This window comes from Dipodomys spectabilis, unplaced genomic scaffold (assembly GCF_019054845.1).
Source record: "Dipodomys spectabilis isolate Male_0828 unplaced genomic scaffold, ASM1905484v1 ptg000097l, whole genome shotgun sequence".
NCBI lineage: Eukaryota > Metazoa > Chordata > Mammalia > Rodentia > Heteromyidae > Dipodomys > Dipodomys spectabilis.
Genome location: NW_024870774.1, coordinates 3643343 through 3751215, shown reverse-complemented (window position 1 = coordinate 3751215; position 107873 = coordinate 3643343). Strand labels below are relative to the sequence as shown.

At 45.8% G+C, this 107873-nt stretch overlaps 6 protein-coding genes across 14 annotated transcripts in view; 2 read left to right on the top strand and 4 right to left on the bottom strand.

Annotated features, from left to right (window-relative positions):
• Nucleotides 1-17900: 17900 nt before the first annotated feature.
• On the bottom strand, nt 17901-24465 carry Psmb5 (proteasome 20S subunit beta 5). The gene is made up of 3 exons (XM_042686352.1): nt 24238-24465; nt 22057-22363; nt 17901-18389 (listed from the first exon to the last, which is right to left on the bottom strand). Exons 1-3 carry the CDS (start codon nt 24433-24435, stop codon nt 18103-18105), a joined length of 792 nt encoding a protein of 263 aa, XP_042542286.1. The 5' UTR covers nt 24436-24465; the 3' UTR covers nt 17901-18102.
• Nucleotides 24466-29883: 5418 nt separating this feature from the next.
• Psmb11 (proteasome subunit beta 11) lies at nt 29884-30819 on the top strand. Its single transcript, XM_042686409.1, has one exon. The coding sequence runs from the start codon at nt 29884-29886 to the stop codon at nt 30817-30819; it is 936 nt and encodes a 311-aa protein (XP_042542343.1).
• Nucleotides 30820-36495: 5676 nt separating this feature from the next.
• On the bottom strand, nt 36496-47013 carry Cdh24 (cadherin 24). Its single transcript, XM_042686426.1, has 13 exons — nt 46871-47013; nt 45061-45384; nt 44577-44871; nt 44281-44400; nt 44039-44206; nt 43694-43881; nt 43006-43259; nt 42066-42202; nt 39155-39276; nt 38966-39077; nt 38513-38761; nt 36836-37829; nt 36496-36747 (listed from the first exon to the last, which is right to left on the bottom strand). Exons 2-12 carry the CDS (start codon nt 45259-45261, stop codon nt 37330-37332), a joined length of 2346 nt encoding a protein of 781 aa, XP_042542360.1. The 5' UTR covers nt 45262-45384; nt 46871-47013; the 3' UTR covers nt 36496-36747; nt 36836-37329.
• Nucleotides 47014-47878: 865 nt separating this feature from the next.
• Nucleotides 47879-96892, bottom strand: Acin1 (apoptotic chromatin condensation inducer 1). 9 transcript variants are annotated; one of them, XM_042686442.1, is made up of 19 exons: nt 96469-96892; nt 95046-95111; nt 89191-89302; nt 88660-88779; nt 75011-75099; nt 72264-73517; nt 71606-71821; nt 70709-70824; nt 59882-60020; nt 56466-56508; nt 54664-54797; nt 54414-54566; nt 53824-53965; nt 53347-53492; nt 51996-52103; nt 51765-51872; nt 51209-51533; nt 51025-51125; nt 47879-48829 (listed from the first exon to the last, which is right to left on the bottom strand). In XM_042686442.1, the coding sequence occupies exons 1-19, from the start codon at nt 96646-96648 to the stop codon at nt 48497-48499; spliced, it is 3885 nt and encodes a 1294-aa protein (XP_042542376.1). In that variant the 5' UTR covers nt 96649-96892; the 3' UTR covers nt 47879-48496. The 9 variants fall into 9 exon arrangements, with proteins under 9 accessions (XP_042542376.1, XP_042542379.1, XP_042542378.1 ...); XM_042686445.1 differs by having other exon boundaries at nt 54414-54530; nt 54664-54794; nt 96469-96773; XM_042686444.1 differs by having other exon boundaries at nt 54414-54530; nt 96469-96772.
• Nucleotides 96893-96991: 99 nt separating this feature from the next.
• Nucleotides 96992-101449, top strand: CUNH14orf119 (chromosome unknown C14orf119 homolog). Its single transcript, XM_042686451.1, has 2 exons — nt 96992-97110; nt 100543-101449. The coding sequence occupies exon 2, from the start codon at nt 100544-100546 to the stop codon at nt 100970-100972; it is 429 nt and encodes a 142-aa protein (XP_042542385.1). The 5' UTR covers nt 96992-97110; nt 100543; the 3' UTR covers nt 100973-101449.
• Nucleotides 101450-104299: 2850 nt separating this feature from the next.
• Lmln2 (leishmanolysin like peptidase 2) overlaps nt 104300-107873 on the bottom strand; it is an 8465-nt gene continuing 4891 nt past the window's right edge. Inside the window, exons 10-14 of the mRNA XM_042686408.1 lie at nt 107703-107799; nt 107044-107316; nt 106291-106514; nt 105044-105223; nt 104300-104474 (exon numbers count right to left, since the gene is read on the bottom strand). Of these exons, the coding sequence (XP_042542342.1) occupies nt 104300-104474; nt 105044-105223; nt 106291-106514; nt 107044-107316; nt 107703-107799 (949 nt within the window). The remainder of the gene's footprint in view (nt 104475-105043; nt 105224-106290; nt 106515-107043; nt 107317-107702; nt 107800-107873) is intronic.

Here is a 107873-nt window from a genome sequence, read left to right as displayed (position 1 = left end):
GCTTCAAACCACCATCCCCAGATCTCAGCCTCCCGAATGAATAGTTAGGATTACAGGTGTCAGCTTCCAGTCCCCTGCTGTTTGATTTTCATTATAGCACCTGACACAATTGTAGATATTTAGTAAGCGCTGAAAAAAAATCATTATTATACTTGCAAAAAAATTTTTTCCTAGGTGACACAGATTTTTTTTTTGGCCAGTCCTGGGGCTTGAACTCAGGGCTTGGGTGCTGTCCTTGAGCTTCTTTTGCTCAAGGCTAGCACTCTACTACTTGAACCACAGCACCACTTCTGGCTTTTTCTGTTTATGTGGTACTGAGGAATAAAACCCAGGGCTTCATGCATGCTAGGCAAGCACTCTACCTACCAAGTACTAAACCATCTTCCCAGCCCTGGTGACACAGATCTTTAAGCTCGTATTTTACAGCAGTTCTACTTCTACTTCAATAAGAATTGCTCTGAAGACTTTACACTTTACATATTAATTTGTGTACTGCTACATTCTTCATTTTGGAAATGTTATTAAGGTATAGGGTGGTGCCTAAATTTATATAGCTACCAGAGAAAGCCCCATAGCTCAAGTTCATAAACATGGTGACTCAGTGGTTTTACAGCAGATTTTGTTTTTTGAATATGGTTATCTGATTTGATCTTTACAATATTACACAAGACAAATGGCCTGACCACTTCCAAGATATCATTGTTGGTGCAGCCACACACTGAGGTTCCAAATTAAAGAATAATAAAAGCATATCATAGCTAAAACAAAGTATGTTCTGGATTTTTTTAAGTTATAATGGCTATTACCAACATAAGTAGCAAAAATGAAATATAGTTTAGATACTCAGTAATTTGACTGACAGATTGCTGGCATGAGTATTTTACAAGAAACAGATTGCTTACTCAAACCAGCTTATCCAGCACCTCCTCACATATTTTTTGGCACTGGCCATCAAACCCTTATGCTTGATGGTTCTCAAAGTCCAGAACATTCTTGGTAGGATCTGGTCTCAGCAGAAAGACCTGCTGTTGCATTTAATATTTTTTTCACCCAGCAGCACCCTAGCTTATGTTCAAGCTCTATAGTAGTTAGCATTGCCTTACCTCAAAATGGGATGCTAATGCTTATGTTCTTCTTAGCCATAGGTTTCTTGTTAGTGTTGTTATTTTAGTATATATTACTTGATCAAGAGGGAGAAAGGTTTTATTATGACATCCATTCATTCATCCCTGATCAAACTCACCCTGTCCATCACTCTTTCCCTCATCTCTCATCCCTATCTTTGTTTGTTTGTTTGTTTGTAGTACTGGGGTTTGAACTTAGGATCTTGCACTTGCCAACCAAGCATACTACCATAGCCCCTTTTCAAATTGGTTATTTTTAAGATAGGGACTTGGTTGATGGCCAGGCCAGCCTGAACTGTCATCCTATTTGTACCTCCTTTTGTCTCTGGGATCACTATGATCAGGAAGAACATAAACCCAGCCATTGTGATTTCTCCATAGATTAGGATGACAGGCTTGAGCCATTGTTCCCAGTGCCCCTTGCTTCTTAAAACAATTACAACAGTTTTCATTGTTTTGTTTTGTATATATGCTTATAAAATACTGTGACCATATTCACCCTTATTCACCCTCTCCATTTCTTTTTTTTTCTTTTCTTTTCTTTTTTTTTGGGTCCGGTCGTAGGGCCTGAACTCTGGGCCTGGGTGCTGTCCCTCAACTCTTCAGCTCAAGGCTAGCGCTCTACCACTTGAGCCACAGCGCCACTTATGGCTTTTTTTCTTTTTGCTTATGTGGTAGTGAGGAATCGAACCCAGGGCCTCATGCAGGCTAGGCAAGCATTCTACCACTGAACCACATCCCCAGCCTGTGATTATTTATTTTATTATTTTTTTGTCAGACATGAGGTTTGAACTCTGGCCTGGGGCTATCCCTCAGTTCTTCAGCTCAAGGGGAGTGCACTAACACTCGAGCCACAGAGCTACTTCCAGTTTTCTGAGTGGTTTATTGGAGATAAGAGTCTCACAGACTTTCCTGCCCTGGCTGGCTTTGAAACATGATCCTCAGATCTCAGTCTCCTGAGTAGCTAGGATTACAGGTGTGAGCCACCAACACCCCGCTTGCAATTCATTTCTTAAGCATGTAGTAATCATACAAAGGGGTTTGACCATGTACATGTGCACATATTACAATTTAGACAGATTCACTTCATCTATTGCTTCCTCCTTGTTTTAATTTTTGTTTTACAATGCAGGGATCAAATCTAGAGCTTCATCAAAGATAGGCAAATTCTACCACTGAATTATATCCCCAATCCCTTGTGTTTCTCCTCTTCTTCTTCTTCTTCCTCTTCTCCTCTTCCTCCACCTCTTTTGCCTTCTCCTTCTCCTTCTGCTTTCCCTTCCTCTTCCTGTTCCTCCTCTTTTCCTTCATTTGTCAGTCATGGGACTCGAACTCAGGGCCTAGGTGCTGTCTCTGAGGTCTTTTGCTCAAGGCTAGTTTTCTACCACTTTGAGCCACAGCTTTTAGGTGGTTAATTGAAGATAAGAACCTCAAAGCCTTTCCTGTGAAGGCTGGCTTTGAATTATGATCCTCTGATCTCAGCCTCCTTTGTAGCTAGGATTACAGGTGTGAGCCACTAGCATTTGGCTCCTTGTGTGTTTCTTCTATATGTTTTTCATTTAAACAACAACAATAATAATAATAACAGGCCAGATGGGCATGGTGGTTCACAACTGTAATTCTAGATACTCAGGAGACTGAAATCAAAAGGATCTAAGTTGAAGGCCAAAAGTTCCAAAGACCCTTTCTCAACAAGTAGCTGGGTGCAAGTGGTACACCTGTCATCCCAACTCCAACAAGAAGTAGATTGCACTCTTATTTCAAAATAACCATTGGTGAGGCTCCAGTGGTTCACACTTGAAATTCTCGCTACTTAGGAGCTGAGATCTGAGGACTGAGGCTGGAAGCTAGCTGGGACAGGAAAGTCCATGAGACTCTTTCCACCAATTCCAATTAACCAGCAAAAAGTTGGAATTGGAGCAGTAACTCAAGTGGTAGAGCATCAGCCTTGAGTGACTTCAAGCCCTTGTTCCAGCAGGGTTTAGAGGCATGGCTCAAGTGGTAGAGGACCAGCCACACAAATTGAGCAATCCCTAAGTTTAAATTCCTGTGCCAGAAAAAAAAAGTTTGAGTAAAGCATTTTTGTGCTATTAAGTGGTGACAAGACAAAGAAAAATACATCTTTTTCATCTTAAAAAATTATAATTCCAACTCTAAAGCACTTCTGATTTCAGATGTTAGGCTTCACAGTTGACTTGTCAGATGAAAAAAAAAACTGCTTATCTGGCTTTGTGTCCAGCAGATCTATTGTCTTTTCTGTTTGTGAGATCCCCAAAGGGGCCTTGCTACAGGGAAATCCAACAGGCCTTGGAGTGAGGCCAGGAAGCTAATTCTGACAGTCATGAACACACCAGAGCGTTTTAGAACAGGAGTGCAAGGAACTTCTAGGACCAGCTGAGAATATGTCCTCAGAGATACTGGGGAAGAAAGTGAGGGAACTGAGGTTTAGAGATGAAAGAGGTTACAGAGAGAAAACTAAAGGAAAGACAGGGAAGACAGAAGAGGGAGATAGGTGACAGAAGACAATACTCAAGGAAAAATGAATAGGAGTTTATGTTGTAGAAGCTAGGAAGTTGGGGCTTATTGTTGCTTTTTACCTGGAGCTCACAATCTCCTTTTGGTTCAAGACTAGCACTGTAACACTGGAGCTAAAGCTCCCTTGCTGTTTTTTTTGTGATCAATTGGGATAAAAGTCTCTCTCAGCTGGGCTCAGCTGCAGTCCTAGCTACTCAGGAGGTTGAGACCTGAGGATCATGGTTGGAAGCCAACCCAGGCAGAAAGGTTCCTGAGCCTCTTATCTCCAATTAACCACAAAAAGCCAGAAGTGGAGCTGTCGCTCAAAGTTGTAGAGCCTTGAGCAAGGGAGCTCAAGGACAGTGCCCAGATCCAAAGTTCAAGCCTCAGGATGGACAAAAAGGAAAGTTTCAGATTTGTTTGCTTGGGCTGGCATTGAACTTGATCCTCTGATTTGAGTAGCTAGGATTATAGATGTGAACCACTGGTGCGTTTTTGTTTTGTTTTGTTTTGTCAGTCATAGGGCTTGAACTCTGGGCCTGGGCACTATCCCTCAGCTCTTCAGCTCAAGGCTAGCACTCTACCACTTGAGCCACAGGACCAGATTTTCTAGTGGTTAATTGGAGATAAGAGCTTCATGGAGTTTCATGCCTGGGCTAGCTTTGAGCTGCCATCCTCAGATCTCAGCCTCCTGAGTAGCTAGGATTACAGGCATGAGCCACCAGCGCCTGGCAAATTGTTTTTGTTTTTGTTTTGTTTTGAGACAAGATCCTGTTATATATTCAGGCTGGCTTCAAATGCTCCAGCCTCATGAGTGCTAGAATTACCACATCTGGCTCAAGGAATTCTTTTTTTTTTTTTTTTTTGCCAGTCATGGTGCCTGAACTTTGGGCCTGGGCACTGTTCCTCAGTTCTTCAGCTCAAGGCTAGTGCTCTAGCACTTGAGCCACAGCACCACTTCCAGCTTTTTCTGCTTATGTGGTGCTGAGGAATCGAACCCAGGGCGTCATGCATGCAAGGCAAGCACTCTACCACGGAGCCACCTTCCCAGCCCCAAGGAATTCTTTCTTAAAGATCATCAAGTGCCAATTAATTAGTTTATTGCAAAAACAAAAGAATTTAAAAATAAGGGCTGGGAAGGTAGCTCAGTGGTAGAGTACTTGTCTTGCATGCGTGAGGCCCTGGGTTTGATTTCTCAGCACAGCAAAAGCAGAAAAAGCCGGAAGTGGTGCTGTGGCTCAAGTAGTAGAGCACTAGCCTTTAGCTGAAGAGCTGAGGGACAATGCCCAGGCCCAAAGTTCAGGCTCCACGACCGACGAAAGAAAAGGAAGAAAGAAAGGAAGGAAGGAAGGAAGGAAATTAAAGATGAATAAATGCAACGAAGTGAAAAAGAAAGATGCCTGCTGTGTTGCAATGACAGAATTTATTTTTTAATTAATTATTTATTTATTTGCTAGACCTGGGGCTTGAACTCAGAGCCTGGGTGTTATCTCAGAGCTTCTTTTGCTCAAAGCTAGCATTTTACCACTTGAGTCATAGCACCACTTCCAGCTTTTTCTGTTTATGTGGCACTGAGGAATCAAACCTAGGGCTTCATGCATACTAGTCAAGCACTCTACCACTAGGCCACATTCCCAGCCCTGACAGAATTTTTTAAAACACCATTTGCATGGCCGGGCACTGGTGGCTCATGCCTGTAATACTAGCTACTCAGGAGGCTGAGATCTGAGGATCGAGGTTCAAAGCCAGCCCAGGCAGGAGAGACTGTGAGACTCCTATCTCCAATAAACCACCAGAAAACCAGAAGTGGCGCTGTAGCTCAAGTGGTAGAGCGCTCGCCTTGAGCTGAAGAGCTGAGGGACAGTGACCAGGCCCAGAGTTCAAACCCCACGACCGACCAAAACAAAAACAAAAACACCATTTTCAAACACCAATGGAAAACAGAGAAAGGTGTAAGGATGTGGGATTAATTACTGTACTTGTTTGTTGGGCCTGCATAACAAAGTACTACCAAGTCTATGTGTACTATACAAGAGATATTTTTGCTTTTGAACCTCTTAAGACAAGATGGCCAAGATCAAGGTGTCACACCTGTAATGCTAGTTACTCAGAAGGCTGAAATCTGAGAATCTTGGTTCAAAGACAGCCCAAGCAGTAAAAGCCATGAGACTTTTATCACCACTTAACCACCAAAAATCTGGAAGTGGAGCTGTGGCTCAAGTAATAGAGTACTATCCTTTAGGAGAAAAAAAAAAAAAAAAAAACAACTAAGAGATAGCACCTAGGCCCTGAGTTCAAGCCCAGAAATTCCCTGATCAGACATAATTAAGATCCACCAATGGCCTGAAGTCAACTTTATCACTTCTTTATAAAGAGCCTTGTTTCAAAAGCCAAGCGAGTTAGGATTTACCTGTATAGATTTTAGGAGAACACAATTCAGCTCATCCCAATATTCTACTATTATTAGCTTACTACTTAATTACAAATGGCAAGCATATCTTTACAATGGAGCTGTCTAGCAGACTAATGAATAAATTAAGCATGATCAATAATGGGAAAATCTGACTTTTTGTGCCTGATGCAATGTAAGATAAAGTTAATTATATTTCCTCTTTTCCTTTTTTTTTCCTGGTTCTGGGGCTTGAACTCAGGGCCTGGGTGTTGTCCCTAAGCTTCTTTTGCTCAAGGCTAGGGCTCTACCACGTGAGCCACAGCGCCACCTCTGGCTTTTTCTGCTTATGTGGTACTGAGAAATCAGACCCTGGGCTTCATGCATGCTAGGCAAGCACTCTACCACTAAGCCACATTCCTAGCCCTGTCCCTGAGCTTTTGTGCTCAAGGCTAGCACTCTACTACTTGAGCCACAGCTCCACTTTGGCTTTTTTGATAGTTTATTGGAGTTAAGAGTCTCATGGACTTGCCTTCCTGAGCTGGCTTTGAACTGCAATCCTCAGATCTCAACCTCCTGAGTAGTTAGGATTACAGGCTTGGGCCACTGGTGCCCAGCATATTGTTGAGCTATTTCAGGCAGAATCTGTACAGGTAGCTCAGGCTGGCCTCAAACTCACGTATTTTCAGACTCAGTCTCCCAAGTGTTAGATTAGATGTATATCGCTACTCTCAGTCTCTTATTTTTCTTGATGTCCTCAAAATGATGACAAAATAAACACAAAGAGTAGTACTGTGGACATTTGGATTCATTATAATCCCAGCACTCAAGAGGCTGATGGAGGATTGAGCATGTGAGGCCAGGCTGAGCATATAATGAGACTTTGTCTTTAAAAAATTAATTGTCACTTAATGATCTTTAAGAAAGAATTCCTTGCCAGGCGCCAGTGGCTCACACCTATAATCCTAGCTACTCAGGATGCTGAGATCTGAGGATCGAGGTTCAAAGCCAGCCAGGGTAGGAAAGTCCATGAGACTCTTATCTCCAATAAACCACTAGAAAACCAGAAGTGGCACTGTGGCTCAAGCGGTACAGCACTTGCCTTGAGCTGAAGAGTGCAAGGACAGCACCCAAGCCCAGAGTTCAAGCCCCATGACCGACAAAAAAAAAAAAGAATTTCTTGAGCCAGATGTGGTACATGATTATAATTCCGGAACTCAGGAGGCTGGAACATTTGAGGCCAGCCTGGGTATATAACAGGACCTTGTCTCAAAAAAACAAAAACAAAAAAACAAAAAACCCGCAACTTACTGGGTGATGGTGGCTCATACCTGTCACAGGAGGCTGAGATCTGAGGATCACGGTTCAAAGTCAGCCCAGGTGGGAAAGTCTGTGAGACTCTTAACTCCAATTAACCACCAGAAAATCTGAAGTGGCTCTGTGGCTCAAGTGGTAGAGCATAGCATTCGCCTTGAGCTAAAGAGCTCAGGGATAGTGCCCAGGCCCAGAGTTCAAACCCCACATCAACAAAAAAGTAGGTGCCAGTGGTTTATGCCTATAATTGCCTGTTAATCCTAGCTATTCAGGAGGCTGAGACCTAGATTCCATCTACACCAGAGGTGTAGCTCAAATGGTGGAGCATCAGCTATGAGCAAGTAAGCTGAGTGAGAGTGTGATGCCCTGAATTCAAGCCCTGGTACTGATACAAAAATAGAAATTTAAAAATATATACAGTTGGGTGCTGGTGGCTGGCACTTGTAATCTTAGCTAATCAGGAAGCTGAGATTTGAGGATTGAAGTTCAAAGCCAGCCTGAGCAGGAAAGTCTGTCAGACTGTTATCTCCAATTAACTAACATGAAAGTGGAGCTGTAGTTCAAAGTGGTAGAGCATTAGCCTTAAGTGAATAAATCTATGGGACAGCACCCAGGCCCTGAATTCAAGCTCCATGACTGGCACGCGCACACACACACACATACAAACATATATAAATTTATATATTAAAGACTGGCTGGAATCCTAGCTACTCAGGAGGCTGAGATATAAGGGTCACGGTTCAATGCCAGCCAGGGTAGGAATGTCTGTGAGACTTTTATCTCCAATTAACCACCAGAAAACCTAAGTGACGCTGTGGCTCAAAGTGATAGAGTTCTAGCCTTCAGTGAAAAGCTCAGGGACAGTGCCCAGGCCCTGAGTTCAAGCCCCCTAACTGATAAAGAATAACATTTAAAAAAGGATTCCATCCATATAATTCACTATAGTATATTTTTCTAATATTTCCATTTTGTTATTAATTATTGTTAATCTTACTGTGCTTAATTTATAAACTTTATCATAGTCATGTATGTATAGGGGGAAAAAAAGCCTTTACAGGGCTCAGCACTCCCCATAATTTCAAGCATTCACTAGAGGAATTAGAATATATTTCCAGCTGGGTGCTGGTGGCTCATGCCTGTAATCCTAGCTACTCAAGAGGCTAAGATCTGAGGATCATGGTTCAAAGCCAGCCGGAGCAGAAAAGTCTGTGAGACTCTTATCTCCAATAAACCACTAGAAAACCAGGAGTGGCGCTGTGGCTCAAGTGGTAGAGCATTCACCTTGAGCTGAAGAGCCGAGGGACAGCGCCCAGGCCCAGAGTTCAAGCCCCATGACAAAAAAAAAAAAAAAGAATGTATTTCCTCACATAAAAAAGGCAGCTTTACAATATTGCTTAATAGTCTTGCTAAAAATGTTTAACCTGAATCTAATCATGAAGAAACAATCAGATAAGTCCAGATCACAAACATTGACCCAGGCTTTTCAAAATATAAACATCATGAAACACACACACACACACACACACACACACACACACACAAATGAGGTAGTTATAAATTAAAGGAAATGAAAGAAGACTCTACAATTCAATGTGATATATGAGCTTTGATTGGATCCTTAATCAGGGAAAAAAGAAAAAAATGACAACAACAACAAAAAACACCCAAGCCAGGCACTGGTGGCTCATATCTGTAATCCTAGCTACTAAAGAGGCTGAGATCTAAGGATCATAGTGCAAAATCAGCCTGAGCAGGAAAGTCTGTGAGACCATAAAACATAATGCACAAAGGTGCAATGCCTATATGCCTCTCTCTGATCATAAAATGGAAACAAGTTTTTCTTTGTTGTTTTTGTTTTCTTTTTGTCTTGTTTGTTTATATGTCTTTGGGAGGGTAACAAGGTGCATAGAAATGGAAGAACAAAGGTGAACAAATGTAGCAGGGGTACTCACTGGACAATGTGAAAATTATACAACATGTGGGTACGAATGGGAGGGAAAAATTGGGAAAGAGCAAGGGAAGGGGTGACATTGTTAAAACACACACACACACACACACACACACACACACACACACACACACACACACACACACACACACACACACACCACCACCACCACCACCACCACCACCACCACCACCACCACCACCACCACCACCACCACCACCACCACCACCACCACCACCAATAACAACATACTCTTTACCTGACTTATATAACTCTAACCCCTGTATATATCACCTTTATAGTAATAATAAAAACAAAAATTAAAAACATAATAGACATTACTGGGATAATTAGGAATTTGAATATGAGGTAGATATTATTTTGCCAGTCCTAGGGTTTGAACTCAGGGCCTGGGCACTGTCCCTAAACTTCTTTTGTTCAAGTCTAGCACTCTATCACTTGAGTCACAGCACCACTTCTGCTTTTTCTGTTTATGTGGTAATGAGGAATTGAACCCAGGGCTTCATGCATGCTAAGCAAGCACTCTACCACTAGGCCACATTCCCAGCTCATAAGTACTTTTCTTTTCTTCTTCTGAACTCTACCACTTTGAGCCACATTGCCACTTCTGGTTTTCTCGTCATTAATTGGAGTTAAGAGTCTCAGGGCATTTCCCGCTGGGCTGGCTTTGAACCATGATCCTCAGATCTTAGCCTCCTGAGTAGTGAGGATAATAGGCATGAGCCACCAGTGCCTGGTTTAATAGATGATTTGATATAGCACATGCCCAGGGCTATTTTTATTTACTTTTTTTTTGTGGTACTGGAGTTTATCTCAGGACCTTGAGTTTATTTGGCAGGTGCTGTGCCTCTGAGTTGCTCCCCCAGCCCCCAAAACTGTTTAAATGAGATGGAACACACGATTTAGCCTAGTCAAGGACAGTACTTGGGCCATTCACTTGAGGTTGGCCCACCTTTACACACCTGTATACCTTTCCTCTTTCAGAGTTACTTGGAATTGTGGGGCTTCTGTAAGGATCTATGAGTCAGGGTCTAGCTATATTGTCTGGACTAGTCTTGAATTGGTGGACTCAAGCAATTTCTTCCTTTAATGATCAAATGTCGGGTCTACAGGTAGGTGCCACTGCACCTAGCTCATGCTGGACTAAATGCTTCATTGCTTCTTTTTTTTCCAATGCTGGTATTGGAGCTTGAACTCAGTGCCCAGCACTGTCCCTTAGCCTCTTCCCTTCTAGGCTGGCACTCTACTACTTGAGTCACAGATCAACTTCCAGCTTCTTCTTCACTGATTTTTTTTTTTTTTTTTTTTTTGGTTGTGTGGACTGAACTCTGGGCCTGGGTACTGTCCCGCAGCTCTTCAGCTACTTCCAGATTTTTCTGCTTGTGTGGTGTCAACGAATCGAACCCAGGGCCTAATGCATACCTGACAGCATTGTACCACTGAGCCACCTTCCCAGCCCCTTGTTCATTGATTCGAAATAAAAATCTCTTGGATTTGTCTTCCGGGGCTAGCTTCAAAGCTCCATCTTCAGATCTCAGCCTCTTCGGTAGCTAGGACAACTGTGTGAGCCACCAGTGCCTGGCTTACTGCTATGAGTGCAAACTCAAGACTCAAGGGGACATGCTGATGATAGTCCTTTCACAAACTGGTACTCAGAGAGGATTTCTTTCTTTTTTCTTTTTCTTTTTTCTTCTGCCAGTCCTGAGGCTTGAACTCAGGTCCCTGAGCTTTTTTTCTTTTTTTCCTCAAGCGAAGGGCTCTACCACTTGAGCCATAGTGCATCTGGCCTTTTCTGTTTATGTGGTATTCAGGAATTGAACCCAGGGCTTCGTGCATGCTAGGCAAGCATGCTATCACTAAACCACATTTCCAGCCCAGAGGACTTCTTCTAATCAGACCATGAATCAGTGGGGAGATGTGGCTTGCACAGTGATGATGTTGAAACTAGGTTGGGAAAAGAGCTACCTTACAAAAGGTGTCAGAGGCTCATGTCTGTAATCCTATTCAGTAGGCAAAGGTTAGAAGGCTTTCAGCTCAAAGACAGCCTGGGAAGACAGACCAGAGAGACTATTTTATTTTGTTTTGCCAGTCCTGGGCCTTGAACTCAGGGCCTGGGCACTGTCTCTGAGCTTCTTTTTGCTCAGGGCTAGTTCCAGCCTTTTCTGTGTATATGGTACTGGAGAATTGAACCCAGGGCTTTAAGTATGGTAGGCAAGCACTCTACCACTGAGCCACATTCCTAGTCCCCAGAGAGACTCTTAATTCCTATAAGCCACCAAATAGCCAGAAGTGGTTTTATGGCTCAAGGGGTAGAGCATCAGCCTGGAGCATAAAGCTAAGGGACAGTTCTCAGGCTCTGCAGTCAAGTCCCTGAACCAACACTACACAAATCCTATTTAGACCCATTTATTTCCCCTTACCTAAAGTGAAAAGGAGGAAGAGGGCTGGGATGTAGCTCAGGGGCAAAGAACTTGCCTGGTGAGTGCTGGGTTCCATCTCTAGTATCAAAAAAGAAGAAAGAAAGAAAGAAACAAACAAACCAAAAAGGAGGATGAGTTATATGTGTGTGATTAGCAGGCACATAGGCATGGGGAGAAAAGGCTCTTAGTGACCCTAAAAATCAAGCCATTCAAAGGTACTAGATCTGTGATTTGGACTCATTTACCCTCCTGCTCTGAGAGCAATTTCTGCTCTTCTGCCTTTGGGTTAGCTGGGTTGAGAAGGCTAACAGCTCCAACTTTCTTTGCAACCTTGCATAAGTGGTGTAGACACTGGAGAGATCCTTGCAGAGTGTAAGTGACTGTGACAGTACGGGGCCAACATACAGGGAGGCACGTGTTCATTATGTATGGCTGGAGAAATTATCTGTCTCCAGGGGGACATGTTTCACTGTGCATTAGCTTTGAGCCGCTTCCTTCCCCTATATCTTTGCCTACTCTTTCTACCACTGTCCTTCCCAGTCTCCTTTCCCACTCCCTGTGCCCCCCCTCTCCAGTCCAGTTCTGCCTGTCAATGTCTCCATCCATCTTCCTCTGTCACGTCCACATCTCCCTCTGCTGCTGTTGGTGAGCTGCTTTTCTGTTCCCGTCTCTCCTTGTCTCTGGTTCTCTCTAGCACCATTTCTCCCACTCCATCTGTGCTTTCCTCTGTGCTACCAGCTTTCTGGATACCCTGCAGCTAGTGATAACCTTTTCTTGCTACTTAAAGCCTATAAACAGTACTTGGTTATTGATTGTTTGGTTCTCATTTAACTTCTGTGGTGGAAAGTAGAAGGGTCTCGAGTTTATTTTTTATTTTTGGACCCCAGGCCTTGTATATGCTAAGCACTCTTTCTCTAAGTGAACTACATTGCCAGCCTACAAAGATGTTTTTTCTAAAGTTGAGAGAATAAAGGGCTTGATGCTGGTGGCTCACGAATATAAACTTCACTACTTAGAAGGCTGAGATCTGAGGATCAAGGTTCAAAGCCAGCCCAGGCAGAAAGTCTTATGAGACTTATCTCCAATAAAACAACAGAAAGACACAAGTGGATTTGTGGCTCAAGTATAGCATGCCAGCCTTGAGTGAAAAAACTAAGGGACTGTGCCCAGGCCTGAGTTTTAAGCCCTATTACTGGCACACATGCATGTATACACACACACACACACACACACACACACGAATTAGAGACAATGTGAAATTTGCCTGAAAAGGGGTAAGTAGACAGGGCTGGGAATGTGGCTTAGTGGTAGAGTGCTTACCTAGCATAAATGAAGCCCTGGGTTCAACTCCTCAGTACTACATAAAGAGAAAAAGCTGGAGGTAGTACTCTGGCTCAAATGGTATAGTGTGCTAGGGTTGAGCAAAAGAAGCTCAGAGACAGTGCCCAGGTCCTGAGTTCAAGCCCCAGGATTGGCAAAAAAAAAAAAAAGAGGGGGGTATAAGTAGAGAGAAACACCAGAAGAGGTGAACCTGTGGTATCTTATTCCCTTTGGAATAAGTCACATCTAGGGACAGCTTAATGTGGACCATACATGGTTAAGTACCAAGTTAGGCTTGGCACTTCACTCAAAGGCAAACGCTTCTGGGAAAAGGAGTTCAGTTAAATAAACCCAAGTAGCTGACGTGGGTAGAATTTCTTCTGCCTGACCCATTAACAACTATGAAGGGGACATTTTAGGAATGTTTTTATTGAAATGCTTCAGTGGGGCATAGCCTCTGGAAGCCAGCACTTGGCTCTGAGGCCAGGCCTGGGGAGCACAAAGGGATGCAGACAGTTGGCTGACAAGGGAGGGGAGGAGAGGCCTGGGTCAGAAGAGGCAGCAAACACTGTCAGGGCAGTTCTCATTGCCATGTTTGCTCTTGCCTGCTGTAATTAAATCTTTCTCAATATGATCTGGCTTCCTGAGGAAACTAGAATTTACAAAAACAAGAAATAAACAGAAATAGCAGAGCTGATTGGCTGAAATGTATCCTTGAAATCATAAAGCACTTGTGTGGTTAGATCACTGGTGCCAGTTTCAAAGCACCTAATCTGTTATAATGCAGGCAGGAGAGTTCTTCTAAGAAAATGAACAATAAGAGAAAATAAAGAAACCTACATTTACTCACAAAAATAGTCATGTGCTCTCCATTTGCCCCCCAGCATCCTTGTTTGCTCCTAGCACAAGAAAATGGTCCTCTCAGAATTCCTTCCATTTTTCCAACTACCTTATTTTCAAAAATTCCATCCCTTAATTCCTTCCCACATAGGATCTATGGACCAGAATAAATCAGATGTTTTATTTCCCCTCCAAGGATGTGACCTTCTACTCCCCAAATGGCTTTGACAGTTTTCTTATTTGCCAGCTGAGGAGGATATCAAGAGACACTGACTTGGTGGTTTTGCCTAAAGAGGGAACACTCAGTAACTATTATGCTTCAGTCTTCTGATGTGCTTGAACTACCCTTCCTCCCCTCCACCATGCCCTCGCCTCCCTACCTCTTCACTTTTTTCTTGAACATTCTGCTCACTCTGCAGGGCTTGGCAGCTCCTCAAGCCTGCTCTTACTCTTGCCTGGTGTAGGGATACTATAAGGCACATCTTTCTGCCTCCCACCCTACACAGTTCCTTGCTAGCAAGAGAGCGTTCTGGGCCTCTAGGAATACTCACTGTTTTTAACCTGATTAGTCCCCTCATCTACCCAGAGCCAGACTTTAGTGTCATTTAGCTATCTGTGGAGGGAAAAGAAATTGTCAGACATCACTTACAAAGCCCTGTCCTTTGGACACTTGGGAACCGCTGAGAGAAATGAATCTTTGAGCTATTTAAGGCAATTCCTTTTCCATCATCCTTTGTCAAGACAACTGTACTGGGAAATGAATCTGAAGGGAGTCTCTGAACTGGTACTCTCCACTCTACAGCATCCTCCCATCGCTACACAGCATCCATCATCCCCACACAAGCAGAGATGGATGACATTGCCAACTCCCTAGCAGTACCCAGCAGCTAGAAATCAAATGCACAGAGTAGATACCACTAGATACTAGCAGTTTTTCCTTATCTCTGTTCTTTTTTGGGGGGAGGGGACGGGGCTGGTCCTCGGCTTTAACTCAGGGCTTGGGTGCTAACCCTGACTCTTTGTGCTCAAGGCTAACGTTCTACCACTTGAGCACAGTGCCACTTCTGGTTTTTTTGAGTACTTTATTGAAGATAAGGGTATCACAGGAACTTCTCTGCCTGCGCTTGCTTCAAACTGTGATCCTCAGATCTCAGCCTCCTGAGTAGCTAGGATTATAGGCATGGGCCATTGGTGTCCAGCTCATCTCTGTTCTTTCTTTCTAGAATATCTACCAAGAAATGGTCTCCTTCTTTAGAGTCTTGAATCCCAGACCCAGGAGGGCAGAGAACTTAGGACTGTAAGTTACAAATTTTCCTGAAATGATGCTGGTAGTACAGAGTTTAAACAGACCACTGCCCAATGCAAGGTGCTAAGACAGGTTCAGGGGAAGAGGTGGTGCTGTTTGAAGCTCATTTCTTCTCCAGACCTAATTTTCTATTTAGGGAGAGACTAGGGAATCTGCTCTCTGGCATCATGTAAGGGAATTACAACCTTTGACTTTTCTTATCCACAAGGTTGTTTCCTAGGACAATGTTGAGGTTCTAAGAGCCAAACTCTGTGTGTGTGTGTGTGTGTGTGTGAGACGGGGGTGGGGGGGTTGGGGGGTGGGGGGCCGGAGAGAGGAGAACCAAAAGTGTTGTGGAGCATGAAGCTCAATGGCTGATTCTCTGACCTTTAAACTCTAGCCTGGTTTAATTTCTTTCAGGTGTTGGAATTTCATTTTTAAAAAGGGGGAGGTTGTGGAGAGACGCTGGGAATATGGTTTACTGGTAGAGTGCTTGCCTAGCATGCATGAAGCCCTGGGTTTGATTTTTCAGTTAAGTTGCTCATTAAAAAAAATTAAGCCATGGGCTGGGAAGGTGGCTCAGTGGTAGAGCGCTTGCCTTGCATGCATGAGGCCCTGGGTTCGATTCCTCAGCACCACATAAGCAGAAAGAAAAAAGGCTGGAAGTGGCGCTGTGGCTCAAGTGGTGGAGCGCTAGCCTTGAGCTGAAGAGCTGAGGGACAGCGCCCAGGCCCAGAGTTCAGGCCACATGACCGGACCAAAAAAAAAAAAAAAAAATTAAGCCAGGCTCATGCCTGTAATCCTAGCTGCTCAAGAGGCTGCAATCTGAAGATTGTGGTTCAAAGCCAGCCCAGGCAGGAAAGTATGCAAGACTCTTATCTCCAATTAACCACTCAGAAAACTGGAAGTGGCCCTGTGGCTCAAGTGGTAGAGCGCTCGCCTTGAGTTGAAGAGCTGAGGGATAGCGCCACCCAGATCCAGAGTTCAAGCCCCACGATGGACAAAAAAAGAAAAAAAATTGTACAAGACAGGAGGATCATGAGTTCAAGCCCAGCCTGGGTGGCATAGCACAACTGTTTCAAAGAAAATACAAGGCCTATTTTTTTTTTTTTTTTAAATACCAGTTCAGGGGCTTAAACTCAGGGCCTTGGCACTGTCTGAGCTTCTTTTGCTCAAGGCTAGCACTCTTCCACTTCCACCACTTGTCATAGTGCCACTTCCAGCCTTTTCTTATTATGTAGTACTGAGGCCTAATTTTGTTGTTATTGTTGGTTGTGGGGCCTGAATTCTGGGCCTGGGCACTGTCCGTCAGCTCTTAGATCAAAGCTAGTGCTCTACCACTTGAGCCACAGCACCACTTCTGTTCTTTTCTGCTTATGTGGTGCTGAGGAATCAACCCAGTGCATGCAAGGCAAGCACTCTTACCACTGAGCCACCTTCCCAGCCTCTGAGGCCTAATTTTTAAAGATCTACAAACCATGTCATAAGTGAGAAGAGGCTGTAACATCTCACATATCGCATATGTTGATGGTAGTCTGTACAGGAGAAAGCTGAGACATAGCTCCTGCCTGTTTTAGCTGTAGAGTATATTTGGGTCCATGCTAGTGGACTCCAGGGGCTCCTGAGATACTTGTCAGCAAAATGAATCTCCTAAGGCACAAGAGTCATTTGTTTTCCAAACTCCTTTCTCCAATCTCACTAATTCCCAATTTCCCCCGAGTTTGACAAATGCAATTAACAAGCCTGGATCAGTTCTTGGTGGACAGCCTCATCAATCAATACAAAACTGCACCAGGATGAAGAGGAAGGAAGGAAGCTGCAGCACAGGGGTGAAGAGGCCTTACTCCACCTAGTTGGAATGACTCCTCCTATTCCCTGTCTGGAAAAAAAAAAGACACTGGATTGTTCTCTCAACTACCACTCTCTTCTATCTAGCCAACTACATAAAAGGTGGTCTTAACTTATGTTCTGCCCCATTTTTAGATTTCTCCTGCCAATACCCTGTATCCTGTCTTCTCTTTAACAGTAGCTTTTGCCATCTGCCACCACCACAGCTTGGGAACCCCCTCAAGTGCTGGGTGACAAATTGGCCCTCTTCCCACCCACACATTCCAGTGCCAATTCTGGACTGCTTCCTGCCCAGGATGCTACAAGACCACCTCTCCCAGCTTTGCCACACAGATAACCATGCTGGAAGACCAAAAGGAAAAGACCAAAAGGTCACCAGGGCTTTCACATTCACTATTCTGTTCTTTCCTGAGGTCTAAGCCTTCCCTTCCCCATGGGGTTAACACTTCAGACTTACGCTGGCAGTTCAAAGGCCAACCTGGGCTACATAGACACTATCTCAAAAAAACAAAATAAATTATGTGTTTATTGCTGTCCCCTCTCCTCTGCTGAAGTCTGTCAACTTCCCTTCCCCCACAGCAGGCTGAGCTTTTTCCCCTGTAGCCTTTCTGGTACAGCCCTGTGCATCTTTCCACCTCATCAACTTCTCATTTTTTTTTTGCAAACGGAATTGGGAAATCTCTCCCTCCTCCCTGCCGTTCTCCTTCTCCTTTGTTATTAGCTTCATGAGTGGGATATTAATGTATTCACTAGACAACATCTTCCCACTACTGTTTCCTGTAATTACAGTCCCTTTCCTCCCACTGTCCTAGCTTATTTGACTGCAAAGTGCTTGGAGGAGGGACAGCGTGGACAAAAGACACAAGACAGGCTGAGGTCGAGTACTGAGTGCTGTAATGGTAACATCCAAGAAAGTAAACAAACAGCGGCCTCTGTAGCAGCTCATTTATAACGGGTCACACACAGTGATCAATGTTTCAGGGGTTTTATAAAAAGGTACAGATACAACTGTGGATTACTCTACTCTAGAAGGGATGTTATAATATTACCAATGACAGTCACCCCAAGAAATCCATCCTTCAGGGAGTAGATTTACTATACTTTTCATGTAAATCGGCTACATTGTCACTGGAGACTCGGATCCAGCCATCTTCCCGCACGTGGTAGAGATTGACTGAACCTCCTGAGTAGGCATCTCTGTAGGTGGCTTGGTAGATGGCTCGGCGGGCCAAATCATAGGCTGCTGCCACTTCCAAGTCATAGGAGTAGCCTCGATCCATAACTCCATAGGCGTATACAGAGCCAGAACCTACAGAAAAGGTAGCTCCAGAGATCCGGTTCCCTTCACTGTCCACGTAGTAGAGGCCTGAAAAGCAGGAAAAAAAAAATCACCACTACACATCTTTTTTTTTTGCTGATTGTGGGGATTGAACTCTGTGCTTGGCTGTTGTCCCTCACCTCTTCAGCTCAAGGCAAGCACTCTACCACTTGAGCCACAGTGCTACTTCTAGTTTTCTGGTGGTTAACTGGAGATAAGTCTCACGGACTTTCCTGCCTGGCTGGCTTTGAACAATAATTCTCAAATCTCAGCCTCCTGAGTAGCTAGGACTACTGGCGTGAGCCCCTGGTGCCTGGCTCACTACTCATCTTTTTTTTTTCTTTTGGTTGGTCATTGGGCTTTAACTCTGGGCCCAGGTGCCACTTCCAGTTTTCTGGTGGTTTATTGGAGATAAGAGTCTCACAGACTTTCCTGCCTGGCTGGCTTTGAACCGCAATCCTCAGATCTCAGCCTCCTTTGTAGCTAGGATTACAGGTATGAGCCACCAGCACCCGGCTCACTACTTTTTTTTTTTTTTGCCGGTTGTAGAGCCTGAACTCTAGGCCTCAGCTCTTCAGCTCAAGGCTAGTGCTCTACCACCTGAGCCACAGCACCACTTCCAGCTTTTTCTGCTTATGTGGTGCTGAGGAATCAAACCCAGGAACTCATGCATGCAAGGCAAGCGCTCTACCACTGAGCCACCTTCCCAGCCCCATGTATTTCTTAATAATAGTAATACATTCTCAGAAATTTGTTGGGAGAAGGCAGGTACTGGTGGCTCACACCTGTAATCAATGGCAGGCACACCAGTCATGCCAACATTTTGGTCAATGATAACTACATATCTTGTGAGATTATATCATGTAGCGAAATTGTAGTGGTTTTGGTTTATGTCATAAACTAAGTATATACTGTGATAATTGCACTAAGACAAAGATCCCTGTTAAGGGCTAGGACTATGGCTTAGTGGTAGAGTGCTAGCCTTGAGCAAAAAGCTCAGGAAGGTACCCAGGCCCTGAGTTCAAGCCCCTCCAGATCTGGCAAAAAAAAAAAAAAAATCCCTATTAAGAACAAACTTATCGCCGGGCACTGGTGGCTCACACCTGTAATCCTAGCTACTCAGGAGGCTGAGATCTGAGGACCGCGCTTCAAAGCCAGCCCAGGCAGGAGAGACCGTGAGACTCCTATCTCCAATAAACCACCAGAAAACCGGAAGTGGCGCTCAAGTGGTAGAGTGCTCGCCTTGAGCTGAAGAGCTGAGGGACAGCGCCCAGGACGAGTTCAAGCCCCACGACTGACCAAAAAAAAAGAAAGAACAAACTTATCTGTTTGCTTATTTATTTTTGTGCTGGCACTGGTAACTTGAACTCAGGGATTTGCACTCATGCTTAGGTTTTTCGATCAAGACTGGGACTCTATCACTTGAGCAAACAGCTCCATAGCTCGTTAACTGGAGATCGTTAAAAGTCTCACAGTCAGGCATTGGTGACTCACACCTGTAATCCTAGCTACTCAGGAGGCTGAGATCTGAGGATCACGGCTCAAAGCCAGCCTGGGCAGAAAAGGCTTTGAGACTCTTATCGCTAATTAATCACTAGAAAACTGGAAGTGGAGCTGTGGCTCAGTGGTAGAACACTAGCCTTGAGCATAAAAACTCAGAGACAGCACCCAGGTCCTGAGTTCAAGCTCCACTACTCACCCAAAACAAAACAAAAAACCAAAACAACAACAAAAATCAGGGACTTTCTTGCCTTGTCTGGCATCAAACCACAATTATCATATCTCAGCCTCCTGAGTGCTAAGATTCCAAGAGTATGCTTTTATACTCTCTTCTGTTTCTTCTCATAGTCATGTCTATTCTTTCTGATCAGTGTGGATAGAGGGACAAACATAGAGGCTGTTTTGGTAGTACAGGGAGGGGTTTGAACTGAGGAAGATTACAAAGAAAATGATAGCTGCACTCCCAGCTACATGTGGCTTAGGAGAACTTGAAGTGATACTATGGTCATAGATTGAATATTTTAATCTTACTTGTACTAAAGGAGCATAAGACAATTTCTTTTATTTTTTCTTTAAAAATTATCGTTCTTGCCAGGTTCTCATTGTCTAGCCTAGACTGGCATGGAATTCCAGCCTCCTGGAATACAGAGGTGTACCATCAGACCTGGTTTCTTTTTAAATTTTTTTTGTTGGTCATGGAGTTTGAACTCTGGGCCTGGGCACTGTCCCTCAGCTTTTCAGCTCAAGGCTAGCACTCTACCACTTGAGCCACAGTGCCACTTCTGGCTTTTTTTCCCTGCTTATGTGGTGCTGAGGAATCGAACCCAGGGCCTCATGCATACGAGGCAAACACTCTACCACTGAGCCACCTTCCCAGCCCCTCACACGACTTTTCTATCAGCATTGCCTAGAGTTTTTCTCTTTGTCAAATTAATTCTCAAATATAATTTTTAGGTCTTATCATTTATGGAGTAGAAAAATATGTAGGGCTGGGAATGTGGTTTAGTGGTAGAGTGCTTGCCTAGCATGCATGAAGCCCTGGGTTTGATTCCTCAGTATCACATAAACAGAAAAATCCAGAAGTGGTGCTGTGGCTCAAGTGGCAGAGTGGTAGCCTTGAGTAAAAGGAGCCCTGGGACAGTGCCTGGCCCTTGGTCAAGCCCCAGGACTGGCAAAAAAAAAAGGGGGGGGGAGTATTATGTACAATATTTCACATTAGTTACTTTACATTTATTTACTTCTTTTATTTTGGGGTTTTATTATCTTTTTTTTTCCCCCATTGTGGGGACTAAACTCTGGGCCTGGGCACTGTAAGCGCTCTACCACTTGAGCCACAGCGCCACTTACGGCTTTTTCTGCTTATGTGGTGCTAAGGAATTGAACCCAGGGTCGCATGCATGTGAGGCAAGCACTCTACCGCTGAGCCACCTTTCCTTATCTTACTTTTAAGTGGTTTTTACAAAGGGATTTCAATTCAACATCAGTTTATGAGTATAATGCATATTAATCAATGTTACCACTTCCATAATTTTCTCTTTAAATTTTGACAGAATTGGGGTTGGTACTCAGGACCTTGTGTTTGGTAGGACACCATTCTACCACTTTAAGTGATGCATTGCTTTTTGCTGAGCATTTTGGAGATGCGGGGGGGAGGGGTCTACTGAACCTTTCTGCCTGGAATGGCCTTAAAACTTAATCCTCCAAATCTTAACCTTCACAGTAGCCAGGATTGTAGATGTGAGCCACTGGTACTTGGCTTACATGTATAATCTTACTCAACCAATATTACAGCTCACCACTCAATGTGACATAAAGAAACAGAGGCTAAAAAAATAAGTAACCTGGTCAATTGACTAAGTCAGTCAATGACACAGCAGGTCTAACTTAATGCTCTTTCTTACACTATAATCAATGCTTAAGGGAAGGCTAAGAAGCTAATTAGCACATGTTTTTTTTTTTGTCGTGGGACCTGGACTTTTGGCCTGGGTGTTGTCCCTCAGTTCTTCAGCTCAAGGCTAGTACTCTACCACTTAAGTCACAGCACCACTTCTGACTGCTTATGTGGTGCTATGGAATCGAACCCAGGGCTTCATGCATGCAAGGCAAGCATTCTTCCACTGAGCCACCTTCCCAGCCCTAATTAGCACATCTTATATTAACTCAAAACCCTTCTTGGTACTGTTAACTCAAGGTTAAGGACTGTAGGACAACTCACCAGGACCTCTCTTATCCCAGCCACAGATCATGGTACCCATGGACAGCCCCATGCCTTTGTACTGATAGACCATGTTGGCAAGAAGCTTGGAGGCAGCTGCTACTGAAATGCGTTCCTTATTTCGAAGCTCATAGATTCGACACTGCCGGGCCAACAGCCGCTCCCAGAAGCTGCAATCTGCTGCACCCCCAGCCATGGTGCCCAGAAGGTAGGGATTGATCTCTATGACTTTCTTCACTGTCTGGGAAGCAATGTAAGCCCCTGCTGTGGCCCGGGAGTCAGCTGCAACAATGACTCCATGGCGAAACTGTTAAGATCAGAAAAAAAAAAACACAAAACAAGCCCAATTAGACAACAAAAACATTCCTCTGATGTGTGTATATATTTAAAATTTTTTTAATTTTTTAACTTTTGGTCGTGTCATGGAGCTTGAACTCAAGGCCTGGGCTCTGTCTGTGAGCTTTTTTGCTCAACAGTAGCTGTACCAATTAAGCTACATCTCTACTTTAGACCTTTTTTTTTTGGTCTGGGTTGGCCTCAAACTGTTATCCTCAGAGCTCAGCCTCCTGACTTGCTAGGATTACAGGCCTGAGCCAACAGTGCCCAGCTTATTTATTTATTTTTGGTGGTAGTACTGGGGCCTGGATGCTGTCCCTTAGCTTCTTCATGCAAGGCTTGTGCTCTACCACTTGACCCACAGCTCCACTTTTGCAAGGCAAGCGCTCTACCACTGAGCCACCTTCTCAGCCCCGACACAGCTCCACTTTTGGAGACTAGCACATCTCAGGACTTTTCTGCCTGGTCTGGCTTCGAACCTTGTGTTCAGCTCAAGTTTCCTGGGTAGCTAGGACAACAGGTTGTGAGCCACCAGCACTCAGCTTCCATGATGTTTCTTTTTCTTTTCTTTTCTTTTTTTTTTGTCGGTGATAGGGCTTGAACTCTGGTTCTGGGCTCTGTCCCTCAGCTGTTGAGTTCAAGGCAAGTGCTCTGCCACTTGAGCCACAGCACCACTTCCAGTTTTCTGGTGGTTTACTGGAGATAAGAGTCTCACAGACTTTCCTGCCCAGCTGGCTTTGAACCGGGACCCTCAGATCTCAGCCTCCTGAGTAGCTAGGATTACAGGCGTGAGCTACCAGCACGGGCTTTTTTTGTTGTTGTTTTGGTCTGGGCCTGGGGACTGTCCCTCAGCTCTTCAGCTCAATGTTAGTGCTCTACCACTTGAGCCACAGCATCACTTCCGGTTTTTTCTGCTTATGTGGTGCTGAGGAATAGAACCCAGGGCCTCAAGTATACAAGGCAAGCACTCTATCAGTGGGCCACCTCTCAGCCCCCCCATGATGTTTCTTTGACACTAATGCAAACCGAGCAAATCTTTCACTGTTCTTTTGTATTTTATCATACACATTTCCTTCACCTATTAATGTCATTTGGACTTCACAGCAATCCTCAGACTTGGGTATAACCAATATTACATCCTTTTGCTGTTGTTGTTTTTGTCGGTCGTGGGACTTGAACTTGAGGCCTGGGTGCTGTCCCTCAGCTCTTTTGCTCAAGGCTAGCACTCTACCACTTGAGCTACAGCACCACTTCCGGTTTTCTAGTTATTAATTGGAGATAAGGGTCTCACAGACTTTCCTGTCTGGGCGAGCTTCGAACTGTGATTCACAGATCTCAGCCCCTTGAGTAGCTAAGATTACAGGAGTCCAGCCACTGACCAGGGATCCCAATTGTCTAGCTCTTATTACAATGGTCCCGGGACTTAACCCAGCTTCCCCCTATGGCCAGAGCCTCAGTTATCCTTGTCCTGAGTGTACAAAACCTTTGGTGAATAGTGGCACTAGCCTCTAGCTACGGCTTCCTTGTTCTCGGTTAAGGACTCCCTGGATAGACGCGGCCTGGGGACGCCTGGGAATCTACCCGAACCGCCTCCGGATCCTACACGCACTCAGCGCAGCCCACCCCCCACCCTTCTCCAGGCAGCACGAAGGCCGAGGACTCCGGGACAATGAGTCAGCGAAGCCGCTAGGGCCGGCACGAGAGGACCGAGCCTTGCTGCCTGGGCTCAAGGCTCGGTGGTCGCGGCCACAGCACGCTGCCTTCCGCCTGGGAGGCCGGGCCGGGCCGGGCCGGGCCCGGCGCGAGCGCTCGCGGCTCAGCCGCGGGAGACGAGGAGATCCGCACCTTGAAGGCTAGCGTGGTGGTTCCATGAAGCATTTCGATTCGCGGCTCCTCTGGGACCCCCCAGCTAGGTGCAGCCAGGCTCAGCCCATCGCTGGGACTCCCCGGACCCAGGTTCACCAGATCTGCACGACCTCCAAGTCCAAAAAAGCCCTGCCGGTTCACCGGTAGCGGCCGCTCCAACACGCTGGCCAGCGCCATGTCTAAGAAGGGCAAGCGAAATAAACTCCCAGAATGCCAAGCAAAGAACTGCCGGGCAACGCCTCGCCGTCACAGCTTCACTTCCTATTCAATCTATTCCCACGGCACAGCCATTTTTACTCCTGGCAACCACTCCTCCCAAAACAAGAGGCTTACCAGAGAGGCCATTTTCACCGAGGTACGGGGGGCGGGGGCGAAGAGGGGGCGTTGCTTGACTACATTACTTTTAACGCTAAAAGGCTGTGAACAGACATTTTGATTTTGGTTTTGAAAGCCGTACAGGATCAGATGAACTTAAGGAGGGAATGGAAATGTCCTTGTTGAGTGAGGTGAGGTTGGCCATCTTTGGAAAGGGCGTGACTGGTTGAAAACTGGTTGGCCTCTCTTGGTTAGTGGTCCCCGCCCAGTTTGGGGTCTAACCTAGAGTTTCTGCAGCTCAGCTCCTAAAAAAACTGGTGTTGCCTTTTTGGTTAAGGACATCCTTAATACTGAGAAATATAACTAATTTGAAGTCATTTTCCTGTGATAGTCAAACCAAGCAGTTTGTGATTTAAAAAAAAAAAAAAGAAAAGAAAATGTAGTTTTGGTTTGACGGCATTAGTGGCCTTATCCCAACCATTCCTGAACAGTAACCAATTTTTAGTATTCAGTAGTCTTTTCTTTTTGCTTCCACTTCCTAGTGGACATTGTAAATGATGAATTGCTTAAAAGGCAAATGGAAGAATAAAAAAGGGCTGGCAAGGTGGCTTAAGTGGTAGAGTGCAAGCCTTGAGCAAAAGAAGCTCAGGCCTTGGGGCTGGGAAGGTGGCTTAGTGGTAGAGCACTTGCCTTGCATGCTTGAGGCCCTGAGTTCAATTCCTCAGCACCACATAAGAATAAGGCGGGAAGTGGCGCTGTGGCTCAAGTGGTAGAGCGCTAGCCTTGAGCTGAAGAGCTGAGGGACAGCGCCCAGGCCCAGAGTTCAGACCCCACGACTGGCCCCCCCCCCTACAAAAAAAAGAAGCTCAGGCCCCAGGGCTGGTGGCTCACACCTGTATTCCTAGCTACTAAGGAGTCTGAGATCAAAGCCAGCCCAGGCAGGAAAGTCTGTGAGACTCTTTTGTTGTTGTTGTTGGTCTTGGGGCCTGAACTCTGGGCCTGGGTGCTGTCTCTCAGCTCTTCAGCTCAAGACTAGTGCTCTATCACTTGAGCCACAGCACCTCTTCTGGCCTTTTCTGTTTATGTGGTGTTAAGGATTCAAACCCAGGACCTCATGCATGCAAGGCAAGCGCTCTACCACTGAGCCACCTTCCCAGCCCTGTATTCCAAATTCTTACTTCCTTTCTCTCTCTTTTTTTTTTTTTGTGCCAGTCCTGGGATTTGAACTCAGGGCTTGGACACTGTCCCTGAGCTTTTGGGCTCAAGGCTAGTGTTCTACCACTTTGAGCCACAGCACTATTTCCAACTTTTTGCTAGATAATTGGAGATTAGAGTCTTACAGACTTGGGGCTGGGAAGGTGGCTCAGTAGTAGAGTGCTTATCTTGCATGCATGAGGCCCTGGGTTCGATTCCTCAGCACCACATAAGCAAAAAGAAAAAAGCCAGAAGTGGTGCTGTGGCTCAAGTGGTAAAGTGCTAGCCTTGAGCTGAAGAGCTGAGGGACAGCGCCCAGCCCAGGGTTCAGGCCCCATGACCGGGCCCCCCCCCCCAAAAAAAAAAAAAAAGTCTCACAGACTTTCCTGCTCAGGCTGGCTTTGAATTTTGATCCTCTAATCTCAGCCTCCTGAGTGGCTAGGATTGCAAGCTTTAAACTCTACTGGGCTTCTGAATTCTTATCTGTTAGGACAATTCCCAGCTGGTTCTACACAGGGAAGAAATGGCTTGTTGGATGACAGCTTGTACTTCCTGGTTTCTCCAGTCTTTCCATTTCACCTTACCCTCCATCTTACCCTGGCCCTCAGTAATAAGACCACAGAAAACTATGGCGCCATAGCCCAATCATTACAATATCTGAAGAATAAAGGTGTCTATTTCTTTGAATAAACCTATTCCCATAGTACTTTGAGCTGAGATGCTTAGTAAAACATACTGTTTATGGTGCTGAAAGTAGTTATAGCTTGACATTCTGTCCTAATCTATGGTTTTCTAAATAGTTGGCTGTCTGCCAGGGCCTACCAATCCCTCTCTGTACCACCCTGGTTGGTCTAAGACTTTTGATTCAGTGTTAGGAGGTGAGGGCCAGTTGTTTCACCTGCAATGGAGTTACAAGCAAGCTTTCTTGCTATTGTGCATTATTGCACAGAATAGGGACCAGTAGAAAAGAGAGAAGTCCACTAGATCCTTTCAGCCATATCCTCTGGACTTTTTTTTTTTTTTTTTTTTTTAATGTATCAGTTGTGGAGCTTGAATTCAGGGAATGGGTGCTGTACCTGAGCTTTCACTCAAAGTTAGCACTCTACCCACTTGGAGCCACAGTGCCACTTCTGTTTTTTTTGATGGAGCTAAGAGTCTCACTGACTTTCTTGCTTGGGCTTGCTTCAAATCACCATCCTCAGATCTCAGCCTCCTAAACCTGGCTTATTTGTTGAAATAGGGTTACCCTAACTTTTTCCCTAACCTAGCATCAAATCATGATCCTCTTGACCTTCCCCTTCTGACTTCTGAGTAGCTGGGATTCTAGGCATGAGTAGTGTTCCTAGACTTTATTTTGTTGTTGTTGTTACGTATTTCTGATTATAGAGAGACACAGAGCTTAGCATACTTGCTCAGATATTTTTGCTCATGGCTGGCACTTTGCCACTTGAACCACACCTCCAGTTCTGGCTTGTTACTGGTTAGTTAGAGACAAGAGTCTCTCAGATTTATCTGCTGGAGCTGACCTGATCCTCAGATCTCATCCTCTTGAGTAGCTATGATCCAAAGCTACCAGCACTCACTTCTCTTTTTTTATTTAACTCATTAATAATTAATTTTTGTGCCAGTCCTATAGCTTGAACTAAGGCTTTGCCCACTGTCCCTGAGCTTTTGTGCTCAAGGCTAGTGCTATACCAATTGAGTCACAGCTCTACTTTCAGCTTTTCAGTGGTTATTTGGAGCTAAGTGTCTTATGGATTTTCCTGTTTCGACTGACTTTGAACCTCAATCCTTAGGTCCCAGCCTCCTGAGTAGCTAGGATTACTGGTATGAGCCACCAGTGCATGGCTTCTTTTTTATTTATTTATTTTTTATTTTAATTTTTTTGTTGGTCCTGGGGCTTGAACTCTGAGCCTGGGCACTGTCCCTCAGCTCTTCAGCTCAAGGCTAGCACTTTGCCACTTAAGCCATAGTGCTACTTCTGGTTTTCTGGTGGTTTATTGGAGATAAGAGTCTCACCCACTTAGCTGCCCAGGCTGAGTTTGAACCATGATACTCAGGCCTCTCCTGTGTAGCTAGGATTACAGGCATGAGCCACCGGCCCCAGCCTCTTTTTTATTTTTGACAGGGCCTCACTATGTAGTCCAAGCTGGCCTCAAACTCTTGACCTTTCTGTCTCAGCCTCCTGAGTGCTGTTGTGTTGGGTTACAGGTTTAAACCATTGCATTCGCTACCCTCAGGACTTTTTTTTTGTAGTGTCAGGGTTTGGATGTATTAGGCAAGTGCTCTACCACTGAACTCTATTTCCAGCCAGGAATGCTTTTTTCTTTTCTTTTTTCTTTCTTTTTCTTTCTTTCTTTTTTTTTGCCAGCCCTGGGGCTTGAACTCTGGGCCTGGGCACTGTTCCTGAGCTTCTTTTGCTCAAGGCTAGCACTCTACCGTTGGAGCTACAACACCACTTCCAACTTTTTCTGAATATGTAGTACTGAGAAATTGAACCCAGGGCCTCATGCATGCTAGGCAAGCACTCTACCACTGAGCCACCTTCCCAGCCCCAGGAATGCCAGTTTTATATGCTAACAGGACACCTTCATCCCCAAGGCAGAAGAGACCTCCATGTTTCCCTTCACTTTCACTTTTCAGTAACCTGCCTTTCTGGAAGGTATTTGAGCCTCTTTCTCCTTTTCTGTTTTACAAAACTCTTATGTAAAAAAAACAACCAAAAAACCTGTTATGTAGGGGCTGGGAATGTGGCTTAGTGGAAGAGTGCTTGCCTTGCATGCATGAAGTCCTGGGTTTGGTTCCTCTGTACTACATAACACAGAACAAGCCAGAAGTGATGCTGTGGCTTAAGTGGTAGAGTGCTAGCCTTGAGCAAAAGAAGTTCATGGACAGTGCCTAGGCTCTGAGTTCAGGCCCCAGGACTGACAAAAAAGACAAAATAAAGCTCAGTGCCAGTGGCTCATGCCTATAATCCTAATGACCCAGGAGGCTGAGATCTGAGTATCATGGTTCAAAGCCAGCCTGGGCAGGAAAGTCCATGATACTCTTATCTCCATTTAACCACCAGAAAACCAGAAGTGGTGCTATGGGCTCAAGTGATAGAGTTGTAGTCTTGAGCCGAAGAGCTCAGGGACAGGGTCCAGGCCCAGAGTTCAAGCCCCAAGACCAACAACAACAACAAAAAAAAAGAAAAAAAAATCAACTCATGTATTCTCTCTTCAGGCCATTTTATTTTTCTCCATCTTGGCCATGGATTCAAAGTATGAGTTGAGTCTCAGAATTGATGTCCTACTTCTGAAGTCAGTTTCTGAAGTCAAGATCTCTTGCCTCAGTGGTCCACAGCACTCTGTTTTACTTTATCAAATAGAATATCCTCCTTGCTGGGAGTTCTCTCAGGCCAGGGCAGGGCCTTAATATGTGTGTGTGTGTGTGTGTGTGTGTGTGTGTTCAGGTACTTAGGGCCTTGGCACTGTCGCTTAGTTTTTTGCTTAAGGCTGGCACTCTACCACTTGAGCCACACCTCCACTTCCTACTTTTTGGAGGTTGATTGGAGATAAAAGTCTCACCAACTTTCCTGTCCAGGGCTGCTGTCTTCAAACTGCACAGCTGAGCTCAGCCTCCTCCGGTGTAGCTAGGATTATAGGAATGAGCTACCAACACCTGGCTTTAATTTGTTTTTGCATGCCCATGTCCTATAGAGGAAAAGCAAAAGAGACTCAGCCCTGCTCCCTTTTCTTGTGCCCACTTTCCTTTGGAGTTTCCAAACCCCCCACCCCTCTTGGGGTCATTATAGGATGACTGACAGGAGATTCTGGGGGTGACTCTCAGATGGGTTACGGGAAGCAGAAGGTGAAGGTCTGACTGAAGGATGGCATCGTCCCAGTGCTGGACACTCCATGGCCTGTCCTTTCCTCCCTCCACAGTACTCTGAGGAGGAGGGGCTGTCCCCATCAACACCAAAGCCTGTTTTGGAGTTGGGATAAATAGCTTGTATGCTTGCTTAAGGTTCTGGCTGCAGTCCAGCTTCTCTGTAGCGTCCCTCTTCCCCCACCTGTCTGACCCCAGCCTTCAAATCCTTGCCCTGCTTCTTCCAACCTTCACTCAGACTCAGAGATGGCTCTACAGGATGTGTGCAAATGGCAGGCCCCAGATACTAAGGAACTGTCCTTTCGTCTGCCCCCAGCTGGCAGCTGGGCTGTGCCCCTGGGCTGTGACCCTCAGACCTTCCTGCAGACCCAGGGCCCCAGCCTGGCCCACGGAACTACCACTCTGGCTTTCCGCTTCCGTCATGGTGTCATTGCTGCAGCTGACACGCGTTCCTCCTGTGGCAACTATGTGGCCTGTCCAGCCTCACTCAAGATCATCCCTGTGCACCGGCACCTCTTGGGGACCACTTCTGGCACCTCTGCTGATTGTGCTACCTGGTACCGGGTACTACAGCGGGAGCTGAGGCTTTGGGCACTGAGGGAAGGTCATCTGCCCAGTGTGGCCAGCGCAGCCAAGCTTTTGTCAGCCATGTTGTCCCGCTACCGTGGGCTAGATCTGTGTGTGACTACTGCCCTGTGTGGCTGGGACCGCTCTGGTCCTGCTCTTTTCTATGTATACAGCGATGGCACCTGCCTACAGGGGAACATCTTCTCTGTGGGCTCTGGGTCTCCCTATGCCTATGGTGTGCTGGACCGTAGCTACCACTATGATATGTCCATCCAGGAAGCCTATGCCCTGGCCTGCTGTGCTGTGGCCCGTGCCACCCACCGTGATGCCTATTCAGGGGGCTCTGTAGATCTTTTCCACGTGCGGGAGAGTGGCTGGGAGTATGTGTCACGCAGTGATGTCTGCACACTGTACACAGAGCTGAAGGAACTCCCCGAGCCAGACCAGGAGCTCAAGGCTGAGGACCAGGAGCTAGAGGCTGAGGTCGAGGCCAGCCAGACCCATCTGGAACCTGCCACTCCCCCCAGGGCTGGAGAAAGTGGAGAACTGTTTTTGGGGCCCAGAGAGGAGACACCAGAAGACTCCAGGATGCCTGCAGAGACTGAGACACCATGAGAGGACTTGGGAATCTCAAGCCCAGGAATGGATGGGAGGATAGGACAGTAGGGAGGTGCCCATTGTAAGTAGCCCCACTGCACTGCCTCCAGCTCTTCTGGATTGCTTGCTTCATTTGTTCCATGCTCCCACCCTCTCTGCCTACCAGAGATGTGTGTTGATGGCTCTGTCCAACATGTTCCTATTGATGGCCAATGGGTTGCTCCAGTCTCCTTTTTTGCTCCAAGTTGACCTTCAGCCAACACTAGCCATGTGCCTAGTGCATACCAGATCCTGTTCTAGGTGCCATCCTCTTTTCTACTTTTCATCATCCCATCCCTAGCCTCTCTGTTCTTTCCTGTTTTGTCTTTGTGTATGTGTATGTGTGTGTGTGTGTGTGTGTGTGTGTGTGTGTTGTGTATGTGTGGGCACGTGCACCAATACTGAGGCTTAAACTCAGGGCCTAGTCCCTTAGATTTTTTGCTCAAGGTCAACACTCTACTGCTTGAAATACACCTCTACTTCCTTCTGCTTTTTTGGTGGTGTTTCCCCCCCTCCCACACCCCCAGTTGTGGGGCCTGAACTCTGGACCAGGGCGCTGTCCCTCAGCTCTTCAGCTCAAGGCTAACACTCTACTACTTGAGCCACAGCGCCCCTTCTGGCTTTTTCTGCTTATGTGATGCTGAGGAATAGAACCCAGGGCCTCTTTCATGCAACGCAAGCACTCTACCACTGAGCCATCTTCCCAGCCCCTGGTGGTTAATTGGTAATGAGTCTCACAACTTTTCCTGCCCAGGCTGGCTTCAAACCATGATCCTCTGATCTCAGACTCCTGAGTAGGATTCAGACAGGTGCGAGCCGAGCCACCAGTAACCAGCTTGTTTTGGTCTTTATCTGTCTCAGAATCTTTGCCTTATATTCTCACTTGGCTTTTTCTTTTTTCTTTTTTTGCTCAGCTGTATGAGCCATTTCCAGCCTTTTGTTAGTTAATTGGAGATAAGAGTCACAGACTTTTCTGCCCAGGCAGGCTTTGATTTTCAGATCTCAGCCTCCTGATAGATATAATTAGAGATGTGGGCCCTCCATGCCCAGCCTCCTCGTCACTTCTCACTTTGTTGAGGTAGGATAGCAAAGAAGGGAGCAGCCATTCTCAGAATGATACAGGGAGAGTACCTTGGTAGGCTTGGGGCCTAATGCAGTGAAGAGAGTTCCCTTCTCTGCCCTCCTCTTCTAGCATGACACAATGATGATAATGATGATACCTGTGCTCAATGCAGTTCTCATGACAGTCCTTTGAGCTCACATCACTGAAGAAGGCTCAGGGTATGACTTGCCCTATTTACACAATAGGTACAGTGATGGGGCTTGCCTGGCCTCCCTTTCCAGAGCTTGCACCACCTCTCCCAGGCTCAAGGCCCAGTGTTTTCTCTCTTCCTCACAGCCTTCTGGGAAGTAATGTGGAATAGCTAGGTCAATGCCTGGCTGGTGGTCAGAGATGAATGAACTTTGAAAAACTCAAGGGTGTGCTGGGAAGGTGGCTCAGTGGTAGAGCGATTGCCTTGCATGCATGAGGCCCTGGGTTTGATTCCTCAGCACCACATAAGCAGAAAAAAAAAAAGCCGTAAGTGGTGCTGTGGCTCAAGTGGTAGAGCGCTAGCCTTGAGCTGATGAGCTGAGGGACAGCGCCCGGGCCCAGGGTTCAGGCCCCAGGACTGGACCCAAAAAAAAAAAAAAAGAAAAGAAAAGAAAAACTCGAGGGTCTCTAGAGGTGAGCCTGGGAAGCTGCCTCCTCATAGTCTGCTTTGGCATGCCTGCCAGGGCCTGAAGGCATTCCCTATAGCTTTCCCCCTGCTTCCTACCCTGCTAGACATGCTCTTCCCCTTGCTTCCTTTCCTTCATTTCAGTCTCTCCTTCCTGATACTTCCTCTGGAGAATAAAAAATTAAAAAAGAAAAAAGATGGAGGAAAGCTCATGAGACTCTTATTTTTGTTGGTCAGGAGGCTTGAACTCAGGGACTGGGTGCTGTCTCTGAGCTCTTTTTGTCAAGGTTAGTTCTATACCACTTTGAGCCACAGCATCACTTCTGGTTTTCTGGTAGTTAATTGGAGATAAGATTCTCAAGAGCTGCGCATCGGTGGCTCACACCTGTAATCCTAGATCTCAGGAGGCTGAGATCTGAGATCGCGGTTCAAAGCCAGCCTGGGCAGGAACATCAGTGAGACTATCTCCAATAAACCACTAGAAAACCAGAAGTGGCGCTGTGGCTCAAGTGGTAGAGCGCTCACCTTGAGCTGAAGAGCACAGGGACAGCGCCCAGGCCCAGAGTTCAAGCCCCACGACTGACCAAAAAAAAAAGAAAAGAAACCCATTCCTCCCTCCAACTATGCGTATGACTTAATGCCTACCCTCTAATGAACAGAGAAGACTAGACAAGATGCTATGTTAGCCACATAATCTAGGTTAATGACCGACAAAAACAAAACAAAACATAAAAAGATTCTCATGGACTTTTCGCCTAGGTTGGCTTTGAACCCTGATCCTTGGCTCTCAGCCTCCTAAATAGCTAGGATTATAGGTGTGAGCCACCAGCATGCAGCCCAAGAGACTGTTATCTCCAATCAACCACCAAATAGCTAGAAGTAGAGCTGTGGCTGAAATGGTAGAGTGCTAGCCTTGAGCAAAAAAAACTCAGGGCTAGCACCCAGGGATGCCCCCTTTTCCCTCAATAAAAAAGAAAAAAAAAGTAGTTAAAGAAGAGTCACATGGGTTGGGAAGGTGGCTCAGTGATAGAAGGCTTGCCTTGCATGCTTGAGGTCCTGGATTCGATTCCTCAGCACCACATAAGCAGGGGAAAAAAAGCCAGAAGTGGTGCTGTGGCTCAAGTGGTAGAGCACTAGCCTTGAGCTGATGAGCTGAGGCCCAGAGTTCAGGCCCCACGACCGACAAAAAAAAAAAAAGACAGTCACAGCTAGGTGCCAGTGGCTCACACCTATAATCCTAGCTACTCAGGAGGCTGAGATCTGAGGAACCCGGTTCAAAGCCAGCCTGGGCAGGAAAGTCCATGAGACTGTTATCTCCAATTAACTACCAGAAAACTGGAAGTGGCACTATGGCTCAAGTGGTAGAGCACTAGCCTTGAGCTGAAGAGCCCAGGGATAGCACTCATGCCCAGAGTTCAAGCCCCAAAACAGACAAAAAAAAAAAGTCAGTAAGGTTCCTTGTCTCCCACTTCTAAAGCTTCTAATCCCAAGACTAACAGCCACTTCTCTCTCCTAGACACATCAGCACCTCAGGTTAGAAACTGCTGCAGGTTGGGCTGGGAATGTGGCTCAGTGGTAGAGCGCTTGCCTTGCATGCATGAAGCCCTGGGTTCGATTCCTCAGCACCACATAAGCAGGAAAAAAAAAAGCCGGAAGTGGTGCTGTGGCTCAAGTGGTAGAGCGCTAGCCTTGAGCTGAAGAGCTGAGGGACAGCGCCCAGGCCCAGAGTTTAGGCTCCACGACTGGACCCCTCTCCCCCACCCCCCCAAAAAAGAAATTGCTCCAGGAAGAGCTGGCCAGATAGAGGAGGATTTCTAAACTCTACCATGACCCTCCAGACTCAGGACAGGGGGAAGGAGAGTCAGAGAGCCTCATAAAAGAAATCAGGGGGGGATCTGGGACAGAAACAGGGAGCAGGGGGACAGAAGCACGGGGACCTGAAATGAGGAAAGGGAACATAGAAAATTGTCCAGGAGGGCTGGGAAGGTGGCTCAGTGGTAGAGCTCTTGCCTTGCAGGCATGAGGCCCTGGGTTCGATTCCTCAGCACCACATAAGCAGAAAAAGCCTGAAGTGGCGCTCTGGCTCAAGTTGTAGAGTGCTGGCCTTGAGCTGAAGAGCTGAGGGACAGTTGCCAGGCCCAGAATTCAGGCCCCATGACTGACAAAAAAAATTGTCCAGGACTAGCCTGCAAAGCAAGCTCAGGAGTCTGGCAGTGTCCTTTACAGCAACCACTTCCTCTTCCTTTTGCCAGTATTGCCAGCATTATTGTCTTCCTCCTCTTTCTCCTCCTCCTCCATCTTCCTCTTCTTCCTGCTGTACCTCCTCCTCCTCCTTTTTTTCTATTTTGCCAGTCCTGGCACTTGAACTCAGGGCCTGGGTACTGTCCCTGAGCTTCTTTTGCTCAAGGCTATCACTCTATCACTTGAGCCACAGCACCACTTCCAGCTTTTTATGTGGTACTGAAGAATCAAACCCAGGGATTCATGCATGCTAGACAAGCTCTCTACCACTAAGCTACATTCCCAACCCCATAGCAAACTTTTTAATTCTTTGCCTACTTCCCAGTCTAGGGGGCTGGGGATATTCCAGCAGCTATAAACCAGAGGTCAGGGAGCTTAGGATGCCCTAGTCCTGAAGGAGCACATGAGGAAGGGCAGCTTTACATAAGATTTACATGTTTGATTAACTCTGACCCCCACAGAGGGTACAGATTCCTGTCCACAGAGATAGGTAGGCCTTCCATCTAGGTATTGGTCAGTGTGTACGGGGTGGTGGTGGTGGTAGTGGTATCTGTGCATTTGAATGTGGTAATAAATGTGCAGTTGTTATATGCAAGTATAAAAAAACAGACCTGAAAAGAGAAACTTCTGAATAGGAGGGTAACACGGCTTTGCCTGTCCTTTTGGTGAAATGTACCCCCCTTCTTCCAGTAAAGTGGACCAGACAGTGAGTCTATTCCTTCATTGCTCCAATGATTCCTGAAGGTCTGATGCAGATATCAGGGGAAGATCAAAGGGGTAGAGATGACCTTCCTGCCTTGAACCGGAAGAACTTGTCCCCTCCGATGCCCTGCTTCCACTGCTGCCTTCTTAGTCTCTGAGGCCTTGTGGGGATAGACAGCCCCTTGGCCTGTCAGGGATCCAGGAGTCCAGCTTCAGCAGTCAGTAACAGCCCTGGAGGTGAGGCTCCTTCCTCCAATCTAGGCATGAAAAGGCAGTTTTTCCTAGTTGTCAGCACATATGCTTAGCAAGAAGGGTTGTGAAGATCTGTCTTGACCCACCTACCCCATGTCTTGAGAAGCTCTGCCTAGAGTAAGAGGCCTGGGTCTTGTGCAGCTTCCCAGCAGGCCCCTTCTCTGCCTGAGGAAATGGGCATTGGAAGGAGGGGGTGGGTCCTGCAAGTCCCCTCTCAGCTGCTTCCCCAGATGAATTATTTGGCTTGTCTGCATCCTCTCCCTCTTTTCTGCTCCACAAGGACTAGGCAGGGAGGGAGAATTAAAGGTGTGAGCGGCAAGCTGAGGTTCAGTGTGACTCTCACCCTTTCTCCATTGGCACTACAAGCTCAGGGAAAGCTGGCTTGCACTTCTCAGCTGTCTACCCACCCACATATTTTTTCCTAGACTGGAGCCTCCTCTTCTTGTTCTCATTCTTTTTCCTCACTAGCTCTTACTTGTATTCCTCCTGCCCACCTTTTCCTCTTGCCAATCTCTACACATGGACAGTCAATTCCATGGACAGTTTGAGACCACCAAGGAACCCAGAGAATTGCTCTCCAAATGGAATGACCCAAATCCAAAGAAAAGGAATGAGCAGGGAGATGGCTCAGGCCTTAGCTCTGTCTAGAAACCTGAATGCTGAAACAGAAGCAGGGCTCCAGCATTACAAAATAAAGTGTTTGTTTATTATGAAATTAGAGATGGAGGCCCCTCCCCTTCCTCCCTCTTTCCCCTTTCCCCAGCTGCCTCCCTTTTTCCCTCCCCCTTTTCCCTCTGGGGTCTGGGAAGCACACTACACAATGCCTGGAGCTGGAATGCCCAGGGCAGGCTGACAGCTGGGCAGAGCTCCAGGGAGGCGGCCACGTGGGGGCTGGAGCTCTAGCCCTGGGAGGTGGGCTGGCTCCTTCCTTCTGCTGGGGGCCAGTGGAGCCAGGATGAGGCCATGAGTGATGGATGGAACCATGCGGGCAGGTCTGTAAGGACAGGAGAGCTGTGAGAGATGGGAGTGGGGGAGGAGCTTCCTTCCACCCCTTCCTAAGCCAGCAGCCTAGGGTCACTGACCTGGGGCAGGGCGTCCCCTGCAGGAGGGTGGGCAGCAGTGGCTGGAAGTTTCTCTTGCGTTGGGGATGGAGTGGACAACAGAATAAAACTGAAAAGGAGTCACAGGGACGCAAAGAGGGGAGACGGAGGCAGGAAACAGACATGGAGCATGTGTGTGGGCAGGGGAGACAGAGTGTGAGAAGTTTAGAATCATAGAGACAAAAACAGTCACAGAGAGTCACAGTGACAGAACAGAGAGGTTCAAGGTCAGAGTCACAAAACCCAGACCTGGACAGAAGGGAGAGTGTCACAGACAGACAGAAATCCCTGGAGAGACACACAGACCGACTTAGGAGTGGGGATAAGAGCAAGGGTGCCCAGGGGAAGGAAGGACACAGGGGCCAAGAGGAGGCCTTGGGCCCCTAGGTTGCCACTGATTTCCTGGACCCTGTGGGGCTCACTCAGCAGGCCTGGGCCAGCTGCCCCACTGCAGAGGGCAGGGCCAGGGCCAGCACTCAGGGGGCCGGGGGCTCTTTGGCCCCATAGAGCTCAGCCAGGGTGCGGAAGAGTGGGCCCCAGTCATCCAGCGGCTCCACAGGTCCTGGGGCCCCACCAGCCTCACTGCCAGAGCCCAGGGAGCTGAGCGAGCCGCAGGAGGAGCCTCGGCCCTCATAGCCGTACACCTGCACAGAGTCGTAGGGGGGCACACTGGGGTCCTCATCTGCCTCATGCAGCCGTAGAGCCAGGAGCTGGGCTACATCGGCAGGGCCGGGTGGCCTGGGCTGACGTGGTGCCCGGGCCCTGGGCAGCACATCACGGCGCACTGGTGGGCCAGGAGGTGGTGGGGCAGCCCCATCTGGGTTCTGCAGGGCTGTGATATCAAAGGCTTCAGTGTCCTCTTCGCCGCCGCCCTCATCATCATAAGTGATGATGTTCTCTCGTACATCCTCTTCCTCCAGTACCATCAGTGCCTCCTGCTTCTGCCGCCGCAGGGCCACGAACAGCACCACCAGGGCTGCAAGGCAAAGCACACAGGCTGCTGAGCCGGCAGGGCAAGAATGGGGGGCTGAATGGCACAGGTATAAGGGGAGTCCAGGTGATCTAAGGTTGAAAGTCCAAGGATTGACATCTGGGGATATTGACTTGCTCTGAGACCACTGGGAATTTGCTTAAATTTCTCTGCTGGGTGCGCGTGTGTACGTGTGTGTGTGCGTGTGTGTGTGTGCATGTCCTGGGACTTAAGCCCAGGGCCTGGTCACTGTCTTGAGCTTTTGTGCTTAAGGCTAGCACTCTACCTCTTTGTGCCACAGCTCCATTACTGGCTCTGTGGTGGTTGGAGACCACCAATCCTCAGATCTCAGCCTCCTGAGTAGCTAAGATTGTAAGTGTGAGCCACTAGAACCTGGCTCTTTGATCTTCTTTGAAGCTTAGTTAACCTATATGTAAAACATATATCTCTTTGGGTTGTTGAAAAGACAAAATACCACAAGTGATATGCCTAACACCATATCAGGCACAGAACAAGAATTAAATAGTTTTTATGGTTGTTACTGCCACAGATTACAAATCAGGGATATGAGGCCAAGGCATCAGGTGGTGGGAAAATCCAGGCATGCATGGCCACTTAAGCCCTAGATCCATTTCCCTCCCCCAGCAGGCCCATGCCCCACAACTGTGTCCCACTGTGGCCTGGCTCACCAAGCAGGGTGCCCACACAGGTGACAATGGCAAGCAGGGCACCAGTACTGAGACCGGTAGGTGAGAGCTGGGCTTCAGGCCGGCAGGATGCTACGGATCCATCAGGCCGGCAGCGGCACACGCTGACAGTCACTGTGGCAGTGCTGCTGAGGGCTGGATGCCCCCAGTCCCACAGTTCTATGGGTACAAGGTAGGGGGCCGGGCGAGGTGGAGCGGGGCGGGGGGGCAGCAGCAGGCTGGCAGAGCCATCTGTAGGAAGGAGAAATTGTTGGATTACATCTTAGGACATCTTCCTGGAAAGATTGGTCCAGCACATAGAGCCAGCTTCCCATGGGAAGACTGGAAAGTAAACCCATATCCTTCTGTTGGGACATGGGCTAGGCAGGCTGGGGTAGGGGTGGTGGAAAGGAGAGAAGGAAGACAGGCGTGGTATGGTTTTGGGAGGCTACCTACCTCGGTTGTCCCGGACTGTGAAGTTAGTGTCAGGACCCACAGGACCTTGAAGGGAGACTCGGCTACTGTTGCCAGCTTCATCTCTGTCCAGAGCCCGGATGACCTGAATCAACTGGGAGGAAGAAGCAATGCCTTGAATGTAGACTGCTAGAGGCCTTGGGAGCCTAGCCAGCTATTTCAGTTGCTCACCTGTCCAGGAGCTGCAGAATCACACACAAAGGTGTCATAAGGCTCAGCTAGCTGGGGCGCGTTGTCATTCTCATCCAGGGTCTGGATGGCCACTTGCACACGGGAGGCCTGTGCGGAGCTGTCTAAAGCCAGAACACCCACACATACACCACACACACACACACACACACAATATAACACATTTTACCGGTCCCATAAAGTGCACATGCAACACATTGTAATGTGCAAGCAGCAAACCATGTGGTTATGTGAATGGAACAATGCCAAGTGGATGTGATAATCATGTAGTGCCCAAGATAAGCATAATATACAATATATGGGAATGCAGTACCCATGACACACCATGTACAATAACATACGAAAGGCACATGCAGCATGGGCATAAATGGTCAACAAGAGGACATATACAGGTATGTACAGACATCAACCATAAAATAGTCATATCATATAGCAAACATAAGAATGTTTAAAACAAGTACAATGTACAGGTGTTTGATATGCTCCCCCCATGCAGGCAGAGCCCAGAAAATGCATTTTTATGCAAAGCCACGTACAGTGATTGTCAGATGGACAGACAGACAAAAACACACAGACATACATCATTAGAGATGAGGTCTAGAAAGCTGTAGTACAGAAATTTGTATTATTTAGAGTTGACCCTGGAGAGGGAAAAGCCACATGGTCCATGGGATACAGAGCCGAGGTCCCCTCTTTACCCCTTCTTCACCAGTATCCCACCTTGCTTCTCACTGTCCATACCATTCAAGAGAGGCACAGAGTGTGTATGCCCATCTCCTAGGCTGAGCCTCCCAATTCCTTAGGCAGGGGAGAGCTGGCTACTCTGGATGAAGGGGCTGAGGTCACAACCTGGGTGGGGAAGCTGTAGATTGCCTCACTGTAGGAGCTGGGCTAACTTGGAGACACTCCTTCACTGCAATAAAGGAAGAGTCCAGGGCTCTAAGCCAATGGTGGGAGGAGCAGGATTTGACAGGAAGTGAGAAGATAATTGGGACACACACACACCCCTACATAGGTACAAGCAACCAACCACAAAATCCTATGTATGTACATACATGCACACACACACACACACACATACACACACACACACACACACACACACACACACACACACACTCAGAAATCTTCATGACTACAGACAGCACTGCCAAGTAGCGCACAGTTGCATAGTCAGAAACAAGCCAGGAACTGGTAGCTTATGCCTGTAATTCTAGCTAGGAGGCTGAGATATGAGGATCACGGTTCAAAGCCAGCCCGGGGAAGGAAAGTCCATGAGACTCTTATCTCCAATGAACTACCAGAAAACTGGAAGTGGCGCTGTGGCTCAAGTGGTAGAGCACTAGCCTTGAGCTGAAGAGCTGAGGGACAGAGCCCAGGCCCAGAGTTCAAACCCCACAACTGACCAAAAAAAAAAAAAGAACCAAACACACACATATGGCAGGATGGTGGAGGGATAAAGCTCCGACTTCAGACCCATGAGATGGAATGCCTCTACTACTTATTTTGCTGTGTGACCTTGGGCAGTTAACTTCTCTTTGTCTGAGGTTCTTCATTTAAAAATGGGAGACTGGGAATGTGGCTCAGTGGTAGAGTGCTTGCCTAGCATGAATGAAGGTTCGATTCCCCAGTACATATAAACAGAAAAAAGCCTGAAGTGGCATTGTGGCTCAAGTGGTAGAGTGCTAGCCTTAAGCCAAAGAAGCTCAGAAACAGTGCTCAGGCCCTGAGTTCAAGTCCCATGACAAGGAGAAAAAGCAAGCAAGCAAGCAAGCTGAAGTGATGACTAAAGGAGTTAATCCATTTTTGGTACCTAAAATAGTGCCTGGCCCACAATAAGTAATAAGTTACTATTATCTGCCCATGAATACCCACATATATAAAGCATATATATATATATATATATATATATATATATATATACACCCATCCAATCCCACATATGCATAAATTAGAAATTTGATACACTCAATTGTAAACACATACCCAGTTATACATATCCACTCACATTACTTTTTTTTTTTTTTGTCGGTCGTGGGGCTTGAAGTCTGGGCCTGGGCGCTGTCCCTCAGCTCTTCAGCTCAAGGCGAGCGCTCTACCACTTGAGCTACAGCGCCACTTCCGGTTTTCTGGTGGTTTACTGGAGATAGGAGTCTCACGGTCTCTCCTGCCCGGGCTGGCTTTGAACTGCGATCCTCAGATCTCAGCCTCCTGAGTAGCTAGGATTACAGGCGTGAGCCACCAGCGCCCGGCTCACATTACTTTTCATACATACAGAATTACACATATTCCGGACTACATATCTGCACGCACACATACACAGTTCTTCCTGCCATGTATAAACATGTACATGCAAGCCATTCTGATACACAGGTGAAGACAGCACAGGCATGAGTAGGAGGAAAGAAGGGAGGGAGGTTTCTCCATTTCCTCAGGCCAGGGGAGGTGAAGGAGCTGCTGGTAATTTAGGAAGCACAAGAAGAGCTCCTACATGGAGCGAGCTGGGGGTCTCAGCAGGGCTTCTCTGAGAGGGGCTGCTGGCACAGCCAGCTCAGTTCCCAGGGGAGGTGCACAGCCCTTTTCTGGGCCCCAGTTCTAACCTGAAGCAAAGAATGGAAGGGCAGGGCCTGCCAGCACACAGGTTGGGAGCTATGAGCTTCTCATTTCGTTTTGGGCTGGGACAAGTCAGGTGAGAGGGCAGATCCAGGGTGAGGAAAATGTGCAGGCAGACTTACTGTGCCCTGCCTGGACCACCCTTTGAGACAGGCCGCCTGCTTGATGACACATGGGGTGTGAGGGTGTGATGGCAGTCATGGCCCTCCTCCACCACACTCAGGGACAGTTGGCCCTCTGCCAGAAGAATGCTGCCTTCCCAGGGGGTGGGGATCCTCACCCAGCTCTGTGGCCAGCACGGTGAGATTGTGCCACACATGAGCCTCACGGTCAAGGGACACTGCTGTTCGGATGGTGCCATCTTCGGGCTCGATGGAGAAGCAACGCTCTGGATCTGAGTGAGGGAGGATGGAGTATCTGGGGAAGATAGGGACTGTACTAGTACCTGATCTGGGAACGGCCATCCCTCCCTTCCTCTGGGCCTCCTGGCTCATGTGGGCAGAGGCCCCAGGGCCCCAGCTTCTTGAGCAGAGACTTTCCCATGCATCCAGAGCCCTATTCAGGCTGCAGTCCCCTCAAAGTGAACATATATCGGGGAGGACCTAGGATAGGGAGACCAAACTTCATGAGCGTGAGGGAAGATAGAGAAAAATAGAAGAGATAAATACTATCCATCTTTCAGACTTCTGGTTTCTGTTCTGGGCACCTATGGACCTGTGTTTCAGCCCTGTTCTGCCTTGGCCCAACTATGTGACCTGGGGGAAATCATTTGACCTCTGTTCTCAGGGCATATAGGTCTAGATTCAAATCCCAGCTCTGCTATGTATTCTGGGTAAATTACTTAACCACACACATTTTGCTACTGAAACAGCTGGAAATGCTGACATCTACTTCACAGGGCCATTGTAAGAATAAAATGTGGAGTGGAAAAATGTGAAGCACTCAGTGATCAGTAGAGATCGACTTACCAAAGGAGGTATTTGCTGGCACTGCCACTAGATGGTGCCTCTCTAATGTACCCAGAGAATGGGTTGAGTTAGGTAACATTAGCCAGGCCCTCCAGGCCTCCCTAGGCACCCATGCCTGCAAACCAGTAAGCAGGTGCAGGAAGGGAGACCTTTGCTGGGAGGCAGAATCGTAGCCAGATTAAGGAAGCACATCCTGGAAGCGTCTGTGCTCCTTTTGAGTCCCTGTCCTATCCAGCACATACCCCAGCTTACCTGATTGGGCTAGCCGGGGAGTCCAGGTCAATGGCTGAGATCTGGCCCACTAGGGTCCCAGGAGCTTTGTTCTCTGGCACCACCAGGTGGTAGGTGGCCTGAGTGAAGGCAGGTGGCTCTGGGGCATCCTGAACAGTCACACGCACAGAGGCTACATCCTTGAAGGGGCCTCGCCGAAGGTAGGCTGGGTCAATGAGTGTGTTGGTGGCTTCTACACGGAAGGAGTAGGAACGACGCGTCTCAAAGTCTAGGGGCTGTGGTGAGGGGAGACAAAGCAAGTGAGACATATGGAAGCCAGAGCAGGCCCAGCTCACGGTGGAAAGTCTCCTCCCCATGTGTGTCCAGTGCAGAGTAAAGGCAGGTAAGCAGCCCATTGCAGAGCTGGTAACTTTAGAGCCACCCCCAGCTCTATTATAGACTCATTAAATGACCTTGAATCAGTCCCGTTCCTTTTCCAGGCCTCAGGGTCTGGGTTAAGATAACCACAACCTCTAAACTCCAACATTGGAGTCCTGAGCGCTTTAGGAGATCACTTAGAAATGTGCCCCTTGGGAGGGGCAGGAGATGGGTACAAATGAGTCTGCAGGCATTTGTCCCCCATCCCCACTTTGTTGCAGGGGGATCAGATCCATGGCCTCCCACAGGCTAGGCAAGCCAGGTCTGCAGGTGTCCCCACGTAGGAGCTAACCTTCCGGACAGTGAGGAGCCCATCTTGACCCTGGGAGTCTGTGCTGATGCTGAAGGCCTCTGACCCTTCCCCATCCAGGATGCTGTATGCCATGAGGGCATTGTCCCCCAGGTCTGGGTCCTGGGCCTGGAGCCGACCCACCAGGGTGCCAGGCCCAGCTGTCTCCACCACAGAGAACTGGTACAAGCCTTAGGAGAGGATTTAGGGAAAACATGTTCTTATAGAGGTCTCGGGATCTTCTCCCTACCCCCAACACTCCCTTCTCCTGGAATCTGGCTAGGGTTAGGGCTGGGGGGAGATGGATTCTCCAAGGCCAAGGGTCAAAGGAAAGCACAGCCTCCTTACTCTGAGGGAACTTTGGGGGGTTGTCGTTGACATCGCTGAGGGTGACTGTCACTGTAGTGCTGCCCGACAGCCCCCCCATGTGGCCGCCCATGTCCTTGGCCTGGATCACCACCAAGAACTCCTCCTGGGTCTCCCGGTCCATGTTGGGGATAGCTGTTCTTACCACTCCTGGGGAGAGACACTGGGTCAGGGAGTATGCACCCCTGAGGCTGTGCCCTTAGGCTCTTTAGCTCTATCCTCACCAGTCTGGGGGTCCACAGAGAAGAAAGGCAGTCCATCCAGCACAGTGTACACCAGCTTTGCGCTGTTCCCATAGCTGGGGTCATCAGCATCATGAGCAGTCACCTGAATCACAGATGTCCCTGTGGGGGATGCCAGCACTCCCATTAAGCATCAATAGGGACAGATGCAGAAGAACAGGTGATGACGGGGGCTCTGATGTGAGGGAGGCTGAATTAAAAAGGAGGTGGCTTCTGGGGGCAGACAGCAAAAGGGGAAGGAGGAGAAGGGGCCAGAAGAAAGCAAGCAGGGTGCTTACCGACGTTAGACATCTCGGGCACTGTGGCATGGTAAGGCCCAAGGGGGAACACAGGTGGATTGTCGTTGATGTCTTGCACTTTGATGATAAACTCTGATGGGGGCTCCAGAGGCCGGTTGGAAGCTCGGTCCACAGCTTGAGCCAGGAGCACATATTGTGCCTTCTCCTCACGGTCTAGGCTCTTGGTCACATGGATATTGCCTGTGGCCTCGTCAATCACAAATACAGTGCCTGCCCCCTCCCCGGTCAGCAGGTACTTGGTGCGGCCCTCACCCCGGTCAACATCTGAGTGCAGCTGCAGGAGTCAGGGAAAAATGGTAGAGGGCTCCAAGTGCAGGGGATAAAGGGTTCGAGAGTCTAGGTTTAGGGGTGGAGCATTAGGAGTCCCAAGGCCCAAGGTCATTGCAGAAGTAATGAAGTTGCAGGACAGGGCTGGGCCTGACCAGAGTAGTTAAGAGTAGACATGGGAGGGGCTGATCCTTACCTTGCCAATAAGGACGGGCTCTGGACCAGCATATTCCTCAATGACAAAGAACTGGTTCCAGACCCAGCTCCTTCGGGTCCGCAGCAGTGTAGGGCCTGGGCGTCCCCGGAACCCTGCCCAGGCCTGGACTGGTGCTGCCAGACGCCCCATGCAGCCCCAGCCACCCAGCCAAGCCAGCAGGAGCCTCATGAGGCCCCACATCTTTGGATTCCAGCCAGGGCTCTTTCACTGGCCCTAGGTGCTGAGGCTGGGCTGGATCTGGTGGCCCATGAGCTGGCTGGGGTAGAGAGGCAGGTATGGTGGGGCTACCCCATGGATCTGCACCTGTGGGACAGGTTGCTGCTTAGGGTCAAGGAAATCCTAAACCCTACCAAAGACCTACCACCCCACTGCCCAGAACCCGGACTAAGGCAGTGTAGACAGTTTAGTCCATCTCTCCACCCAGACTCTGCCTATATTCACCTCCAGCCCTCTAAGCTGATAAATCCCAGGGCAGTCAACTCTTGAGTACAGAAGCTGAGATGGAGAACAGGAGAGGCGATGATGCTAGGAGGGCCGGGAATCCCAAATCTCTCCCGTCCTCCCACCTTGGGCTGGTCGCCAGGGAACTGAAGGAGGGGCTAACAGAGCAAGGGCTCAAGCTGAAGAGGTTGGGATTCATAGAGGTCTGGCCTTAGGTGTCTAGGTCAGGCTAAGATAAGAGAAAGCACAGCCTAAGATAGGTTGAGAGCCTATGCAAGTCCCTCTCCTATGGGGAATCCCACTTCTCTCCAGCCCACACTGCCAGCTGCAGTCCTTAAGGGGCATGAGTTGGGGCTAGAGCTAAAAGAAGGGACATGGTTGTCCGCAGGAAAAGGAGACTTGTGAGGGGGTGAAATGGAGGCTGACCCAGAGGCCAGAGACAGCACTAGCTCTGGGGCTGGGCCAAAAACCAGGGATTATCCAGTGTAGACAGAGTAGACTGGATGAAACAGAACAGCAAAAGACAGAACAGGCAGCAACAGTGAAGGGAAAGAAATCAGGGAGGCAGTCTGGGTATGTGGAAGGCAGAGAGGAGTCCTATAGGTACAAATGGGGGTCAGAGGGGCTTGGGAGGGGGCAGATAGGGCCTTGGGAACTTCATTCCGGGCAGAGAGCACCCAGAAGCAGGCAAAGTAGGGAGGGGCTGCGGGAAGGGAGTGGGGGGGGGAGAGAGAGAGAGAGAGAGAGAGATGGAGAGGCCCCTCCTCTGCTCTCTTCCTGGGGAGACCCTTCAGGTAGCTGTCGCTTGTGCCCCTCCTCCCCCAGAGCGGATCCACACCTGACAGTCCCTTTGCTCCCTCCCAGGGAAGACAGGCCAGGGGGAGGCTGGGGAAAAGAGAGGGAGGCGGGACGAGGAGGGGAGACGGAAGGGAACAGAGGAGTGGGCAAGAGGCTAGCGGGAAGGGAAAGGAAAGGAAGGCGATAGGGAAAGGAAAGGAGTGTGGGGAAGGAAAGGAGAGCGGGAAAGGGAAAAGAGAGAAAAGGGGGGAAAGGCAGAGGGAGGAAAAGGCAAAGAGACAGAAGAGATAGGAAGAGACAGGACAAGATTGAGAAGGAAGGGCTGGGAACAGGCAAGGGGCAGAGAAGGCAAACAGGCAGAGAGCAGGGAGAATCGAGGAACCCGAGAGAGGTGTGCGAGAAGGGAAAGAGGCAGAGCGCGGGAGAACGGGGCTGCCGGCAGCGGCTCGCAGCCACGGAGCGCACCGCTCCGAAGACGCCCGCACACTGCGGGCCCCCTGACGCCCCTGCAAGGATCCCCGACCCTCGGCTCCCGGGCAGGCGCTCTTACCTGGCACGGCCGAGGGGCCCAGGACGGCCGAGAGCACCCCCGCCCGCTCCCGCCGCCAGCTCCCCGGGCGCAGCCCAGAGCGGATGGAGCGGGCGCCGCGGCTCCGCTGCAGGTCTGAGCGGCCCCGGCGAGAACAAGGGAGCAAGACGGAGGGGGCGGGGGAAGAGGCTCCGCCTGCGGAGGAGCGAGCGGCCCCGCGCCGCGCCGCGCGGGAGAGGAGAGCCCAGCCTCCGACCCTCCCCGGCCAGCCGGGGCCGCGCGGCGGGGGCGGGGGCGGCGCCTGGCGCCCGCCCCCTCGGCGTTCCCGGGCTGCTGGGCGCATACAGATGCGGCGCCCTTCTGGCCAGGCCCGGCCCGCGGCGGGGCACTCGGGCCGAGGACGCCCAAGCCATTTGAAAGGACCCGGCCGAATGGACGCACCCCAGAGACGCAAGGCGGCCGCACCTCGCGGGCCCTGGGTGAAGGGCGAGCGCGCCGCGGGGTAGGGAATAGCCCACTGCGGAGACCAGGCTCCGAACCGGCTTTTGATACTGGGGTGGGCCAGGGCCAGACGGCACTTTGGGAGCCCGCGCACAGCACGGCAGCTGTTCGGCTGGGGGGCGCTTGGGGATGGAAGGAGGGTCCAGGGAGCCCGCGGGTCTGACCCAGGAACGAGTCAGGGACAGGGACGACGGCGGCTGGAGGGCGGAACCTTTTGGGGGAAGCTCATTTGCAGGGACCAAGAGCAAGGGGACACTGCCCTCTGGCGGCTGACTTGGGAAGCACCTCGAAGGTGGTGAGCAGGTGACCAAAAAGCCCAAGCATGTGTGGGACCCAAGCCGACCTTTCTTGTCTGCTGGGGGGGGGGGGGGGGGGGGGACACAGAAGTGGCACGCGCCATTTCTCCCCCAGCCCCCGGGTGAAGAACAGCTTTGGACTGTACTTAGTAGAGCCAGGGCTGGTCTACAGCGGTGCATGAAATGCCAAGGCTTCCCATCTTAACCCTCCCCAAGGAAAGCCACTCAAATACTAGTTAAAACTAAGTCAGATTTTATTTTATTTTTCCATAGACCACATCATTTAATAATAAAAAAAATAAAAATAAAAATTGAACAAAAGGAAAAGGTGGATATAAAGTGGAACCAGTGGGCAAGAGGCAAAAGCTGCAGGGTAGAGACTGGGAACTGCAGGGGCCCCGGGACTCAGGAGGAGACTGATTCAGCTCATAGGTGACCCAGTCCTGGCCCCAGCTGTTCCCAAGAGGCTATGAGTACCCAAGGGAGGCATTGAGCATGATGGAGGGAAAAGGAGAGGTCTGGGACACGTGGCTGTTCTCCACTTCGGGCCGAACATCTCCCTCCATAACCTAGCTCTTCCCTCTCAGAATTAATGGGAAATGAGAAGCAGAAGGCTAAACCCGGAGTTAGGTTAAGGAGGATGTGTGTATATGTGTTTGTACAGATGGCCACTGCTCCATCTGGTGTGTAGAAGCAAGTGGCAGTCATACTTCAGCACTGGGCAATGGTGTGAAAGTTTCAGACCCTTGGTTCCAGGGTGGTGGTGATTGTACCTATCCCTCTGTGGCCTTAACCCCCCTCCCCCCGGGGCAGAGTGGCTGGTACCTGCAGCTCTCTAGTGTTTTCCCAGCTAGCGGCGCCCGCCGCGGTCCCGAACAGGTGTGCTTCGACTCCGGCTTCTGCTGTGGCGCTTGGTTTCCCTGCGATCCCTCTCTCTCTCCCTGCCTCGTTCCCGGTCTCTTTCCCTATCCCGATCTCGGTCTCCCCGGTCCCGCTCCCTGTCTCTTTCTCGCTCCCTGTCCCTTTCTCGGCTGTGCTCCCGCCGTTTCTCCCGTTCCAGTTGTCGGTTCCGTTCCCGCTCAGCTTCCTTCTCCCGCTCCTTTTGCTCTTCCTCCTCTTGTTCCTTCCGCCGCTTCTCCCGCTCCTTGGCCCGTTCAGCGCGCTCCGCTTCCTTCTGAACAATCTGTAGCCAGGAAGGAAGAGTAGAGAAGCAGCACTGCAGACCTGTTCATATTTTAGCCATTGGTCCCCCTTGCCTGGGCCTTGTACTCCAAGCTCAGCTCTACTGTTAAGCAGGAAGGGGAGGGGAGGAACCTGGAACTATACTTGTTTTAAAGTGCTTGTTATCCAAGACAGGTATTGACACATCTGTGCCCAACCTCTGGTATTCCCCTCATTTCTATCACCCTATATGTAAACAAATCTCTCTGTTACTGCGGCTTGAATTCGGACTGGCTTTTTTTTTAATTGCTAATTGCTTGGGGCTCTACAGCTTGACTCATGCCTTCAGCCCTGCTCTTTGCTGAAGTGGCGCTGTGGCTCAAGTGGTAGAGCGCTAGCCTAGAGCTGAAGAGCTGAGGCACAGCGCCCAGGCCCAGAGTTCAGGCCCCATGACCGGACTCAAAAAAAAAACAAACATGAATTTCTCAATTAATTAAAATCAAGTTTTAAGAAGCTTGGTGACTTGTGAAATGATAACCCCTTGGTACATCTTAGTATTAACAATAAAATTATATTAAAAAAAACAACAAGGGGCTGGGAATATGGTTAGTGATAGAATGCTTGCTTAGCATTCATAAAACCCTTGGTTCAATTCCTCAGTACTACATAAACAGAAAAAGCTGGTGGTGGCACTGTGGCTCAAGTGGCAGAACGCCAACCTTGAGCAAAAGCAGCTCAGGGACAGTGCCCAGGCCTGAGTTCAAGCCCTAGGACTGGCAAAACAAACAAGCAACAACAACAAAAAATACAAGCTGCTACTTAGCCAGGTGCTGGTGGGTCACTCTTTTTTTGGGGGGGGGTCCGGTCATGGGGCCTGAACTCTGGGCCTGGGCGCTGTCCCTCAGCTCTTCAGCTCAAGGCTAGAACTCTACCACTTGAGCCACAGCGCCACTTTCGGCTTTTTTCTTTTTGTTTATGTGGTGCTGAGGAATCGAACCCAGGGCCTCAGGCATGCAAGGCAAGCGCTCTACCACTGAGCCACCTTCCCAGCCCATGGTGGGTCACTCAACTGCTCAAGAAGGTGAGATCTAAGCTAGGTGCCTGTGGCTCTTACCTGTAACCCTTGCTACTCAGGAGGCTGAGATCTAAGGATCGAAGTTCAAAGCCAGCCTGGGCAGCAAAGTCCGTGAGACTCATCTCCAGTAAACCACTCAGAAAACAGGAAGTGGTGCTGTGGCTCAAGTGGTAGAGCATTCGCTTTGAGCTGAAGAGGGACAGCACCCAGGCCCAGAGTTCAAGCCCAACGACCAAAAAAAAAAAAAAAAAAGCTGAGATCTGAGGATTACAATTTGAAACCATCCCAGGTAGGAAGGTTTGGTGACTTTTTTTTTTGGTCAGTCATGGGGCCTGAATTTGGTCTGGGCGCTGTCTCTGAGCTCTTTTTGCTCTACCACTTTGAGCCACAAAGCCACTTCTGTCTGGCTTTTTGAGTAGTTAATTAGAGTCTAAGAATCTCTCAGGGACTTTCTTGCCCAGGCTGGCTTCAAACTGAGATCCTCACATCTCAGCATCTTAAGTAGCTAGGATTACAGGCATGAGCCACTGTTGCCGGACCTGGTAAGACCCTCATCTCCAATTAGCCACAAAAAGTCTCAAGTGGAGCTGGGCTTAAATGGCAGAGTACTAGCCTTGAACTCAGGGTCTGGGCACTCTCCCTGGGCTCTTTTGCTCAAGGCTAGTACTCTTACCACTTTCAGCCAGTGTCACTTCTGGTTTTCTGGTGGTTAATTGGAGATATAAGAGTCTTATGGACTTTCCTGCCTAGGCTGGCCTCAGAACCAGAATCCTTAGACCTCAGCCTCCTGATTAGCTAGAATTAAAGGCACTAGCCACCAGCACCCCAGCTGGAACCTGTTTTACCATTTATATACTTTTGTATATAACTTTGAACTACAGCTTCACTTCCTGCTTTTTGGTGGTTAATTGGAGATAATAGTCTCATGAACTTTCCTGTCCATGCTGTCTTTGAAGCACAATCCTCAAATCTCAGCTTCTACCAGTGCCTGGCCAACTCTGCTACTTGATGCTTAGTTTCTTTCCTTATTATCTGAAGCTAACATCTGAACCCCCTCAGTCTCAATAACCGCCCACCCCCATCTTCCCCACTCTCCTGACAGCCTTGCTTACCACTGAGCAGGCCCAAAGGAGAGTACATACCTGGCTGTCAGTCAATGGAAGCCAATAGATGCAAGGAGCTGCCTTAGTCTTACGGAAAAGGTCATCCAGTAACTTAGCAGGTGGCTCTTCCTGGGTTTTCTCTGAGGTGAGAAAGTGAATCAGATTCCATGTACCACCCTCTGACTCATCCCATTTGGGTCTCTGTGCCCCCACAGCCAACTACCTTTTTTCTCACTCTTCTTTTCTTTAGATTTTGCACGTTCCTTGCGGCGGCGGTCACGGGACCGTGATCTGGACCGAGGCCCTTCTCGAACTTTGTCCCGATCCCATTCACGCTCTGATCGAGTTCGCTCTCGCCGCTCCATTTCCCGTTCACGCTCTGCCCACTGTTCTCGCACAGCTCGCTCTTGCTCCCGCTGCTCTGCCCGCGGATGGGGTGGTGGCTGGACTGGGGGTGGTGGTGGTGGGTGCAGGGGTCGTGGCATACCCTGTTCCTCAGCCTTTGTTTCAGAGGGACGGTCCACCAAGAGGCCCCGGTGATAATCCAGCTGCAGGCAGAGGGGACAAGGACAGTGTCAGGTAGGAGATGATGACATTCCCACTGAAGGAACCTAGGTACCAGATGTACAGATGCTTTAAGGCACCACAATTCCAATGAAAGGAACCAAAAGGGAAGAAAAGATGCAAGAACAGAATTCGGATGACTACAGATTTGGCTAAGATATCAGATGGAATATAACAGAAAATGGCCTCCTTGTCCCTTCCCTCTGGTTTCTTACCTCATCTTGCTCAGCATAGTCAGCACAAAGGAATTTGGGATTGGACTGGGGCCATTTGACCCCATGTAGAGCTGTGCGGGTGGCAACGGCTTCCTCTACAGTTGAATACTAAGTGGAAGAAGGCAGAGAGGTATAGTCTATCTTCAGCCGTCTAACACCCTTAAATCTGCCCCCACTGATCATAAAAGGAAATATGTGCCACAACCTATAGAATCCGTTTCATCCTCTTACCGTTACAAAGCAATGAGATTTGATCTTGTCAATCCAGAAGGCCTCTTCCACCAAGGTTCCTGTACGCCCTAACAACTCCTTCAGTTGGCCTAAAGTGAAGGGACGAACCTGCCAATGAAAATGGACTTTTAAGATCTTGAAGAAGGTAAGGACAGTCACAAATCCAGCCTTTTAAGATTTCCTGAGTTACAGACGTAGCTAGTTTGCCTGAGGTCATAGAAATTAGGACGTTATGTATATAATCTTTTTTTTTTGGGGTCCGGTCGTGGGGCCTGAACTCTGGGCCTGGGCACTGTCCCTCAGCTCTTCAGCTCAAGGCTAGCGCTCTACCACTGAGCCACCTTCCCAGACCCTGTATATAATTTTTAAATCACCATGCAAGCAGGGCACAAGTGGCTCATGCCACTTGCTACTCAGGAGGCTGAGATCTGAGGATCATGGTTCAAAGCCAGCCCGGGCAGGAAGAGCCATGAAACTCTTATCTCCAATAAACTACCAGAAAACCTGAAGTGGCGCTGTGGCTCAAGTGGTAGAGCGCTAGCCTTGAGCTGAAGAGCTCAGGGACAGCGCCCAGGCCCAGAGTTCAGGGCCCATGATCCACACACACACACACACACACACACACACAAAAACCCAAAACCAAAAAAACACCATGCAAGTAGTCCCCCTGCCTTCCCCCGCCATTTTCAAAATGAGAAAATAAGCTAAGCAATTCACTCAAAATCAGCAAGTGAGAAAATGGTAGATCTAGGAGTTGAGCTTCAGAAGCATGACTCTAGAGCTCAAACTTATGTGTGCGTGCATGCTTGCACGTTTGCTAGTACCAATGCTTGAATGCTAAGCCTGAATGCTGTCCTTAGCTTTTTTGCTTGGGCTGAAGAGCCACAGCTCTTCCAGCTTTTTTTGTGGTTAACTGGATATAGGGAAGTCCCTTGGATTTTCCTGTCCAGGCTGGCTTCGAATCGAAATCCTGATACCAGCATCCCTGAGTAAGGATTATAGGCATGAGCCACTGGCACCCAGCCTAAAGCTCAATTGTTTAAAAATAAATAAATAAGTAAAAATTAAAAAAAAAGTCAAAACTAAACTGGTTCTGGGGCTTGAACTCAAGGCCTGGGCACTGTCCCTGAGTTTTTAGTGCTCTACCTCTTGAGCCACAGCTCCATTTCTGGCCTTTTGTTGTTAATTGAAGGTAAGTCTCATGGACTTTCCTGCCCTGGCTGGCTTTGAACATGTTCCTCAGATTACAGCCTCCTGTGAAGCTAGGATTATAGACATGAGACACCAGCAGCTGGCCAAAGCTCAATTCTATACGTTTAAGAAGTCTGGAATCTGAGAAGCAATGACTTACCAAATTGGAGATATGGACAATATTACTGATCTTGCCCCTGGGTGGGGAGGGCACCTGGGCAGTTCGGACTGGGTCATCGATTGTAATGGAAACTCCAGACTTCTGCTGGCTAATGGACCGCCGAGTTAAGGTATCTCCTAAAGTGACTACCAAGGAAAACACATGACCAGTTTTCAGTAAAGCAATAGGATTCTCCTATAAATTCTCTACCAAGCAGCCATTCTTTATGAAGTCTGAATATCCATCAAGGGCAAACTACAATGCTTGTCTATACTCCATTATGGAGAAGCAGAGATTACAGATTCAACTCTAGCTCCAGTAGCTTAGTACTGAAGAGGAGGAGGAAGAGATAATGTATAAAGTGAAGAAAAAAAAGAAAAAGAAAGAAACTGAAATACAAGGTAGAAAGCATAAAGCAAAAGAAGTCCAAATGGAGTGCTTTGGGAATTCTTGGAGCTGTGCTGACATTTCACCTACCTTTTTTCACTTCATGTTCTACAGGTGGGGGCAAAGCCATCTCTACTGACACCTGGGGAGGTACAGGAGGTTCTGCTTCAGGCTCCTTCTCTTCTTCCTCTTCTTCCCTTTGTCCATTCTCCTGGCCTTCTGCAGGTACTACCTATAAATCGATCAGGTAACAGAGGGTCTGTCAAATACCACTCTAGCATATTCTCTCCAGCCCCTTGTTCACCTCCACCATATTCCACACATCATCAGTGTCCTAATTTGTTGTAAGGAAAACAAGGGAGGAATCAACAATTTTTTTTTTTTTTTGTATGAAACAGTAAATACTAGGTTTTGTGAGCCTGTTCAAACTTCTGATTTCTGGTACTCCATCTCCTAAGTGGCCACACAGAAGAGAGCAAACAAACAGATGTAGCTGTATTCCAATAAAACTTTATTGACAACACGCAACAGGTGGATTTGGTACTATGATCCAGGAAGTACCAATTAACCCAACCCTCTGTACTAGTTCTCTTCTGGAATTTTACCTTACTTAGCTCCTCAGCTGCCTACTTTGTGCCCAATGCCTCCTCTCCCCTGGTGCTGGGGTACAGAAGCTTTACCTGAGTGACCGTCCGGCATATTTTCAGTCCCTTGTCATGGGTCCCATCGTCGCCATTACGCTCCGTTTCATCCTCAGAGATGCGAGAGTCATCAGCATGAAGATCCACAACAGCCTCCTGCCCCGCCAGGGGTTTGATGTCGGGGATGAGGCTCTGGGACACAGATACCCCCCACCCCGTTACACTGGGCCCATGTCTACTCCCACCTCAACATGTCTTACCCTCCCTTTCCTGGCTCCTTCCACCTCACCTTGAGCGATTCAGTGGTGATACTGATGGAGGGTTTCTTCTGGGTAGTGGCTGTGCTGGCTCCCCAACGTCGCTTTCGACCAGGCTGGCCCCCCTCTGTGTCACTGTTTCCAGCTGGTACTCCCTTGGTAGCTGCTGTCCCCAAGACATAGGATTCAACAATTAGATGGTCTCAGACCCTGTACTGGTTCATACCACACCCACAGGTCATCTTTGGGAGCGGTTTCAATAAAATATAACTTAGAGAAATACTATTTGGGGGCCAGGGAAACCATAGCTTTAGAGTGAACAACAAAGGGATGGAGTGGCTTTCTGACAGATGGAAACTATGTCTCTAAAAGCAAAAAAGGGAGGGGTAACCAGTCTGATGAGCAGTTTACATTTAAGTGGTAGGTAGAAATAGCTGAAGTAGGGGGCAAAGTCTAAGAAACCTGGGACTGCAGACAAAACAAGATGACTATGTGATATCATAAACATCTATCATGCTTTTACAATCTAGAATTCCTGACAGGGAAAATGTTCGAGGTACATTCCTTTTCATTTTCTTAGATATCTTCTTAGAATAAATTATAAACTGTTGGGCATGATGGTGCTCACCTGTATCTCAGCTACTTGAGACGGAGGCAGAGGACCTCCAGTTCAAGGTCAGCCTACCTCAAAATCAAAAGAGACTGGGGCATGACTAAAATGGCAGAATATTTACCTAACATGTCCAAAGTCCTGGGTTTAATTCCCATGATTGCCAAGAAGATACCCCACAAGTTGGTAAACAAATCAAAAATTGGTTAAAAAAAATACATGAGCTGGGCGCTGGTGGCTCACGCCTATAATCCTAGCTACTCAGGAGGCTGAGATCTGAGAATTGTGGTTCAAAGCCAGCCCTGGCAGGAACGTCCATGAGACTCTTATTTCCAATAAACTACTCAGAAAACCGGAAGTGGCATTGTGGCTTAAGTGGTAGAATGCTAGCCTTGAGGTGGAGCTGAGGGCCAGTGCCCAAGCCCCATGACCGACCAAAAAAAAAAAAAAAAAAAATTCCTCTACGAATCAAGCATGGTAGCACACTGTAACTGTAACTACTTGAAAGGACAGGCAGGAACATCATCCTGGGTAAGGCCCATAAGGGCTACACAGCGCGGGCACACGTGTGTGTGCATGTGTGTGTTCGCACGCGTGCGCGCGCTAATACTGGGACTTGAGCTCAGTTTGCCACTCATGGCTAGTGCTCTATCATTTGAACCACACCTTGACTTCTAGCTTCTTGCTGGCTACCTGGAGATAAGAATCTCGAGACTTTGCCGCATGAAGCTTGATTCCCAGAGCCTAGCCTCAGGGTGGCTAGTGTATCAGTTTTGAGTCACCAGAGCCCAGCAAGTTTTTAAATTTAAAAATGGAACCATACATATGCTGGGAAGGTGAGTACTTGCTAGGTAGAGGGGGTTAAAAGGAGGACTCAAGAAAAGCCAAGGAAGCCGGGCGCGGTGGCTCACGCCTGTAATCCTAGCTACTCAGGAGGCTGAGATCTGAGGATCGAGGTTCAAAGCCAGCCCGGGCAGGAAAGACCTTGAGACTCCTATCTCCAATAAACCACCAGAAAACCGGAAGTGGCGCTGTAGCTCAAGTGGTAGAGCGCTCGCCTTGAGCTGAAGAGCTGAGGGACAGCGCCCAGGCCCAGAGTTCAAGCCCCACGACTGACAAAAAAAAAAAAGAAAAGCCAAGGAGAAAATGGGACTTCATTTTTCTATGAGTACTGACTTTTTATGGCATCCCTAACCTTTACTGGGGATTCAGGGCTAGACTTACAGACAACGGAGATCTTCCTCTTGAATGATTTGGGCAGCAAACTCTGTATAGAGAAGATAAGGGGGAGAGGGGAAGAGAAAGAGAGACACCCCACAGAGAGGGGGGGGAGGAGGTTAAATGGGGCAGTCTTCAAAGAGGCTCTAAGACACACAGAAAGACAGAGAAAGAAACACAGAGACCAAAACAGAAGCGGCAAACGGCCAAAACGAAGCAGAATCAATGCAAGTTAGAGGAATAAAATAAAACCAAACATCATAGCAGGGAAAAGTCATTTACTCCATATTACATCTGTGTATTAGCTTAACCAGAAATAAGCTGGAAGAGGAAGGGGCCTTCCAGCCCTTTGAGGATGTTGATCATGCCTTCTTCTGCTTCTAGAGATGAAGACACAGTCTGACAGGCTGTACCCAGAACTGAGTTATCTAGTTCTCCTAAGTCCTTGCTAATCCAAGGAAAACAGGAGGAAAAAAGAAAAATCACCTCTGGGATGACAACTTCACCAAGATAACCCCTCTTCTCAACACCTAGCCCAACAGCCACTGACAATACAATGGCTTTGGGATGCCTGGACAACCCCAGCCCTAATTTTTAGGGCTGCATCACTCATTAGAGATGAGGTTCTTGAGTAAGTGCTAACAAGGAGAATTTTAAAGTGTCTCTGGGAAGGGAAGGTTTTATGAAGGTTGTGTCCAAGAGCTTATTTCTTCTTCAACCAGGGCTCAAGCCTTAGGGGCTCTGCCAAGGACCAGAAGTCAGCTATGGGCAAGTCTCCCGCCCCCTCAACACTCAGTGTAAAGACTACGGACAGATCAAAACAGAAGGAAGACAGAAAAGGGAACAGAACATTTTTTAGATTTAGGTGCTTATTTCTGGAAAAACTAAGACCATTCTACCACCCTTCTAAAGGACAGAGCAGAACCCTCTTAATGAAATCTCTTTTCCCATCCACCCCCAGCCCCGTTTGTGTCGTCTAACCAAGTCTCCTTGGTCTCTGTTAAGGGCCAGCCTGACCCCTAGCTGGGCCACTCTTGATGGGTAAGTTAGTGAGGAAAAAAAAAAGAAAAAAAAGAAAAAAAAAAGAAGATCAATTAAAATAGGAGAAACATGAACCAAATAAATAAATCCAACAAAGAAATCAGAAACAAAAGATAAAGGAAAAAAATAAATATTTAAATAAAAGAAGAAGAAAATAAAGAAGAAAATAAACTAGGAATATGACAAATGTTCCAGGTACCATCTCACACCTGGGATCTTCAGTTCAGCCAATCGCACCTCACTGTGTACTGTATCTAGTCAACCGCCGGTCCAATCAGAATGAGCCCTCCCTGCTAGGCGCTGTGCAATTGGTGGGGGGTTGGGTTGGCAAAAAAGGTGGGCGCACGGCGTGGTAGTCGGCACGGCACTGCCAGAGTCCTCCCAGGGGCGCAGGGGGGGCGGGAGGGAAACGTGTGGGGGGACGCTGCCCAGTTTCCATGATGTCAAGACAGTTCACTGGCGGGTGGCCAGGCTCAGCGAGGGATAGAGGGGGGAAAAGGGGCAGAAACATCAGTCCTGGCCCTGTAGGGGCATCATCTTGCAGTCCCTGATGAGATGGCCTGAGAGTAGCAGGAAGGGTTCTTGCCTTTTATCATGAAGAGGCAGGCAAGACCCTGTGTCCACCAGTGGCAAGCTGCAGCAATAACACCACCCAATATTTGGAATCCAGGTGATGACTCCAGAGTCCCTTTTTCCTCTGCCTGTAACTGGGGTGGGGGGTCCTCTCACCAAGTGGGATCATGGAGCCTCTGATGAAGGTAGCCTGGGGATAGTAGGTGAATATCCCCAGGACCTGGCACACATTCAGCAGCAAGGTCAGAAAACGTTTCTTCTGAGCTGTGGGTGGCATCTCCTCAGGGACTCCAGCTGAGACAGTGGTTCCAGTCAGGTGGATGAAGGAGCCCCTGCCTCCAGGGATGGAGGAGAAGTTGGAGCAACCAACATGCTGCCCTTCACCATGGACAACAGGGACCAAAGGAAAGTCCATCTGATGAGCAAGTGGTGATACATGGGTTGGGCTGTCATCAGCATTACATCCCTGGGGCACAGACCCTAGACTCCTCTGGAGGGCTCCTAGTCGTCACAGCTTAAGCCGAGGGCCCCATCAGTATTTTACAGCATGGCACTGTGATCACAAACATTGACTCTTTAGGTTTCTTGATCCCTAGATGGGGATCTCAACAGTCTGTAGCAAACAAGGCAACTCACAGTCCTCAATAGGGTAAGGGCATGTGGACAGGCGCCCCAGCACTGGCATGAGCTCTTCTTGGGGTGTCCCAAGTAGGGAGATGATGCAAGTCCACCCCTTTCCAAATGCTTTTTGTTTTCTCAATACAAGTCTCTCCAGAACAGTGCTCTTCTTGGCCTCCTGATGTAAGCAAGACAGGGAGGCAAAGGGGGCCCATCACATGAGCCCATATACATGCCCCCCTCTGGCCAAGACACCTGGATAGCAGACTTGGCTCTGATTGGGCAGCTCAGTAGCAGCAAGTGGGTCCAGAGGAAGAGGCGGCATCAGCGATTGGCCAGTTGGGCAGGGTTATATTTTACGGGCGGATTACCGTACATGAGGTACTTGGACAAAGTTTTACGGGGAAGAAGGACCTTGTAATAAATAATATTCTGCACATCAAATCACTTTCACCGGCCCCCACCCCCACAACACACACCAGAGAAAGGCTACACACACAACATTCCCCTCCCACCCTGTTTTTCTACTCCCAACCCATCTAATTCTATTACTTAGAGAGGTAGGAAGATTTCACTGGCTCTGGTGTGGGGAGCCCCTGAATTGGGTACAGGACACAAGATAATACATATGCCAAAAAAAAAAAAAAAAAAAAAGGCAAAGTAGAAGGTCACAGACATAGAGAAGGGGCCCTTTGGACTTGCCAGTTTGCTGTGGTCTAACAAGTTACTTCTTTTGTCATGAGACCACTGGGGGGCAGATGAGGAACAAAAATTCCTCAGCATGGTTGAGCTAGTAAGAACCACCAAAGCCCACTAGATGGCGTTGAGCTCTAATGGCTTTTAAAAAGGAGGGAAAGCTCAAGGAGTTATCACAGGAGAAGCTTCCAAAGATAGCAGGAAAGCTGACCCATTAACAGACTTTTCAGTTAGCCACAAACTTTTATGGATCTGGACTGCACTATTTGTCCTTTCCTGCACTACAGGAAAAGAAACGTCCAAGAGCCCTGTGCCCATCACCAGGGGTCTCCCTTGCTAAACCAGCGAATTCTCCCTTGGTCCTATCCTGATCCAGGGCCCTGCCTCATCCCCTAAGTTATCCCACTGTGTAAGAGGGGACCACCAGAATGGTCTACTCTTCCCCCTAGGTCCACTTCTGTCCACCCACCCCAGCAGGTGGTGTGGCTATTTACCTCTTTCTTCTCATCTTCAGCACTGCTCTCTGGGCGGTCATCATTGCTGACTTGGTCTGCAATAGGCACAGGAGGCTCTGGAACCTCATTTTCAGGTCTATTTTCACTTGTGTCCATGGTCACTTCCTCCTTCTCCTCACTGTCAGGATGGGAAGAGGTTGGAAGGGAAGGGCAGGAAAGAAGCAGGGGAAGAGAGAGTAAGATATTAGCTTTTGGGCCATGAAACACCCATGCCTCATCACTTGGGTGGGGTGGGGATAGATGCTTTTCAGATTAGCCTACAAACAATGCAGCCACAGGAAAAGTGGGAAACCATTTTCCTTAGGGGGGAAAAAAGCACGGATTACAGCAATCCTATCCACCCACCACCCAGATGGGATAAAAAGCTATTAAATGTGGGGCTATGATTCCATCTGTTCTTAGGCAGTATCTCATCAGAGTACTCTTACAGGAAGGAAATAAGAAATAAACGCTCTTTTCTGAAAAGTTCCTCAAAATTGGCTGCTATGCTTAAAACCCTGGGTCTTCTCATCCCCTGGCCACAAGCACCTAGACCTTGCATGACAAACTAAGGGAAGCATGATTCATTAAAAAAGTGAGGACAAAAATGGCTGTGGCAAATAAGTGGACCTTGTTTGTGCCTCATCAACAGCTTAATAAGAGCTTGCTGACCCACAGGATCTGGAGATACCAGTAACAGAAAAAATGGGGAATGGGTGAGGATTCCAAGAGGAGTGGGGCTGGTAAGAGCTCAAACTTCAGCTAGGTTCCTTTTCTCATCTAAAAGGAAAGTCTAAAACTGCAGAAGAGCACGTACAGAATCAGGCCACTTTTACTTGCTCCAAGTAGTGTAGGAACTGGTCTTACACTGGATTCTCAAACAGTTTCCACTCTCTCATTCCAACTTCCATGAGACAGCAGGCCTCCCAGTCAGGATACCCCCCCAATACCAAACCCACCCTCCATTCTTACACGGTTTAGTACCCATTTCAGGCAAAGAACCCCAGAGATTCACTTCAGATAAACTATCTTCCCACCTTCATTTTCTGACTTGATTCCTAACTTCTAACCTCACTCCTAGCACAAATACTAACCAAAAATATCAAATCAAGATGATCAGGGACCCAATGTCAAGAAAAAGGAAAGAAACCAAAGCTTCCCCAGGGTGATAACCACCACCAGAAAATTCAGCATTCCCAACAGGCTGTCTGACACTCAGAGGTCAGACCAGCCTCCCCAGCTAGGGCAGTCAGGAAGAGATGCACGGGTTGAGGGGGGAGGGGAAAGTCGGGACTGTGCCCCCAGCTAACAGGCCCCCACAGAAACAAGCGATTCAACAGCTTCAATCCGGGAGAAAAAAAGGCTTATCAAAAACAAAAACAAAATCTCAAGGCATATTCCCCACACAGAGAGGGCAAGTGGGGCCAATTAGAAATCGGCAGGAAGGACAAAGGGGGAAAGCAGAATGACTGAAAACAAACTAAAATGAAAGACAGAATGAAAGCCATGAGGAAGATAAGGAAGATGAGGTGAGCTAGAGAGGTAGGGAAAGGGGAAATGTGAAGCTCTCACCCTTCTTTGCTTTCTGATAACATGATTTTTTTTCTCCCCCTGGAAGTGCTGTTTATCCCTTTCTGGAATGGAAGAAATAACAAAAACCAAACAAAAAAATCCTAAAAAATTTCAAAAAACAAAAACAAAATAAAATAAACCACCTTCCTGGACCCCAGATCCCACCACCTCCTCCCAGCCACCCGATCCAGAGAGAAAATCAAGATGCAGCAACCCGGGATCCAAAAAAATGGTAATGGAAGGGGAGGTGGTGGTGGAGCGGGGAGGCTAAAATAGATCTGGCTTTTAAGAGATAAGCGTTAAGTCCTCACGGCAAACCCCGAGTTCGGCTGGATTGGTCTCTCTGGAGGAGGAGGAGGAAGAGGGCCAGGCTGCTGGTAGTAGCTGGCTCTATTGTACTGGCGGAGCGGCAGCAATCAGCCGGAGACATGCAGGGGAGCCATCTTGCCACTTACCCAGCAGCCCGTGTGTGCGGTTGGGGGAGGGCCCTGCTGCAGCAGGGGAGGGGAAATAAAAGAGGGAGGGAGCTGAGTGAGCAAGGTTCTTATCCTCCGGCAGGCCACTGGGAGTCGGCTGCTGGCTCAAGAGGCTTGGCCTTTTTCCTTCTTTTCTCAGATTACAAGAGCTACCCGGGCCTATCTCCACAAGGCCCCAGGGGCTTCCTCCCCATCTACCCAGAGGGCAAGGGAGCAGGGCTGGGTGGAGAGGGCAAAAAAAGTTATAGCTGCAGCACTGGAAGACTCCAGGAGGAAGGGAAACAGTGGAATTAGGAGTGAAAATGATTAAAAGAAGAAATAAAGCTAAAGTTAAAAAATGATTAAATACAAAGTCACCAATCCACCTACAGGAGGAAGGGAAACAGTGGAATTAGGAGTGAAAATGATTAAAAGAAGAAATAAAGCTAAAGTTAAAAAATGATTAAATACAAAGTCACCAATCCACCTACAGAATGGAGGGGCATGGCTATTTTTTTTTTAATTTGCCCACTACCCTCTAGGCAGAATATTGAAACCAGATATGCTCAAGGTGGGGAGGTGGAAGAGAGCTGGTTACTGTCCAATCACTGTGGATAACCGCGTGCTGAAACTACCACACTACTCTAACCAGTTGCTTTCTCAGGAATGGAGGTGGGAAGTGGAGAACAGAGAGAGTTCCTTTTGAAGTGTTAGTAAGAGAGGTTGGATAAGTGAAGCAATTGTTAACTTTGTTTTGTAGATTTTAATAAGATGATTTCTGCCCCAGGATACCTTGCAGGGTGAAAGGAAAATGATTACTAGGGCTCAGAGACTAAGTACATAGAAGGAGCTTGAAGGTCACTTCTTGGAGAGTTCAAGGTGAGAGCTTAGAAGCAGGTAAGATACTAGAGGTTAAGAACAATTACTTGGGGCAAGGAGGAGTACATCAATTGGGCAGAGGGACTGTAACTAAGCAAAAAAAAAAAATTAATTATGGGCATCTTCATCAGACCAAATGTGAAGTGGGAAATTTAAAAATGTACAGACTCTGGGCCTGTGGCTCATGCTTATAATCCTGGCTACCCAGGAGGCAGAGATCTGAGGATCAAGGATCCAAGCCAGCCTTGGGGGAACACTCCCATATCCAATTAAAGGGGGTACAAAGATGGAGCTGTGGTTCAAGTGGTAGAGCGCTAGCCTTGAGCAAAAAAGCTCAGTTATAAAATCCTGAGTTGAAGGCCCAGGACTGGTGCACGTGCGCGCACATACACACACACATGCATCACCAGTAATACTCAAAATTATTTGCTGACTGCAACAGTGCTCTTTTTATATTCTAATGGCAAGCAGAAAGTTAATGCAAGACAAACTTCGGTGATCTTAAGTCAGAAAGGTTAGTTATCTCACTTTTTAACACTAGAGCTTTCTGTCAGGAATGAAATTCTCTCTGCTGCTTAAAATCCTCAACTCACACGCCAAATGCATGGTACCTTGGCCATATTTATGTGCTATCTAAAAAAATTCCCTCATATAGTGGTCTTTACTTGCTCAGAATGAGTGTTGGTGGCTCACGTCTAAAACCCTAGCCACTTCAAGAGGCTGAGATCTGAGATCAGAGCCAATTCAGGAAGACATTTATACCCAATTAACTAGCAAAAAGCTGGGAAGTGAAGGTATACATCTAGAGGCCTGGTTCAAATGGTAGAGAGACAGCTGTGAATGAAGAAGCCAAAAGAGCTAAAGGCCATCAGTTCATGCCTCAATACTGGCACAAAAAAAAAGAAAAGAAAAGAAAAGAAGAAGTGAAAATAAAAAAAGGGCTGGGAATGTGGCTTTACCACATGAAGCACTGGGTTCAATTTCTCAGTATCACATAAACAGAAAAAGCTGGATGTGGCTTTGTGGTAGAGTGCTAGTGGTAGAGTGCTAGCATTGTGAAAAAAGAAGCTCAGGGACAGTGCCCAGGCTCTGAGTTCAAGCCTCAGGACTGGCAGAAAAAAAAAAAGAAGAGGCAGAAGAAGGGAGAAGGAAGAAGAAGAAGAGAACTCAGGACCTAGATGGGCTAAGATCCAGCTTAATCTTAGTCCTGGTCTCCAAGGTTTTTTTATAGGCTAAGTTCCTGGTCCTCTCTGTATATCTGTAATGTAGGGATAATAACAAATATTGAGTTCATAAAATAGTATAGTAAATTACAGTATGGCTTGGCTGACACTTTCAAGTAAAGGGAAGGATATGGTAACATATACAGCTGACACCAGTGGTTCACGCCGGTAATCCTAGATCCTGAGGAAGCAAGTATGTGCAGGAAAGTCCATGAGACTCTTATCTTCAGTTAGCCATCAAAAAGCCAGAAGTGGAACTGTGGCTCAAGTAGTAGAATGCCAGCCTTGAGTGAAAAAGCTAAGGATGAGCTGGGTACTGGTCGCTCACGCCTGTAATCCTAGCTACTCAGGAGACTGAGATCTGAGGATCGCAGTTCAAAGCCAGCTCGGGCAGGAAAGTCCATGAGACTCTTATCTCCAATATAAACCACGAGAAAACTGGAAGTGGCGCTGTAGCTCAAGTGGTAGAGTGCTAGCCTTGAGCTGAAGAGCTCAGGGACAGTGCCCAGAACCAGAGTTCAAGCTCCATGACCACCACCACCACCACCACCAACAACAACAAAAATTAAGGGACAGTGCCCAGGCCCTAGTGCCCAGGCCCTGAGTTCAATGCCAATCCCCTTAGTAGGACACTGTCTCATGTGATAACACTTCTGAGATAGTTTTTTTGTTTTGAATTCAGGTTTAAACTAGGCGGGTGCTTTCCCATTTGAGCAATGTCATCAGCTCTGTAGTTTTCTTTTTGACTTAAAGAGCAAACTGCTTTCTCTGATGCCCAATTACTTAGTGCCTGGCATGACAAGATTTTTGGCAATGGTCATATCACTCTGTATAATAACCACTAGTTTACTTGCCCCCGCCCCCGGAGTTCCTCAAAGTTAGGAACAGCATCCCTGGCCCTTAACCCGGAGGAAACAAAAAGAAATGCTCTGTAATTTCAGAATTAGGGAGTCATGATGGGTACAAAGTGGATACTTATTAAATGCTTGCTGACCTAAAAGTTTTCTTGAAAACATTTTAAAATAGAATTCCCCACAAAATATTACCCCACAGAAAACATTACCTTTGAACACTATCAAATAGGCCAGGTGCTGGTGGTTTGGCCATTAATCCTACCTACTCAGGAGACTGAGATCTGAGGATTGTGGTTCAAAGATGATTCAGGTAGGAAAGTCCATGAGAATCTTATCTCCTATTAACCACCAGAAAACCAGAAGTAGCTCTGTGGTTTAAAGTGGTAGAGCACTAGCTTTGAGCAGAAAAAGCTCTGGGACAGCACCATGTCCTGAGTTCAAGCCCCACAACCAAAAAACCAAAATAACAACAAAACACCCTGAAATAAATGTTTCCTACCCATCCATTGTCCTAAAATACTTTCAGCTGCTAAAATGCCTCTTACTGGCATTTTGACTTACATGGAGGAAGATTTTTCTGTTATTAGAAATTTTACCTCCCTTTTTTCAAAAATATGGATTTTTACCCATTTTTTCCTTTGGCTTTTTAAAGACATAGGTTTGTGCCTTCTACTTTCTTACTATGACAGTTTTTGTGGAACCCAAGAATTCCCAAGACTTTTCTTTTCTAAATAAATAATCTTTGAAATTGTCACATCCTTTTAAGACTACATAGTTCCCTCTCTTCTCTCCCTTATTTAGGTTCTTGCACAAATGTTCCTGAAATCTTCAGTCTGAAACTATATGGGACCCAGAGTGGGGATAGCTATCCACAATTAAATAGCACAAAAAAACGTCTGTAGCTCAGAACAAAGGATAGAACTGCCTGAATATTACATCACATTACAGTACATATATGAAGCAGGTGCCAGTGGCTCACATCTGTAATCCTAGCTGATCTGAGGATCACAATTCAAAGCCAGCCTGGGCAGGAAAGGCTGAGAGACTCTTATCTCCAATTAACCACCAGAAAACTGGAAGTGGCACTGTGGCTCAAAGTGGTAGAGTGTAGCCTTGAGCAAAAGAGCTCAGGGACAGCTCCCAGGCCCCTGTATTCAAGCCCCACAAGGGACAAAACAAAATAGTAACTATGAGAATATGAATAAGATTCAGAGAAAATTAATGGAAAAATCATATAGGCATATGTTTGTCTTCTAATTGTTAAAGAAAAAGTCATGTGAAACTAAGAACCTATTATGAAAGTTTAGTAAGATTACTGTGGTGGGAGGGGGAGAAGCTAGCCTTGAGCTGAAGAGCTGAGGGACAGCGCCCAGGCCCAGAGTTCAAGCCCCATGACCGACAAAAATAAATAAATTAATTAATTAAAAAAAAAAAAAAATATATATATATTTTCCCCCCCTTCCCTCCCTCCTCCCCCATGTTCTTTTTTAAACGAGGTCTTGTATTTTATTCAGGCTGGTCTAGAACATGCTAGGTAGTCCAGGCTTGCTTTGACCAAAATCTTCCAGCCTTGGTCTGCAGAGTGCTGAGATCACAGCCATGCCCCATCATGCCCAGGTTCTCTGTTCTTTAATGTAAAGAAAGTACTATTATTTTTGCTGTATAAGGACATTTTTGTTATATCCATAGCAAGCAGAAGACTAAATTCTGGAATAAGGCTTAACAGAAATAGGACTGAGGGCTCACATACCCCTGGAAAAATGAAAAGACACACCTTACCTCATAAATTTAGAATTCCTCAGGCACAATCACAGTCAGAAGATGTTTAACCAAGTACAGCAAAAAAAAAAAAAAGTCAAGCAATGTCTTAAATAAGTGGTGAGAGGTTCTTTAGGTAAAGTCTAACTGTCCCCCACCCACATACATACTTTATTAGTTTTTAGTCATGTGCCTTATTGAGACAGAAATCCAAGGTTAAACCCAAAAAGGTCTTTTCCAGTGAGTACTGTTGATACCATTAAAAAAATTTCCCAGGGCTCTGGAAGACTGCCAGATTGAACACTAGCTAGCCCCTCTGGAGAGGCAAAAGACTAGAGAAGTGTTATGAACCAGATGAACTGTAGGTAAGCTTCTCAAAGAGTTTACAAAATCCAATGCCAGAGTAGTTCATGAGTTTAGGCTTTGGGACATATTTTTGTTAGGCTGTTGGAACATACTGCAAGGCAGAAGGAAAATGTGATGAGGGATATGTGTCAACTATGCCTGAGTGCACACTGCATTTCTTGCCTACAGGCTGCTCAAACGCATTTTGTCTAGACAACAATGGACAATCTCAGTAGTTGCCTAAGGTACTACTTACCTATTGCTTTGTCAGAACCCATGTGACTAGGTTATCTCAGTCATAAAATGAAAGTCAAAACCACATTTACCTGGAGAGAAAAAATTCTTAAGCTTCATTTGCCCTAGACCTAAATGAAAAGTCTAGAAATAAAAGGCACTTAAATACAATGTAAGAGCTGGGTGCTGGTGGCTCATGCCTATAACCCTAGCTACTCAGGATGCTGAGATCTGAAGATCACAGTTCAAAGCTCAGGCAGGAAAGTCTGTGAGACTCTTATCTCCAATTAACCACCAGAAAGCCGGACGTGGCTCTATGGGTCAAGTGGTGGATACTAGCCTTGAGCTGAAGAGCTCAAGGACAGCGCCCAGGCCCAGAGTTCAAGCCCTACAACCAACAAAAATAAACAAACAAATAAATGAAACAGTATAGAAAGCCTTTCTGTTGCTAGGATCTTATACTCAGAGAATTTTAAAGCTTTCAAGTAGCTTTTCAGATTACTTGCTTCTCACGAAGTGTAAAAAGCAGCTCTTCAGGCCCAATTAGTTACAGGTTGCTAATATCTACTTTGAAACTGCCAGTGTACAAAGGTCATGCTGTATCTTCGTGGAACAGAGGATGGGTAACAGTTATTATGTCTGTTTGAATATGCATATGAAAGGACGGTTGTCACCCATTTCCTTATTGATGATTTCCTTATGGTTCCAGCTGTAGCTGGAAATTCTGAATACTTTCCAGAATCTGCCGAGTTTTACATTTAATGGTCCTAGAAGCAAAACCCCTTTCCAAAAGTTAATGTATCTTAAAATGCAAAAATAAAAACTGAAAACAAAAACAAACAAAAAAAAAAGGTGAACTTTTGGTTTCAAACCAAAAATGTAACAGCCAAAAGATGGCAGCAGAGGCAAGACTATGAGAAGATAGCACAAACAATAGAAACAATTTTCCCAAGGTTATAAGCTATGTTAAAGAGTTCAAAGTTATTATTAAAATGATAAGAAAGAGTTAATAAACCATGTCACCTACCCACCACCCTCCAAAATTCAGAGTTAAAAGACTGGCCAGGCACAGGTGGCTCATGCCTATAATCCTAGCTACTCAGGAGGCTCAGATTTGAGGATCACAGTGGTAAGGCAGCCAGGGCAGAAAAGTCTGTGAGATTCTTATCTCCAATAAGGTACTCAGAAAAAACTAGAAGTGGCACTGTGGTAAAGTGGTAGAACACTAACTAGCCGCCCTGAGTTCAAGCCCTAGAATCAGAAAAAGAGAGAGAGAGAGAGAGAGAAAGAAAGACTGAAGCTCTCAGTAGAATGTAAATATCAGGTTATTACATACAGAGAAACACGTAGTATTAATGTTAAAACATGACAAGTATAGAACAACTTATCTGCCTACATAGGGCATTCTACAAAGCAGTTCAGAATCCTTAATGTTTAAACTTCATTTTTAAAAAAAGTTTTATTTCCATGAAACTTTGAAGCCAGGAATTTTGGTTCAATTACCACTTTTCTCTCTTTTTTTTTTTGGGGGGGGGGGGGGTTGGCTCTAATATCTGAGAGCTGACCTCAAACACTTGATTTCCTGTGTCAGTCTTTCCTTCCTGAGATTAAGACATATACTGCCACACCTGGCTTCATTCAACTGCTTCTTAATTCATAATAGTAATTTCAGAATAATGAATGGCACATCAGTTACAAATTTAACTTGATATAAGAACATTTCTTGCTGGGTACCAGTGGCTCATGCCTATAATCCTAGCTACTCAAAAGGCTGAGATCTAAGGATCATTGTTGAAGCCAGCCTGGGCAGAAAAATCCGTAAGACTCTTATCTCCAATAAACTATGCAAAAAAGCTGGAAGTGGAACTGTGGCTCACATACTAGGGTGCTATCCTTGAGCAAAAGAAGCTCAGGGATAGCTTCAGGACTAGAAAAAAAAATCCTTAGGATTTAAGGATTAAAAGCATCTATTAACACCCCCCCACACCCCCTCTGCCAGTCCTGGGGCTTGAACTCAGGGCCTGGGCCCTGACTCCGAGGCTCTTTGTGCTCAAGGCTAGTCTTCTACCACTTGAGCTATATCGCCACTCCCAGACTTTTCTGTTTATGTGGTACTAAGGAATCAAACCCAGGGCTTCATGCATGCTAGGCAAGCACTCTACCACCAAGCCACATTCCCAGCCTTCTATTAACTTTTAAGATCAAAGGATCTTAGGCACTCAAATAAAAACTTCCAACTTGCTAAGATATTCATATTTTGCTGTACTTTGTGCTTAAAGGATAGACTATGATTAATGACAGACTATGTAATCAAGGAAAATACATGAAAATAAAAAAACAGTACCCACCTGTGCTACTCTTTTTACATCTTCAATATTCTCTATTAAACTGTGCCAAGTGTGGCAGCACATGCCTGTAATCCTAGCACTGGGGAGGCTGAAGCAGGAGGATTAAAGTTTGAGGCCAGTCTGGAGTACATAGTGAGATCCTGCTTTAAGAAAGCCAAAGTCACCGGGTACTGGTGGCTGACACCTGTAATCTTAGCTATTCAGAGGAGGCTGAGATCTAAGAATCACTGTTTGAAGCCAGCTTATCTCCAATAAACTACCAAAAAGCTGGAAGTGGAGCTGTGGCTAGTAGAGCACTATCCTTGAGCAAAAAAAAAGCTCAGCAACAGTACCCAGGCCCTGAGTTCAAGCCCCAGAATTGGCATTTAAAAAAAAAACAAAAAACAAAAAACCAACCCACTAGGTACTGGTGGCTCATGCCTGTAATCCTAGCTACTCAAGAGGCTAAGATCTGAGGATCACAGTTCAAAGCCAGCCTGGGCAGCAAAGTCCATGAGGCTCTTATCTCCAATCAACCACCAGAAACTGGAAGCTTTGGACACTGTGGCTCAAGTGGTATAATGCTAGCCTTAAGCTGAAGAGCTTGGGGACAGCGCCCAGTCTCAGAGTTCAAGACCCACAACCGACCAAAAAAAATAAAATAAAAAATATATATAAAATAAAAAATAAAGAGTATGGTTCACTGGTAAAGAGGGCCTGCCTAGCAAGTGTGAGGGCTCGAGTTCAAAACCTAGCACCACAGAGAAAACCAGAGACAAAAGACAGGTATAACCAGTGACTATGAATGAAAGACTGAGTTAGATTTCTTAATTCCCTTACACTGTCTTGAGCAGAAAAGCAGAAGCCTTTTTTGCTTGTTCCTTAAAGGCCAGATGATCCCAAATGTTTTTTGGCAGTAATAGCATGCTTGTTAGGCAAGCATTCTACCACTTAAGACACTTTTCTAGCTCCTTCTGATCAGAGCTTTTCAGACTACCTTAAGGATTTCTGGAGGCAACTCCACCATAGTAACTGAATTTTAGCTTTTGTTCAGGTAAATCTCTCCCTTCATGTTTTAAAAGGACAGTAGGGCTGTCCTTTTAAAACCAAACATAGAGAGCAAAGAACTGTCCCACACTGTTAGTTACTTGTCATATCCCAGTTGAGATGTATCACTTACACAGTGTGATGAATCCTTTCTGATTCTGGTACATTAGAGGTCTGAGTCTCTGAGGTTTGAGGCTGGGTGGCAGCTGGTGGCTCTGCCTCTTCAGCTTCACACTTCTTTGGGCTCCTCTGTTAGAAGACAGGAAAAACAAACATAACAAAGGGGTTAAATCGGCTTGGTTCACTTTTTTTCAACTTGGATCTGGAAAAGGGCAAGGAAGGACATATATAATACTGGGTTCACAAATAGCTCTTTGTTATTTCATTTTTTTTTGGGGGGGGGGTCCGGTTGTGGGGCCTGAACTCTGGGCCTGGGTGCTGTCCCTCAGCGCTTCAGCTCTACCACTTGAGCCACAGAGGCACTTCCAGGTTTTTTCTTTTTGCTTATGTGGTGCTGAGGAATCAAACCCAGGGCCCCAGGCATGCAAGGCAAGCGCTCTACCACTGAACCACCTTCCCAGCCCGTTATTTCATTCTTGAATGTGAACTTAAAGATAAGTAACATTCTATGTCAACAATCATTTTTAGATTTTGGGGAGTAGGGAGGTCAGCTCTACCACTCATCTAAACCCCTAGCCCTGAAAATTCTAGAGGGAAGTGAGAAAAGGGTTCCTTTTAGACAGAGATAAAAGAGAAAAGGGTTGATGAATGAGAACCCTGCAGCTCAGTTGTATGTCCACATGGGACTTGGAAATGAGTAAGATAGATTAACAAACACCCCACCCCCTCGATATTTCTGGAGCCTTGTCTGACTAATTTTTCCACTTTATACTTCATACAGACGCTCTAGGTATGGTGGCATAGGCCTGTAACCCTGTGTTTTGGGGGGGCTGTCTCAAAAACAAAACAAAGTAACAACAAAGCAAATGCAAGAATCAGCCTCAATACTGCATACCCCACAATAGCCTACCTGCTCAGACTGTAATCTCTGGGTCATATGTTTTTCAGCTGGTTCAGGCTGGCTCGTACGCCTCATTAAGATAGAGGATGAGGAGGTGGAAGGCCTCTCCTTTGGTTCAAAAATCTGCAGCTGTGGCACTGGTGGAGCTGCAATCTCTTGAACAGAAGAGGGATCTTTGGTTTCAGTGTAGCTGGTGTTGTCCCTGGAGACTCCAGGGCTCAGAGACTGAAGAAATAGAAAACAAAGAAAATTACTTTATTTGGTGTCTATTGGATATATGTATGTACGAATACATGTTTACTAATCTGTGCTGACCTAATTTATCTTTCTGATTTTGCATTTATTCCTATTTAAATTAATGATCTTCTTGACTGCTTATTCAACAAATTTATTAAGTTCTAGCTATGTGTTGGGTACTAAGATACATAAATACACGTCCAATCCCTTGAGAAATTTCTAATTAGTAGAGGAGATAAAGTAATGCAATCAACATTCTTTGAAAGCAAAGAGACTCAGAATGAAAAAGAACCTCAGTTAGTTATCAATGCATTGACTAACATGAGGGAAAGGTAATCAGTGAACTGGAAACTTAAAGGCTTAATTATGACAGGCTACTCTAAGGGTGAAAAACACTGAAGATGGAACATGCAAACTCTCTCATGCTTACTTTTCTGCTGCTGCTTGATGCTGAACGGGAACGGGAACGGGACCTAGACTCTGATGTTGACCTTGAGCCTGTCTTAAGTCTACCATGAGGGTTGGCCTGAACTCCTGTCTGGGATACTTCTCTCTGCTTGGATTGTGGAGATGAGTGAGACTGAGAGCCTGAACTGTCAGGAGAGCGCGATCTGGATCTAGAACTGGAGGATGAAGAGGAGGAGGACCGGCTAGACGATGATTCGGCTGACTGCTTCAATCTGTGGCTTGGGAAAAGAGTATGAGAAACCCTTATGCTCTCCTTCTGTTCCAAAGACTGCTGCTGCAGAGACTCTGCAGTGATTTCTTTGGCCGGTGCTAATTCCTCCACTGTTAGAGGGAGTGGCTGAGCAGATTTTTCTGACTCAGTTTTAAGAAACTTCTGGGCTGAGTATTCAGCCGGTATGCTTTTCTGAACTAGAGGCAAGACACTATCTTCTGACACTTTCTCTGCTGGAGATTCTACTTTGGTGTCTGTAGGTTTTGACAAAGGAGACATGCCTCCTACCAACTGGACAGTATGCTGAGATATCAATACCTCTCTGCTCTCAGTGTCTGTATTAGGAGGAGATAACTGAATGAGAACTGGGGGTGCTGGGCCTTCCATGGGCTCAGTGTCTTCCCCACTCTGGAGTTGTACATGAGGTGGTGGAGAAGATGCTTCCTTGGTAAGTAAAGGTGGAGGAGTCTCCTCTTCACTGCCTGTTTGCTCTGGCTGTAGCACAACAGGGACCTTCTCTAGATCCTCAGTCAGTTGAGGAGGGGAAGGAGACTGGGATTTCTCTTCCAAGCCCTGTGAAGATTTTATTTCTCTTTTATCCTCCTCAAGGGGAGGAGCCATTTGCACTTCTTTCTCTTGCTGCTGTCTGGCCAGATGACTTCTTCTGGCTTCTTCCTGAGATCTTGTAACTCGCCCTCCTCTCTCCAAACCCTCCTGCTGTTCTTGGGATCTTATGTTAGGATTCTCATCCATCATTTCCTCTCGTTTTTCTCTGGGCTTCTCTTTCTCTCCTTCTTCAAACTGTTTCAGAACTGGTGCCTCCCTAGATTTTTGTCCCTCATCATCTTCCTCCTCCTCTTCATCATCATCTTCCTCCTCCTCCTCTTCTTCATCCTCTCTCTTCAAATTTCTATCTGCCCTGACTCTCAGATTTCTAGAAGGTGTTTCTTGATCCTCTTCTTCTTCAGCAGCCTGGCTGCACTCAGAGAGTTTAGCTGCCCTTGCCTGAAAAAAACAAACAACAGTTCTAAATATATTTGCTCATAATCAACACAGAAAAACTATCTTACAAGATAACCTCTAGGAAGGAAAAATTCAATGATACTTTTAGCAACACAAAAACAGGTGTGACAGCAGATAAAATCACCACAAGTATTATGAACTCTTTAGAATCAAAATAGTAACCAATGGACTACAATAATAAAGTTCCTTCTAGTTCATTTTTCCATCTTTTAAGTTTTAAAAAACAAATATGGCTGAGCATCAATGGCTCATACTTAAAGCAAGAGCTACTCAGGAGGCTGATATGAAGATCCAATTTTTCATCTCTAACCACACACACACACACACACACACACACACACACACATGCACACACGCACGCACGCAAGCACACCAAAAGTGGATCTGTGGCTCAAGTGGTAGAGCAAAAAAAGCTCAGGGACAGCATCAGACCGTGAGTTCAACCCCTGGAACTTGTACACAAAAAATAAATACACACATAAGTAAAACTGAATAGAACAAGTAGAAAGCAGAGAAGAAATAACTACTAATATTTAACATGATTAATTACATCATACGGGTGTATTTCTTTATGTGTGTGGTACTGCTCTGAACTGAGGAACTTGTGCTTACAGGCCCTCTACCACTTAAGCCATACCCCAGCCCTTATTGTTTTCACTCTTTTTTTAAAAATTGGGTCTAGCTTTTCACCATCCCAACCCAACTTTTTACCTGTTGAGAGGGGGTGAGGGTATTTTGCAAACCTTACGCCCAGGCAGGCTTCAAATCATAATCCTCCTGATCTCATCCTCCTAAGCAGCTAGGATTACAGGTGTGAGCCACAGTGTTCAGCAGTTCCAAAATTTTAATAGCTAATTATGCTATATCTTGTCTAATAATCCTGTCTAAAATATAAAGCAGTTTTCTTTCTTTTTTTTTTTTGGGTCCGGTCGTGGGGCCTGAACTCTGGGCCTGGGCGCTGTCCCTCAGCTCTTCAGCTCAAGGCTAGCGCTCTACCACTTGAGCCACAGCGCCACTTCCGGCTTTTTTCTTTTTGTTTATGTGGTGCTAAGGAATTGAACCCAGGGCCTCAGGCATGCAAGGCAAGCGCTCTACCACTGAGCCACCTTCCCAGCCCCTATAAAGCAGTTTTCTACCTTTCACCTGCAGGTCTTGTGCATGCGTTGTATTGTGTTTGAGCTCAGGACCTCAAAACTCTTGTGGACCTTCTTAACTTATTTTACTATTTGAGTCCCACCTCCACTTCTGCCTTTCTGTTGGTTAGAGGTAAGTCTCTATCCAATTTGTCTGCCTGGGTAAGCTCCTGAGTAAGCTACCAGTACCCATCCACAAACAACACAACACTAGAAATATGACAAAGAACAAAAAGATGAACACATGGAAATGTAGAATTATTACTAAAATAGTCGGAGAAAGAAGGGAAAGTAATACTAAAGCACAGCTCAAAAAGGTGAGTTTTAGGAGGTATGAGTTACCTGTCTGACCCTGGAAGATCGTCTTTCTCCTTTCCTTGGTTTCTCATCATCAGATTCACCTTTCTCTTCAGAAAAAGAGGAGCTGTTTCCTATCAAGTGAAAGAAAATCAAATCACATTCATGATATAAAAACTCCTTTACAACTTCTAAAAATCCATAGCACATGGCTGCTCAGTATGGATTTTTTTTAAATCAGTATGGGGCTGGAACTCACGCTTGGATGCTATCCTTGCCCCTTTTCTGCTTCAGGCTAGTGTTCTACCATAGCTCCACCTCCAGTTTTCTGCTGGTTAATTGGAGATCAGACTCTTAGAGGCTTTCCTGCTAGGGTTGGCTTTGAACCACAATCCTTAGCTCTCTCTCCTGGGTAGCTAGGATTACAGGTGTGATCCTGGCTTTCAGTATGTATTTTTATAAATTTCTTAGGTTTTCTGTGCTAAACACTATAAAAAGCGTGAGAGTCAGGGAATTACCCACATTCCTTGTAGTATATGTTGACTAATTCCAACACCTAATTCATTATTATAAAAAATAACTCAAGGGGCTGGGAAGGTGGCTCAGTGGTAGAGTGCTTGCCTTGCATGCATGAGGCCCTGGGTTCAATTCCTCAGAACCACATAAGCAGAAAAAGCTAGAAGTGGTGCTGTGGCTCAAGTGGTAGAACACTAGCCTTGAGCTGAAGAGCTGAGGGACAGCGCCCAGGCCCAGAGTTCAAGCTCCACAACCGATAAAAAAATAACAATAAAATAAAATATAGCAGGGATATACAAATACAATGTGAACTTATTTCTATAATGTTTTGTTAATTTGAACAACAGCTCAAGACTTCACTTTGTTCTGTGTTCATTTTTTTAATTACCCTATTGCTACTATTTACAAGTTTTGTTTTTTTTTCTTTGAACTGTATCCCTCAGATCTCAGCCTCCTGAATAGCTAGGATTACAGGTGTAAAGTACCGGCACCTGGCTATATATATATATTTTTTTCCAGAGCTAGTCTTGGGCTTGAACTTAGGGCCTGGGCACTGTCCTGAGCTTTTTTTGCTCAAGGATAGCACTCTACCTCTTTCAGCTAACTGGAGATATGTCTCACAAGCTTTCCTGTCACTGCTGGCTTCAAACCACAGTCCTTAGAACTCAGCCTCTTGAGTAGCTAGGACTACAGGTGTGAACAACAGGCACCTGGCTTATTTGCCAGTTTTTTTGTTGTAGTTGTTTGTTTCATTGTTTTTGTTTTTTTGATTTGTTGGTCATGGGGCTTGAACTCTGGGTCTGGGCACTGTCCCTCAACTTTTCAGCTCAAAGCTAGTGCTCTACTACCACTTGGACCACAGCACCACTTCTGGTTTTCTGGTGATTAACTGGAGGTAAGAGTCTGATGGACTTTCCTGTCCGGGCTGGCTTTGAACCACAATCTTCAGATCTCAGCCTCCTAGGATTACAGGCGTGAGCTACTGGCACCCCACTTATTTGCCAGTTTTTAACAGAGCATAAAAGGTTTAAATAATGTACAAAGCCATATTCTACATTAACAATATTTAAACCAGTGTAAATAAAATTCTAATAGAAGATCTCTTATTTCTACATCTCAAGAATTGCTATAATGACATGCCCTTTGCTTCTGAAGCAACCAAAAACAAAACAAGAAGAACTAGAAAACTACACAAATTTTGAAAAAGTTTCCTCCACAATTACTTAACAAGATATCTGAAGATGTGCCATTTATATCTGGGTAAGGAAATACTTTTTTTTTTTTTTGGTCCGGTCGCGGGGCCTGAACTCTGGGCCTGGGCGCTGTCCCTCAGCTCTTCAGCTCAAGGCTAGTGTTCTACCACTTGAGCCACAGCGCCACTTCCGGCTTTTTTCTTTTTGCTTATTTGGTGCTGAGGAATCGAACCCAGGGCCTCAGGCATGCAAGGTAACGCTCTACCACTGAGCCACCGTCCCAGGCCGGAAATAAAGACTTATGAATGTACAAGATCTATGATTATAATACATTGTAGAAGTCCAGACTTTTGCAAACATCTGAACATATCTTTAAGACATTAGTACAGTGGCTGTAGTAAGTATTTCAAAACTCAGTGCCCTAGAAAGGGTTAAATTATAAAGTAAGACCAGCCGGGCGCTGGTGGCTTACGCCTGTAATACCTAGCTACTCAGGAGGCTGAGATCTGAGGATCGCGGTTCAAAGCCAGCCTGGGCAGGAGAGACCGTGAGACTCCTATCTCCAATAAACCACCAGAAAACCGGAAGTGGCGCTGTAGCTCAAGTGATAGAGCACTCGCCTTAAGCTGAAGAGCTGAGGGACAGCGCCCAGGCCCAGAGTTCAAGCCCCATGACCGACAAAAATAAATAAATAAATAAATAAAGACCAAAATAAGATATTTCATCTTCTATAAATTTTAGGCAAAGAGCACTTTAAACATTAGAGAAAGAAGCCAATTTATTTTAATTTCAACACAAACCATACTGGGCCTACTGGTATATGACTATAATCCCAGCAGTTGGCAAACTGTTAAACTACAACTTCGGCTCAATCCCAGCACTGGAAGCACAAAAAAAGATCTTGACTACATAGTCAACCTGAGATACACAGCAAGATCTTGCCTGAAAAAGAAAAAAGAGTGGATAAGTAGCTACCTAGCAGATACAAAGCTCTGGGTTCAAGCTCCAGCACAGTGTTTATGTATGCATATAATAAATAAGGAAAAAGGTAGCTGGGAGCTGGTGGCTCATTCAGGATGTGGAGATCTGCCAGCCTAGGAAGACAAATTGCAGAGACTTATCTCTAATTAACCAACTAAGAGCCAGAAGTGGCAGTGGCTAGCTACAGGAGGCTGAAATCTGAGGATTGTGATTTAAAGCCAGCCTGGGCACAAAAGCCCAGAAGACTTATCTCCAGAAGCAGAGCTGTGGCTCAAGTAGCAGTGTCAATCTTGAGCAAAAAAGCTAAAAGATAGTGCCCAGGCCCAGCTCTAGTGCTTGAAACCCTCTTGAACCCGTGCTCCCCCCTCCCCCCGAAAAAAGTTATGAACAAGGGTGGTGAGAGATAATATGTCAAGTCATGTCAAAATTTTGAATTGGGCTGGGAAGGTGGCTCAGTGGTAGAGTTCTTGCCTTGCATGCATGAGGCACTGGGTTCGATTCCTCAGCACCACATAAGCAAAAAGAAAAAAGCCAGAAGTGGCACTGTGGCTCAAGGGGTAGAGTGCTAGCCTTGAGCTGAAGAGCTGAGGGACAGCGCCCAGGCCCAGAGTTCAGGCCCCATGACCGGACCACCCCCCCAAAAAAAAATTTGAGTTGCAACTTTGAAATTTAGGTATATGTAAGTTTAACAGCCCTATCCTACACCTGTTATAAACTGTGTACTGTTGTATGAGTGTTGTTTTATTATTTGTACTGATACTGGGGCTTGAACTAAGGGTGTTATTCCTTAGCTTTTATGCTCATCTGGCACACTACCATTTAAGCCACAATTCCACTTCCAGCTTTTGGTGGTTAACAGGAGATAAGACTTTTTTACTCAGATTAGATTCCAACTTCAGTCTTCAGAGCTCAGCCTCCTGAGTAGCTAGGGTTACAGGTATGAGCTACCAGTGCTTGGCTATAATGTTGTTTTATTTTATTTATTTTTATGTATGCCAGTCCAGGGACTTGAACTCAGGGCTTTGGTACTCTCCCTGAGCTTTTCTGCTCTGAGGGTATGGCTCTACCACTTGAGCCACAGTTCCATTTCCAGTTTTCTGATGATTAGAGATAAAATTCTCAGGGATTTTTCCTGCCTGGGAAGCCTTCAAATTTCAATCCTCTGAGGCTGGGAATGTGGCTTAGTAATGGAGTGCTTGTCTAGCATGCATGAAGCCCTGGGTTTAATTCCTCAGTACCACACAAACAGAAAAAGCTCAAAGTGGCACTGTTGCTCAAGTGATAGAGCGCTAGCTTTGAGCAAAAAGAAGCTCAGAGACAGTGCCCAGGCCCTGAGTTCAAGCCCAGGACTGGCAAAAAATTAAACAAATTTCAATACTCTGAGCTCAGCCTTCTGAGTACTCAGTGAGGATTATAGGTGTGACCAAATAGCACCCAGATGTATAGTGTTATTTGTGATACAGTGAAACTTCAGTGATAAAGTTCTGGATAATTATTCCTCTAAAAACAAGAGCAAAAGTAAAAGAGATTTGGGAAAATAGGGAGAACTACTTAGAAAGTTTTAGTCATTACTGCTTTGCTAAAAGAAAAAAACTGGAAGGGAACTTTAGATATTAAAAAAATGAGGGCTAGAAGCCTGGTTCAAGTTGTATGGTAGCAAATGTGAAAGGAGAAAGAGTAACAGTATAAAATATAAAGGGGTGAACAATCTCTAACTCCTTAGAAGGAGATGTCATATGGACAAGTTTCAGGGAAACATGTTTTTTATTACAAAAACATGGCCCCGAAGTATCTTATAACAGATTTTATTAACCCATATAGAGCTGGGTACTTCAGCTAAGTGTAGAGCTAGGCTAATAAATGTATTTCAGGAACTGAAAGACAAATTGATTTCAAAGAGTCTAAAGCCAGAGAAAGGAAAAGGTGGTAACTAGATAGGAAAGAATGTATTAAAATGAACTCAGGCTGGGCACTGGTGAATCATAACTGTAATACTAGCAGCTACTCAGGAGCCTGATCTGTGGTTCAAAGACAGTCTAGGCAGACAAATCTGACAATCTCCAATTAACTGGCAAAAAGCCAGAAGTAGAGGTGTGGTAGAGTGCCAGCTTTGAGTGAAAAAAGTTGAAAGCTTAGTGGGAAGCCCTAAGCTCAAACCATACTAGTAGCAAAAAAAAAAAAAAAAGAATGTTTTTCTTTTTTTGGTCAGTTGTGGCATCTCAACTCTTGGCCTGGGGCGCTGTCCCTCAGCTCTTCAGCTCAAGGCTAGCACTCTACTACTTGAGTCACAGTGCCACTTCTGGCTTTTTCTGTTTATGTGGTTCTGAGGAATTGAACCCAGGGCCTCATGCATGCAAAGCAAGCACTCTACCACTGAGCCACCTTCCCAGCCCCCTAACTGCAATCTTCTTGGAATCACATACTCCTGGGTACCAAGAGTCTACTGTAGAGAAATGTGTCACTTCTCTAACTTTAAAAGTAGTTTTTCCTTATCATTATGATCTTCTCTCTCCTCCCTTCTATTTCATTTATTTATTTAGGCGGTACTGGCGCTTAAACTTGGGGTCTCCCATTTGTGCCCTACCTGAAAATTAAGTTTCTTCATCCCAGAAAACAAATATCTGGGCAAGATTTATAGGATACAAATAAAGCAACTAGAAATTGTGGCCAAAGAGTAACTGTAGATAGAATAAGTAGCAGCAGTTAAGAAGCCTGGCAGAGGGCTGGGAAGATGGCTCAAGTGGTAGAGCACTAGCCTTGAGCTGAAGAGCTGAGGGACAGTTCCCAGGCCAGGCCCAGAGTTCAGGCCCCATGACCAGACCCCCCCCCCAAAAAATGAAAAGAAGCCTGGTAGAAAGGAGAGGAGATAGGGAAGAATATATATATATATAGAGAGAGAGAGAGAGAGAGAAAGAGAGAGAGAGAGAGAGAGCGCACGCGTGCGTCCTGGGACTTAAATTCTTGAGCCTGGGCACTGTCCCTGAGCTTTTTGCTCAAGGCTAGCACTGTACCCCTAGAGCCACAGCACCACTTCTGGCTTTTTCTGAGTAGTTTATTGGAGATAAGAGTCTCATGAACTTTCCTGCCCATGCTACTTTGAACCGTGATCCTCAAATCTCAGCCTTTGAGCCCGGCTATTTATCTATCTATCTATCTATCTTCAGTAGAATTCACTAGTTTAACATCTCTCTAGAATCAACATCTAGATTTAATATAAGAAAAAGGAATAAAAGAATAAAGGTTACACACTTTGTAAGGCAAAGTTTGGCTAAGACCACTGTAATTATACTGTTCCTTTTTTATTGGTGCCAGTCCAAGGGCTTGAACTCATGGTCTAGGTGCTATCTGCTAGCTTTTTTGTTCAAGGCTAGTACTCTACTACTAAACCACAGCTCCTCTTCCAGATTTTTTTTTTTTTTTTTGGCAGTAGGTAGTAGGGCTCGTAATCAGAGCCTGGGCTCTGTCTCTGGGCTCTATTGTTCAAGGCTAGCACTCTACCACTTTGAGCCACAGAGCCACTTCCACATTTCTGGTTGCTAACTGGATATTAAAGTCTCAAGTACTTTCCTGCCTGTGCTGGTTCTGAGCCACTAGTGGCTCAAAATCTGGAAGTGCCTGGCCACTTCCAGATTTTTTTTGGGAGGGGAGAATGGTGGGGGAGGGGGTGTTTGTTATTTGGAGTAAGTTTCATGGATTTTGGGCTGACTTTGAACTGCAATCCTTCAATCTCAGTCTCCTGAGTAGTTAGGATTATAGGTATGAGTCACCGGCACCCAGCTTAATGTACTTTTCTTAAGGAATCAATAATCTGGGAAAAAGAAAAAAAACTAATAGGAAAAGAACCAATGTTTTATATATCAATGTATATATTTTAAAATATTTTTGTATTTTCCTTGTGCTTTTTGCAAAGTCTAAAAAGAATGTATACACATAGTCATAATGTAGATGGGAATCCCAACAACTTCTAACTAAGGGAATGGATATTGACTCCTAACACCTCATAAAAATCTGAAGAGGGGGTGGGAAGGTGGCTCAGTGGTAGAGTGCTTGCCTTGCATGCATGAGGCCCTGGGTTTGATTCCTCAGCACCAAATAAGCAAAAAGAAAAAAGCCGGAAGTGGCACCATGGCTCAAGTGGTAGAGTGCTAGCCTTGAGCTGAAGAGCTGAGGGACAGCGCCCAGGCCCAGAGTTCAGGCCCCATGACCAGACCGAAAAAAAAAAAAAAATCTGAAGAAATCTAAGAGGAAAGCTGATCTCCAGTGGCCCATACTTTCTCTTCCTAGCTACTTAGGCTGAAATCTGAGAATGGATGTTTAAAGCCAGGGGGCAGACAAACCCAAAAGACTCTTTTTTCCAACTAACCAGCAAAAAAAAAAGCTAGAAGGGAGCTGGGCGCCAGTCCTAGTTATTCAGGAAAGTTGAGATCTGAGGAAAGCGGTTCAAAGCCAGCCTGCTGCAGGAAAGTCCATGAGATTCTTATCGCCAATTAACCACCAAGAAAGGAAAAAGAAAAGTAAAAAACGTAAAGAAAAGAAACAGGGAAAGGAGCAAAAACAGAAAAAAAGTTTAGAGATAGTGTCCAAGGACCTGAATTTCAAGCCCCAGGATACACACACACTAGAAAACAAACAAAAAACATACCTAGAAGTGGAGGTGTAGCTAGAATGCCAGCTTGAGTGTAAAAGCTAACCTAGATTGGTAGTCCTGAGTTAAAGCCCAAGTACCAGAACCAAAAAAAAAAAAAAAATCAAAGAGGGGAAGTTAAGGAGAATTTTATAATTCTAATTTATAATGTTGGAATTTATTTATATACAGCATAAAAGAAATCCTAATAGGGGCTGAGAATGTGGCTTAGTAGAGTGCTTGCAAAGCATGCATGAAGCCCTGGGTTTGATTCCTCAGTACCACATTAACAGAGAAAGCCAGAAATGGAGCTGTGGCTCCATGTGGTAGAGTGCTAGCCCTGAGCAAAAACCTCAGGGACAGAGCCCAGATCCTGAGTTAAAGCCCCAGGACTGGCAAAAAAGAGAGAGAGAGAGAGAGAGAGAGAGAGAGAGAGAGAGAGAGAGAGAGAGAGAGAGAGAGAGATCCTAATAAAATATAAACCAAAAAAACCACTGTTTCAGTTAGTCATTCTTTGTGTGTGTATGTGTGTGCGTGCGCACGCACGCGTGTGTGCCTGTCCTGGGACATTCAGGCCCTAAGCTTTTTTTTTTACTTAGACTCAGCTCCATCTTGGGCTTTTTGGTGGTTAACTGGGGATGAGAGACCTAAAGACATTTCTGCCTGGCTGGATTCCAACCTTATCTTTAGATCTTAACCTCCGAGTAGTTAGGCTAGCAAGTATAAGCCACCAGTGTCCAGCTTTAGTCAGTCATTCTTAAACTGAATTTATTCAACATGACCACACACACATTATATATCCGTGTGTGTGTGTGTGTGTGTGTGTGTGTGTGTGTGTGTTGCCAGCGGAGTCTCAGGACTCACATTCCCTGAAATTCTTGGGACTGGGGCACAGGAATCCCTATTTTTAACACACACACATACATGCACGCACGCCCAAAACAGCAACAAAAACACCCTCCAAAACCTCAAGTGTTATAATTAGCAAAATATATTACCAGAGGCTTTTAAAAATCTTTTTCTTTTGGGGGATGGGGCCAGGTACTGGTGGCTCACGCCTGTAATCCTAGCTACAAGGGAGGCTGAGGATCCTGGTTCAAAGCCAGCCTGGGCAGGAAAGTCTGTGAGACTCTTTATCTCCAATAAACCACCAGAAAATCAGAAGTGGTTGGCTCAAATGGTAGAGCAATTGCCTTGAACTAAAGAAGTCAGGGACAGCACCCAAGCCCAGAGTTCAAGTCCCATGGCAGACAAACAAAAAACAAAAAAACCCACCACTCTTTTTTTCTTTTTTGTCAGTCATGAGGCTAGAAAACTCAGGCCTAGGTACTGTCCCTGGGCTTCTTTTACTCAAGGCTAGCATTCTACCACTTGAGCCTCAGTGCCACTTCCAGCTTTTTCTGTTTATGTGGTACTGAGGAATCCAACCCAGGGCTTCATGCATGCTAGGCAAGCACTCTACCACTAAGCCACATTCCCAGCCCCTCCCTGAGCTCTTTTGCTCAAGGCAGCACTCTTCCACTATGTACCACAGTGCCACTTCCAGTTTTTCAGTAGTTAATTGGAGGTAAGAGTCTCACAGGGACTTTTCTGCCAGACTGGGTTCAAACTGTCATACTTAGATCTCAACTTCCTGAGTAGCTAGGATTACAGGTATGAGCCACTAGCACCTAGCTCCTTTAAACAACGAGAGGAGGGGGGAAAAAAAAGCAGGACTGAGTGTAAAAAAAACAAACTGAAAGCTATCCAGATGTTCTGTACCTGAAAGATCAGGGGGTAAACATCAGGAATTAATGATGATTCAAGTAAGTATTGTTAGAGCTCCAAAATACCACCCTTAAAACTTGACAAATTTAGCCTGGTGCCAGAGGCTCATGCCTATAATTCAAGTTACTCAGGAGGCTGAGATCGGAGGATCACAGTTCAAAGCCAACTCAGGCAGGAAAGTCCAAGAGACTCTTATCTCCAATAAACCATCAAAAAACTGGAAGTGGCGCTGTAGCTCAAGTGGTAAAGCACTAGCCTTGATCTGAAGAGCTTAGGGACAGCACCCAGGCCCAGAGTTTAAGCCCCACAACTGGGGGGAGGGGGGGGGGGAGAAGAACTTGACAAATTTTGTACAATATCTTTTTGTTTCTTTCTACTGTTGGGGATCAAACCCAAAGCCTAGAAGATTTTAGGTAGGCAGGTACTACTAAGCTGCACCTCTAGTCCTATATTTTAACTTAATTATTTTTGTTGATTGTAGGGCTTGACCTTAGGGCCTAGGCACTGTCCCTGAGCTTTTTTTTTTCTCAAGGCTAGCACTCTCCCATTTTAAGCTGCAGTTCTACTTCTGATTTTCAGGTGGCTAAATGGAGATAAGGGCCTCATGGACTTTTCTGCTCGTGCTGACTTCAAACTGAAATCCTCAGAGATCTCAGCCTCCTGAGTAGCTAGGATAAGCTTGAGTCACCAATACCCAGCCATATTTTAGTTTTTTGAAATGAGAACCACTAAGCTGCTTCACTTCCCTTGAATTTGCAATCCTCTTGCCTTAGCGTCAGTAGTTTCAAGAGGCAGTTTTAGGTATACACCATGCCTGGCTGCTAAGATTTATATTAAAGCCAAGGTAAGAGGTAGTAAAATTTATGACATAAAATATACTGAAAAGCACTGAAGGCAACCTGTTATCCTGTACTCTAAAATTTGCTACATTCATATTTTCCAATTTATTTCTTACCTCTTTATTCATACTTCTGAATATATTTTCATGGACCAATTAAAGCCATAAGCACTAAAGAAACTGGTTGCCACAGCTCTTTTTTTTTTGGTTGTTGTTGTTTGTGCTGGTCCTAGAGCTTTAATTCAGGGGCTGGGTTCTGTCCCTGAGCATTTTTTTTTTCTTTTTCTCTTTCTCAGGGCTGGGAAGGTGGCTCAGTGGTAGAGTGTTTGCCTTGCATGCATGAGGCCCTAGGTTCAATTCCTCAGAACCACATAAGCAGAAAAAGCCGGAAGGGGTGTTGTGTGGCTCAAGTGTTAAGAGTGCTAGCCTTGGGCTGGAAAGGTGGCTCAGTGGTAGAGTGCTTGCCTCGAATGCATGAGGCCCTGGGTTCGATTCCTCAGCACCACATAAGCAGAAAAAGCCAGAAGTGGCACTGTGGCTCAGCACCCAGACCCAGAGTTCAAGCCTACAACCGACAAAAAAAAAAAAAAAAAGAGTGCTAACCTTGAGCTGAAGAGCTGAGGGACAGCGCCCAGGCCCAGAGTTCAGGCCCATGACGGGCAAAAAAAAAAAAAAAAAGCCAGTGCTCTACCACCTGAGCCACAGCTCCACTCTGCACCTGAGCCACAGCTCCACTTTTGGCTTTTTGATGGTTAACAGATAAAGAACTCCACAGATATTCCTGCCTGGGCTGGCTTTGAATCACTATCCTCAGATCTCAGCCTCCTATATGGCTAAGATTACAGGTGTGAGCTACCAGCACTTGGGTTAATCTTCACTTTTGAAACCTATTTCTCTTCAGAATCCATTCCTCATTTTCACTTGAAGTTATATCTAGAAAGTCTTTCTTTTTATTTAAAAAAAAAAAAAGAAGTCTTTATCAAATCATGGTCCTTGTTAAGTTCTTAGTATAATTTTCAAGTCTGAGTATGGTGGCTCTTGCTTATAATCCATTACTCTAGGAAGTGTAGATCAGGAGAACTTTAGTTCAAAGATAGCCTCAGCAAAGAGTTAGGGAGATTCCCCCTCAACAAATAAGATAGGCCTGGTGGTGGACATCTGTAATCCCAGGTAGGAATGAGGCAAAGAAAGAACCACTGCAGTCCAAGACCAGTCCCAGTCTTCCATCCAAAACAAGACCAAAAGCCTGGGGTACACTAAAGGGGTAGAATATCTGCTTAGCAAGCATAAGGACATGAGTTCAAACACCAAAACAGAAGAATTTTCAATAGTTTCCTCATTATCTATAAAATTAAAAAAAAGCTAATATTTGCAGGCTCGGCACTTAAACTCCTCTGTAATATTATCACTATAATAATAGCCTATTCTTGACTATGAGGATTTTACTGTGGTGCTATCAGTTTGCCTTTCTTTCAAAAATATTGTATCTATTCCTATCTATATGCCTTTGTTCCTTTCTAAAAATATTGTCTTGTGTACTCTGTCAATTTAAATACTGTATCTAAGGCTCATCTCAAATCTTATTCCTGGGCTAGGAAGTTGGCACAGTGGTAGAGTGCTTGCCTCACATTCATGAGGCCCTGGGTTTGATTTCTCAGTACCACATAAGCAGAAAAAAAAAAAGTGGCACTATGGCTCAAGTGGTAGAGTGCTAGCCTTGAGCTAAAGAGCTGAGGGACAGTGCCCAGGCCTAGAGTATAAGCCCCACAGCTGACCCCCCCCCCAAAAAAAATAATTAATTAATTTAATTTAATTTAAAAAAAAAACTCCTTTGCCATGAGGCATTTTCTGGTCAAGATGTTTTATTCTTCTGAATTCCTACAGTGACAGGGCATAGTGACACATACCCATAATGCCAGCACTTGGGAGAAGTAGGAGGATCTCAATGCCATCTGGGCTACATACCAAGACTGGGCCTCTGAATACAAACCTATGTGTGTCTGTTACTTATGTTGCATATTATCTTCTACTGTTAGTTTTATGTTGAATCATTCTCTCCTCAATAGACTTTAACAATGTGCTAAATTCCCATATACTCTAGGCACAGAGACAAGTTTTCAATAGTTTGTTGACTTTTAAGAAAAAACACTGACCATTTATAAAAGTCATTTCTCTCTAGGTGCTAGTGGTTCACGCCTATAATCCTAGCTATTCAGGAGGCTGAGATCTGAGGATCATGGCTTGAAGCTAGTCCAGGCAGAGAAGTCTGTGAAAGAGTCTCAACTCCAATTAACCATCAAACATCTGGAAGTAGAGCTATGGCTCAAGTGGTAGAATGCCAGCCTTGAGCTAAGAAAAAGCTAGAGGACAGTGCATACGCCCTGAATTCAAGCCCCAGTTTCAGCAAACACACATACATGTGCACACACACTAAGAACTTTCTCCTGCATTTTGGCTTTATAATCAAGGAAATAAGCACTATCAGTAAAGCAGATCAATTGAGTGTCTACTACATTCACATTTAGGCAAAAAAGGGTTCATGAAGAAACTTAATTCCAAAGTGTCATCAGTACTATATTAAAAAAAGTTCCCAGGACTGGAAACATAGTTCATATATTAGGCAAATGTTTGCCTATCATGAGACCCTAGTAAAGAAACAAACAAACAACAGTACTACCACTAAAAGTCTCCTTCAGGGACAAAAACTAGGATCAAGAAAACTAGGCACTGAATAAATCAGAACCTTAAAACTACACTTAAAGGTCCCTCTATTTTTTCTAACTTTCAGGAAATTTCCCTCTCACCATTAAATATCTTCCAAAATTCTATTCTAACATAGGAATTATATAAAATGTTTTGAAATTTCCTAACATTTCAAAAGGCATTTCAAAAGGTCCCTCTGTTAAATACAGAGGGACCTTTACCCACCAGTGATTACTAATGATTCAAAGTACTTACTACATTACATCTACATACTGTTCATTGTCTTCTATACATGTTCTCCTAAAAAAGTATACTGGAACAGACAGTTCCCAAAAAACAAAGACTGTATTTACAATTTTTTACATGGATACTATACGTTATTTATATGTGTATACACACACACACACACATATATATGTATATACACATTTATTATGCTTATGCTATGTAATATATACTATGCCAAATAACTATAATGTGAAAAAAAATGAACTCTGCCTTTACCAATCCCATATACTAGGTTAGAGCTCACTATAATACACTCACACAATACTCTGCATTGCCTTTAATAAGAATTTAACATTAGTTGCGCAGTTATTTGTGGAATATCCACTTTTGCAAACAACTATAAGTTTTCTTAGGGCAGATTTGTCTTTTTCTCTCATGTATTTATTCCTGGTCCCAGTTCATTCATGTGATATATAAACTGCATCAGATGCTCAATTTCAGATATATAAACTTCATCATATGCTTGATTTTGGAGGTTAACTGGATATACAACACATTATAAACAGGAAGGTTAAAGGGATGGAAATTGTTGCTAAATTCGGAGTACAAGACTGGAGGTATAAATAAGAAGAAAAATACCACCTTGTAAATACTGAGCATATGAAACATAGGTGAAAGACTTCAAAAAGGACATAATTTCCCTAAAAAACAGGTATCAAATATCAATGCCACAGAACTTTCCTGGGACTTTCATGGAGGATTAGCATGAAAGGAGGTGTAACTACCTCCCCCCACCAACTACGCAGGATTGCCAAGGCAGCGCAGTGGGGAGGGAGATACGTACTGGGCGAATGTCTGCTGAGCTCCAGCTCTGGTCTCTCCAGGCTGCTCTGAAAGTCAGGAGGCAGCAGGGAAGCCACTCCCTCAGGCTGGATCATCTCGTCCTCCGACTCAGCTGAAGCTTCTGCAAAGTACAGATTGGGTCGGGGCAGGGAGGGAGTGAAGGGCTCAGCATATGGGAATATGTAGAGGAGTGAGGGATATCAAAGTCATAGATACAGAGATGTATACCAAAAAGAGCACTATACATAAGGAAGAAACACTAGAATTAAGCTCTACTTCATGTAAACAGTAGCTTACATTACTTACAACTCTTCCTTTTGGCAGGAATTGTTTTCTATTAGAACAGTGAAATTAAATGTCCCTTTCATTGACAAAGGTAAACATTAACTCATTTGGCTCCATAAAATACCAGCGCAAATGAGCAGCAGTCTCACTCACCCTGGCTTAATCCTGAAATTGCCTAGTTAGACCTATCTACTTGGTAACAAGGATAAAATTGAAAAACTTGTTAGAAATGACAATCTGGGCTTACCTTCAAGTTCTGCAGCTTCTCGAGCTTCACGTTCTAGACGCTGCCTAAGTAGCTCTTGCTGCTTTTCCAGATACTGCTTTATGAAACTGTTCTTACTCATTTCTTCCCCAATCTGTATAGAGGAAAAGAAGAAAGAAAATCTAGGAATACAAATCAAGAAAATGAAAGAAAATTCCATGGAGCAAAGAACCCCAAGAAAAATAAGCCCTTGGAAGACCCCCCCGGTTTTTTTTTTTTTTGGTTGGTTGTGGGGCTTGAACTCAGCCTGAGTTCTGTCCATGAGCTCTTCAGCTCAAGGCTAGCACTCTACCACTTGAGCCAAAGCACCACTTCCAGTTTTCTGGTAGTTAATTGGAGATAGTCTCACAGATTTTCCTGGCTGGCTAGCTTTGATCCATGATCCTTAGATCTCAGCTTCCTGAGTAGCTAGAATTACAGGTGTGAGCCACTGGTACCTGGCTGGAAGACCCTTTTTTTTTTTTTTTTTTTTTTTGGCCAGTTGTGGGGCCTGAACTCTGGGCCTGGGCACTGTCCCTCAACTCTTCAGCTCAAGGCTAGTGCTCTATCACTTGAGCCACAGCGCCACTTCCAGCTTTTTCTGCTTATGTGGTGCTGAGGAATCGAACCCAGGACCTCATGCATGCAAGGCAAGCACTCTACCACTGAGCTACCTTCCCAGCCCTGGAAGACCCTTTTCTAAGCTACTCCTATAAAGACCAGAATAAGGACTGGGAAGGTGCTCAGTGGCAGAGTGCTTGCCTAGCATGCATGAGGCCCTGGGTTCGATTCCTCAGCACCACATAAACAGAAAAGGCCAGGAGTGCCACTGTGGCTCCAGCGGTAGAGTGCTAGCCTTGAAGTGAAGGACAGCACCCAGTTCCAGAGTTCAGGTACCATGACTGGCAAGATAAATAAAACACACACACACACACACACACACACACACACACACACACACACACACACACAATAAAACACACACACACACACACACACACACACACACACACACACACACACACACACACACACACACACAACCACCACGACCAGAATAAATAAACTGAGTGGCAAATAATGGCAAAAAAAAAAAAGCAACTATGTTGAGTTGTTTTGGTTTTTTTTTTTTTTTAAGTTTTAGCAAGAATTTATTCTAGTGCAACAACTTTAAAGTAGGGAGAACAGGAAAAAGAGAAACATTTCCTATTCCCCATGCAGGAAATGGGAGTTAAAAACTCCTACTTTAGGAAGTGGCGCTGTAGCTCAAGTGGTAGAGCGCTCGCCTTGAGCTGAAGAGCTGAGGGACAGCGCCCAGGCCCAGAGTTCAAGCCCCATGACCGACAAAAAAAAAAAAAAAAAAAAAAAAACTCCTACTTTAGGGGCTGGGAAGGTGGCTCAGTGGTAGAGCATTTGACTTGCATGCCTGAGGCCCTGGGTTCGATCAACACATAAGCAAAAAGAATTAAAGCCTGAAGTGGCGCTGTGGCTCAAGTGGTAGAGTGCCAGCCTTGAGCTGAAGAGCTGAGGGACAGCGCCCAGGCCCAGAGTTCAGGCCCCATGACCGGACCCCCCCCCCAAAAAAAAAAAAAAAAAAAAAAAAGAACCAGTATTAGCACCCTTCATCACACCCCCCCCCCCAAAAAAAAGAAACTAAAAAACTTGGAACTATGTCTGTTTGGGGTATGGAGTGATATCAAACCCAGAGCCTCAGGCATGTTGGGCATGCATGCTTAACTGAGCTACATTCTCCAATGTGAATTGTACCTTTTAATTTAGAGTTTTAGACAATCTACAAAATTAGCAGCATCAAAAGTGAGAAGGGAAAAAAAAGAACTAATCACTCCAAAATACCAATTCTGAAAATACCTTGTAAAACAACTCCAAAAAGCCTAAAATGAAAAAAAATATGAAATCAAGAGATGAAAAGGTATTCTCATTTCCACACTATTATAAACTAATTAATAACCATCAACAACAACAACAAAAACTCTTATTATTTTCTTGGGGTGAAAGGACATCCTGGACCAAGCACCTTTGGCTCACGCCTCTAATCCTAGCTACTTAGGAGGCTGAGATCTGAGGATCCAGGTTCAAAACCAGCCTGGGCAGGAAACTCAGTGAGACTCTTAACGCCAATAAACCATTCAGAAAACCAGAAGTGGAGCTGTGGCTCAAGTGGTAGAGCACTAGCCTTGAGCTGAAGAGCTGAGGGACAGCACCTAGGCCCAGAGTTCAAAGCCCACTACCAACAAAGAAAAAAAAAGGAAAAAAAAAAAGACATCCTTGATATAAATTTAAAGCCTTGGGACTTATCTCTTTGCATTTCTTTTCATTTTGGGGGGGGTCTGGTCGTGGGGCCTGAGTGCTGTCCCTCAGCTCTTCAGCTCAAGGCTAGCACTCTACCACTTGAGCCACAGCGCCACTTCTGGCTTTTTTCTTATGTGGTGCTGAGGAATCGAACCCAGGGCCTCATGCATGCAAGGCAAGTGCTCTATCACTGAGCCATCTTCCCAGCCCTCTCTTTGCTTTTTTTTTTTTTTTTTTTTGGTCCGGTAGTGGGGCCTGAACTCTGGGCCTGGGTGCTGTCCCTCAGCTCTTCAGCTCAAGGCTAGCGCTCTACCACTTGAGCCACAGCACCACTTCCGGCTTTTTCCTTTTTGCTTATGTGGTGCTGAGGAATTGAAACCAGGGCCTCGAGCATGCAAGGCAAGTGCTCTACCACTGAGCCACCTTCCCAGCCCTCTTTGCATTTTTTTCTGTAAGGCAATTTCCATGTGATTCTTTTGTTTTTTTAGCATTCTCTTCAAAAGTTCTCCTTGCAAGTCTACAAGAACTCCAGAGAAAACACAACCATACAAACTCTATCTCACATAAAATTGAATACTTTGTGTTAGTAGTTATACTTTCTAAGCACAGTAAATGTTTATTTTAACCTAAAGTAGAAATGAAATGAATATCTCCTTATTCAATAGATACCAGGTGCACATACTAGAGAACGTTTGGTATAAAAATTCTTTTTTTTTTGGTCAGTCATGGGCCTTGAACTCTGGGCCTGGGCATTGTCCCTCAGCTCTTCAGCTCAAGACTAGCATTCTACCACTTGAGCCACAGTGCCACTTCCAGTTTTTTGAATGGTTTATTGGAGATAAGAGTCTCATGGCCTTTCCAGCCCGGGTTGGCTTTGAACCATGATCCTCAAATCTCAGCCTCCTGAGTAGCTAAGATTACAGGCTTGAGCCTCCAGCGCCTGGCTTGTAAAAGTTCCTTTAATAAAAGTAGACTTTCATCCAAGGACCTGAGATGAAGCCCCAGGAGTGACCAATGTATAGATATATACATTGCTATAATATACATATATATGTGAGAAAAGTCTGTATATTATTAAATTATATGTACTATATTACTACCAATTTTTGGTTATTAAATTATTCCTTCATTTATTTAAATATCATGGTTGCACACTTAATAAAGTATTAATTAAAAATGAGGGCTGGGAAGGTGGCTCAGTGGTAGAGCACTTGCCTTGCATGCATGAGGCCCTGGGTTCGATCCTCAGCACAACATAAGCAAAAAGAAAAAAGACGGAAGTGGCTCTGTGGCTCAAGTGGTAGAGCTCTAGCCTTGAGCTGAAGAGCTGAGGAACAGTGCCTAGGCCCAGAGTTCAGGCCCCACGACCGGATCTCCCCCCCCCCAACAAAAAAAGTAGATCTTCAAAGACCAAAATCAGTAATCAAAAGGAATACAATTGTAACGACTATTTCATGCTTTTTTTGGGGGGTGGGGGTGGGGTGAGGAGATGAGTTGGGGGAGGGGCTGTCCTGTGGCTTGAATTCAGGACCTGCGTGCTGTCCCTGAGCCCCTTTGTGCTCAAGGCTAGCATTCTACCATTTGAGCCACAGCATCACCTCTGGCTTTTTCTAAGTAGTTTACTGTAGATAAGAGTCTCTTGGGGCTGGGAAGGTGGCTCAGTGGTAGAGCGCTTGCCTTGCATGCATGAGGCCCTCGGTTTGATTCCTCAGCACCACATAAGCAAAAAGAAAAAAGCCGGAAGTGGCGCTGTGGCTCAAGTGGTAGAGTGCTAGCCTTGAGCTGAAGAGCTGAGAGACAGCGCCCAGGCCCAGAGTTCAGGCCACGACCAGACCCAAAAAAAAAAAAAAAAAGAGTCTTACCTGGGCTGGCTTTGATCCTCAGATCCTCCTGAGTAGCTAGGATTACAGGCATGAGCCACTGGTGCCCAGCTTGCTTGTTACTTAGCCTCTGGGTAATGGCTAGATTAGGATACCTGTCGCTTAATGAGGTGGTAACAAGGCACTAGGAAAGCTTTCTTGTTTTCCACAGTATCCTGGGACTTCAGCTGTATACCACTGTGCTAACAAAGACTGAGATTTTTTTCCTTTATGTGTGGCACATTATAGTGAAGGGATTTTTGAAGGCTGAAAGGAACCTTACCATATGAAGTCTAAGAATGTTTATTACTGACTATAGAAAAAATTATTCAAAATAAGTCTTATGCAGAAACCAATTATAGAAGGCACATAAAATTATATCTAATCAAACATAAGCATGGAGTATGAATTTGGCTGTCTTTAGAATAAAGTACCTTTCCTAGGAAACTCTTTAAAGCAGCTCCACGAAAGCTCAGTACAGCAGTTATAAAACTATGAATTTTGGGCTGTGCCAGGTGGCTCACACCAGTAACCCTAACTACTTAGGAAGCTGAGATCTGATAATTGCAGTCTGAAGCCAACACATGCTGACAAATCTAGGAGACTATCTCCAATTAACCTGCAAAAAACTGGAAAATGTTAAATTTCTTGTCCTAAGAATTATTAAGAATTACTGCATATGGGTAAGCAATCAATTCCAGAAGTAGTGGGTGATTTATAAATGACTGAATATCATAGAAAATCTATGCCAGTAAGAGTTTTTCTTTCTCCCTACTCCCAGTACACTGGGGCTTTGAACTCAGGGCTATTTCACTCAAGGCATGTGCTCTACCATTTGAGCCTCAGTTCTACTTCTGGCTTTTTGATGGTTAACTGTAGATAAGTCTCATGAACTTTCCTGCTCAAGCTGGCTTTGAACCTTTTACCTTCAAATTTCAACTTCCTGAATAGTTAGAATTACAGGTGTGAGCCAACTGCACCTGGCCAAACGTATTTTTCTACACTGCCCTATTCATAGCCTACTCTTATCTATGTTGAAAGATACCAACTACTTTTCCCAAATCAATAGCAAGTAAATGACATCAGATTCCTGTACTATACTTAATCAGAGCCACATCTTTTGCTATACTCAGCTTCAAGAGTCAGAAATTCACTAACAGGCTGGGTGCTGGTAGCTCAGGCCTGTAATACTAGCTACAGGAGGCTGAAATCTAAGGATCAAAGCTCAAAGCCAGCTTGAGCAGGAAACTTCATGAGACTCTTTATCTACAGTTAACCACCAAAAAGCTGGAAGTGGAGCTGTAGCTTAAGAAGTAGTGCACTAGCCTTGAGCTCAGGGATAGTCCCCAGGCCCTGAGTTCAAGCCCAGGACCAACACACACACACACACACACACACACACACACACACACACACACACACACACACACACACACACACACACACACACACACACACACACACACACACACACACACACACACACACACACACACCACTAATAACAAACCTTTGTGTAAAACTATGCTTGATAAGACTTCAACTATCCTAGTATGAGAATACTGCCAACCAAAGACACTTAGAAAAATGTGGGCAAGGAATTAAGCATCAACTTTGTTAACACCAAGTCATTCCAGGTATTTATTTGTATCTCTAAACATCCCACTAAGTCTAAGAAACCTTTCTTACCTGGGAATTTGGCTGGAATGCAGCATGGGGTGTCGAATGTTTCTGTAAGTTTTCTAGCATTAGAGCCTGGTATAGAGAAGGGCAAAAGTCAGAAACCAGGAGGAAAAAAAAAATCTCCACCCCTCCTACCACCTCTTCATTAAATTGGATGACTTTAAATACACACTTAAACCATTTTTCAGAGTCCCCAAATCCCTTAACTAATACTGTTCTCATTCATCTTCACAAGACCCTTAACGGTAACCATGGTTACTGCTCCTAAATGTACAAATGTAAAACACAGCCACACAGAGAACCAGTGACCTGACTATTTCATAAAATCCGAGACAGTGACAGAATCTGTACTTCAACCCCTATTATCTTTTGCAATTTTGACTGGAGCCCTTTCTAAATCTGTACAGGAGGCATAATCACTTCAAGAACTCCAACGAGCCCTAAATACATGAAACTTTGGGTCTGACTGAATTACTTGTTTAGTTACCCAGGACTACACTACTAGAGTGAGCTTATATATCATTTTTAGCAGAGTGACACCTTGATTTATCGAAGTTATAAAAATTTCAAAGAAAAATGACCAACGACCCTGTAAACTGTGGACTGGCCCAATCCGTACACGCCCACACAAAACTGTCAGTTTCTCTACAAGCAACGGTCTGCCAGCTCAACTCTAGACCCAGTTTTGCCCTAAACAATACTCTCTGCCACATATCCTAACGAACCCTAATGAAAACCAAGACATTTTCATCTTCCCTCCATTCACACCAAACCTAAACACTCCTTATGACAAGTCCACCTCATCTAACTCGAACCGATTCAAAATCGCCAACATAAACCAGCACCCTGCCTCATCCTTCCCACCAATCTTTTCCCCAAACCAAATTCCCTACAAATTACACACCTCTCCCCCAAGTCCTTCAATCAAGACTTCTCTTCATCTCACCTCCTATTCTAACAGACATTTTTACCCCACCCCAACTATATTCCCGCAGGTACAGATACCAACCGCGTCCCACTCCTCAGCCCAACCGTACCCCAACTCCAACCTAGCCTAACTAACTCGTCCCCCTCAGGCCAGCAACGCCAGGGGTTGTAGTGGGATTTAACTCCTTCTGCAGCGCATGCGCCGAAACCACAGACACAAACAAGGAGGGGGTGGGGGAAGGAGGAAGGAGCTTAAGACACTCCGGGAGAGTAGCGCGCACCCTCCCATTTTAGGCTCGCGCTGCTGCCGTTAGGGCGGGAACGGGTGCGATCTCAGTTCCTGCGCGAGCCGCACCAACTACCGAGCGCGCGGGACCGCAGGCTCGCGCTGGCGGCCTGAGAGGGCTCGCGCCAAGCCCGGACACTGCGCCTGCGCCGCGGCGGAGACTCGTCTCTACCGGGTCCGCTCCCCTCCGACACCCCAGCGACGCCGACTCCTCACCCCTTTGAGCCGCTTGACCAGGGCACTCTTCTGCCCGCTCTTGGCTAGGCCTCGCTGCTCCAGGGCGGCCTTCAGGTCGGTCACCCGCAGCGCCTGAAGAGGCTTCCCGTCCAGAGTCACCTCCTCCAGCTCCGCCATCTTGCGTGAGGTACTCGGGTCCGTCCCGACGGCTTCGGGCATCTTCGGGAACTTCCGTCAACGCCCCGCGAATGTGCAGCGCTGACCCCGCCCACTGCCATAGTCTACCCCTCGATTACCACTCAGAGCCTCCCGGGTTCCTCCGAGGCCGTTCGGGCGTCCCCGCCTCCACGTCGGCACCAATCGGTGTCGGTGCGTCTGCCCTGCGCCTCCCCCGCCCTCCCCGTGCTTCCGGGCTCGGCCATCTTCGTCCCTGTCGAGTCTGGGACTCGAGTGTACTCGGAAGGGTCGCCTCCGGCTTCACGCTCCTCGGAGGTGTTCGGCTGACTCCGGAGCGGGCGCTGGGGCGCCTGGGTGTTTGGGGCCCCGTCCCAGGCCGGAAGTGCGTGGGCAGCCGGGCTGGCCCAGTGCAGGGTTTTCAGGAAACATGGAAGCGGCGGCTGTAGTTGGAATTGAAGGACTTTTGTGGTGATCCCCCGGGTGCCCTCTGAGAGGAAAGGGGAGGTAAGAAGGGAAGAAGTTCCTCCTTGGGCCAGGCCTGACTCAGTGTTGGCGAGCTACCTTCGCAGGGCCCAGGCCTGCTAAAGGCCGCCGGCTTCTTTAGCCAAAACCGCCGCGGTGCCCTATCTTTCGAATCTTCGCCATTCCATCTAAGGAATACATTGCACTTAGGGGACATGGAAATAAGAGGCTCGTGGTGAGGCTTCCAAAATGGGCAAAAGTCAGCCTCGTGTTTTTCCATTCAGAAAAAAAAAAATGAACTGATTGATGACCCTGAACTTGAGTACCGTGGAAAAGCCATGCGGAAAGTTTCCCTTTCCCTCGAATGAGAGAATAAAGTTCCTTCTGGAGGAACTGCTTTCTGTTAGCATCGCCCTGAGCATGGCAACCACTTTGAACCATTCTGATATTTAGGAGTTCCTTTTTTGTCGCTACCAATCTTCTAGCTTGCAAAAGAAAAAGCACAAACAATAATGTAGGTCATAGACAAATGGTCTAAGGTTCTCGTTAAAAGAATCAGTAGGACTGAAAACGACTCAAGGCAAATTTGCCTGACTTTTTATTTGCATTCATGACACAAAAATCCATAGCAGAGCACCAATAGGTATTAAACAAAACACACTTAGTAGATTCTTCCGAAGCCAACGAACAAGCTGACTGTTTTCATAGCCTTTTTGTTTTTGGTGTTTTTTTTTTTTTTTTGGTCGTGGGCTTTTCTGCTCCAGGCTACGTTCTACCACTTTAAGCAGACCTCTACTTCTCCTTTTGGGGTGGTTAATTGGAGATAAGAGTCTCATAGACTTTGCTGCCCAGGCTGGCTTCGAACAGAGATCCTCAGATCTCAACCTCCTGAGTACAGGCTTCCTGTTTTATTTGTTACTTAACCTTACTCTTTTTACAAAAATAATTAAGCGAATTATATGAAATTACTGACATTGTAGAGGCTTTATACACAGTTGCAGAAAAAATTTTAAAATCATATATGGTTATTTTTTTCTTCCCTTGGTTAATGGCTCTGGAGCAATGATCATTTAGGCCCTGACCAGTTGCATGTCCTTGATTTTTATAAAAGTATGCTTTTGAGAAGTTATGTTGGGTCAACATTGTTTTTTTTTTCTTAACCCAACCTGGAACATAGGAGGAGAGAGACAACAAGCAAGAAATAATATGTTGTTATTACTTTGATTTGTTTTGTGTCAGGCAGGGCCTCTCTATATTTTCCAGGCTGGCATTAAATGATTTTTTTTTTTTTTTTCTGGTCCTGGAGCTTGAAATTAAGGCCTGGGCACTGTCCTTGAGCCTCTCTATACTCAAGGCTAACACTCTACCACTTGAGCCACAGCACCACTTCTGGCTTTTTCTGTTTATATGGGACTGAGGAATCGAACCCAGGGCTTCATGCATGCTAGGCAAACATTCTACCACTAAGCTACATTTCTAGCCTGCTTAATTGACTATTTTTAAGTTTTATATAGAAGAATAGTGTAGCAGCATTGGGTGTGATGGTACATGCCTGTTTTATCTGGAGCCCTAGCACTTTGGAGAATGAAGCAGGAATATCCTGAGTTTGATGCCATAGTGGACTACATTGTGAGTTTGAACCAGCCTGGGTTATAGAATGAGACCTTGTCTCAAAAAAAAAAAAGAAAAAAAACAAAAGGGCTGGGAAGGTAGCTCAGTGGTAGAGCGCTTGCCTTGCATGCATGAGGCCCTGGGTTCCATTCCTCAGCACCACATAAGCAAAAAGAAAAAAGCCAGAAGTGGTGTTGTGGCTCAAGTGGTAGAGCACTAGCCTTGAGCTGAAGAGCTGAGGGACAGCGCCCAGGCCCAGAGTTCAGGCCCCATGGCCGGACCCAGAAACAAAACAAACAACAACAAAAAAACACCACACACACAAAAACCAGGCTGGGAATGTTTCTCAGTGGTAAAGTGCTTGTCTAGCATACATGAAGCCCTGGGTTCGATTCTTCAATACGACATATACAGAAAAAAAAAAAAAAAAAAGTGGTGCTTTGATTCAAGTGGTAGAGCACTTGAGCTAAAAAGCTCAAGGATAGCTCCCAGGCCCAGAGTTCAAGCCCCACAACCACCAAAAATAAAGAAAGGATCTTACTGGGTTGAATACAGTGGCTTGCAGCTGTAATCCCAATATTTAGGTGGCTGAACTTTAAGTTGGAGAACAATCTGGTCTACGTAGCAAAGTTCTATCTCAAAAAAAACAAAACAAAGGCTGGGAATGTGGCTTAGTGGTAGAATGCTTGCCTAGTATGCATGAAGCCCTAAGTTTGATTCCTCAGTACCACATACACAGAAAAAGCCAGAAGTGGTGCTGTGGATCAAGTGGTAGAGTGTTAGCCTTGAGCAAAATAAGCTCCGGGACAGTGCGCAGGCCCTGAATTCAAGCCCTAAGACTGACCAAAAGAAAAGGGGGCCCAGGAGGTTGGGGCTTGGCGCCAGTGACTCACACCTGTAATTCTAGCTACTCAGGAAGCTGAGATCTGAGGATCGTGGTTCAAAATCAGCCTGGGCAGGAAAGTCTGTCACACTCTTATCTCCAACTAACCACCAGGAAACCAGAAGTGGCTCTGTGGCTCAAGTGGTAGAATGCTAGCCTTTTTTTCTTTTTATTGTGAAAATACTGTACAGAGGGGTTACATGGGCAAGATAATGAGTACATTTTTTATCAAGCATTGTAGCCTCCTCCTTTGTTTCTCCTTCCCATCCCTTCCCATCCTCCCCCCGCCCCCCCAACCAATTCTCCCCGCTTCCCCCCCCCCCCCCACCCCGCACCAAAGTTGTAAAGTTTGTTTTCGACAAGAGTGCTAGCCTTGAGCTGAAGAGCTGAGCTACAGTGTCCAGGACCAGAGTTCAAGCCTCACAACTGACAAAAAAAAAGTTTGGGGTGTAACTGACCGAAGTTACTTAAAGTGCCTTCCTAGCAAGCTCAAGATGGGTTCAAATCCCAATATTGCCAAAATAAAAAGTATCAAATAGTAAGCCAGGTGCCAGTGGTCAAAGTCAGCCCAGGTAGAAAAGTCCCCAATACTCCACCTCCCAAATAATCAGCAGAAGGGAGGTGGAGTTGTGGCTGAAGTGGTAGAGCATCAGCCCTTAGCAAAAACAAAAGCTAAGCAAAAGCACAGGCCCTGAGTTCAAGCCCCACTACTGGCACAGAATAGCAAAAAAAATTGGACTGCAGGTGTGGTTCAAGTGATGGAGCTTGAGTCATGAGTAATCAAGCCAAAGGAATATGAGACCTTGAACTGAAACCCTAGTATCACCAATGATAATAGTAATAGGATCCTATTTTTCCTATGAACTGAATTGAACAGTAGTTTTTTCTGTAGATGCAGACTGGGTGCCATAAGATTAACTGTTGCTAGGAAAATGTGTTTTGGTCACTATCCAGAAAGTAACAGTAATTTTATGTTTCAGGATGCCACTGGAATCATCTTCCTCTTCACTGCCACAATCCTTGCCTTCTCCATTACCCTCAGTACCAGACAGTATTACCAACTCCTCCCCTCCTCCAATGTCTTATATCACTTCCCAGGAGATGAAGTGTATTCTTCACTGGTTTGCCACTTGGTCTGCTCCCCAGCGTGAACGTTTTCTACAGGACATGGTAGCTAAAGCAGTGCCAGGAAAATTACAGCCCCTGCTGGATAGTCTGGAGCAGCTTAGTGTATCTGGGGCAAATCGACCACCTTGTATCTTTGAATGTCAGCTACGTCTCTGGGATCAGTGGTTTCGAGGTTGGGCTGAGGAGGAACGCAATGAGTTTGTCCGGCAGCTAGAAGTTAGTGAACCAGATTTTGTGGCAAAGTTTTACCACGCAGTGGCTGCTACAGCTGGAAAGGACTGATAGATATTCAGATGAAAGAAGATACCATAGCTAATGGAGCCAAGGCCATAACTCTACAGTGAAACCTCTGTTCAGATTTGCCACTTGAAGATTCTGGGGTGGTATCCAGTGAACTGACTGAACTTGCTGATAAGCACAGACATGCTTATTTCAATGTTTCCAGTTTATCAACTGGACTCTTAATGGAAATGTTATTTGTTTAAGCAAATCCAGATCATAACAATCTTCTAGTTTGCTTTCCAAGTGATGCCAAACCTCAAGAATTCAATGACTTTCACAGCTATAACCAAAAAGTGCCTACTGTTAATAACTAGTCTATGGTCCATAATGAGAATAAAGTAAAAAAAAAAAAAAAATCCTTCAGCAACAGGAAAGAAGGGGAAAAAAAGGTATTTTTCTAGTTTAGCTGTATTCAGATGGCTTTTTTTTGTTTTGTTTTTGTTTTTTGTCGGTTGTAGGGCTTGAACTCTTGGCCTGGGTGCTGTCCATCAGCTCTCCAGCTCAAGGCTAACACTCTACCACAGCACCACTTGCAGTTTTCTGAGTGGTTTATTGGAGATAAGAGTCTCACAGATGTTCCTGCCTGGACTAGCTTTGAACCAGGATCCTCAGATCTCAGCCTCCTGAGTAGCTAGGATTACAGGCGTGAGCCACTGGCACCTGACTCAGATAGCTGGTTTTATACTCTCTTTATCAGACACTAGCATAATTATGTCACTTGCCAACCAATGGATTTGTTTTTTTTTTTGTTTTTTGGTCGGTCGTGGGGCTTGAACTCTGGGCCTGAGCACTGTCCCTCAGCTCTTCAGCTCAAGGCTAGTGCTCTACCATTTGAGCTACAGCACCACTTCCAGTTTTCTGGCGATTTATTGGAGCTAAGAGTTTCAGGGACTTTCCTGCCTGGGCTGGCTTTGAACCGAGATCTTCAGATCTCAGCCTCCTGAGTAGCTAGGATTATAGGCATGAGCCACGGACACTCAGCTCAACCAGTGGATTTCTTAGTGATAATTTGAAAAATTATAGAAAATCAGTGGGGATAGGAGGGAAAAACTAAGAGAGCCAGGGAAGGCGCAACATTGTCCAAAAAGAAATGTATACCTAACATCTAATTGTAACCTCTCTGAACATAACCTGTATAACAGTAAAACAATTTAAAAAGAAAAATCATGGAAAATCAGGAGAGGGAGATAATTAGTTACTATCTTCTATGCTCTTTGACTCATAATAGCAATGCCAAAAAGTAAAAATATCTGATAGCAATGACCTGAAGTATATGTGATACCCTTGAAGTTGGTAGCAGATGTTCCTATTCTGTTCCTGTTCTAAAACAGTATAAAAGTGACACTTTACAATTTAGGCAGTTTTTTTAATACCAAAATAAAGAATGGATCTTTATAACCATAAGGCTACTTTTTTCATTGCAAAACTAGTATGAAGTTGATTCATGGAAAAGAGGCAGTCTAAAGAAAGTAGAACTTTAATATACCTAAGATATTTTTCATCTAGTTATCTCTCTTTTTTTTTTAATCGGTTGTGGGGCCTGAACTCTGGGCCTAAGTGCTGTCCCTCAGCTATTCATCTCTATACCACTTGAGCCACAGCACCATTTCCGGCTTTTTCTGTTTATGTGGTACTAAGGAATCGGATTTTCAGATTATCAGTCACAAAAGCAAAAAGTTGTAAGAGAAAAAGAGACAGGAGGGGAATTAGTTCAGTATAAGCTTAAGAAGTGAGGCTCCCTGAGGCTGAGGAATTGCTGGCCCAGTGCTTCTTAGCTCAGCGGACCACAAGTTGAAAAAGATACCTTATCCTACCTACTTTTCCTAATTATGGATTTCTGAGAAAAGATGGAACATGTTAATGTGTGACACGTATTACTTCAATATATTTACATTTTAGCTTTAAATTTTCTTGAATCAATGGTATATTTTCTCTTTAAGTTGAAAATATTGCTACATGATCCATTGTATAACTAACATAAACTTGATGTTTTTATTTATGAAATACTCTCCAAAAAAAATTAAAGTTTTTCTCTTTAGATTTAAGAGCTAAGAAATGGTGTTTTCAGAGGAAAAGTGAATTTTGCTTTTAGCTTCTTTTTAAGATGTAACATTTTTATTTTGTCATTTGTGACAATAGAAAAGTATATACAAAAATATTCTGGGAGAGGACTGGGAAGTTGGCTCAGTGGTAGAGCACTTGCCTTGCATGCCTGAGGCCCTGGGTTCGATTCCTCAGCACCACATAAGCAAAAAGAAAAAAGCCGGAAGTGGCGCTGTGACTCAAGTGGTAGAGTGCTAGCAGGTTCGATTCCTCAGCACCACGTATGCAGGAAAAGCCCGAAGTGGTGTGGCTCAAGTGGTAGAACACTAGTCTTGAACTGAAGAGCTGAGGGACAGCACCCAGGCCCAGAGTTCAGGCTTCACAACCAACACACACAAACACAAATATTCTGGTAGAGCTTTTTCCTTGTTACTTTTAAATCACTGAACTACTTGCAAGATTTTTAGATTGTTACATTAGCTTTTTTGTCTATCAGCATTAATTTTATGTAATGTAGATATAACAATGTGTTGGTGCTTTGGTGTGGTGGTACTGCATTTGTATACTCTTATCATTCCAGCATTACAGAGGCTGAGGCTGGAGCATTGCTAGTTCTTGGGCAGTCTAGGTTACATAACAAAAATCCACCTCAACTAAAAAACTAAAACTAAAAACATATAGAAGATTAAGAAGTGGAAACTAAGTGATTTTTTTTTTAACTGCAGAATTTAATGGACTGTGCCAATATTGTAGGAAGGTTAGCAAAATATTTTGTCTTCTACCTACTTTACCCTGTACTGGTTTGGTTTGCTGCCTTCATACCTAGTACTAATCAGTTTGTATCACTGTGTACTGTGAAATTTTATATGACAATATTTGAATGAAAATCTACCATATTATTTTATAAAGTATGTCAATAAACTGAAAAAAAAAAATTCTCAGGCACTGGTGGCTCACACCTATAATCCTAGCTAATCAGGAGGCTGAGATCTGAGGATCACGGTGCAAAGCCTTCCTGGGCAAAAAAAGTCCATGAGACTCTTTATCTCCAAATAACCATTCTGGCTTAAAGTGGTAGACGCTAGCTTTGAGTGAAAGCTCAGGCTGTAAATTCAAGCCCCACAACCAATGGGGAAAAAAAAATCATTCTCAATCTTCATGTTCTGGATAACACTGCAATTTTTTTTTAATTGTAAAATTGATATACAGAGGGGTTACAGTTTCATAAGTAAGGTAATGCGTACATTTAGCACTGCAATTCTTTTATTATTCTAGTTGGACTCCTCAGTCCATGTTTGTTTGGTGATGGCAAGGGGCAAATGGTCCCACCTGAAGAGCAGCTCGTTTCTGATAGACCACAGTACCCAGAATACCCACCAGAATTACCAATGGTAGACAGAGTCCCAAGGACAGCAATATGTGATTCATAGATAGGTTATGATCCAAGGAAACCAGCAACCTAGAAATAGAGAAGGACTGTTTAGCCTGGATTAATCCCTAGGCTTAGGAGGTGAAGGTCTTTACAGTTTTCATGCTTTATCCAAGCATTAGGCTAACCAGGAAATCGGAGAATACAGAACTGGAAAGTAGGAATAAGCCCAAGATCCAAGTCCTATCTGGTGCTCTCCAAAGGATGAGAACTAGAAGATTGTAGTTTGCGCCCAGTTCAGGTACAGAAATCTGTAAGACTTCATCTCCAAAATAACCAACCAAAAGCAGGTCTGGAGATATAGTACAAGTGGTAGAATGCCAGCTAAGTAAACAAGCAGGTCAAGACCCTGAATTCAAACCCTGGTACCCCCCGCCTGACCCAAAATAAGACTGGGATACATTAGTACTAGGAATAGGGAAATCCATTTTTTTGTGTGGAGAAAGTGTCAGTAATGAGCCTAAGGTGAACTTAGAGATCTTTGTTTCCTTAGATGGATAACCATGTATAGGACAATAGACTCGAGTGTGTGCTTAGCAGATGAATTTCAAACATCTTGATCCCAGGGATTAAAAAAAATGTTTGGAATATTACTTTACTTGCTGTATTTTGTGGTATAGCTGGCTTCTCCATGATATACTTCAAGAGGCTCCTTCTGGAGAGTCAGGGTCAGGGCATTGTATAGCACAGCAGCTGAAGGTCCTTGGCAACCAGGGAACTTCCACATATGCACAGTGAAGACCAAACTAGTGGTGACTGATGGGTTGTGGAAATAGCACCTAAGTGGACATTAGATCTCTTAAGGATGACATTTAGCTAATGAAACTAGTATAGGCTTAGGAGTGGGGTCTGCAGAGGAGTTATGAAGTAAAGGACTTAAGAGTTCTTTGAGCTAGGCACTGGTGGCTCACTCCTGTAATCCTAGCTAATCAGGAGGCTAAGAGCTGAGGATCACGGTTCAAAGCCAACCCGGTCACAAAAGTCCATGAGACTCTTATCTCCAAAAACACCACTCAGAAAACAGGAAGTGGCACAGTGGCTCAAGTATAGAGCGCTAGCCTTGAGCTGAAGAGCTGAGGGACAGTATTCAGGCCGAGAGTTCAAGCCCCATGACAGACAAAAAAAAGTTCTCTGTGGCCCATTGTATACTCAGCTTCATGCCTGTGATCCTAGCTACTCAGGAGGCAGTCTAAGGATCGCGGTTCAAAGCCAACTGAGGCAGGAAAGTCCATGAGACTTATCTCCAGTTAACAAGTAAAAAATAAAATGGATCTGGAGTTATGACTGATGTAGCTCAGGCCTTGAACTAAAAAGCTAAGCATGCCGGGCTGGGAAGGTGGCTTAGTGGCAGAGTGCTTGTCTTGCATGCATGAGGCCCTGGGTTCGATTCCTCAGCACCACATAAGCAGAAAAGGCTGGAAGTAGTGCTGTGGCTCAAGTGGTAGAGTGCTAGCCTTGAGCTGAAGAGCTGAGGGACAGCCCCTAGGCCCAGAGTTCAGGCCCCTGGCCAACCAAAAAAAAAAAAAAGGCTAAGCATGGTCTGGGAATGTGGCTTAGTGGTAGAGTGCTTGCCTAGCATGCATGAAGCCCTGGGTTCGATTCCTTGGTACCACATAAACAGAAAAGGCCAGAAGTGGCACTGTGGCTCAAGAGATAGAGTACTAGTCTTGAGCTAAAGAAGCTCAAGGACAGTGTCCAGGCCTTGAGTTCAAGCACCAGGACTGGCAAAAAAAAAAAAAAAAAAAAGCTAAGCATGAGCTCAGTAATGAACCTGGGCTACAGTACTGGCAAAAAATAATAATAATAATCCCACAAAACAACACCTCAGCCTGACCTGTCCCTTTACCTGTCAGCACTGCTTCTGTTCACTAGAGCCTGTAGTACTGTTTCAGCCAGTTCTTCTCTCTGTTCCTTCTCCAGTGAGTGGCCTGGAGGCCCAGCTAATCCTAAAGACAGCTGGAATAGCAGGTCTTGGGTTGCAAGACTCATAGGTGAAATAACTGCATTTGCATCTTCATTCTGACACAGCCTGCCTTGGGGACAGTAGAGAAGACCATAGTACCCAGGCACCTGCAACAAAACACATAGCAGGGTTGTAGCTTCAGCCTCCATTACCTGCTCAGGCCTTTCTTCTAAGGAAACTATATACTTCAGATATTTGAAGTATTAAAAAAAAAAAAAAGAACAATATAATACGTTACACAGGGGCAAGGGTGTAGTTCAGTGATAGATTGGTGGCCTAGCATATGCAATGCTTTGGGTTTGATTCCCCAGCGCTGAAAAAAAAAATGGTATTTTCCAACTTTATGTGTATGTGTGTGCCAATGCTTGAGCTTGAATTCAGGGCCTGGATGCTATACCTTAGTTTTTTTACTCAAGGCTAGGGCTATACCACTTGAGCCACATCTATACTTCTGGCTTTTTGGTGGATAATTAGATGTGAGTCTCACAGACTTCCCTGCATGGGCTGGCTTTGAACCATGATCCTGAGATCTCAGTCTCCTGAATAGCTAGGATTATAGGCATGAAACACTGGCACCCAGTTTATTTTCCAATTTCATTTTGCTAGCGTACCCTAACGATTCCTCTTGAACCTCACCTGAATAGCCTTTCCTGGAAGGCATGGAACCCAAGGTGATCCCTCCACTTGCACTTTGTACTCTCCTTTCTGTGTGCATTGATGTAAGTAGCATCGGCCAGTGAGCTCTGCTTCCTTGAGATGTGGGACCTGAGAGGGATGGCTGGTTTCATCCCCAGGGAACAGCTGTGAAGTGAGGTTGGCAAGGAAGCAACGACTCTGGGAATGGTAGATCTCCCCATGTGGATTCTCAGCCCCAGCTGGAGGACCATTTTCTTTCTTCCAGCATTCACTCTACATTGCAGGGTAGAAAGCAGAATAGTGTTGTCTTGATACGGTAGAAGTAATTCCCGAGGGGGGGAGGGTGTGGATGGGAGGGCAGGGATGGTAAGGGGAAACAAAGGAGGACGCAACAATGCTTGATAAAAAAATGTACTTATTACCTTGCTCATGTAATTGTAACCCCTCTGTACGGTATTTTCACAATTTATAAAAAAATAAACATTAAAAAAAAAAGTAATTCCCAGCCTGGTACTGGGAGTTCACACCTGTAAGTCTAGCTGCTGAGGAGAAAGAGAACTAGAAGATCACAGTTCAAAGAGCTGGAGGTATGGCTCACACTGTAAGTAAGCAGGCCAAGCAAGAGCAATCTGAGTTTCATTGTCCCGTAGTCTACTCACCCTATTAGCTAGGGGTTTGTACATGTGGCAGCCTTCCAGCATGGGGTCTGAGGAACAGATTCCCTTGTCCAAGTGCAGGTAGTGGCAACCCAGCCCGCTAGATGGAAGGGATAGTAGAGTGCCACTAAGATCACTGACAGTTGTACAATCCCCCAATCATTCAGTTTAGCC

Bases quoted from the DNA above. Each gene is read 5' to 3' on its own strand.
- Psmb5 (XM_042686352.1), bottom strand. From the start codon at position 24,435: ATGGCGCTGGCCAGCGTGTTGGAGCGGCCGCTACCGGTGAACCGGCAG. The intron at 22,364-24,237 runs GTGCGGATCTCC...TGATCTTAACAG, and splicing joins CCACCACGCTAGCCTTCAAG to TTTCGCCATGGAGTCATTGT. The intron at 18,390-22,056 runs GTGAGTTGTCCT...CCTGCTTTTCAG, and splicing joins CTGGGATAAGAGAGGTCCTG to GCCTCTACTACGTGGACAGT.
- Psmb11 (XM_042686409.1), top strand. From the start codon at position 29,884: ATGGCTCTACAGGATGTGTGCAAATGGCAGGCCCCAGATACTAAGGAA.
- Cdh24 (XM_042686426.1), bottom strand. From the start codon at position 45,261: ATGTGGGGCCTCATGAGGCTCCTGCTGGCTTGGCTGGGTGGCTGGGGC. The intron at 44,872-45,060 runs GTAAGGATCAGC...TGACTCCTGCAG, and splicing joins AGCCCGTCCTTATTGGCAAG to CTGCACTCAGATGTTGACCG. The intron at 39,078-39,154 runs GTGAGCAACTGA...TCTTCCTCCCAG, and splicing joins ATTCTGCAGCTCCTGGACAG to TTGATTCAGGTCATCCGGGC.
- Acin1 (XM_042686442.1), bottom strand. From the start codon at position 96,648: ATGCCCGAAGCCGTCGGGACGGACCCGAGTACCTCACGCAAGATGGCG. The intron at 71,822-72,263 runs GTAAGCATGAGA...CTATTTCTTCAG, and splicing joins CATCAAGCAGCAGCAGAAAA to TCTCTGAGCCCTGGAGTCTC. The intron at 51,873-51,995 runs GTAAGAGGATGA...TCTTCCACTTAG, and splicing joins AATCTCATTGCTTTGTAACG to TATTCAACTGTAGAGGAAGC.
- CUNH14orf119 (XM_042686451.1), top strand. From the start codon at position 100,544: ATGCCACTGGAATCATCTTCCTCTTCACTGCCACAATCCTTGCCTTCT.